The following is a 135,053-nucleotide window of genomic DNA, read 5'->3' as shown; positions in this document are numbered from 1 at the left end:
CATAGCCCAACTCTACCTAAGACACCTGCAGGGAGTGGGGTCACAGCCAGGGTCACTATTGTCCAGCACTCCTAGAGCAATTGGGGTTAAGTGCCTTGCTCAAGGGCTTTTTCACCATGTCAGCTCTGAGGTTCGAACCAGCGACCTTTCAGTTACTGGCCCAACGCTCCGACCTCGAGGCTACCTGCCGTGTGGATGTGCATGCGTGTGTGTGTGTATGTGTGGGGAGGTGCGAGAGTGTCATTGTATGTGCCTGTGGATGTGTGGGTAGAATCTATGAGTGTGTATGGCATACAGGAGGCTGCTGAGGGGAGGAAGGCTCAAATGAATGGCTGGAACAGAGCAAATGGAATGGCATTAAACACATGGAAAACATTAAGATGTCACCAACCTCCTGTGGTGTAGCGCATATAAATGAATCAGCTAGTTAGATATGCTGTTGAAACAAGCTACCTAGTCTTAACTTATTTAAAACTTGTTCTGCTGCCGACATCTGCCTCTTACTAATGAACAGTTGAACTGTCAATGCCCCCATTCCCTTTCCCTGACCGGGAGACGACACATGAACTCCCAAATTAACCTACTATTCAATTTTAGCAATGCTGGTGGTGTTGACATGCACACTAGGTGTTACATCTCGTGGGTTTCATAACCACGTCTTTATAGCAATTCAATAATGATGAGACGGGTGACAGGAATTCAGTTAAACTATTTATCTAGAACCTGATCATCTCAACACACATAATCCCCTTGATAATCTGCGGCACAACCCCAATGCATAACTCCTCCCCTCCTACACTCAGCAAAAAAATAAATGTCCTCTCACTGTCAACTGCATTTATTTTCAGCAAACTTAACATGTTTAAATATTTGTATGAACATAACAAGATTCAACAACTGAGACAAAAATTGAACAAGTTCCACAGACATGTGACTAACAGAAATGGAATAATGTGTCCCTGAACAAAGGGTGGTCAAAATCAAAAGTAACAGTCAGTATCTGGTGTGGCCACCAGCTGCAGTAAGTACTGTAGTGCACCCCCTCCTTGTGGACTGCACCAGATTTGCCAGTTCTTGCTGTGAAATGTTACCCCACTCTTCCACCAAGGCACCTGACATTTCTGGAGGGAATGTCACCCTCCGATCCAACAGCTCCCTGACGTGCTCAATGGGATTGAGATCCGGGCTCTGCGCTGGCCATTCCCCCCAGAAATGACGATAAACGCAAAACCGCAACTCGTCAGAGAAGAGCGCTTTTTGTCAGTCCCGTCTGGTCCAGCGACGGTGGGTTTGTGCCCATAGGTGACGTTGTTGCCGATGATGTCTGGTGAGGACCTGCCTTACAACAGGCCTACAAGCCCTCGGTCCAGCCTCTCTCAGTCTGAGCACTGATGGAGGGATTGTGCGTTCCTTGTGTAACTTAGGCATTTGTTGTTGCCATCCTGTACCTGTCCAGCAGGTGTGATGTTCGGATGTACCAAACCTGTGCAAGTGTTGTTACACGTGGTCTGCCACTGCGAAGACAATCAGCTGTCCGTCTTGTCTCCCTGTAGCACTGTCTTAGGCGTCTCACAGTACGGACATCTCAATTTATTGCCCTGGCCACATTTGCAGTCCCTCATGCCTCTTTGCAGCATTCCTAAGGCACATTCATGCAGATGAGCAGGGACCCTGGGCATCTTTCTTTTGGTGTTTTTCAGAGTCAGTAAAAAGGCCTCTTTAGTGTCCTAAGTTTTCTTAACTTTGACATGAATTGCCTACCGTCTGTAAGCTGTTAGTGTCTTAACGACTGTTCCACAGGTGCATGTTCATTAATTGTTCATGGTTAATTGAACAAGCATGGAAAACAGTGTTTAAACCCTTTACAATGAAAAGCTGTGAAGTTATTTGGATTTTTACGGACTATCTTTGAAAGACAGGGTCCTGAAAAAGGGACATTTATTTTTTTGCTGAGTTTACATTAAGGTGCCCACCTATTTCTCATAGGTGGTCAACGGGACTCTCAACAATGCCTTTAGACTGTGGCGTTGACACAGGTGTAGGCATGCGAGTTGCCTGTGTCACAGTCTCGCCAAACACCTGTGTTGGTGCGGCTGAGCTGGTGTCCTGAGAAGGTGACTGTGACCCTCTAGATGACGATCGCTGGGTCAGGGCATCACCCAGCAACAGCTCCAGACCACTCACAACTGGTGCTTTTACTCAACAACCTGTGCATTTACTCAACAGTAACTGATCTGTGTGCCTTTTCCAGATGACGTCCTCTGCAGTTTGGACAGTGTAGGACACAGGACCAGTCTGAGCAATGACTGTAGCAGGAACCCACATTGGTCCTTTGAGGTAGTTCCTAACTAAGACAATTTCTCCAGGATTGAAAGCTCTGTCCATTGCTCTCAGTTCACAATGTTTGACTTGACATCACACTGTCTCCTTTGCATTCAGAGGTTTGAGTAGGTCGAAGCTTGTGCATAGCTCTCGCTTCATGAGTAGCGATGCAGGCAAAGCCTTGGTTGTAGTGAGGTATGATCCTGTAGGATAGCAGGAATCTGTTCAAGCATTGGTGCAGTGTCCCTTGACCCTGAGACGCTTTTAAGGCATGTATCATGGTCTGTAGAAACCTCTCCACCAGCCTGTTGATAGAAGGAGGATATGGTGCGGACCTGATGTGTTGTACGCCATTCACCTGTAGGAAAGTGACAATTTCTTGGGACACTAGCGGCATTCCGTTGTAGCAATGAGTGGCCCCCATTATTAGCCAGATAATGATACCTTTGCGAAAAAAACTAAGTTAGACAGGCGCACTGAGCTAAAAATTAAATGTCCCTCTTCATCTTTTCCAGTAACGAGGATGTCATCCAGGTAGCAATGTACTCCTGGTAATCCATTCAAGATCTGGTCCATTGCCCTCTGGAACAGGTCTGGCACACTTGTGATTCCAAACGGTAGGCGACAGTACCTGAAGAGACATTTGTGTGTCACGATGGTCAGAATCTCCTTTGAATTTTAATCCACGTGCATCTGCAAGTAGGCTTGCAAAGGTTGTTTTTGTGTAACTTTTGACCCCCAGCTAAGCCCGCGAAAAGGTTTTTGATGTGTGGTAGCGGATACAGCTCAGCCAACAACAGAGGGTGATTTTAAAGTCTCCACATATCGTGATTCCACCATCCTTGTTAAGGACTTGTACTATCGGTGTTGCCCATTCAGGTACGCTGACCAGCTCTCTTTCCTTTTTTTTCCACTACAATGACTACACTTAGAGTTGACCGGGCAGGGCAGCTCTAACAGGGCAGAAATTTTACTAACTGACTTGTTTGAAAGGTGGCATCCTATGACGGTGACATGGTGTGTTTATCTAGGTCACAACAATAGATACACCCAGTCTGCTTAAATGAATAACACACAAACAATTATACGTTTTCCTGTCTTTATTGAACACACCGTGTAAACATTCACAGTGCAGGGTTGAAAAGTATGTGAACCCTTGGATTTAATAACTGGTTGACCCTCCTTTGGTAGTAATAACCTCAACCAAACATTTTCTGTAGTTGTGGATCAGACCTGTGGTCAGGAGGAATTTTGGACCATTCCTCTTTACACGATTGTTTCAGTTCAACAATATTCTTGGGATTTCTGGTGTGAACTACTCTCTTGAGGTCATGCCACAGCATCTCATTCAGGTTGAGGTCAGGACTCCGACTGGGCCTTCTCCTGCAAAATGTATTGATAAACTTGGGAATTCATATTTCCTTTGATGATAGCAAGCTGTCCAGGCCCTGAGGCAGCAAAGCAGGTCCTTCTGTAGCTCAGTTGGTAGAGCATGGCGCTTGTAACGCCAGGGTAGTGGGTTCGATCCCCGGGACCACCCATACGTAGAATGTATGCACACATGACTGTAAGTCGCTTTGGATAAAAGCGTCTGCTAAATGGCATATATTATTATTATTATTATAAACCATGATGCTCCCTCCACCATACTTTACAGTTGGGATGAGAATTTGATGTTGGTGTGCTGTGCCTTTTTTCTCCACACATAGTGTTGTGTGTTCCTTCCAAACAACTCAACTGTAGTTTCATCTGTCCACAGAATATTTTGCCAGTAGCACTGTGGAACATCCAGGTGCACTTTTGCAAACTTCAGATGTGCAGACATTTTTTTTTGGACAGCAGTGGCTTCTTCCGTGGTGTTCTCCCATGAACACCATTCTTGTTTAGTGTATTACGTATCATAGACTCATCAACAGAGATGTTAGCATGTTCTTTTGCTGCAAGTCTTTTGCTAACACTAAGATTCTAATTAATACATCTTCTTAGGGCTGCAATCCCGTTAACGGGATGATATGACAACAGCCAGTGAAAGTGCAGGGCGCCAAATTCAAAACAACAGAAATCTCAGAATTAACATTCCTCAAACATACATGTATATCATATCGTTTTAAAGGTAATCTTGTTGTTAATCCCACCACAGTGTCCAATTTCAAATAGGCTTTACAGCGAAAGCACCACAAACGATTATGTTAGGTGACCACCAACTCACAGAAAAACCCAACCATTTTTCCAGCCAAAGAGAGGAGTCACAAAAAGAGATAAAATGAATCACTAACATTTGATGATCTTCATCAGATGACACTCATAGGACTTCATGTTACACAATACATGTATGTTTTGTTTGATAAAGTTCATATTTATATAAAAAGATCTGAGTTTACATTGGCGTATTACGTTCACGAGTTCCAAAAACATTTGGTGATATTGCAGAGAGCCACATAATTTTACAGAAATACTAATCATAAATGAAAATACAAGTTATACACATGGAATTATAGATATACCTCTCCTTAATGCAACCTCTGTGTCAGATTACAAAAAACCTTAACGGAAAAAACAAACCATGCAATAATCTGAGACGGCGCTCAGAAAATAAATACAATTATCTGCCATGTTGGAGTCAACAGAAATCACAGTATAAATATTCCCTTACCTTTGACGATCTTCATCAGAATGCACTCCCAGGAATTCTATTTCCACAATAAATGCTTGATTTGTTCGATAATGTCCATTATTTATGTCCAAGTAGCTACTTTTGTTAGCATGTTTAGTACACAAATCCAAACGCTCGTGCAGGTCTATCCGAACGTCGGACGAAAACTTCAAAAAGTTATATTACAGGTCGAAGAAACTTTTCAAACTAAGTATAGAACCAATCTTTAGGGTGTTGTTATCATAAATCTTCAATAAAGTTCCAACCTGAGAATTCCTTTGTGAGGAGAGAAGCCATGGAACGCAGGTTGCTATCATGTGAATTGCGCGTGACCAGGACCTGGCTCTCTGCCAGACACCTGGCTCATTCAGCTCCCATTCAGCCCCACAACACAGCCTCATTCAAGTTTCTAAAGACAGGTGACATGTAATGGAAGCCCTAGGAAGTGCAACTTCATCCATATCCCACTGTGAATTCAATAGGGGCTGGGTTGAAAATCAACCAACCTCAGATTTCTCACTTCCTGTTTGGATTTCTTCTCAGGTTTTTGCCTGCCATATGAGTTCTGTTATACTCAAAGACATAATTCAAACAGTTTTAGAAACTTCAGAGTGTTTTCTACCCAATACTAATAATAATATGTATATATTAGCAACTGGGACTGAGGAGCAGGCCGTTTACTCTGGGCACCATTCATGCAAGCTACTCAATACTGCCCCTGCAGCCATAAGAAGTTTTAACCTCAAAGCATTCTGCACTGTGCTCTTGCAGTCATCTTTGTAGGATGGCCACTCCTAGGGAGAATAGCAACAGTACTGAACTTTCTCCATCTATAGACAATTTGTCTTACCGTGGATTGATGAACGGCAAGGCTTTAAGAGATACTTTTGTAACCCTTTCCAGCTTTATACAAGTCAACAATTCTTAATCTAAGTTCTTCTGAGATCTCTTTTGTTCGAGGCATGGTTCACATTAGGCAATGCTGTGAATAGCAAACTGTGAATGCAAACTGTGAATGCGGTGAATAGGAAACTCAAATTTTGTGAGTGTTTTTTATAGGGCAAGGCAGCTCTAACCAACATCTCCAATCTCGTCTCATTGATTGGACTCCAGGTTAGCTGACTCCTGACTGCAATTAGCTTTTAGAGAAGTCATTAGCCTAGGGGTTCACATACTTTTTCCAACCTACACTGTGAAGGTTTAAATGATCTATTCAATATAGACAAGAAAAACACAATAATGTGTGTGTTATTAGTTTAAGCACACTATGTTTGTCTATTGTTGTGACTTAGATGAAGATCAGATCAAATTTGATGACCAATTTATGCAGAAATCCAGGTAATTCCAAAGGGTTCACAACCTTTTTCTTGCCACTGTATTTTTGTATATATATTGTATTTCCAACATATCCCCATACATCTTATTACCTGGCCTGTCTGGGTGTAGCAGGCTGTGTAGTAAATTAAACGTCTTTGGCGCCATTACACTGAAACATGTAGGCACAATTTTGTCCTTATCAATGTCATTTGCAAGAAAAAAATATTCAAAGTGTTCTGTACATGAGTTCAACAGCTCAATACCTTCATCAAACTGTCCAATGTTTCCGACAATTCCAGCCATTTTTCATTCATCAAAAGGCTCCTTCCTGATTGTCACTTAAATATTGTCCTCAACATGGTTACGTTCTGTTCTGCCACAGCAATATTTTCCTCAGTCACATGATCTTCATTCACTTCTCTCACTAACGTTTAATCCTCAAATGCGCTAATTAAGCCGTTTTTAATTACAAAGTTAGTCTTCACAGTTCAATAAATGTCCTTTCCTTTACGAACTGCATATTTCTCCCTTTTTAATCACGTTGTTTTCACAGACTAAACCACAGAAAGTAACAGTTTTAAACTTGTAAAAACGGACTTCTTCCAGACAGAATAGTTCATGTAGGTTCAGACATACTTGTAGCCAAACTTTTGTTATGTCTAGTGGATTTCATAACCACGTCTTTAGAACAATTCAATAATGATGAGACGGGAGACAGGAATTCAGTTCAAACATTTATCTAGAATATGATAATCTCAACACACATAACCCCCATGATGCTCTGTGGCATAATCCCAATACATAACACAAGCGTCGCTAACAATCAGTCTGTGCAAAGCCAGGTGTTAGAGAAAATTACATTTCAACTTACACAGTTGGTTGTCTGGGTGGTTAGTCTTTATACCGTTGGGAATTTGAGATAAAATATATTAAATAATGTATTAATAAACAAACTTTCCAAACATGGGTCTGCTGCCTGACAAATCTCTTGCTCACTGCTTCACCTCATGGCAAAGAAGAAGTCCTGCACATGCACCATATGTGCCCAAGTAAGCGATAGCTTGCGGAGAACTTTTATTTCGACATGAGATAAGTGAGGAGGAAGTGGGTCTGCAGCAGACCCACATTTGGAAAGTTACAGCGACTGTCAACCCAACACCTTAGCCATTAGGCCTCCTGATGAGGTCGCTAGGTGATGGGTTAAGATTGTAACAATATAACTAACACCTCACAAGCTTACGGTATTCAACTGTCTTACACTATCAGAACCCATAATATAAGCTTGTTTTTACTCTGCTGTTTGTGAACAATGTCATTGTAAACAAACACTGTATAGCTTCAAAACAGCTTGTTGTTTTTACATTCCCGGATTGCCCCTTTAAGTGGCCTTACTTGAAACAATAACAATTGAATTGCAGTATTTACCATTATATGTACAGACATTATGTCATTCTTATATAAAGGCATTTTGTAGGGATGATGACTCAACCTCAAGTAATGTGTTTCAAAGGGCTTTTACATTTTTCGAGGATGTGGGAAACTATCTAATTTCGTGTAGGTCAATTGGCCTTGAGATATAAGATTATAGAAATCTTTGTGTAGTCATATCAATACATTTTAGTCAAATTAAATAATACAAATGTAGTCACTAACAGCCTTAGAAAACAATAGGACTTTATTATTTTATCCATTTGTTGGTGGATCTAACATATCAACTAACGCCAAATGTTGGTGGATCTAACATATCAACTAACACCAAATGTTGGTGGACCTAACATATCAACTAACGCCAAATGTTGGTGGACCTAACATATCAACTAACACCAAATGTTGGTGGATCTAACATATCAACTAACACCAAATGTTGGTGGATCTAACAAATCAACTAACACCAAATGTTGGTGGATCTAACATATCAACTAACACCAAATGTTGGTGGATCTAACATATCAACTAACACCAAATGTTGGTGGACCTAACATATCAACTAACACCAAATGTTGGTGGATCCAACATATAAACTATTTTTTTTATTTATTTCACCTTTATTTAACCAGGTAGGCTAGTTGAGAACAAGTTCTCATTTGCAACTGCGACCTGGCCAAGATAAAGCATAGCAGTGTGAACAGACACACAGAGTTACACATGGAATAAACAATTAACAAGTCAATAACACAGTAGAAAAAATGGGCAGTCTATATACAATGTGTGCAAAAGGCATGAGGAGGTAGGCGAATAATACAATTTTGCAGATTAACACTGGAGTGATAAATGATCAGATGGTCATGTACAGGTAGAGATATTGGTGTGCAAAAGAGCAGAAAAGTAAATAAATAAAAACAGTATAAAAACAGTATGGGAATGAGGTAGGTGAAAATGGGTGGGCTATTTTCCTATAGACTATGTACAGCTGCAGCGATCGGTTAGCTGCTCGGATAGCTGATGTTTGAAGTTGGTGAGGGAGATAAAAGTCTCCAACTTCAGCGATTTTTGCAATTCGTTCCAGTCACAGGCAGCAGAGTACTGGAACGAAAGGCGGCCAAATGAGGTGTTGGCTTTAGGGATGATCAGTGAGATACACCTGCTGGAGCGCGTGCTACGGATGGGTGTTGCCATCGTGACCAGTGAACTGAGATAAGGCGGAGCTTTACCTAGCATGGACTTGTAGATGACCTGGAGCCAGTGGGTCTGGCGACGAATATGTAGTGAGGGCCAGCCGACTAGAGCAAAACTTCCCACTCAACAACCTGGTCGCATTCCGCTTCGCTCCACAGGTAGTATCACATTTTCATTTCATTTCATTACAGCACAACGGTTTGATTTGCTTGATCGTAGCTAGCTACATAGCTAGCTACATAGCCGTCTTTGTATCAAAGATAATTGTGTAGTCTAGAGCGATTTTCTAGGTTAGCTAGCCAGCTATTGTCGTTCTTTTAACGCAACGTAACATAATCAACACTGCTAGCTAGCCAGCTAGCCCCCGAATAGCTGCACTGTAGAAACTACTACACTCAACGGAACGACTTGATTAGTGTAGTGTCAACAATGCAGCCACTGCCAGCTAGCCTACTTCAGCAGTACTGTATCAGTTTAATCATTTTAGTCAATAAGATTCTTGCTACGTAAGCTTAACTTTCTGAACATTCGAGACGTGTAGTCCACTTGTCATTCCAATCTCCTTGCATTAGCGTAGCCTCTTCTGTAGCCTGTCAACTATGTGTCTGTCTATCCCTGTTCTCTCCTCTCTGCACAGACCTTACAAACGCTCCACACCGCGTGGCCGCGGCCACCCTAATCTGGTGGTCCCAGCGCGCACGACCCACGTGGAGTTCCAGGTCTCCGGTAGCCTCTGGAACTGCCGATCTGCGGCCAACAAGGCAGAGTTCATCTCAGCCTATGCCTCCCTCCAGTCCCTCGACTTCTTGGCACTGACGGAAACATGGATCACCACAGATAACACTGCTACTCCTACTGCTCTCTCCTCGTCCGCCCACGTGTTCTCGCACACCCCGAGAGCTTCTGGTCAGCGGGGTGGTGGCACCGGGATCCTCATCTCTCCCAAGTGGTCATTTCTCTTTCTCCCCTTACCCATCTGTCTATCGCCTCCTTTGAATTCCATGCTGTCACAGTTACCAGCCCTTTCAAGCTTAACATCCTTATCATTTATCGCCCTCCAGGTTCCTCGGAGAGTTCATCAATGAGCTTGATGCCTTGATAAGCTCCTTTCCTGAGGACGGCTCACCTCTCACAGTTCTGGGCGACTTTAACCTCCCCACGTCTACCTTTGACTCATTCCTCTCTGCCTCCTTCTTTCCACTCCTCTCCTCTTTTGACCTCACCCTCTCACCTTCCCCCTACTCACAAGGCAGGCAATACGCTCGACCTCATCTTTACTAGATGCTGTTCTTCCACTAACCTCATTGCAACTCCCCTCCAAGTCTCCGACCACTACCTTGTATCCTTTTCCCTCTCGCTCTCATCCAACACTTCCCACACTGCCCCTACTCGGATGGTATCGCGCCGTCCCAACCTTCGCTCTCTCTCCCCCGCTACTCTCTCCTCTTCCATCCTATCATCTCTTCCCTCTGCTCAAACCTTCTCCAACCTATCTCCTGATTCTGCCTCCTCAACCCTCCTCTCCTCCCTTTCTGCATCCTTTGACTCTCTATGTCCCCTATCCTCCAGGCCGGCTCGGTCCTCCCCTCCCGCTCCGTGGCTCGACGACTCATTGCGAGCTCACAGAACAGGGCTCCGGGCAGCCGAGCGGAAATGGAGGAAAACTCGCCTCCCTGCGGACCTGGCATCCTTTCACTCCCTCCTCTCTACATTTTCCTCCTCTGTCTCTGCTGCTAAAGCCACTTTCTACCACTCTAAATTCCAAGCATCTGCCTCTAACCCTAGGAAGCTCTTTGCCACCTTCTCCTCCCTCCTGAATCCCCCCCCCCCCTCTCTGCAGATGACGTCGTCAACCGTTTTGAAAAGAAGGTCGACGACATCCGATCCTCGTTTGCTAAGTCAAACGACACCGCTGGTTCTGCTCACACTGCCCTACCCTGTGCTCTGACCTCTTTCTCCCCTCTCTCTCCAGATGAAATCTCGCGTCTTGTGACGGCCGGCCACCCAACAACCTGCCCGCTTGACCCTATCCCCTCCTCTCTTCTCCAGACCATTTCAGGAGACCTTCTCCCTTACCTCACCTCGCTCATCAACTCATCCCTGACCGCTGGCTACGTCCCTTCCGTCTTCAAGAGAGCGAGAGTTGCACCCCTACTGAAAAAACCTACACTCGATCCCTCCGATGTCAACAACTACAGACCAGTATCCCTTCTTTCTTTTCTCTCCAAAACTCTTGAACGTGCCGTCCTTGGCAAGCTCTCCCGCTATCTCTCTCAGAATGACCTTCTTGATCCAAATCAGTCAGGTTTCAAGACTAGTCATTCAACTGAGACTGCTCTTTTCTGTATCACGGAGGCGCTCCGCACTGCTAAAGCTAACTCTCTCTCCTCTGCTCTCATCCTTCTAGACCTATCGGCTGCCTTCGATACTGTGAACCATCAGATCCTCCTCTCCACCCTCTCCGAGTTGGGCATCTCCGGCGCGGCCCACGCTTGATTGCGTCCTACCTGACAGGTCGCTCCTACCAGGTGGCGTGGCGAGAATCTGTCTCCTCACCACGCGCTCTCACCACTGGTGTCCCCCAGGGCTCTGTTCTAGGCCCTCTCCTATTCTCGCTATACACCAAGTCACTTGGCTCTGTCATAACCTCACATGGTCTCTCCTATCATTGCTATGCAGACGACACACAATTAATCTTCTCCTTTCCCCTTCTGATGACCAGGTGGTGAATCGCATCTCTGCATGTCTGGCAGACATATCAGTGTGGATGACGGATCACCACCTCAAGCTGAACCTCGGCAAGACGGAGCTGCTCTTCCTCCCGGGAAGGACTGCCCGTTCCATGATCTCGCCATCACGGTTGACAACTCCATTGTGTCCTCCTCCCAGAGCGCTAAGAACCTTGGCGTGATCCTGGACAACACCCTGTCGTTCTCAACTAACATCAAGGCGGTGGCCCGTTCCTGTAGGTTCATGCTCTACAACATCCGCAGAGTACGACCCTGCCTCACACAGGAAGCGGCGCAGGTCCTAATCCAGGCACTTGTCATCTCCCGTCTGGATTACTGCAACTCGCTGTTGGCTGGGCTCCCTGCCTGTGCCATTAAACCCCTACAACTCATCCAGAACGCCGCAGCCCGTCTGGTGTTCAACCTTCCCAAGTTCTCTCACGTCACCCCGCTCCTCCGCTCTCTCCACTGGCTTCCAGTTGAAGCTCGCATCCGCTACAAGACCTTGGTGCTTGCCTACGGAGCTGTGAGGGGAACGGCACCTCAGTACCTCCAGGCTCTGATCAGGCCCTACACCCAAACAAGGGCACTGCGTTCATCCACCTCTGGCCTGCTCGCCTCCCTACCACTGAGGAAGTACAGTTCCCGCTCAGCCCAGTCAAAACTGTTCGCTGCTCTGGCCCCCCAATGGTGGAACAAACTCCCTCACGACGCCAGGACAGCGGAGTCAATCACCACCTTCCGGAGACACCTGAAACCCCACCTCTTTAAGGAATACCTAGGATAGGATAAGTAATCCTTCTCACCCCCCCTTAAAAGATTTAGATGCACTATTGTAAAGTGGCTGTTCCACTGGATGTCATAAGGTGAATGCACCAATTTGTAAGTCGCTCTGGATAAGAGCGTCTGCTAAATGACTTAAATGTAAATGTAGAGCATACAAGTCGCAGTGGTGGGTGGTATAAGGTGCTTTAGTGACAAAACGGATGGCACTGTGATAGACTGCATCCAGTTTGCTGAGTAGTGTTGGAAGCCATTTTGTAGATGACATCGCCGAAGTCGAGGATCGGTAGGATAGTCAGTTTTACTCGGGTAAGCTTGGCAGCGTGAGTGAAGGAGGCTTTGTTGCGGAATAGAAAGCCGACTCTTGATTTGATTTTCGATTGGAGATGTTTGATGTGAGTCTGGAAGGAGAGTTTGCAGTCTAGCCAGACACCTAGGTACTTATAGATGTCCACATATTCAAGGTCGGAACCATCCAGGGTGGTGATGCTAGTCGGGCATGCGGGTGCAGGCAGCGATCGGTTGAAAAGCATGCATTTGGTTTTACTCGCGTTTAAGAGCAGTTGGAGGCCACGGAAGGAGTGCTGTATGGCATTGAAGCTCGTTTGGAGGTTAGATAGCACAGTGTCCAATGACGGGCCGAAAGTATATAGAATGGTGTCGTCTGCGTAGAGGTGGATCAGGGAATCGCCCGCAGCAAGAGCAAGAGTCGGCCCGAGAATTGAACCCTGTGGCACCCCCATAGAGACTGCCAGAGGACCGGACAGCATGCCCTCCGATTTGACACACTGAACTCTGTCTGCAAAGTAATTGGTGAACCAGGCAAGGCAGTCATCCGAAAAACCGAGGCTGTTGAGTCTGCCGATAAGAATATGGTGATTGACAGAGTCGAAAGCCATGGCGAGGTCGATGAAGACGGCTGCACAGTACTGTCTTTTATCGATGGCGGTTATGATATCGTTTAGTACCTTGAGTGTGGCTGAGGTGCACCCGTGACCGGCTCGGAAACCAGATTGCACAGCGGAGAAGGTACGGTGGGATTCGAGATGGTCCTTAGATAGGACCTTAGATAGGCAGGGCAGGATGGATATAGGTCTGTAACAGTTTGGGTCCAGGGTGTCTCCCCCTTTGAAGAGGGGGATGACTGCGGCAGCTTTCCAATCCTTGGGGATCTCAGACGATATGAAAGAGAGGTTGAACAGGCTGGTAATAGGGGTTGCGACAATGGCGGCAGATAGTTTCAGAAATAGCGGGTCCAGATTGTCAAGCCCAGCTGATTTGTACGGGTCCAGGTTTTGCAGCTCTTTCAGAACATCTGCTATCTGGATTTGGGTAAAGGAGAACCTGGAGAGGCTTGGGTGAGGAGCTACGGGGGGGGCGGAGCTGTTGGCCGAGGTTGGAGTAGCCAGGCGGAAGGCATGGCCAGCCGTTGAGAAGTGCTTATTGAAGTTTTCGATAATCATGGATTTATCGGTGGAGACAGTGTTTCCTAGCCTCAGTGCAGTGGGCAGCTGGGAGGAGGTGCTCTTGTTCTCCATGGACTTCACAGTGTCCCAGAACTTTTTGGAGTTGGAGCTACAGGATGCAAACTTCTGCCTGAAGAAGCTGGCCTTAGCTTTCCTGACTGACTGTGTGTATTGGTTCCTGACTTCCCTGAACAGTTGCATATCACGGGGGCTATTCGATGCTATTGCAGTCCGCCACGGGATGTTTTTGTGCTGGTCGAGGGCAGTCAGGTCTGGAGTGAAGAACAAAGGGCTGTACCTGTTCTTGGTTCTGCATTTTTTGAACGGAGCATGCTTATCTAAAATGGTGAGGAAGTTACTTTTAAAGAATGACCATGCATCCTCAACTGACGGGATGAGGTCAATGTCCTTCCAGGATACCCGGGCCAGGTCGATTAGAAAGGCCTGCTCACAGAAGTGTTTTAGGGAGCGTTTGACAGAGATGAGGGGTGGTCGTTTGACTGCGGCTCCGTGGCGGATACAGGCGATGAGGCAGTGATCGCTGAGATCCTGGTTGAAGACAGCAGAGGTATATTTGGAGGGCCAGTTGGTCAGGATGACGTCTATGAGGGTGCCCTTGTTTACAGAGTTAGGGTTGTACCTGGTGGGTTCCTTGATGATTTGAGTGAGATTGAGGGCATCTAGCTTAGATTGTAGGACTGCCGGGGTGTTAAGCATATCCCAGTTTAGGTCACCTAACAGAACAAACTCTGAAGCTAGATGGGGGGCGATCAATTCACAAATGGTGTCCAGGGCACAGCTGGGAGCTGAGGGGGGTCGGTAGCAGGCGGCAACAGTGAGAGACTTGTTTCTGGAGGGAGTCATTTTCAAAATTAGTAGTTCAAACTGTTTGGATATGGACCTGGAAAGTATGACATTACTTTGCAGGCTATCTCTGCAGTAGACTGCGACTCCGCCCCCTTTGGCAGTTCTATCTTGACGGAAGATGTTATAGTTGGGTATGGAAATCTCTGAATTTTTGGTGGCCTTCCTGAGCCAGGATTCAGACACGGCAAGGACATCAGGGTTAGCAGAGTGTGCTAAAGCAGTGAGTAAAACAAACTTAGGGAGGAGGCTTTGATGTTGACATGCATAAAACCAAGACTTTTTCGATCACAGAAGTCAACAAATGAGGGTACCTGGGGACATGCAGGGCCTTGGTTTACCTCCACATCACCCGCGGAACAGAGAAGGAGTAGAATGAGGGTGTGGCTAAAGGCTATCAAAACTGGTCGCCTAGAGCGTTGGGGGCAGAGGATAAGAGGAGCAGGTTTCTGGGCATGGTAGAATATATTCAGGGCATAATGCGCAGACAGGGGTATGGTGGGGTGCGGGTACAGCGGAGGTAAGCCCAGGCACTGGGTGATGATGAGAGAGGTTGTATCTCTGGACATGCTGGTTGTAATGGGTGATGTCACCGCATGTGTGGGGGGTGGGACAAGGGAGGTAACAGGGGTATGCAGAGTGGATCTAGGGGCTCCATTGTGAACTAAAACAATGATAACTAACCTGAACAACAGTATACAAGGCATATTGACATTTGAGAGAGACATACAGCGAGGCATACAGTAATCACAGGTGTTGAATTGGGAAAGCTAGCTAAAAACAGTGGGCGAGGCTAATCAGCTAGCACAACAAACAGCAGGTAAAATGGCGTTGACTAGGCAACTGGGCCGACAGATAAACAAACAAGCAGAATGGAGTACCGTGATTAATGGGCAGTCCAGCGTGCGTCAGCTATGTAGCCAAGAGATCAGTGTCCAGGGGGCAGCGGTGGATGGGCAGGGAAGCTGGGCTGGCGAGTGTTATCCAGGTTTAAAAAAAACTAACAATGACTAAATAGCTTGTAGCTAGTTAGCTGGTTAGCGTCTGGAGGTTCTTGAGTGTGTCATAAAAATTAAATAAAAATTAAAAGTAATAGCGATTCCATATCACAGTGGGTGAGGCAGGTTTCCGGAAGGTATAAACAAAATAAAAATCAAAAAGAGATAGAAAGTAAATGGGTTCAGAGTGTTTGGGATGCGGTGATTCAGATGGTTAGCAGGCCTGTGCTAACAAGCTAACAGTTCGTAGGCCCGGGCTAGACAAGCTAGCCGTTAGCAGGCCGAATTAGCAAGCAGGAAGATAGCGAGGGCTAGAGAGTTAACCTTTGGGGGACGTCGCGATGGGGTGAGTCTGTTTATTCCTCTTCATGCGATGACATCGACAGACGGGTCGTGGGCCCGGGTAATTGTAGCCCAGGAGTATGCTACAGGTGCTCTAGTACGCTAGGTGAGCTGGAGACACAGCGTTTCAGAAAGCTCGCGGGCCTTGGCCAGCAGATGGATCTTTGGCGATGTCGCAACGAAAAAGCCTGTCGAAACCACCTCGGACGATTATGTCGGCGGACCAGTCGTGATGGATCGGCGGGGCTCCGTGTCGGCAGTAAAGGGTCCAGGCCAATTGGCAAAAGAGGTATTGTTGGGCCTCTTCGGCTAGTCGGGAGATGGGCTTAGCTCGAGGCTAGCTCAAGGCTAACTGGTGCTTGTTTTGGGACAGAGACGTTAGCCAGGAGTAGCCACTCGGATTGCAGCTAGCTAGTTGCGATGATCCGGTGTAAAGGTTCAGAGCTTGCGGTAGGGATCCGGAGATGTGGTAGAGAAAAAGCAGTCTGATATGCTCTGGGTTGATGTCGCGCTGGTGTCCTAGTTAGCTTTGAAGACCGCTAGCAATGGCTAACTGAGTACTAGCTAGTAGCTAGTTAGCTGGCTAGCTTCTGATGGGGGTTCCGGTTCTAAAGTAAAGTATAGAAAAAGCAGATCCGTACCACATTGGGTGATGCGGGTTGCAGGAGAGTATATTCAGCTCTAGTTGGAAAGTGAGATTAAAATATGTACGAAATATATACAGAAAAAAAACGAAGAAAACTATATTTACACTAGACAAGACGGGACAAGACAAAACACACGTCCGACTGCTACGCCATGTTGGAATGTAACTAGCACCAAATGTTGGTGGATCTAACATATCAACTATCAACTAACACCAAATGTTGGTGGATCTAACATATCAACTAGCACCAAATGTTGGTGGATCTAACATATCAACTAGCACCAAATGTTGGTGGATCTAACATATCAACTAACACCAAATGTTGGTGGATCTAACATATCAACTAACACCAAATGTTGGTGGATCTAACACATCAACTAACACCAAATGTTGGTGGACCTAACATATCAACTAGCACCAAATGTTGGTTGATTTAACATATCAACTAACACCAACTGTTGGTTGATTTAACATATCAACTAACACCAAATGTACAATGACCTCACCTTTACAGTAACACAATATTCCAAGTAGTTTAGGTAGATAGTAACAAGGTGTTTGTGCGAAATCATATCCTTTGAACTCATTTGAAAATACTCAGGAAAAAAAATATATTTTTAAAATGAGGGCAGTGCTCCTGTGGGTGGGAGCCCTTCAGTAGCATTAATTTGCTATTTTTGCATGCAGTCTGAAACGTTTGGATAGGCTCTCCAGGGACTACGGGAATGGGTTGTGTCGTCAGCTTCACCGCTGCAGCGCTTACCCACTTCAATCTGTAGTGCTTTTTCTGCCATCAGTGAGCTGGTGTGTATGTGTGTGTGTCAGTTGGGTAGGGGGCACCAGTTCAAAACCATCTTCAAACATTCGCTTACAACCTATTGTGCTGGATGTGTTGCTTCAAGTGAGACAGGATCAGTGCAGTTTTTTTTTCCTGTCACTCAAAATAAGTGATAATGCACTCACCAGGACATTGTGTGAGTGTGAGGCACATGTGATTTCAGCAATCTGGAGCCAGTAAGCTACTACTGTAGCTCAAATGAAGGTCATGATGCACAAGCAGACAGATTACTATCTCGTACAGTATACCAATGTGCTGTAGGGTAGCAATACGCTATGTGGAATACAATGTAAGATTTCAGACAAAGCACATCTCTTTTGCCTGAAATTCCATTAAACTAAATTATAAAGTGAGAAGTCATGATTTTCAGTTATGATTCCAGTGGGAATTGCATACTGCTGTACTCTCATAATTTGCTAATAGCGTACCTGAAACCACACAACTTAATAAGTTCAAATAAAAAACATTTTCTGCAATAATAGACACTGAAATAGGTTTTACCGGACCACTGGCAGTGAGAAGTCATCCAATTTGGGCCTTTTGTAGCCTTGTTCAGGTATTCTAACTGAAGTAGCCTACTTTCAAGGACCTTTAAAACTGTAGGCCCTCAATATACAAGTACCACTATAACCAAAAGGCAGACATGCTGGGAGAATGTCCATCTCTAGATAGGCTACCTGAAATGCAATCCCCACATGTGCTGTGAAAGACAACCTAGATAATCACATTTTCATTTGGCATTATGAAATCTCTTAAGTGTGTGTGTGAAAATGTTCACCTATTTCCTCCAATTAATCGGTTGAGAGTCGTGTTAATATGATTACATAGCATAGGATCGGTCTTGTAGGCTATCCCATATTCACTGTCCACTCAGAAAGATGATTGTGCTGAGGCGTGCGCATCTAATTGATTAACAGCGGCGTACGCATCCAACTGAAGACCTTGTCTTCTTGCACACTCAAACATCCTTTCGTGACTAATTACCACAGCCACAAAGTCTAAAACCCCGTCTATTTATACAATTTATCTTCATAACATCTGGATTTTAAACCTGACGACAATGATAACCCTTATGCATAATCCTAACCTTAATTTAAGACAAATAAGACAATTTATTTCATACATTTTTGCTATAGACAATTTTGACTTTGTATTTGTAGTAACTAGTGGAAACCCAAACATCCGGATTCCAAAGTCATATGACTAGCCGCCAGCGCAGTGTCATTTAATAGCCTCGCAGCACACTGTAACGTAGCAGGTAACCAGTGAGTTTCTTTAATTTAACCATGGCAACATTGGTGGGAAACAGGACAATGGACATCAACGGACCTGCTGCGGCAAGAACGCACACACAGGCTGTGACCAGAAACTACATCTCACAACCAAGGCTGAGTACGTACCTAGCCAGAACAAATGTTGATTTTTCCATAGCTTGGTAACGTTAGCTAGAAAAAAACGTAGTGTCTGTGAAATATCCAATATAAAACTTGACTGACTATCACTGTAGGCGACATAAGTAAAATGCGAAAAGGAGTGAAATGACTAGCTCGCAAGTTAACTTTAGCTTATGGGCCCAATTGTTAGCATTAGCTCGTTAGCAAACCTGTACAGTACACGGAGCTGTTTTGCAAAAGTCTAAATGATATTTGCTTGTATGTTATATTTAATTCTGTAATCAGTTTAATAATAGTTACATGCATATGTTTAGAGCTACGTACTCTGTTGGACTAAATATAGCGTTGTGAACATTAGCTAGCTAGTTTAAGCAAGTTCAACTACCGTCAGCTGACTGAATAATCGTGAAACGGTAGCGAAATATATCGTGTCACGCATTCAACGGCTTTAGCTACTTTTTTTTTTTTTAATACACTGCAGCCTTCGATTTTGCTGCATTTCTTGGAAATTGTAGCTCGCTAATTGTATTGGGTTGTGGACTTGTGGTGTGGAAATGATTCATAGGAAGACATGAATAGTAACAGATGGGTTGATTATCCCACTCATGTGACGAAATCACGTGAGAGGCTGCAGGAGAGGATGTCTCATACATTCATTTTTCATCGATTAATTCCCTATCCTTGCCATAATTTGCATACATATTTTAAACATGTTTGACTGCCATTGCAAAGAGTAAAACTAATAGCCAGTCGATGTCCCCATTATAAAATATACATTTAAGGTTATTTCCTAGTGTGCAGTGCCTTTCATGTCCCCCTTATTTCATGTAAAATGTGGATTCTAAAAAGATTCAAATACAATTTCAGGTGTACTTTACCTTAACACAAAAATATGGATCTTGAAAGTGAATTTTATGCATTTTATGAACTTTTATTTGTTTTCATTGGCTGTAAGTGTTTTTTATCCACGTCCAAGGATGTTATTCATCAACGTCTACATGAAATAAAAGCCATCAAATAATACATTTAAAATCTCTCATCAAAACATTTTTTCATGAATATTGTATTTAACATGTTCTGAGTCCTGATATCACTTTCCACCCTTTTAGTTTGTATTAATTCTCCTTTTAAGAAAACAGCCCCTTTCCACAATGACATCACATTCAGGAAGTGTCATTGTTTGTTGAGAAACTGATGCTGTTTGTTTTATGTTTCATGATGCTAGTCTGTCTCTCATACATTTCCACCCTCTTAGGCTAAATTATAGAGAGAATTAATCAAATTCATTATGCCATCTTAATCTCAATCACCCACAGAGCTATGGATAATTTAGGCTCCACATTTCCACCTTGTTAGGTTCCACCATGTTAGGATTATGCAGTGACTGTATGCGACCTAACAGGGATTTAACTGCCTGAGTGAGCCAATATGTTTTTCTGAAAGTCAAACATGGCCCTTTTTCTGATAGAATACCAAAAAAGAGAAATATATAATTTTTCCCTCCCAGAAGTTGAGGTCCAAAAGGCACCTGGATTATAGGAATTAACTTGGCTCCCAATATGTAGCCTAGCCATCAGCAATTTGGAAAATTTGACTAACGTTAGCATTATCAACGTACTCAGATTAATAATAACAAATTATGACCAGTTTTACCAATTAAACTGAAGCTTGTAATGACTTTTGCTTGTCAGAACAAAATACCTGTCTGCATAGAATTTAGTGTTGCTAAATTTCTAACTAGCGTCCTTAGCTAATAGTCTCTCTTTGCAGCTCAGATTCATACATTTTAAGTAAAAACAATATATTTAAACACTGATGAAATGGGCCTTTGATGTATTCTTCAGCAGCGGCCAAAATAATGAATACAGGTTTATATGAAAGAGAACATGTAGAGAAATCATATCCCCATGTTATTATTTCAAGGAACAGTTAATAGAGTCACCATCCATCTGTGATATGCCACCATCTCGGAGGCCTTTTAACAGTGGTGTATTGGGAAGAGGGTGCCTTTCAGTCATCTTTTCTTCACCAGGGTGTGAAAATAGGCATGGCCAACATCCAGCTGTGGTTTGGAATAGTCTTTCTCTGATTCTGGCTAAAGGCAGGACTTTAGAACCATATTGTACTCTGAATTCAGCCTCTATCTGCTCTTGGTGACTTGTGGAAGGACATTAGGTGGCAGGGTAGCCTAGTGGTTAGTGTTGGACTAGTAACCGGAAGGTTGCAAGTTCAAACCCCCGAGCTGACAAATCTGTCGTTCTGCCCCTGAACAGGCAGTTAACCCACTGTTCATAGGCCATCATTGAAAATAAGAATTTGTTCTTAACTGACTTGCCTGCTTAAATAAAGGTAAAATAAATTAGATGTAGGCATATGGGCTTATATTGTATGTTTTGAGTGTGAACATAAAATGGTAGCCCACGGGCCTGCCTGTCAACATAACAAAGGAGTATACATCTATGTACATCTCTGTAAAGGACAAGACGCAGCATAATGAGCAAAACGAGTGACCTAAGTGACTGAGTGTTGTATGATTGTCGGTGATCGGCGCGCTGGATCCAGTATCTTAGAAACGGCCACCCTCCTGGGCTTTTCACACGCAGTGTCTAGAATTTACGAGAATGGTGCGAGGAACAAAAAACATCCATTCAGCGGCAGTCCTGTGAGTGAAAACAGCTCGTTGATAAGAGGTTGAAGGAGAATGGCAAGAATTTTGCCAGCTAACAGGAGGTCCAAAAACAGACAAATAATGGCGCAGAACGACATCTCGGAACGCACAACTCGTCAATCCTTGTCACGGAGGGCTATTGCATCAGATGACCACACCGGGTTCCATCAGGTGAAAACAAGAAGATGCGGCTCCAGTGGGCATGCGATCAGCAACACTGGATAATTGAGAAGTGGAAAAACATTGCCTGGAACATGACAGCGAGTTCAGTTTACTTGAGTGGCATGAGCAGTTCCCAGACCTCAATTCTATAGAGCATCTTTGGGATGAGATGGAACGGGCTGTTAGCAGCATGAATGTACCGGCGTCCAATCTGCATCAACTGCGTGATGCCATCGTGTCAGCATAGACCTACATCCCTGTGGAACTTTCTGACACTTTGTAGAATGTCACAAAGAATTCAGGCTGTTCTGAAGGCAAAGGGTCGTCTGACCCGGTACTAGATGGGTGTACCTAATAAACTGGCTAATGAGTGTACATGTAGGTTAGTTTATGATGGAAAGCGGCAATTGTTCATGATCCATTTTAAGTGGCACTTTCAGAGTGGGAAATGAACACCGTGTGCCATTCTTGTGATGTTGCTATTCATTGTAAATGTTTGTAGGCCTATGTAGCCAAATTGTATCTATTATTGTATGCTATCCATTTGTATTTTATATGTTCTAATTATATCTGTAAATTTACCAATGTTGTCAAGCCACACCCGGCCATGATTACAGACACCTGTGTGTCCTTTGACACTATATAAACTAGTGACCCGCAGTGTTTGTTATACCCTGATGAAGACCGCTTGTCTGCCAAAACGTTGGTCTTTAGGTTATTCAATCATTGCGTGTGGCTCCTTTGTCTTTTTAAGGGAAGGGAAACACCCGCCAAATGCAGGTAGATTTTGGCATTGGCAGGTAAGAATGTCCTTTTCACCAGTCACGCTGGCAGGTGGTCAAACAGAATTCGGGAACAGTTAAAACATTAAAAAAAATCCAAAGCCCAAATGTTCGGTGACCTGAAAGACCTACTAACTGTCCTTGTGCTTCTTGGCTAGTTGCATCGTTTTGTTCAAATGCTAGGTTGTTTTTCAATATTAGTTAGTTTTTCTACAACAGAGATTCCAGTCTCTGAAAGACACTGAAGTGCAACGGAAAAGGCCCTCCCCTTAAAGGGGCAGCTGAACATGTCTCTCCTGACTGACTCATATTTTTGTGAGTACATTGTGCTTGATTGACCATGGAACACTCCAAAAACCTTTTATTGATGAACTTTTAGTCATTTCTTAACATTAAAGCACAGAAATAATTTAATTATGCTCATAAATGTACCTATAAGCTTCAAGTAATAGCCCAGGCATTTATTTCCTTAAATCACTGAACAAAAGGTGCTTAGAAGACAGGCTTCCATTTGAGCCAGGTGTCTATTTCCTTAATGCACACACATTTTGCTCATTTTTATAGTTAATTGTTTAATTCCTGCATTCACTACCAGCATTTGAATGTCTTTATTTCCAGCACCGTGTGATCATTTACACACTGTCATATTTATTTTGTCTTAGTATGCCTCTATTAAAAATAAAGCTTTTTGCCAGTTAACTAGAAGTTCTCAGTGGCCAATTGTTTTTTTTACCAGTCATTACTGAAGTATTTAATATAAACCTTGTAAACATTCATGGTAACCTTGTAAGCAATTCATTTAGACCCAATGTTTATTTAATTAAAACTGCCGTTTATTTGCTGAAATGTGCCGTTGCCTTGCTATTAAAATGGACAGGCAGCTATTTGAGATTCAGAGTTTAATTTTAAGGTATTTGTGTGCTCCTAAATATCAACTTATGTACTCCTTGTAAAAAATGTCAGCATTAGAGCTGTGAACTAATAATAATAAATAAGCTGTATCACAGCATTTTGTTGCAGGGCAGGCACTTGATTCTTGATGTTCAGTTGTTTATCTGTTTTTGCTATTGTCTAAATGATATCTTAGCATATTGCTTAAGGTTTGGGTCACAAAAATGAAATTGAATTGAGCAATATACAACATTTACTTCTAACTAGTAAAATATATTTTATCTTAGAAACAAGCATGCTCATCCAGGACTTGTGATTTTTGGTGGCAAAAATATTTGGGCTCGTCAAATCTACCAGCCACTCCGATTTAGATTTTTTCCCCGTCTAACAACAGTGGCTGGTGGACTAAATCATAAAATGCCCAGGGTGGGACATTAACTTATCACAACGTTTTAGCCTTTGATGGTTTATACATTTCCTCATTGGAATCTTGCCCTCATTGACTATTGGGAAATTACTTACCATTTCTTACTACCATTTTTCATCCGTTTTCCAGTACCTGAAGCCTGCCTCACCCTTTGTTCACCCTAAACTTGTTTCTTGGAAAATTTGGTATCGCTTCCCCTAGCCTTGATTAACTGAAATACACCTCTTTGTATTTAAGACCACAAAATAAAGTAGGCAGGGAGGGAGTCTTACTTGAGGAGAGGACTATGATCACGACAACGAACTAGGCCTTAATTGATATTTCTGATCTAAATCAATTAAGAACCTTTCTTGAAGATGTATTTAAATATGTATGTTTCTTGTACCGACAGGTTTTCAGGACATATTTTAAGGTCTTACAACGTACACAATATTCCTGCTATAGAAAATAGCTGGAAATACATTTTCAATATGGGATTTTGACTAAACGTCTTCAGCCTAAAGACTAAAAAGATTCCATGTGCTGGTCCGACACTATATTTAGGTTACAATAATAAGCTCTGATTGATATTTACCGTAGCATAGGAAATACAGGTAACTCACAAAATAAAGGAAACACCACCATGCTTGTCTTAATTGCCAGAACAGCTTCAATGTGCATTGGCATAGATTTTACAAGTGGGTGGAACTCTATTGGAGGGATGTGACACCAGTCTTCCATGAGAAATTCCATCATTTGGTGTTTTGTTGATGGTGGTAGAAAATGCTCTCGCAGGCGCCAGTCCAGAATCGCCCGTAAGTGTTCAACCGGGTTGAGATCTGGTGACTGACACACACTTTTTAAACCCCATATGCTCCTTTGAGACCCCTCTTTCAAAGTCATGGAGATCTCTTCTTCCAGCGATGGTAGCCAAATAATGGGCAACTGGGCATTTTGATACATGACCCTTTAAATAATGATGGGGTGTTAATTGCTTAATTAACTCAGGAACCACACCTGTGTGGAAGAACCTGCTTTCAATATACTTTGTCCCTGATTTACTGAAGTGTTTCCTTTATTTTGGCAGTTACCTGTAGATGGTACCTCTCATTGCCTCTTTTGTCTATATCTCACTGATGTTCTTCACTGTCCCTCATATATTTACACCTCAAACATGTCCTATCCATAGAGCTAGCCAGGTGGTATTTTTCCTTGAGTATCAGAGGAAAGCAGGGACTAAAAGCCTCTTAGCAAACTGGAAGGAAATTACTTAATGGAGCGGAGGCCATCTGAAAGCTAAGGCGAAGATGCTGCTTTGCGTTATAACCCTATTTCCCTCCCATCCTACTTTTCAAATGTCTCCTCTAATGTAGGCATGCCAGATTGAACCATTTTTCATTCTCATCAAACATTATACTGAACAGCTGCCATTCAATGCGTGCTTATAGTCCGGGCAGCAATTTGAACAAATAATATTTTAGACAGCAGTTAAGCCTTCTCTCTGTTATTTTAGTAGTGCATGAGCTGGCACATGTTTTTCATAAGAAGGCGTCCTGTTTTTCTTTTTAACATTTTTGAAACTGGTATGAAAATAGTGACAAACACCATTTTCATGAATAATTTAAGATGGAATGCAATATGTTCAATGCCTACTATCATAGTAATGAGTTGGCATCCTTGCAGTATCATGTGTGCCATATATCCAACTTTATTGGGAGAGGTTGGTGGGTAGCCTATAACCTGTACTTTCAGAGACTTGGTTCAAAGAAACCATTTCCCTGGGGTAGCTATATGAATGCAACCTAGGCTATAGGATCACAATGTACCAAGTCTTTGCGGTATGTCAGTGAATCAACAGGCGTCTGAGCGAGGCAATGAAAATATTCTATGAAATGGAGGAGAAATAAACAGAGGTGTACAGCAAGTCTTTGACCTTAATTGTATAAAGGTCCTTTGTTGAAATTGACTTGAGACAAAGGTAATTAACCCAGTGGATGGCTTCCCATTGTTTTAGTTGGACACAGTCAGTGTTATAAAGACATTGCACAAGACAGACTATTTCTTTGTAATGATGTACTAGGCTAATGATAAAATCATTTTCATTTTCAAAACCCGTCCTAAACTTATTTCTTTGAACAATTCTATAGTGTTCATTACTTGTCTCTGCAATTATTTAAGCAACTAGCTTGTCAGAGAAATAAATACTTTCTGTGGATGTTTGTCTTGACATGAAAGAAAATGAACGTGCCATATTTATTTTTGCATTTGTATGAGGAGAAATCAATCCGAGTTGAGACATTTCCTCAGCTTGGTGTTTTTCACATTTCTTTACATGCCTTCCTTAGACTGTAGTGAGCCTTATGGAGAAGTGAGAGGCCAGTTTATTTTCCATGTCAAATCTCCTCTGTTGCTCCATTTGATCACTTCCTCCATGATCAGAATAGTGATTTCCCCTTTTCAGATACTGTATGTTGTAAGTGGCTACCCTTTTAAATTACCCAGTGAATTTGTTAGAATTGAAAGTACTATAATCTACTTAGCAAATATTCAGTGCATTTCATGACTGAAATGGAATTGAATTCAACCTTCCTTTGCTCCTGCTGACAATGAGGGACCCAAACTGAGCCATCTCTAGACAGGTTAGGCTACCAAGAGAATGGCGAAATGCTTCTCGCCCCTGCAAATGGCTCTAAACTGTTGCTGTTGCATCCTTGTTTCAATCTGTTATAACTGCACCACCTTTGCAGATGGGCTCTGGGGTTAACCAGCTGCCTCTCTGTATAGGTGTCCCCCGTCAGTATGCTCCCCACCAGCAAAACTACCCCACAGATTAGTGTTCCCACCCTGCTAGCCAATTCTCCCCTGGTCCGAGTCTGATTTACATGCTTCCCAATCAATGCAGTCAGGTGGGGAGTCCTTTTTCCATATTGGGGCCATCTACCTGCAAGGTTAAAAGCATGCCCATTTGATGGGGTTGTCATCACTACGAGGAGCATTGTGAGAAGAGCTGTATGTTAGAAACAGTGGTGAGTAGGAGGCACTGGCAAATTGGACAGCATCCCCATTTATTTTGTCATACTAATTGATACCTGTCTTTTAATCATGTGTATGCTTACCTTTATGATCACTGTCAACAGACATGCATTTCTTCCCCCCCTCTATACATACGACATTCTATTTGGTTTTAAATTTGGCTTCTCAGAAATGTGACACTTTAAAAAAATATATTTGTGTGTGTGTGAGTTTCTGCCATTTCAACAAATAGTTTACAAAGTCTGTAACACACCAATGCCTGTACGCAGGCTTTTATAGCCTTAACAGTGTTTTCAGGAAGCAGGCTGATTAGGCTATTCAATTCCATATTCATCAAAAAATAATTCAGCTGTCCTTGTGCCATAGAATATACACTATCATTCAGAAGTTTGTGGTCACTTAGAAATGTCCTTGTTTTTGAAAGAAAAGCAAAGAAAATTGTCCATTTAAAATAACATCAAATTGATCAGAAATACAGTGCAGACATTGTTAATGTTGTAAATGACTATTGTAGCTGGAAACGGCAGATTTTTAATGGAATATCTACATAGGCGTACAGATGCCCATTATCAGCAACCATCACTCCAGTGTTCCAATGGCACATTGTGTTACCTAAACCCTTTTGGATTTCTAATTGATCATTAGAAAACCCGTTTGCAATTATGTTAGCACAGCTGAAAACTTGTTCTGATTAAAGAAGCAATAAAACGGGTATTCTTTAGACTAGTATCTGGAGCATCAGCATTTGTGGGTTCGATTACAGGCTCAAAATGTCCAGAAACAAATAACTTTCTTCTGAAACTCGTCAGTCTATTCTTGTTCTGAGACATGAAGTCTATTCCATGCGAGAAATTGCCAAGAAACTGCAGATCTTGTACAATTCTGTGTAGGACTCCCTTCACAGAACAGCGCAAACTGTCTCTAACCAGAATAGAAAGAGGAGTGGGAGGCCCTGGTGCACAAGTGAGCAAGAGGACAAGTACATTAGTGTCTAGTTTGAGAAACCGACACCTCACAAGTCCTCAAATGGCAACTTCATTAAATACTACCCGGTCTCAACGTCAACAGTGAAGAGGCGACTCCGGGATGCTGGTCTTCTAGGCAGAGTTCCTCTGTCCAGTGTCTGTGTTATTTTGCCCATCTTAATCTTTTCTTTTTATTGGCCAGTCTGAGATGGATTTTTCTTTGCAACTCTGCCTAGAAGGCAGGAATATGGAATATCCTTAATTTCTCAGAACAAGAATAGACAGAGGAGTTTCAGAAGAAAGTTATGTTTATGGCCATTTTGAGCCAAATGCTGGTGATCCAGATACTCAACTAGTCTATAGAAGGACCGTTTTATTGCTTCTTTAATCCGGACTGCAGTTTTCAGCTGTGCTAACATAATTGCAAAAGGGTTTTCTAATGATCAATTAGAAAACTCTTTTGGATTAGATAACACAACGTGCCATTGGAGTGATGGTTGCTGATAATGGGCCTCTGTACGCTTATGTAGGTATTCCATTAAAAATCAGCCGTTTCCAGCTACAATAGTCATTTACAACATGTTAACAATGTCTACACTGTATTTCTGATCAATTTGATGTTATTTTAATGGACAAAATTAGCTTTTCTTTCAACAAGGACATTTCTAAGAGACCCAACTTTTGAACGGTAGTGTTTTTTTATAAATTGGTTTCCATTTGTGATCTCTCTTACACTGGTTTTTAGAAGCAATTGAGTTTTTTCCTGAAGGTTGTTTTAATTCAGTTTGGCATTGCCCGTCTTATTTTGTTTTGCGCTGCGGTAGAAATAGGCTTATTTTCTACCACCAGCCTGAAGGTTTGAATTGTTAAACAATTAGGCCAACATCTTGTCAAAAAGGCACCATTAAAAACAGTTAGCTTAATGAGGATAGTTAAGGTATTTTGACATCGGTATGTTAATGCCCGTCTACTAATCTTTGGAACTGTCATATTTGAACACCGCCATCATGATCCTTGTATGATCCTTGTATAACTTATTCACCCCGACGATCCAGAGAACCAGCAGTATTCTGTTCTACCTGATAACTAATTGAATCCATCTGGTGCCCCAGGTTTAAAGTAGCTGTTTCCAGATTTCTATGAAATATGATCTATAATGAATTACTATCGTTTTCCTTCTGAATGTATTTTTATCAAGTACAGTTGAAGTGATAAGTGTACATATACCTTAGCTAAACACAGTTATACAGTTATAATTATTATTATATTATTATACTCAGTTTTTCACAATTCCTGACATTTAATCCTAAAAAAATATCCCTGTTTTAGGTCAGTTAGGATCACCACTTTATTTTAAGAATTTGAAATGTCAGAATAATAGTAGAGTGATTTATTTCACCTTTTATTTCTTTCATCACTCAATTCGTATTTGGTAGCATTGCCTTTAAATGGTTTAACTTGGGTCAAAGGTTTCGGGTAAACTTCCACAAGCTTCCCACAGTAAGTTGGGTGAATTTTGTCCCATTCCTTCTGACAGAGCTGGTGTAACAGAGTCAGGTTTGTAGACCTCCTTGTTCGCACACGCTTTTTCAGTTCTGACCACACATTTTCTATGGGATTGAGGTCAGGGCTTTCCTTAAGCCATTTTGCCACAACTTTGGAAGTATGCTTGGGGTCATTGTCCTTTTGGAAGACCCATTTACGACCAAGCTTTAACTGATGTCTTGATGTTGCTTCAATATATCCACATCATTTTCCTTCCTCATGATGCCATCTATTATGTGAAGTGCACCAGTCCCTCCTGCAGCAAAGCACCCCCACAACATGATGCTGCCCTGTGCTTCACAGTTGGGATGATGTTCTTCGACTTGCAAGCCTCCCCCTTTTTCCTCCAAACATAACGATGGTCATTATGGCCAAACAGTTCTATTTTTGTTTCTTCAGACCAGAGGACATTTCTCCAAAAAGTACAATCTTTGTCCCCATGTGCAGTTGCAAACCGTAGTCTGGCAGTTTTATGGCAGTTTTGAAGCAGTGGCTTTTCCCTTGCTGAGCAGCCTTTCAGGTTATGTCTATAGGACTAGTTTTACTGTGGATATAGATACTTTTGCACCTGTTTCCTCCAGCATCGTCACAAGGTCCTTTGCTGTTGTTCTGGGATTGATTTGCACGTTTCACACGAAAGTACGTTCCTCTCTAGGCGGTATGACGGCTGCGTGGTCCCATGGTGTTTATACTTGCGTACTTTTGTTTGTACAGATGAATGTGGTACTTTCAGGCGTTTTGAAACTGCTCCCAAGGATGAACCAGACTTGTTTTCTGAGGTCTTTGCTGATTTATTTATATTCCCATAATGTTATGCAATAATACACTGAGTTTGAAGGTAGGCCTTGAAATACATCCAAAGGTACACCTCCAATTGACCCAAATGATGCCAATTAGCCTATCAGAAGCTTCTAAAGCAATGACCTCATTTTCTGGAATTTTCCAAGCTGTTTAAAGGCACAGTCAACTTAGTGCATGTAAACTTCTGACCCACTGGAATTGTGATGCAGTGAATTATAAGTGAATTATAAGTTAAATAATCTGTCTGTAAACAATTGTTGGAAAAATGAGTTGTCATGCACAAAGTAGATGTCCTAACCAACTTGCCAAAACTATAGTTTGTTAACAAGACATTTGTGGAGTGGTTGAAAACGAGTTTTAGTGACTCCAACCTAAGTGTATGTAAACTTCCGACTTCAACTGTGTTAAAAATCAGTATTCTGTATTTTTTGAATGGTGTGGGTGTACCCAACAACAAAATGGTGTGGGCATAGCTGTCAATAAAAAAATATTAATGACAAGTAAATAGCTGGTTTGCTAGCTCAGCCAATGAAACATCCTGGCCAAAAACATAACGTCATCCTCTGAGGAAATGGCAAGGATTATTGAAATGGTCTGTTTGAGAGGGTTTTAAATTTTTTGTGTGTTATTTTTGTATGTTTAAAAAAATATGCTTTGGCCACACAAGTATAGAACGAGTCAATAACATTATTTGGATACAGTGCCTTGCGAAAGTATTCGGCCCCCTTGAACTTTGCGACCTTTTGCCACATTTCAGGCTTCAAACATAAAGATATAAAACTGTATTTTTTTGTGAAGAATCAACAAGTGGGACACAATCATGAAGTGGAACGACAATAAGGCATGAACCCGGTGACTATCGGTGGATAACTCTGGGCTGTTCTTAGGCCCAAGGTAGGAGTTACCACACGATAATCCCGGGGTCGAGGGCCTTTATGGCTTTTATAATATGGTTGCCAACGTGTATAAAAAAAAGAAAGGAATACCATTTAAAAAAATTATAATAATTTAATTCCACCAGATGTAGTCTAGGCAAAAACCAATTAGTTCTGAAGTTGCAAACCAAACAAGCTGGTCTATAATTCTATTTTCAAGTTTTGACTCAGTCGGTCATTCTATTCATTCCACGTTGCTATGCTAAACAAATCATTGGCATGTAACTAGCTAGCAGAGGTTCAATGATGACTAGAGACAACTTCAATAAATCATTATTTTATAAATTATGTCTAAATGGTCAACAATGAGCTGATTGTCGACTAAATAATATAGTTCTGGAGGATAGCTAGGCTAACATTACTTCACCTTTGTCAGCCAACTAAACCTAACACACTCGCATCAAGCAGCTGACAAAGCAGCAAATTGTGCTTTTTAGTTTGTTTTACCAATTCTTTGCATTAAGGAACATCCCTACCCTAAACCTTTTACCCAGGGCTTGCATTAATGTAGAAATATGCAAAAAAGAAAAGAGAACGCATAAACGCACATCTAAAATGCTTCTTATTGTAATTTCTGCTAGCCTCAGACTAATTTTGTGCTTGAGTTGCACTTCTCCTCCACTCGGATCAGAATTCACAAAGGGTATTTCTATCAGCAGACAGCGCTCTGACTGATGTGTAGCTACTTTTCTCTGGTTATATGCATGATTAACTTAATGCAAAACATTAGGAAATGTATCTGGTTACATTCTTTCTATGAAAAACATTACAAATATGATCGCCATAGTTTTTGTAAATAAGACCTTGCTTTTTAATTGTAAGCACGAATGTATGTATGTGTGTGTGTGTGTGTGTGTGTGTGTGTGTGTGTGTGTATAATTATTTAAGGGGAACTATAGATACATGCCCATGATCACTCTATTGAAGCAAAAACAAGACTGACTTTCAATATACATTCAGGTGAAATGGTTTAAACTGCAGATTTCTGAACTGTAATGCAACCCTTGCCTTACCTACCATTACCTAACCCTTACTCAGCCCTAACACTAATCGTTTTAAATTTCAACTTCAATGGGGTGACGTCAGAGTTGGGACATCCCATGGAACCAGTTTAGACTTAATTTCTTTGGGTGGAGTGGGTTTGTTGGCTAGTTGGATGTTTTAGTATGTGGAGGTTCCCTGGTTTCAGGCTTGAGCCAATTAGCATTCCCATCTCCTGGCAGCCTGTGAGAAGCCATGCTTGTGGTCGGGTAGAATGTGTGATTGTGAGCCGCACATCACTGTTACCACTGCTTTGTACCATTTATTCAGCATTCAAATGATGATGCACCCCATCTCCATCCCAGCACCCCCCCAGATCCCCCCTCTTTCAGCAGGGAAATTGAATTGTGTTGGAATGCTCTGTGCCTCTTTTCTCTGGTACTTGAATGGGCCCTTTAGTATTTCACACCAAGGTGTTCTTCAGGGTGCGAGGTCAGGCTACCAAAACAGCTTCTAGTGGCGGATTAGGACCAATTAACATCTTTGTACACAAAGGGCTCTGGCAGCTGAACAGGCCGGAGGGTGACCCACACTGCCGTTGCATGCCAAGCCAGGGGACCGCTGCACTTGAGCTCAAGTAGCAAAAGAGAGGTGGAGAAAGTTTTTCAAACCTAATGGGAAATGTTGCTACTTCACACCATATGAATGTATAGCCCATTGATTAATCGTTATCTTGTGTAATAAGTGGCCTACTATATATTTTTTTTGTAGTGTGCAACTGTCCCAGAGGATGCCTTTGAATTGTTTTTCATAAGTTCTGGTGGGCCTTGTCTAAACCATAATTGCAACAATACGTTTTATTTGTTTTGTTAGAAGGACTTTTTGGGGGGTATTTTAGGAGGGCACCAGCCACCAGATGCTGCAAGAATAATTTTCTTTCTCACAATAAATGTGTAGATGAAGTCTCTGCAAATAGGCCCATCTTGAAATTGCCCTTACGTTCCCATTTGTTTTCATATATTTTCCATTAGAGCTTTGTGGACTTGTGAAAAGATTTGAAGAGGTTCATGTACAATTATACAGCTGCAATTTTCTTGCATCATAATTATAACCCTTCAGTAAATAGCCATATGAATCTCCTTTTTAGACATATGGACAATTTGTAGGGTAAGTGTAGTTATTAACTCCATAATGGGTCTAAACATGACCAGCCAATGTACATTCTGCAATTTGTCTGAGGGGGAAAAAGGGGTGGGAAAAAAATTGTACTGAAGGGGATATCCAAGATTTGTTTGAGGCGAAAGTATAATCCTGTCAGTCATGAGGTTAATCTTTTATTTGGTGCAGCCATGATTGGAAAGACTGAGCTTGTGGGCCAATAGAAGTGACATTTTTGCTGGCCTGCACTACACACATTGTTGGGATATTTGCAGTGCTTCTGCATATTTCTGCATTCCTATTATTGTATTTTTTAGTTTTGGGAACCATTTTGAGTGGAAACTAGAGGGCTTTAGGCTATGAAAAAGAGTCCTCAGAGAGGAAGTTGAATTTTGCCAGATTTTTAGATGCGAGGTCAAAAGGTTTAAGTATAAGGTTTTTCATTTAAGGATATGCCTAAATCATGATTATCGCCACCGCATGCTTATTTAATTCATATAGGCCTACTTGCAGATTTAGCAGTGACACGTTATGAAATAGAGAGAACCAGGATTCATAGCTAATTAGGGGATCATTTCATTAAGTGTTGAGGCAATCGTGGGCTAGCACTGAGGCTTAGCACTGTGTTAATTAATGCTAGATGACTCATTAGCCTACATCCAAGGCCGGTGCCATAGGGTAGAGGGAGGCAAAACAGGGAATCAATCAGTGACTTTGTAATTGCCTTTTTATGGGTAGGCTCTGTCTCTAGCTATCTGGTTCAGATGAGGTGCTGCAGAATTGTGTTGTGGATTTTAGAATCTAAAATGGTCTATTTTCGACTCTACAAATGTCTTTATTCGTAGTGCAGGGGGTTGATAGTCAGAGCAGAGGCAGTTTATTTGGGGAATGAAGGGCAACAAAAAAAACCCTCTGTTGTGGTGGTTCTTTTTATCACACTTGAGCGCGCCATCTGTCTCTCTCACTCTTTCTCGCCCCCCTCTCTCTTACGCTGGGTAATAGGGGTTGAAATGCAGGTGTGTGTGTGCGTGCGTGTGTGTGAGAAATGGCTATAGCGCATTGACAGGCTATTTGTTGGCCGCTGCCTAATTAGTGGCATAGTGGATGCACCCCGCCAGGCTTTAGTGCTCAGTGTTAGAACCAGTCTGCTCTAATTTCCTTGTAGCTTTGATATTGACCAAGAGATTGACGGTCCACACAAAAAAAAGAAACGAGGGCATGATGGAAGACCTGGTGGAAAGAATGCGCCCCCCTCCCATACGGCCTTCTCCTCGCCTTCACATGCTACAGATGTGCGAGGAGAAGCAGGCGGAGGCGAACGTTTTTACATACACTGACAAATTGGCTCCAATGTCAGCAGAGCTAATGTTTTCCCAAAGAAAGTAAGAGGACAAAGTTTGGACCACATTCATGCTCTTCTGTTTGTCTCTACTTGGGCATTTTAATGACAGCCTCCAGGCTCGCCTCCACCTATTCATCCACCTGTATATTTCCCATGACACTGACAGCTTGGGCTCCTCAATACAAAATGTGGTTAGTTAACCCTATCAGTCCCGAGACCCCAGCAAAAATCTGCTTTTCATTTATCTGACTTTAATTTATCTGCATGTCCAGCCCTTATATTGAGCCTCACAATGAAGTGTTTTACCATTTTTATTTTCAGGACAACCAGGGCAACGAGTAGAACACAAACCAATTTGACATAAATAGGTGCATTCATGAGTTTTATTGACAACTGTCCATAATAATAATAATGTCAGCTAAAGCGAAAGCTTTATTTAAATGTATATGAATGCTGTAGGTACAGAAAGTCTTTGCTCAGTGGGATAACCAAATAGTCAGTGACAACTGTTTGGAGTTTGACCACAACTGTTTGTTTATTACAGTAATACAGACACTATGACCTACGATTTCCTATTGTCTTCTAAGTAGAAGAACCGCTTACCTTCTAACCTGTCTTGTGTCGCTTGTAACTGTCCATATATGTGCGTGTTTGTGAGGGTGTCAACTTTTTAATAGTTTGTAGCTCAAACCATTCGGACTCTACAGACATTTTAGTAAAAAGGCCGGGATCCACCCTTGTCTCAAACATCACTCTAGCTCAGCCCCCGTTAATCACGTTGACTAATGGTTGGTATCTACGGATGCAGATGAACACGCAATGTTTAAAAGTGCTTAGAAGCTCCATAATATCGACAGAAACATGGCAAACGTTGTTTATATAATCAATCCTCAAGGTGTTTTTCAAATATCTATTCGATAATATATCCACCGGGACAATTGGTTTTTCAGTAGGACCGATTGTAATAATGGCTACCTCTGTATTTTACACAAGAATCACTCTGGGAGCCATCGGGTGACCAGTTGCGCAATGTAGCCACTTACGGGTATTCTTCAACATAAATGCGTAAAACTACGTCACAATGCTGTAGACACCTTGGGGAATACGGAGAAATAGTAATCTGGTTGATGGCTCATTCACTGCTCAATAGGGACTCATTGGAATGCAGAGCTTTCAAAATATGAGTCACTTCCAGATTGGATTTTTCTCAGGCTTTCTCCTGCAATATCAGTTCTGTTATACTCACAGACAATATTTTTACAGTTTTGGAAACTTTTGAGTTTTCTATCCTAAGCTGTCAATTATATGCATATTCTAGCATCTTGTCCTGACAAAATATCCTGTTTACTACGGGAACGTTATTTTTCCAAAAAGGAAAATACTGCCCCCTAGTCACAAAAGGATAAAACATGCTTGATCGCCTAGTTTTTGCCTTGTTTTGTGATAATTTTGATGGGGTGTGCGTTTTGGTATTTTGGAAGCAGGAAATGGGCCCATGCACCCATGCTGTAGTAGGAAGTCGGTTTGGGAGGGCTTTGAGCACTGTGGTTGTGTAGAGCTCCTGGCCCTTAGAACACTAACCGCCTCAGGGAGGGATGTGGCCCCTAATATGTGTATTTATTGGGGTTTAGGGTGCTGAATCACAAGAGTGCTGTATCCTTGATCTACCTAAAGCTGATTTAATTTATTTTTTATTTTTAAGTAATTCATAATTAGGCTAATTGCACAGACAAAAGCTGGTTGGAGCCAAAAATCCTAACAAGTTTGCAAAAGTGGAGACACTGGGGTGAATGTGAGTACAGGGAATGAATTAATGAATGGAATGTGCTACGTTGTAATTATACGAAATTCACTAATTCCCATAACAATCACCTTTGCATGTCTGTCCTATTGTTTAAGAAATTGTAGACTTTGGTCTAAGTAAATACAATTTTACCCTTGTGTTCAAAGTACCTATATTTCATGTATTTTCCTTTCCATTTGCCTGGCCTTGACATTTGGCCATGAAATGCATGAAAGCCATTTAAATCCCTTTACGAAAGGTCACTTTGTAATTACTAACATGGGTATCCTTAAAAAACACTAGCCTACTTATTACCATATGATTGTTGGCTTTCATGCAAAAAAAGCCATGCCCCTTTCTTAACCTCCGTCACTATTGCTTTTAACATTTTGGTTCAAAGGTGTCGCATCTCTTGTCCACCAGACCCAAGAGTGGGCTTAATGTTAGACATGTTCCCCCCTATACTGAAGGTCATGGTTTTGATCTACTTGCAAGCAAAACAATTTTGCCTATATAGCTAGGTTTCCATCCAATTAGAGACAGATTTTCATGTGACTATTCGAAATGTGAATTAAGAAAATATTACATTTTCCCACCAGTGCTGTGTTTCCACCAAACTGATTTGTTGTGGTTAAAAATCAGTGCGTGATAACAGCGCACACACAATGTACTTTTTCGCTGAAGTTTTCTTGTACCCAATCAAAGTTCAATGCATTTCCACTGTATTTTCAACTCTACCTGATTTAGTTTTGTCACAAACTGTTGCGTTAAATAGCAAATGTACCTACTCTGGCATGTGCTCTGGCCATCAGCTTGCAGATGCTGTGCTGGAAGGCTAGTCTACATGAGATTTTTATGCATAAGAGCGAGAATATTTGTCAAACGACAGTCAAGTATCGAACATGTCACCAGAATAAGACCTTGACATTTATTTGATCGGTGCATCAAGCTCATCACTGTCCACTTTCACGTTGTGAAGTTCATTATAATTTATTTAATCTGTAGCCTAATAAACTGCATGATTTCCCCAGTGGGTGGACCACACACCATATCATCGTGACTTCAAATTTACTTCGATGTGATGGTTATTATATCTATATTTGCGCATAAAGGAGTTTAAACTGACATTTCTCGCATAATCACATTTTAGACACAAAGATCCCACCATGTCAAATAAACAAATGATCTGTCTGCATATAAAGTTGTACCGAAACTTCCTGTTTCCATCACAGCTGTTGTGATTTTTTTTATATCTCCATACGGTACGACTTGCATAAAAACTGTGGATTAAAACGTGGTTCGCGACGCAAAACAAATGGACTGTTCTTCTCTATTTCAGCTTATTCTACTGTGTCTGGAGTGAATGGCCCCCTGGTGATTCTGGATAATGTGAAGGTGACTGAGGAAGTAATATTACTTCTCTATTAATCTCTCGTGGACAGATGCACGTAACATACCTGGTAATGTCTGTCAACAGGCTGTGGCATGTGACTGATGATGAGGAACTGTGTTCCGGTATGCAGATTAGTCCAAATGATCAGTGATGAACAATCACGATATCTCAATGCTCACATCATTTGAATTTCGGAAGGATAGAGAAAACATTTGGCCCATAGACTTGCCTGAAACTTGCAGAGAGTTTCCGTTAAAGGGGAGGGGGGAGACTTTGCAAATTGCGTTTATCTTCCCTTTAACGTCGCCACCCCCCCAGAACTTAATCGAGCATCTGATGCATTTATGCCAGATTTTTGGGGTGGGTTTCCGAGATTACTGCTCTATAATCATTTGTGTTCTGGCTTGTGTATTGGTATTCTTATTCTCTGCAGGGATAGCCTTTGACGGCTGTGTATGTTTCATGTTTTGAAAGACCGTAAGAAACATGTTTGTTAAATTATGTTTTTCCATCTTATGTGGCAGTTTCCCAGGTATGCTGAGATTGTACATCTGACTTTACCTGATGGCACCAGGAGGAGTGGCCAGGTGCTGGAGGTGATTGGCACCAAGGCTGTCGTACAGGTGAGCCCCACCCCGCACACACACAAACGCGTGTACCCACCACAAACAACTGAACGTTCCTGTTTGATTGTCATTTTCAGGTGTTTGAGGGGACATCTGGTATTGATGCCAAGAAGACTGCCTGTGAGTTCACCGGTGACATCCTGCGCACACCTGTGTCTGAGGACATGCTGGGTAAGATGAGCCCTCCAACAAGCTGAGTGGCATCCCGTGGGTGCTAGGCAGGAGAAAGCATGAAATCCACTACTGATTAAGACTTAATTAGGCTGCTCTGTCTGTTTTCATCAATCTGTATAACTGTTTCCTCCTCCCCCTTTCTCACACAAAGAAGAACATACCCTGTAATCTTTACTCTCTTAGTGTGCTTAATACAATTGTTCTGCTCCATTTTTACCTTCCCTCTGTTAATTCCTCAATTTGAGTCCTGCATTGAGTCTTCCCCACACGTGACTTAGGGGAACAAAAACATAGATTTTATTCAAAGGCTTGTATGACCTTTTGTAAATATCAAACCACATCATTGGGACTCAAGGTCGGGTGTATTTGAATAGTAGAGCGAACCATTTGTTGCTAGAGTATTCTGAGTAATGGGCCTAAAATGAATGAAAATGTTAGATACAGTACCTCTACTATTGGCTGACACCTGAAATAACTACTCATATTTATTAAGGAATTAGAGGCAGAGAGAATTATGTTGATGGCAGTTCATGTACTATGAAATGAAACCAATAGAGAATGTCTTATGCTTTTTCATTTCAGGACGTGTTTTCAATGGCTCAGGCAAGCCCATTGACCGTGGCCCCACTGTGCTGGCTGAAGACTACCTGGATATCATGGGTAGGACGGAGCTATAGTTCACTTCATTCCCCAAGTGAAAAATATTCCTTGATAACATTGTCTGTGGTGAAATTAAATTGACCCTGACATGATTAAAAAAAAAAAAAATAGAACCATGGTACCGTGGTGATAATCATAATATACTGAGCTCACAACGGATAAGCTTCCATCTCTACTCTGCTAGTGGACCTAGATGAAGCTATATTTTAGCTTGTATAGTGTGATTTAAGTCTTTAGATGTATCGCACTGCCACAAGGCCAAACTCTGTCTCTTATATTGACTGTTGATCCCATCCCGAGTCCCTTTTCACGTGTAGGGTGCCATCGTGTAGGCATGGCATCCCAATGAATAGATGACCTGAAGAGTGTCATGAGTCTGCCATCTTAAAGGCAACAATGTGTTTGACCCTGACTTACGTTCTGACCTTTTTTCTTCCGACCATGTATTGATGTGAAACCTTTTGGGGATTTCCTACATCTCCCACACGTGTACTTCTTTCATTTTATTTTCTAAACCCTATTTTGCTTGTGTGCAACTACACATAGTTTAAATAGCTGAATTGAAACTATTATGAGGCCAACTCTACCATTTTATATCTATTACAGTGCCCTCCACTAGTATTGGCACCCGTGGTTGGATCTTCCAGCAGGACAATGAGCCAAAGCAAACCTCAATCAACACAAAAATGGTTCACTGACCACAGAATCAAGGTTTTGCCATGGCCATCCCAGTCCTTTGACCTAAACCCTGTAGAAACCTGGGATGAGTTGAAGAGGAGAGCACATATTCTTGGGTCTTTCCGATAGTGATGGATGACTATGGGAACTTGGCCTGTGTGTCATCTCATATTTATACCCCAGTGAAACAGGAAGTCATGGCTTACCACTTAAGTGTTCCTAATCACTCAGGTGAACTTAAATGTAAAATAGGAATGGGAATATACTGCAGTTAGATTTTACTCATAAGAATTTCTTGGGTGTGCCAATAGTTGTGGCACAAGTTTTAGAGAAAAGTATTTATTTCAATCATTTTACTTCAATTAAATGTTTGATTTTTGTGAATATTTTGAGTGAAAGACCAGGAATATAAACGGTAAAGGCATTTTTCACAGCCCGTATTGCTCATAATTATCAAGGGTGCCAATATTAATGGAGGGCACTGTATATTACTTCTACCTGGCCAATACCTGGGATGGAAGTGGCTTACCCTCTGGTTTGTGTTTCTGAACCTCTGCTTGTGACCTGTCCCAGGCCAACCCATCAACCCTCAGTGCCGTATCTACCCTGAGGAGATGATCCAGACTGGTATTTCTGCCATCGATGGGATGAACAGCATTGCTCGAGGTCAGAAGATCCCCATCTTTTCTGCCGCTGGCCTCCCCCACAACGAGGTACGATGGAGACTCTATCTCTGACAAGGCTTGGCCACACAAAAAAATATGCTATATGTGCCTTAAGCTTGCAATTTTATAACCTCAGTTAATAGCATGGGAGAGGACTTTCAAACACTAACTGAACAATTTGATCTGTAACATGAGGCAGTTTATTCTGTTGGACACCTCAGCAATTTGCATTATCGCAGCCAGGGGATTCTAATTTAGTGTCATCCGTTTTGGTTTGTAGTAATCTATTCTTCTGTGCTTTATTTTTTTCTGTCAAACACCCCGTGTGGAGTGTGCCTGCACTTAAGTGTGCAAGTGAATGCATGCATGTATGTGTGCGCGTGTGTTTAAATTATTAGTGCTAATGGCCTGAGAAGATTTTATTGTTTTGGCCCTGTGGTGCAGAAACGGTGAAGTGGGTCAGGAGGACATCTCAAAAATCCACTTTGACATTTTACTGCCTGTGGAGGGCATTTTCTTATTTCACACAGAGCCTTGCCTCACCCTGTCTCCATCTCCACACATAGGACTCCAGAATGCCAAACACATTTAATAATTTTACTGCCTTCATATTGGACTACTTGGAGTCAATTGAGAGCATAGGTCTTGTGTCCTGTGTGGCTCAGCTGGTAGAGCATGGTGCTTGCAGTGCCAAGAGGTGTAGGTTTGATTCCTGCTGAGGCCAGTCATACATAAAAATGTATGCACTGCTTAATGGCATGCATGTCGTTTTCTCACAATCATGTGCCTGTCACATTTGATAGTCTGTGTATCAGACACACTGTTAACTAGGTGCTTGTTCTCCATTTAATTTTAGGCTTATATTATAAACAGCTTATTTAGGCAATGGTATGAACACATTAAACCTACTAAAGAGAAACCTGAAGGTGGCATAATACCATATTCTAAGGCACTACTTAAAAATATTTAGAATATGTCAGATTTAGTTTTAAGTTGATGTTATCGTGTCATGAAAGCGTGACTCAGAGCCATGCCTCTGTGTCAGTGTGTTAGTTATCGGCACATGGCAGCCATCTGGACTTCCTAATCTGTCTAAAAATACCCCCCCCAGAGTTCTTCTGGTGCCTTGAAGTATTTAATTAGGATATGAACAAATGAGAGTTGAAACGATTTGCTTATCTGATTTATTGGAATAGTTATCTTATTGTGGTGACAGTTAGCCTACTTTGGGTGAACTCAAATTAATAGGACATTTAGCAACTCCTAGAGGACAGTGGAAGTTGATAAATGCTTATTTATTGTTAAAACGAATGTATTTTAGCCTTCATCAGGGTTTTACCTTTGACTGAACCCGAAAAGAGAGGAATGAAAAAGATCTGTTGCTCATTGCCAGCTTGACTTTTTTCCCCATCTAACTCAATCTTGTGACTTATTGCATGACATAGGGGCAAGGTGCTGGGCAGTATCAAGGAAGTCCAAATCTTTCTCCATTCCAACATGTTCTTATAACAAGCCTCGTTTGGTGTTAGTTTGATCATTCTCTACTAACCTCTCCACTAAATCTCAGGGACAAGATGAGAAATATCAGTGTTAAAGGACTATTGCACATTTGATTTGGAAATGAGATGAATAGTTTTGATAGTTCATATTGTCATATCAGACAGTGGCCATGGTTTTCCATGACTGAAGGGAGGCTATTTTCTAAGGCCTCTGAGAGAGAGCTGATGCCCCCTGGTTGAACTGGGAAACGAATTAAACCAATAAGACAATGATGGCGAGAGGGGATTAGGCGATCGTGTGAAGGGCACTGATTAATATAGGATCGGTAGCCCAGCCATGAGGCCCTTAACGCTTGAGGTGGTTGTCCTCTCACCAGCCATCACAGTCTGCAAACAGCCTCATTATGACCTTCAGGCCAGACAATGGAGGCCCAACACTTGAGTTTTTTTCTGTGTTCACAGAAAGCTGTGTTGTTGGTCAGGGCGGACTGCCAAACTGAAACATGCGCGATCAGATTCTGGCGGAGGGGGAGCCTCAGTCAAATGCATAGAATCCCACTGAAGCAACAGGATGACACCGATTTTGGGTGGTGTGTGTACATTAAAAAATATATATATATTTTTAAAAAATCTGTTCCCTTGATTAGCAAATGTTTTGAATGGGAATAAAATAATGATCCTCCAATCGGGAAGTGCATGATCAAAAGAGGGCAGTTGGATAGAGGGCCCACTGTAGTGTCCCACTGTACTAAAAACAGTGAACAGGGTACGCCTTGTCTGACTAATGATGCTGGTCGACTTCTCGCGTCACTGGAATGTTTTAAAGCGCTTCTCGTTTCATTAAACAGATGTCATGGGGTCATTTTTGCCATGGTTCTCTATGGGCCAGGTGTCTCAGCTCAGGGTGCAGTGAGAGGTCATCCCGGATCAACAGGTGGCAACCATTAAATTAAGCGTGAAATTTCTCCCCTCTCGATTCCTAATCACAGAGTTGTTCTTCAACTATGCACACCCAAACACCCCACAAACATGCATACTCATGTGCACACACACAAACACACACACCGCTCCTGTAGCAAGCTGGACGGGGCACTCGCTGACGTCCAGTCATTTGTAATAGACTGGCTGTTTTATCAATGTGAATGTTTCAAGATGTCATCATTTTTAATCCTGTGTATGTTTTGATTCTCAGATTGCTGCCCAGATTTGTCGTCAGGCTGGCCTGGTGAAGAAATCCAAGGATGTGATGGACTACAGCGATGATAACTTTGCCATTGTCTTTGCTGCCATGGGGGTGAGTTGATATTTCTCTCTTTATCTGATCTGTTTTTTCCTCTAGTGTTAGGCTAATCCCTCCTCTTAACCCCACCGTGACAATCCCCCTCTCCTCTTCTCGCTCTCATTCACCAGGTGACTTAGCGTTTGAGTCCCCTGTTACTTCTGCTCCTCTGAGCAGATTCTGGCCATGCCGGTTATTATTAAGCAGTCTTGAACACATTTAGCTAGCCAGTATCAAATTCTCTCCAGTTCAGCTGCTCTGTGCTTGACTATTTAACACTGTGTGGGGAGTCTTCTGTGACCTGTGGCAGAGATGTTAGTGACCCCCACCTCTGCTCCTCTGGCCCCCCTTATCCTCTCCCTGCTGATGGCTAATTCACACAGAGGGCTTTGTAACATAAGCACTAACTCTCTGAAAGGGTAGTGGAAATGCAATGCGTACTGGCAGATGGGTATGAAAAGGGATTAAGACATTCTAAATCGTATGTACTCTTTGAGAAGAAGATTCCAATTTAGGAAAAGGACACAGTGTAAAGAACAGTGTATTAAGCCTCTTTAACAACAGATTTATTTATTTATTTAACCTTTATTTAACTAGGCAAGTCAGTTAAGAACAAATTCTTATTTACAATGAAGGCCTACCGGGCAACAGTGGGTTAACTGCCTTGTTTAGGGGCAGAACGGGGTTTTGATCCAGCAACCTTTCAGTTACTGGCCCAATGCTCTAACCACTAGGCTACCTGCTGCCCTTTAATATTTAAAGTCCCTGTCTCTCAAATTATTGCATTTTCTTCCCCCCCATACGAATTCCGGAAAAAATGGATTTTAAATTTTGATGCACAAAACCATTCACACCAAGTCCGATGCGTTTTCCTCCACAACTTTTTTGAAATATTCGCACAACGTCACATAGGTCAACATTGATGACAGTTTGGAAACTCGTAATATACGCTGAACGAAAATATAAACGCAACATGTAAAGTGTTGGTTTCATGAGCTGAAATAAAAGATAAGACTATAAGATCCATGTGCACTAAAATCTTATTTCTTTAAGATTTTGTGCACCTATAAGTTTACGTTCCTGTTAGGGAGCATTTCTACTTTGCCAAGATATGTCACAGCTGTTAGGTGGATGGATTAATGTAAGTACAAATTGTTCGCATACAGTACATTAGATGGTGTAAAAGCAGGTGAGCTGATTCTATTATTTTTGGCCATTTTTTGCTGTTTTGTGGTGAAACTAGGTTGAGCTTAACGCCTCACGCTGAAATGGAGAGGCTAAAAATGTTTTAACTGTCGCTCCCTGCACCGAACACTTTTTAATAGGAACCTACTCTAGTTGTTTTATTTATTTAACCTCTTGAGATGTGAAAATGTGTTTGATGTAAAACATGCTCTTTGTGAATGAAGGTAACATTTTTGTGAAATTAAATCAAATGATCAAGTTACATTTCTCAAAAGGCAACAAATCTATTACTGAAATGAGCATAACAAAAATGTAGTCGAGTGTCATGAGGATCAACCCCTGCGAGTAGTAACTACCGGTGACATTTTTGCGATTCCTCTCTATTTCAATGTGATGGAACTGAAGCAAACGTAGCCAACCTCCTTTCATGATTTAATCATGTTATAATATTTTCAGTAGCTTAGCCAGTATACTGTAGTGCTACAATATTATTGCGCTCTCATTACAGCGTCCTCTCTAGCCACTTTGAACAACATATTGCCACTGAGAATGACCGCAGCAGTAGTTGGCAATGAGCTGGCAGCAAAGTTTGAATGGCGAGAGTGTATGATTCTGGTGTGATCGCATTGGCTAGTGGTGCTAGATTGATGGAATTGTTGCGCTGATGCATTGCAAACGTACAAAGAAAGAGAAATGTATTAAATCATGAATTTACACAACCAAACCTGTCAGTGGCCGTGCACAGCCTGTCAGTGGCAGAACGTGTATCCCAGAGAACACTTTCTTTTGGTCAACAGTCTATTTTCGCATTTGTGAGAACTCCGCAATCAAACCTGTTCCGAGTAGGGTTGGGCCGATATGATTCACTTGAATATTTGGCATTTATGATATATCATGATATGCAAGACTTTACTCTATTTGAACTTGAAATCTAAACTATGCAGTTGTATCAGTTAATGCTCTATCAATATGTTGAAAATGAAGTCTAAATTCATTTACTAAGCTGTATTATTTTGCCATTAATGAGAATGAGACTAATAGCATAAATAAGCATATAAATGGCACAGTCTGGAATTATTCAGTAATTAATGCCGCAAAACGATTCTATCGAATTTCGCAATATTTGGAGTAGGAGCTGGTAGAGGTCTCCCCAAATATCGGTCAACCCTAGTTCCGACTAAATAATTGATGGGTTGCAGCAGGACGATATTTCGTGTGAAAGGCATCAAATGTGCTCATATTTCGGGATTCTTGAAGGTTGGGACAATCCTTGTCCGACAGGGAAACAACTTTTTTTTTTTTTATGTATTTTGTTTAATAATTTGATATTAAAATTACTTTTAGGGGAACTTTATAAGGGGAAATAGGTTTTTGTTTACTAAATATTAGTTTGTATTATTTAGTTCAATGTCGGCTCTGTGCCAGGAATTGTCCTTGTCCGGAGCAAAGGATCACCATTTCAAACTCCCAAAAAGTTAGAAAAATTCTGTATTAACTGACAAAGGATCCCATGACTTTAAGGAATATTTATCTCTGGAGTTTTGGTCAACTCTGAGTTTTGTCAAATCCTCTATGAGTAAAAAATGAGCAGGGTCAGCTATACTATGGGAACACCTTCATCTCCTGATTACGTGGAGCGCAACAAGACCACTTATGGTCTGAATAGTTCTCTACTTTTTATACTTTAAAAAACAAACATTTTGATATCACCATGGTCACAACCAAAACCTGTCAACACTATCTCCCATATAGAAAAAATATAGAGTATTAATTTTGGTTAAAATATGTTCATTTTAATTCCGATTTAGTCAAAGCAACTGAGGAAAACCAAAATTGCTACGTAGTATGTTGTAGCACTTGAATAAAGAAGACAAATATGCAGTTTGTCCATGAAATGAAATTCCAACAGTTACTGTAGTTTAATTTTGGTTAAAAAAAAAGAAGTGTTTATTCCTGAGTCATATGTTGGACAGCACAATCAGGATTAACACAATGAATTCTTAAATTACACAATTACTCATCAACAACACTAAAATAAAGTGAAATATGTGTAAAATCAATATGTAAACATGGCTCAGACATTGTACAAGCCACTGAGTCCCTGACCCCATTTGGGCTGGTCTGATTTAAACCTGGAGTCATGAGAGAAACTCTGGCGAGAAATTGTGCTTGTTTCATAGAACCGGGGTGACGTCAGTAATAAACAAAGCGTTTTCTTCCTACAAATGTGGCTCTATCTTTTGAACCGTTTTTAAGCTACAAAATATCCCTGAAAGATTAATGTCAGGAACACTGTCTCTACAATGCCCACAAGCTGCACAGGACTCATTAGAACAGAGTGGACAAGATCAGGCACATAATCAGACTGGGGGTGAAAGCACACTGTCAATTGTTATTTTCTACACAGAAGATCATACCAAAATATTACCTTTGATGCATTTGTCACCTCAACTTCTTTGAGATTGAAATGCTTTCGAAAGTACTGTCAAAATGGGGTTACGGGCCAAAAGTTAGGGAACCTCTGGTATAGACCAATGCTATGTTTTCTTACAAAGAGAAATGTATGCAAGCTTGTGTGACTCTCATAAAGAGGGCATGTCTGTAGCACGGTACTTCACTGTTAATTAGCCCTGGAGGTCCATCCATCTGTAGTATTTTAGCCTTTTATTAGGATCCCCAATTAGCTGCTGCCAACACAGCGGCTACTCTTCCTTGGGTCGTAACAGAAAACAAAACATATAATAAATAGATTACATAATATACAGAACACAACAATACAATACATCAGTGGTAGGCAACCCTGGTCCTGGAGGGCCGCAGGCACTTCATGTTTTTGATTTAACCGACCTGGAAGACCAGATGTTGAATGGAGCCAATCACTGAACTGATCAATTAGCTCAGTTGGTCAGGTGTGGTGCCTTGTTGGATCAAAATCCTACATTACCTGCAGCACACCAGGAAGGGGTAGCCTACCCCTGCAATACATAATACAATACAACATATATATATATATAAAAATGTCTCATCACAGTCCCCGTCATGCTGTACGTTTTTGCGTAATTTTATTTATTTGTATTTTTTTTGCTTACTTGAGTTACCTGGGGTGGCAGAGTACCATGTAGTCATGGCTCTATTTTAATACTGTGCATTTTCCAGCCTCTGTTCTGTACCTGGGGACTGTGAGAGACCTCTGGTTGCATGTTTTGTGTGATACCGATGAGTGTCCGAACTTGAACAGACAGTTCAGTACCTTCAACAACTTGCACAAAGGCCAATAGTGATGTAGTCAGCCTCTCCTCAACTTTGAGCCCGAAGAAATTGACATTCTCCCTCCTTGTGCAGTACGTGCTGCTCTGTTCTGGACCAACTCCAATTTTCCTGGGTCTTTTTTTCCCTGCACGTGATCACCCACCTGGTCCAGGTTGGTCAAAACTAGGGCCTGTAGGACTTGCCTGGTTGATTGAGATGTCAAGAAAGCAGAGCAACGCCTTATCACGGACAGACCTTTCCCTTTTTAGCAACCATGGAGTCTATATGTTTTGACAATGACAGCTTACTATCTAGGATTACACCCAGCAGCTTAGTTGTCTGAACTTGCTCAATCGCCATATTATTCAATAATAGATCAAGATGAGGTTTAGCGTTGAGCAAGTGATTTGTCCCAAAATTATGCTTTGATATATTTAGCACCAGCCTATTTAGCACCAGTCACCCATTCTAAAACTGACTGGAGTGCTATGTTAAAGGTGAAAGTTATTTTACTGTCGAAGCCGACATGTATACTGTTGAGTCGTCAGCTTACATCGACACAGGCTTTTATTGAAGGTCATTAGTAAAAACAGAAAACGGTAATTGGCTCAAGAACTCCGGTACACCACACTCAACCGAATTGGCATTGGAGACTTCCATTATAGAAAACCCTCTGTGTTCTGTTAGATAAGTTGCACTCAATCCATAAGGCAGAGGATGTAAATCCATAACACCTCAATTTTTTCATCAATGATGTCAAAAGCTGCACTGAAGTCTAACAAAACCGCTCCCACAATCGTATTATCAATTTCTTTCAGCCAACCATCGGTCATTTGTGTCGGTGCCGAGCATGTTGAGTTCCCTACCCTGTAAGCATGCTGAAAGTCCATTGCCAATTTTGTTTTCTGTAAAATAACATTGTATTTGGTCAACCATCATTTTTTCCCTTAAGGTTTGCTACAGTGCCTTGCGAAAGTATTCGGCCCCCTTGAACTTTGCAACCTTTTGCCACATTTCAGGCTTTTAACATAAAGATATAAAACTGTGTTTTTTTGTGAAGAATCAACAACAAGTGGGACACAATCATGAAGTGGAACGACATTTATTGGATATTAACTTTTTTAACAAATCAAAAACTGAAAAATTGGGCAAAATTATTCAGCCCCTTTACTTTCAGTGCAGCAAACTCTCTCCAGAAGTTCAGTGAGGATCTATGAATGATCCAATGTTGACCTAAATGACTAATGATGATAAATACAATCCACCTGTGTGTAATCAAGTCTCCGCATAAATGCACCTGCACTGTGATAGTCTCAGAGGTCCGTTAAAAGCGCTGCGAGCATCATGAAGAACAAGGAACACACCAGGCAGGCCCGAGATACTGTTGTGAAGAAGTTTAAAGCCGGATTTGGATACAAAAAGATTTCCCAAGCTTTAAACATCCCAAGGAGCACTGTGCAAGCGATAATATTGAAATGGAAGGAGTATCAGACCACTGCAAATCTACCAAGACCTGGCCGTCCCTCTAAACTTTCAGCTCATACAAGGAGAAGACTGATCAGAGATGCAGCCAAGAGGCCCATGATCACTCTGGATGAACTGCAGAGATCTACAGCTGAGGTGGGACACTGTCCATAGGACAACAATCAGTCGTATATTGCACAAATCTGGCCTTTATGGAAGAGTGGCAAGAAAGCCATTTCTTGAAGATATCCATAAAAAGTGTCGTTTAAAGTTTGCCACAAGCCACCTGGGAGACACACCAAACATGTGGAAGAAGGTGCTCTGGTCAGATGAAACCAAAATTGAACTTTTTGGCAACAATGCAAAACGTTATGTTTGGCATAAAAGCAACACAGCTCATCACTCTGAACACACCATCCCCACTGTCAAACATGGCGGTGGCAGCATCATGGTTTGGGCCTGCTTTTCTTCAGCAGGGACAGGGAAGATGGTTAAAATTGATGGGAAGATGGATGGAGCCAAATACAGGACCATTCTGGAAGAAAACCTGATGGAGTCTGCAAAAGACCTGAGACTGGGACGGAGATTTGTCTTCCAACAAGACAATGATCCAAAACATAAAGCAAAATCTACAATGGAATTGTTCAAAAATAAACATATCCAGGTGTTAGAATGGCCAAGTCAAAGTCCAGACCTGAATCCAATCGAGAATCTGTGGAAAGAACTGAAAACTGCTGTTCACAAATGCTCTCCATCCAACCTCACTGAGCTCGAGCTGTTTTGCAAGGAGGAATGGGAAAAAATGTCAGTCTCTCGATGTGCAAAACTGATAGACATACCCCAAGCGACTTACAGCTGTAATCGCAGCAAAAGGTGGCGCTACAAAGTATTAACTTAAGGGGGCTGAATAATTTTGCACGCCCAATTTTTCAGTTTTTGATTTGTTCAAAAAGTTTGAAATATCCAATAAATGTCGTTCCACTTCATGATTGTGTCCCACTTGTTGATTCTTCACAAAAAAATACAGTTTTATATCTTTATGTTTGAAGCCTGAAATGTGGCAAAAGGTCGCAAAGTTCAAGGGGGCCGAATACTTTCGCAAGGCACTGTAAGCACTGGTAAGACGGCGGCCGGCTGTTTGAACCATTAAAGGGTGCTCTGCTGTTCTTTGGCAGTGGAATGGCAAATCACAACACGGGATGCATTGGCCAATTAATTGACAACTTCAGCTTTAGCTTGCTTAAATAGAGCGGGTACTACTTGTTTACTGAAATGGATGCGAGAGGGTGAGGTTCATAATGTGGCTCGAGCACTTTCACGAGGTAATTCTTCTCAACCACCGAGAATGGGCGCAGCTATAAACAAACCGGTCAGAATCGGCTGCGACCGGCTGCTTGAATGTTGCTTTTCCCGTCTTGCCCTGATGGTAGGAATACTGGGGTGATGTCATCTACTCTGAAGCCAAATGTAAAATTTATTTTGGTTACAAAGCGCGAGTAGTCTCTAGTTGTTTTAATGGAATAGCCTGACATCTTTTTAATCAGATTTACTCAAGTGGTGTCTGGAGTTGCCAGAAATCCAGTTAGGTGCATTTTATGAAATAAGGTTTTAATTAGGCTGGTGTTCCTTTACATTTACATAGCTCATACTTTGGTCTATAAAATAATATATCCTCAAAGTTATTATTTTGAATTTTTTTATATCCCATCTTTCATGAAAACATGGTTAAGTGTTAAGGCACTTTCTCACCAAGTCTGATTTTTTGCCCCCCCTTCCCGAATAAAAATAGATCTGGGTACGATCAGAACATGTAAAATTAACCTGAGTAGAAAGCAACTGATCCAGTAAGCTGCAACATTATTTGCAGTACATTGCTCTTTGTATACTGTTTAGGAAGAATTTGCCTTCATTTCTTGTGATAATTGCAGACTGACACTCATTTTTCTGATATAGGTGTGTGTTTTTTTTTTTCTTGTCCGTGGGCGACTCTTATACAGTATATTCCTGCTTTGTTGAAGAATGTTCAAGGCCTTCTACTATCAACTTGGTATGTAATCACGAACCTACCTTTTTCCCCCTAACCTATCTTTTCAGGTGAACATGGAAACTGCTCGCTTCTTCAAGTCAGACTTTGAGGAGAATGGATCCATGGACAATGTTTGCCTGTTCTTGAACCTAGCCAACGACCCCACGTGAGTTTATGTGCATAAGCTCTGTGCACTAGCTCCCTCCTATAAGTAATGCTTTCATGGTACATCTAAGGAATCAGGAATTCAGGGCAGTAAGGTGTCTAAAATATTGCTGTATAAAGGCAAGCCTGTCATTTTCACCTTTTCAACAGAGTATTATTAGTCTTGTCTTTCCCTACCTTTTTTATGTTAACGTTGGAAACCTTTTAATTCCTTCCTTTGTCTTTCCTTTCTCAGTATTGAGCGCATCATCACCCCTCGCCTGGCTCTGACCTCAGCTGAGTACCTGGCCTACCAGTGTGAGAAGCATGTCCTGGTCATCCTGACTGACATGAGCTCCTATGCTGAAGCTCTGAGAGAGGTGGGCAACCAAACTAACTCAAGGAAGTCTGCTGTTTACTCTTGAAAGAAAAAAAACATATTACTTTTTAGTGTCAGACTTTCACCTTAATTCTGTATATACTTGAGAGTGATAACTTTTCTTTTGATTATGGGTCGCAAATTCAATGTGCCAGTTAGTGTAGTCAGTACGGCATACATGGATGTGGTATTGAACACCTCGACACAGTGACCTGACCTTGACACAGTAAATGAGGTGAGGAATAATCTGAGGTGGGACATGTGCTTTCCACACCAAGGAAATACATGGGGGGTGGAAATGACCTAGGTATCTGCATCAAGTTTTTCAACCTGAAAGATGTTACATGGCCTCATTTGTATGACCAAACAGTATTGTTAATAGACCTATGCAGGTTAACAGATGGGTATATTCTGTAAAGATTATGGTCCTCCATATAGTGTCTACACTACCACCATCCAAATCTTCAGTGCTACCTTCTATTATATTGGTCCTCAATAGTGGAAGAATAACCTTCCTTAAGCAATAACCCCTATTATAATTCTTACAGTCAACTAGAGTATTCTTCATAGAACTATTTTGATAGAATGTGTTCCATTGAACCACACACCCCAATTCCTGATTGTGCCTTCATGCGTGTGGAATTTTTCTAATAAAATGCATCACTTCTTGGTATGTCAGTCAAGGACATCTTAAATATAATAATTCCTAATAATTATTGATTTAACTTGTAATCTGAAAACTCATAAAAAAAAACGATTTAAATTGACATGGTAGAGATGGAGATTGAATGCCTCTATTTGGCTTTGGATGAGTTTGGATTGGGAAGGCAGCGAAGCTTTAGCGGAGGGGGCATCGATGATACAGTCAGAGAGAAACAAAGACGATCTGTCTAACAGGCCCGGAATGCTTGATTAGTGCACCACATCTGCTTCTCCGACGGCCAGTTCCTCCATAGGACCCGCTCCTCCATAGGACCCGCTCCTCCATAGGACCCGCTCCTCCATAGGACCCGCTCCTCCATAGGTACTGGTCCTCCATTGCCGAAACATAAGGCGCCCACCTTGGTGATGCAACGGCTGCTGAACAGCCTGTGAAAAGCCACAATTTTGGCAGTGGTTAATAACAGTCCCTGAGCCTCTGCGATCTCTGGACACAGCATGCAGTACTTGTTGTAATTCTTCCCAACAGATAAAACCATAAAGCCCATAAAGCATTATTTGAATATGAACAGACAGCACTGCTAGCTAGCTATATATATATATATATATGGCAACTCTGAGTCAAGACCATGAGATTTGTAAGTGATCAACCCCCAGACCAGTCAAACCCCAAAAGGTAATTTATTAGGCTATGGAGATGACCTAGCCGAACACAGACCAAAGCATGTCTGTTCTACGAATATATTCCCAAAGAAATGCCATGTTATTTTTTTAATTACATGGCATTTATTTTTTAAATATGTTTTTGAACCTTTTTTTAACTAGGCAAGTCAGTTAAGAACAAATTCTTATTTACAATGATGGCCTAGGAACAGTGGGTTAACTGCCTTGTTCAGCAGGGGCAGAACGACAGATTTTCACCTTGTCAGCTCGGGGATTTCATCTAGAAACCTTTCGGTTATTGGCCCAACACTAACCACTAGGCTACCTGAAGGAAACGCATTTTGACAAGCAGTCAATGCACAACAATTCTTAATGCATTTGTGGGAAAACACTTTTGAAAGCAGTTTTGGATACCAGTTTTACATTGCTACCATGTTTATTTCTCTACTCTTTAAAAAATAATTGCACGTGACATCGTTTTACAAATGCAGTTTTACGAGTTTGAAGCATGGTTTAGGACCCCCTAAGCAAGGGGACTGGAATTGGTCAAACTCTGTTTAATACATGTACAAAATTATCCTCGATCTGTAAAATAATGATGATCATAACCTCCCCTTTCATGTAAGAAAGTTAACTTTGCCGCAGACAATCGATCTGAGATAGACTTAAGTTTCAGTCATGCAATTTTTTTGTTTGTTTTGTTTGTTGTTGCTTTAACCCCTGCACATATGTTGATAACTAGCACAGAATCACCCAGCAATAGTAACACTATTTCAAAAGGAAGTCGTTTGGACTACCACACCTTGGCTCCTAAACATCTCAGGAGGTGTTGGCCAATTGATGATCTCTCTAATGTCCCCTTGTGTTCTCGGTGAAAGGCAGGATAATGTGGCCTTCTGGAAATGCCTCAACTTAATTCTTAGAAGCTTAGTGTGAAGCTTTCTGTGGTGAGACAGACCTTCTCATCTCTTTTATGCCTGTAATATTCCTTATGTAGCAGAACATATATTTTGATGTTTCAATATTCCGGCCTCACGAGAGTTTGAAATGTTTTATGTTCATCTGAAAACATAGCTCCCTTCCCTTGTTGTTTGCCTGTAACCTTGGGCACACGTGCTGTTTCAGTAAAGCCTCAGCTAAGACTCTTGCTTGTAGGGTATTTAACCACTTACAAAGACTGACAAGGGGCATTAACATTTAACTTATTTTCCCATTCACCCGCTCGAAGGTCGAGTTTTGAATTTAATCCACAGTTCACAAGTGTTGGCTATTTCCATCCTCTGAATGCAAGTGCCTTTCTGCTCTGAATTCAACTAACTGAACAATTTGAACAGTGCTTTGGCCTGGGTTCCGAGTCATTTATTTTATACTATGTCTGCTGAGAAAATGTCAGTGCTTGACCTCCTTTTGGTGATTTGAATAACACTTCACAACAGGTGATTTAAATGAGAATATAGTACAGTGTTACTAGTCAAATCCAATTCCTATTATGTTGTCCTCCTTTAGAGGGTGTGTGTGTGTGTGTGTGTGTGTGTGTGTGTGTGTGTAAATTCAGCAAAAAAAAATAAACTTCTGCTTTTTTTTATTTTCAGTTAACCTATTATGTGTAAATATTTGTATGAACATAACACGATTCAACAACTGCGACACAAACTGAACAAGTTCCACAGACATGTGACTAACAGAAATTGAATAATGTGTCACTGAATAAAGGAGGGATCAAAATCAAAAGTAAGTCGTTATCTGGTGTGGCCACCAACTGCATTAAGTACTGCAGTGCATCTCCTCCTCATGGACTGCACCAGATTTGCCAGTTCTTGCTGTGAGATGTTACCCTACTCTTCCACCAAGGCACCTGCAAGTTCCCAGACATTTCTGGGGGGAGTGGCCCTAGCCCTCACCCTCCGATCCAACAGGTCCCAGACGTGCTCAATGGGATTGAGATCCGGGCTCTTCGCTGGCCATAGCAGAACACTGACATTCCTGTCCTGCAAGAAATCATGCACAGAACGAGCAGTATGGCTGGTGGCATTGTCATGCTGGAGGGTAATGTCAGGATGAGCCTGCAGGAAGGGTACGAAATGAGGGAGGAGGACGTGTTCCCTGTAACACACAGCATTGAGATTGCCTGCAATGACAACAAGCTCAGTCCGATGATGCTGTGACACACCGCCCCAGACCATGACGGCCCCTCCACCTCCAAATCGATCCCGATCCAGAGTACAGGCCTCGGTGTAACGCTCATTCCTTCGACGATAAACGTGAATCTGACCATTTTATTTTTTATTTCACCTTTATTTAACCAGGTAGGCCAGTTGAGAACAAGTTCTCATTTACAACTGCGACCTGACCAAGATAAAGCAAAGCAGTGCGACAAAAACAACATGGCGTTACACATGGGATAAACACATGTACAGTCAATAACACAATAGAAAATCTGTATATAGTGTGTGCAAATGAAGTAAAGAGGTAAGGCAATAAATAGGCCATAGTGGCGACGTAATTACAATTTAGCAATTAACGCTGGAGTGATCGATGTACAGATGTGCAAGTAGAAATAATGGTGTGCAAAAGAGCAGAAAAAAAACATGTGGATAAGGTTGGTAGTTGGTTGGATGGGCTATTTACAGATGGGCTGTGTACAGCTACAGCGATCGGTAAGCTGCTCTGACAGCAGATGCTTGAAGTTAATGAGGTGATTTTTGTGATTTTTGCAATTCGTTCCAGTCATTGGCAGCAGAGAACTGGAAGGAAAGGCGGCCAAACGAGGAATAGGCTTTGGGGGTGACCAGTGAAATATACTTGCTGGAGCGCATGCTACGGATGGGTGCTGCTATGGTGACCAGTGAGCTGAGATAAGGGGGCTTTACCTAGCAAAGACTTATAGATGACCTGGAGCCAGTGGGTTTGGCGACGAATGTGTAGCGAGGACCAGCCAACGAGAGCATACAGGTCGCAATGGTGAGGAGTATATGGTGACAAAACGGATGGCACTGATAGACTGCATCAAATTTGCTGAGTCGAGTGTTGGAGGCTATTTTGTAAATGACATCGCCAAAGTCAAGGATCGGCAGGATAGTCAGTATTTACGAGGGTATGTTTGGCAGCATGAGTGAAGGAGGCTTTGTTGCGAAATAGAAAGCCGATTCTAGATTTAATTTTGGATTGGAGATGCTTTATGAGTTTGGAAGGAGAGTTTACAGTCTAGCCAGACACCTAGGTATTTGTAGTTGTCCACATATTCTAAGTCAGAACCGTCCAGAGTAGTGATGCTAGTCGGGTGGGCGGCAATCGGTTAAAGAGCATGCATTTAGTTTTACTAGTGTTTTTTAAGAGCAGTTGGAGGCCACGGAAGTAGTGTTATATGGCATTGAAGCTCGTTTTAGAGGTTTGTTAACAGTGTCCAAAGAAAGGCCAGAAGTATACAGAATGGTGTCACCCCTGGTGAGGCAAAACCGCGACTCGTCAGTGCAGAGCACTTTTTGCCAGTCCTGTCTGGTCTAGCGACGGTGGGTTTGCGCCCATAGGTGACGTTGTTGCCGGTGATGTCTAGTGAGGACCTGTCTTACAACAGGCCTACAAGCCCTCAGTCCAGTTTCTCTCGGCCTATTGCAGACAGTCTGAGCACTGATGGAGGGATTGTGTGTTCCTGGTGTAACTCGGGTAGTTGGTGCCATCCTGCAGGTGTGATGTTCAGATGTACCAATCCTGTGCTGGTGTTACACGTGGTCTGCCACTGCGAGGACGATCAGCTGTCCGTCCTGTCTCCCTGTAGCGCTGTCTTAGGCGTTTCACAGTACGGATACTGCAATTTATTGCCCTGGTCACATCTGCAGTCCTCATGCCTCCTTGCAGCATGCCTAAGGCACATTCACGCAGATGAGCAGTAACCCTGGGCATCTTTCTTTTGGTGTTCTTCAGAGTCTGTAAAAAGGCCTCTTTAGTGTCCTAAGTTTTCTTAACTGTGACCTTAATTGCCTACCGTCTGTAAGCTGTTAGTGTCTTAACGACTGTTCCACAGGTGCATGTTCATTAATTGTTTATGGTTCATTGAACAAGAATGGGAAACCGTGTTTAAACCCTTTAAATGAAATGAAATCCAATTTTATTTGTCACATATACACATGATTAGCAGATGTTAATGTAGCGAAATGCTTGTGCTTCTAGTTCCGACCATGCAGTAATATCTAACAAGTAATCTAACCTAACAATTTCACAACTACCTTATATACACACAAGTGTAAAGGAATTAATAACAATATATGTACATAAAAATATATGAATGAGTGATGGCCGAACGGCATAGGCAAGATGCAGTAGATGGTATAGAGTACAGTATATACATATGAGATGAGTAATGTAGCGTATGTAAACATTCTATAATGTAGCATTGTTTAAAGTGGCTAGTGATACATTTATTACATCAAATGTTCCATTATTAAAGTGGCTAGAGTTGAGTCAGTATGTTGGTAACAGCCACTCAATGTTAGTGATGGCTGTTTAACATTTTAATGGCCTTGAGATAGAAGCTGTTTTTCAGTCTCTGTGTCCGCTTTGATGCACCTGTACTGACCTTGCCTTCTGGGTGATAGCGGGGTGAACAGGCAGTGTCCCCGGTGATGCGTTGTGCAGACCTCACTGCCCTCTAATAGGCTCTGGAGAGCCTTACGGTTGTGGGGGAGGCAGTTGTCGTACCAGGCGGGTGATACAGCCCGACAGGATGCTCTTGATAGTGCATCTGTAAAAGTTTGAGTGTTTTTGGTGACGAGCTGAATTTCTTCAGCCTCCTGAGGTTGAAGAGGCTCTTCTGCGCCTTCACTACGCTGTCTGTGTGAGTGGACCATTTCAGTTTGTCCATGATGTGTACGCCAAGGAACTTAACTTTCAACCCTCTCCACTACTGTCCTGTCGATGTGGATAGGGGGCTGCTCCCTCTGCTGTTTCCTGAAGTCCACAATCATCTCCTTTGTTTGGTTGACATTGAGTGTGAGGTTATTTTCCTGACACCACGCTCCGAGGGCCCTCACCCCCTCCCTGTAGGCCGTCTCGTTGTTGGTAATCAAGCCTACCACTGTAGTGTCATCTGCAAACTTGATAATTGAGTTTGAGGCGTGCATGGCCACACAGTCATGGGTGAACAGGGACTACAGGAGAGGTCTGAGAATGCACCCTTGTTGGCCCCAATGTTGAGGATCAGCGGGGTGGAGATGTCGTTACCTTCCCTCACCACCTGGGGGCGACCCATCAGGAAGTCCAGGACCCAGTTGCACAAGGCGGGGTCGAGACCCAGGATCTCAAGCTTAATGACGAGTTTGGATGGTACTATGGTGTTAAATGCTGAGCTGTAGTCGATGAACAGCATTCTTACATAGGTATTCCTCTTGTCCAGATGGGTTAGGGCAGTGTGATTGCGATTGCGTCGTCTGTGGACCTATTTGGGCAGTAAGCAAATTGGAGTGGGTCTAGGGTGTCAGGTAGGGTGAAGGTGATATGGTCCTTGACTAGTCTCATAAAGCACTTCATGATGACAAAAGTGAGTGCTACGGGGTGGTAGTCATTTAGCTCAGTTACCTTAGCTTTCTTGGGAACAGGAACAATGGTGATCCTCTCGAAGCATGTGGGAACAGCAGACTGGGATAAGGATTGATTGAATATGTCTGTAAACAGCTGTAGCCAGCTGGTCTGCGCATGCTCTGAGGACGCAACTGGGGATGCCGTCTGGGCCTGCCAGCTTGCGAGGGTTAACACATTTAAATGGTTTACTCATGTTGGCTGCAGTGAAGGAGAGCCCGCAGGTTTTGGTAGCAGGCCGTGTCAGTGGCACTGTATTGTCCTCGGCGAGCAAAGAAGTTGTTTAGTTTGTCTGGAAGCAAGACATCATGGTTTGCGACAAGGCAGGTTTTTCTTTTGTCGTCCATGATTGACTGTAGACCCTGCCACATACCTCTCGTGTCTGAGCCGTTGAATTGCGACTCTGCTTTGTCTCTATACTGACACTTAGCGTCACACAGCTTTACAATGAAGATCTGTGAATTTATTTGGATTTTTATTAATTATATTTGAAAGACAGGGTCCTGAAAAAGGGATTTATTTTTTTGCTGAGTTTAGAATACCAAGAGTCTGCAAAGAGTGGCTACTGTGAAGAATCTCAAATGTAAAATATAATTTGATTTTTATAACACCTTTTTGCATACTACGTGATTCCCTATGTTATTTCATCGTTTTGATGTCTTTGCTATTATTGTATAATGTAAAAAAAAAAAATCTGAAAAAACCTTGAACGAGTAGTAGGTGTGTCCAAACTTTTGATTGGTACTGTATGTCTCTCTCCTCCGGACTCCAAGGGGTGCATGTTTTGGTTTTTGCCTTAACACTACACAGCTGATTCAAATGATCAAAGCTTTATGATTAGTTAACTGTTTTTGAATCTGCTCTGTAGTGCTAGGGCAAAAACCAAAACATGCACCCCTTGGGGTTCTGAGGACTGAGTTAGGGAAGCCTTGCTATAAATGAATGAATGAGTTCATGCTCATTAATTCAATCATACGCTGTTAGAATAAATGTTCAGAAGTGGAGTAGTTTGTGTTCTGGGTCCCATCTCTTATACCCTGGTTCCACTTATGGCTCACTTGTATGTGCCATGTCTCCCCAGGTGTCAGCTGCCAGAGAGGAAGTCCCTGGCCGTCGTGGTTTTCCCGGTTACATGTACACTGATCTGGCCACCATCTACGAGCGTGCCGGCAGAGTGGAGGGCAGGAACGGCTCCATCACTCAGATACCCATCCTCACCATGCCCAACGATGGTAAGACATATGCCAGCTTATCTCCGAGGACAAACCACCTAGATAATTAAAAATATATATTTATTTAAATATACATTTTTATTAACTTTTTACATGAGCAATTCCATTGACTCTCCTATTTTTGTCTGGGTTTGACGAGCACAAAAGTTTATTTTTTTATTTTTTTATGCTTGCTGTTACTATAGCAACTTCTGTGATGGGCCTCCAGTCTGTTTTCGAATGGGAGTCCCCCCTTTTAACATCAGAAAACATTTGTGCCAGAATATTTTAGAGCACTACATTTGGGGATGTAGATCAAAACACTTATTTTAATGTCCTTAAACTGTAAGTTGTAGTCATTTTAAAGTATATGCCTGGTTCCTGACATTTCTTTTGGGTAAAGTGATCTAGGACTGTGCATGTGTTTGAATGTGGGCGTGTATAGGTTTGACAAAGGCGACTTAATTTAGCGTGAATTGAACCCTGGATATTATCTCTTGACTTCCATGTAAACTGTGTTTTCCAGATATCACCCATCCTATTCCTGATCTCACTGGGTACATCACTGAGGGACAGGTGTATGTGGACCGACAGCTGCACAACAGACAGGTATTCCCATTTCTCGCTTATACGTCTCCGAACAACCCCTTGTGACCCCGCTATTAAGTAGTGTCTATAGCTATTGAGTACTGTCATTCTCTCTCCTGACAGTTGTCCAATGATAATTTGTTTACTATTTCTTTGTTGAATATTGACTTCTCTTATTTCATGCTTTCCCTTCAGATCTACCCACCCATCAATGTGCTGCCCTCTCTGTCTCGATTGATGAAGTCCGCCATCGGTGAAGGAATGACCCGTAAAGACCATGCTGATGTCTCTAACCAGCTGGTAGTTATTGTCACTCTGCACAGTGCCAAAATATCCTCTATAACCAAGCCTAATTTCTATTGAACCACAATACACATTAATTGTTTGTTGCATAGAACAGCTTCAAGTTTCTGACCTCCCCCACTCTTCTCTCTCTCTTTCCATCCCCATGCCTCTGTCCCTCTCAGTATGCCTGCTATGCCATTGGTAAGGACGTGCAGGCCATGAAGGCTGTGGTCGGAGAGGAGGCCCTCACCTCCGATGATCTGCTCTACCTGGAGTTCCTGCAGAAGTTTGAGAAGAACTTCATTGCTCAGGGTAAGACACTGAAAAATTGGATGAGACTCGACCTATGACAGTAACACCACATGCAGAGCGCATGGCTATTGAAACTATTTTAAAATTTGAACCTTTATTTAAGTCATTGAAAATACACTTCTTTTACAATAACAACCTGAAATGATGGTTGTATGAAATCAAAAGGTGAAAACAGGAGCACGGCAACCGCAATGTATGTGACATTCCCCTGAGGTCAGGTATTTGGTAACAGAATAAATGGGAGTGTTGGCAGTCTTTTCACACCGTTAAGTGGGAGGCATTAGGCTACACTCTGCCGGGTCATTGACACTCGCATGCTCTGAGATCTTGTCTGGTGATTTTATTTACTTGTCTAAATACTGTTACGTTAAATATGAGATATTATACCTTTGCCACCTTGGCTTCTCCTGTATCTTATGTTTATGCTACCTTCATTCCACTCATTCCTTGAAATCGTGACCCATTTTGTGTTGCCCTAGTTCTCTGACCTTATTATACCTTATTACCAGAAATCCACCCTGCATAGCGCTGTCATTCAAGTGTGATATTAAAATGGAGATTGATTTTGCCCAATAAAATACAAAAAATAGTATTATTGGATTAATAATCTTATTGAATATTATAAAATGTTGCATAGCTTGATTTTGAATGTATTTTACTGCGTTTTGACAGATCTTAGCTCTAACAAAGGACAAGATATGTCCTATTTGGCATTGCATGCTGTTATTGCTACTTTCTGAAGTACATTGAGTAAAAATCTAGTAAAGGTTATTTTCAATGCCTTCAGGCATGATTATTTTTCATCAGCAAAACCAATGGCAAACTTCATGTCAGATACATACTGTCAGTCTTTTTCAACACCTTGGTGTCAGATGCAACAAGTCATTCAGCGACGTGTGTCATCAAAGCATTATGCCGTACTTATTTTCACACTTGTCCTTGGAGTGATGAGATTGCTAAAGCAAGGATTTGTGAGCTTTTCCATCCAGCCTAGTGTATAGTGAGCCTGAATATCCTTGAGTCAAAGCCTAATGCGATCCATTAAAATTAGAATCTCATTAGAATTGATGAGTCTACTGAATTAATTTAAAATACTGTGAAATACAAGTGTCATGTCAGACTTTTGCATATCTTGTCTCTGTTGAAACCGAGACAAATGGAGCCATCTTTTCAGCAAAGAACAAAAGTTCGGTCCTCTTGTCCTTCAGATGATTTACAAGCATTTCGCTACACCTGCAATAACATCTGCTAAATATGTGTATGCGACCAATAAAATGTGATTTGATAAGATTGAAAAGTAGGGATTGCACTATTGTAGGCTATGCATCACAGGGATATACTGCATGTAAACCTGTTGTGACACCATATGATTGACTTAATATCTATTCCATCAATAATACCTTTCCCGACAGAGTAAGCTGTGAGGTGCATTTCAGACATGTTAGCACCATGACCTAACGTTGACTTGAGTCGACTACAACAAGTGTTATGAAAAAGATCTCAATCACTGTGGAATATTGTTGTATTTATACTCCTATTTAAACCACTGAATGAGTTAATTGTCAACTAGTCGTCATAAGGAATATTGTCAAATGTTGCAGCATTCGAGACCTAAAATGCTGTCACCTCATCCCTCAGGCCCCTATGACAACAGGACCGTCTATGAGACCTTGGACATTGGCTGGCAGCTGCTCCGAATCTTCCCCAAAGAGATGCTGAAGAGGATTCCCCAGAGCACCCTGGCCGAGTTCTACCCGAGGGAGTCTGCCGCTCGTCACTGAGTGCCTTCAGCTGCTCCGACCCCCTTAGACAAGTGTTGACCCCCCCCCCCGACCACTCAGAGAACAGAGCAATGATCTCAGCTCCCTCTAGATGTATTCTACTGTATCTGTGTCCAGAAACTCGTATGGATAGTGTCTGTGATTGTAACTTCATTTTGTTCAGAGATGTGAACTTGCCCTTAAATCAAAGAATGATCCTGTTTATTTATTGGGGTATTTTACTGCTAGGTTTTGTTTATTGAATGCTGTCCCCACCTAAACTAAATTCAATCTTCCAAAAATATAAAAACATCCTATACATTCGAGCTTGACAGGAATTGTTATGTTCTCTTTTACATTTCAATGGTTTGAATTTGTCCAATATGTTTGTCACCCTGAAGATAGCACTTCATTCACTTATTTCAGATAGGGGGAAATGACTTCTTAACCATATCTGAAATTGTAGGACTTCACCAAATACCTAGGAGGTCAGTGTCATGACGTACTTTAATGTATTCGACCGAACATCATTGTTACTTAAATGTTTACTTTTATAGGCATGAGGTAAGGGTTTCAATATTTGACAAACTTTTGGGCCACTTGAAATGGTCTTGTAGATATAGACCTTTGTGTGAACTGTGATTGCTTATTTCTTTTTGGCCTCTGTTGCTTGGTGTAATTACTATCGAAAGAAAATGATGTTTACATTGTTTGCTGTATGTATGTGCTGTTAAAAGAAACATAATACTAAACATTCCCCTGTTGCATTGTTAATTATTTGTTTGCAGAAATCGGATCTGTGTGTTTATTGATTCCTGTGTTTTCCTGTCCATAAATAAATGTATTTCAGAATTATGAAGGGTGACATGTTTGTAATCTCATCAGACAATGCACACACCTAATATTGAGGTTGGTAGTTTCTCACACACAGCCTACATTATTTGTAATATTAATTGCCCAAGACCGTATATATACAGTACATTCGGAAAGTATCCAGACCCCGTGACTTTTTCCACATTTTGTTACGTTACCGCCTTATTCTAAAATGTATTTTTTTAAATTCCCCTCAATCTACACACACTACCCCATAATGACAAAGCGAAAACTTTAGAAATGGTTGCGAATGTGTGTTTATATAAAAATGTAAATAGTATTCAGACCCTTTGCTATGAGACTTGAAATTGAGGCAAGGTGAATCCTGTTTCCATTGATCATCCTTGATGTTTCTAGGATAATCAACGGAAACTGGTCCATTCAATTGATTGGACATTATTTAGAAAGGCACACACCTGTCTACATAAGGTCCCACAGCTGACAGTGTATATCATAGCAAAAACCAAGCTATGAGGTCGAAGGAATTGTCCGTGGAGTTCAGAGACAAGATTGTGTTGAGGCACAGACTTGGGGAAGGGTACCAAAACATTTCTGCAGCATTGAAGGTCCCCAAGAATAGAGTGGCCTCCATTCTTAAATGGATGAAATTTGGGACCACCAAAACTCTTCCTAGAGCTGGCTGCCCAGCCAAACGGTAATCGGAGGAGAAGGGCCTTGGTCAGGGAGGTGACCAAGAACCCAATGGTCACTAGCAGAGCTCTGGAGTTCCTCTGTGGAGATGGGAGAATCTTCCAGAAGGACAACCATCTCTGCAGCACTCCACTAATCAGGCCTTTATGGCTGTGTCCAGATGGAAGCCACTCCTCAGTAAAAGGCACATGACAGCCTGCTTGGAGTTTGCCAAAAGGCACCTAAAGGACTCCCAGACCATGATTAACAAGATTCTCTGGTCTGATGAAACCAAGATTGAAGTCTTTGGCATGAATGCCAAGCGTCAAGTCTGGAGGAAATCTGGCAACATCCTTAAGGTGAAGCATGGTGGTGGCAGCGTCATGCTGTTGGGATGTTTTTAAGCGGCAGGGACTGGGAGACTAGTCAGGGTTGAGGGAAAGCTGAACGGAGCAAAGTACAAAGAGATCCTTGATAAAAACCTGCACCGGAGCGCCCAGGACCTCAGACTGGGGTGAAAGTTCACCTTCCAACAGGACAAAGCAGGAGTGGCTTCGGGACCAGCCTCAATGTCCTTGAGTGGCCCAGCCAGAGCCCGGACTTAAACATCTCTCTCTCTGTGGCCCAGCAAGATCCCGGACTCTCTCTCGCTCTCTGAGCAAGAGCCCGGACTTGAACCAGAGAGAGATCAATCAGGTCCGGGCTTTGGCTGGGCCACTCGAGAGAGAGAGAGAGAGAGAGACCTGAAAATAGCTGTGCAGCGACGCTCCCCATCCAACCCAAAAGCCTGAGAGGATCTGCACAGAAGATTGGGAGAAACTCCCTTAATACAGGCGTGCCAAGCTTGTAGCATCATACCCAAGAAGACTCCAATTTGTACACATTTCTAAAAACTAGTTTTTGCTTTGTCATTATGGGTATTGTGTGTAGATTGATGAGGGGAAAATACTATTTCATTCATGTTAGAACAAGGCTGTAGCATAACAAAATGTGGAAAAAGCCAAGGGGTCTGAATACTTCCCGAATGCACTGTAGTCCAAGTCAACACAAACCCTTGATCAAGGGAAAAAACAAGCATTCGAAGCCTAGTTCAGATTTAACAATGGCCAAAGGTGAGATTTGTGCACAGGTGTGTCGCGGTATCAATGTATTTCCTGTTGCACGTAATGTGTAACCACCTCGATGTGTACTGTAAATGTACTTTGTCACAATGGCGGCCCAAGAGGAACTATTTAAAATGAAAATCATTACAGAGCTGTCCAATCAAGGTAAGAGTTATTCTTAGTCGCATGGCTAGGTTAGAGTGAAGGCTGTAGCTTTATGTTCGAAATATTCGTTATGTATTTGCAGTTCGATGACTCCAGCTCTTTCATAGCCTTAACCGTTGACATTAAACATGGTTACGTAGCCAATTTCTTCGGTGTGGTTTGAGGCATGTAAATAACACGTCTTCAACTCGAATGTTCCCTAAGTTGAATTAAACGTATGACTTTTTCTGTCTTCATTTGTGTCTGTACAGTTTAGTACTCATTAGTTAGAGCGCTGTTGTTGCGTTCAGGGAAAGGGGAAATTGTGTAAGGAATAATGTAGCCTAGCTTTATCTGAGGGGTCTTATCTATGTTTTCAATGTTGTTTTGTTTATTTTGCACACATTTTTAATTTGCCCTTGCTGAAGAAAGACCTTGCCATATCTATTGAATAACAATAGTAGACTTCTGAGGAAGTTCTCATGCGTCATTCTGTGTCTTTAGCCATATATATATATATAGAACTTCCTCAGAAGTTCTAGGCTTATTTCTCTCACCACAAAACAGACATGAATTCACAACGGATGGTCATCACACTGGATTTAAACTATCTTTCTGTTCCTCATATTTCTTTATTCAATAAATGTTTCCAGACACATCGCAGGGGGGAATAACAAAAGGTGCATACGAGGTCAGTGTGGTCTGAATACACATTGAGTGTGCAACTGCAGCAAAAATGAATCACTACATTCAGAGAGAGGAGGCGTTGGGGGTAGGGTGCGGTAAACCAGCATGATGTGGTGTTAGAGCAGCAGTGTTGAGTATTCACGTGACCTTGAATGTTGTACCCTAAAGGAAATAGTACTTGACCAGGTTTTTCAGAATCTACTAAGAAACCAATGCTGATTATGTTACATAAACACTGAACAGAAATAGAAAACGCAACATGTAAAGTGTTTCATGAGCTGAAAAAAAGATTCCAGAAATTGTCTCTCAAATTTGGTGCACACATTTGTTTACATCCATGTTAGTGAGCATTTCTCCTTCGCCATTATATTCCATCCACCTGACAGGTGTGGCATATCAATAAGCTGATTAAACAGCATGATCATTAAACTGGTGCACCTTATGCTGGGGACAAAATCAAATCAAATGTATTTATATAGCCCTTCGTACATCAGCTGCTATCTCAAATTGCTGTACAGAAACCCAGCCTAAAACCCCAAACAGCAAGCAATGCAGGTGTTGAAGCACGTTGGCTAGGAAAAACTGCCTGGAAAGGCAAAACCTAGGAAGAAATCTAGAGAGGAACCAGGCTATGAGGGGTGGCCAGTCCACTTCTGGCTGTGCCGGGTGGAGATTATAACAGAACAGGACATGGCCAAGATGTTCAAATGTTCATAAATGACCAGCATGGTCAAATAATAGGTCTGGGACAGGTAGCACGTCCGGGGAACAGGTCAGGATTCCATAGCCGCAGGCAGAACAGTTAACTGGAGCAGCAGCACTGCCAGGTGGACTGGGGACAGCAAGGAGTCATCATGCCAGGTAGTCCTGAGGCATGGTCCTAGGGCTCAGGTCCTCCGAGAGAGCGAAAGAAAGAGAATTCGAGAGAGCATACTTAAATTCACACAGGACACCGGATAAGACAGGAGAAGTACTCCAGATATAACAAACTGACCCTAGCCCCCCGACACAAACTACTGCAGCATAAATACTGGAGACTGAGACAGGAGGGATCAGGAGACACTGTGGCCCCATCCGATGATACCCCCGGACAAGGCCAAACAGGAAGGATGTAACCCCACCCACTTTGTCAAAGCACAGCCTCCACACCACTAGAGGGATATCTTCAACCATCAACTTACCATCCTGAGACAAGGCCGAGTATAGCCCACAAAGATTTCCACCACGGCACAACCCAAGGGGGGCGCCAACCCAGACAGGAAGATCACATCAGTCACTCAACCCACTCCACCCCTCCTAGGGACGGCATGAAAGAGCACCAGTAAGCCAGTGACTCAGCCCCTGTAATAGGGCTAGAGGCAGAGAATCCCAGTGGAAAGAGGGGAACCGGCCAGGCAAAGACAGCAAGGGCTTTTCTTTGCTCCAGAGCCTTTCCGTTCACCTTCACACTCCTGGGCCAGACTACACTCAATCATATGACCCACTGAAGAGATGAGTCTTCAGTAAAGACTTAAAGGTTGAGACCTAGTTTGCGTCTCTCACATGGGTAGGCAGACCATTCCATAAAAATTGAGCTCTATAGGAGAAAGCCCTGCCTCCAGCTGTTTGCTTAGAAATTCTAGGGACAATTAGGAGGCCTGCGTCTTGTGACCATAGTATACGTGTAGATATGTACGGCAGGACCAAATCAGAGAGATACTGTAGGTAGGTGCAAGCCCATGTAATGCTTTGTAGGTTAGCAGTAAAACCTTGAAATCAGCCCTTGCCTTGACAGGAAGCCAGTGTAGGGAGGCTAGCACTGGAGTAATATGATCAAATCTTTTGGTTCTAGTCAGGATTCTAGCAGCCGTATTTAACCCCAACTGAAGTTTATTTAGTGCTTTATCTCGGTAGCCGGAAAGTAGAGCATTGCAGTAGTCTAACCTAGAAGTAACAAAAGCATGGATGAATTTTTTTGGACAGAAAGTTTCTGATTCTTGCAATGGATGATGGAAAAAAGCTGTCCTTGAAACAGTCTTGATATGTTCGTCAATAGAGAGATCAGGGTCCAGAGTAACGCCGAGGTCCTTCACAGTTTTATTTGAGACGACTGTACAACCATTAAGATTCATTGTCAGATTCAACAGAAGATCTCTTTTGTTTCTTGGGACCTAGAACAAGCATCTCTGTTTTGTCCGAGTTTAAAAGTAGAACGTTTGCAGCCATCCACTTCCTTATGTCTGAAACACAGGCTTCTAGCGAGGGCAATTTGGGGGCTTCACCATGTTTCATTGAAATGTACAGCTGTGTGTCATCCGCATAGCAGTGAAAGTTAACATTATGTTTTCGAATGACATCCCCAAGAGGTAAAATATATAGTGAAAACAATAATGATCCTAACACGGAACCTTGAGGAACACTGACATTTACAGTTGATTTGTCAGAGGACACACCATTCACAGAGACAAACTAATATCTTTCCAACAGATAAGATCTAAACCAGGCCAGAACTTGTCCGTGTAGAACAATTTTGGGTTTACAATCTCTCCAAAAGAATGTGGTGATCGATGGTATCAAAAGCAGCAATAAGGTCTAGGAACACGAGGACAGATGCAGAGCCTCGGTCTGATGCCATTAAAAGGTCATTTACCACCTTCACAAGTGCAGTCTCAGTGCTATGATGGGGTCTAAAACCAGACTGAAGAATTTCGTATACATTGTTTGTCTTCAGGAAGCGTAACAGCCTTTTCAAACATTTTGAGAGGAATGGAAGATTCAATATAGGCCGATTAGTTTTTCATATTTTCTGGGTCAAGGTTTGGCTTTTTCAAGAGAGGCTTTATTACTACCACTTTTAGTGAGTTTGGTACACATCCGGTGGATAGAGAGCCGTTTATTATGTTCAACATAGGAGGGCCAAGCACAGGAAGCAGCTCTTTCAGTAGTTTAGTTGTCATAATATATAAAGTCTGAGTCTTTGAAGGAATACGCAGATTTAAAGAGGAGTCCATCATTTGCTTTCTAACAATCATGATATTTTCCTCAAAGAAGTTCATGAATGTATTACTGCTGAAGTGAAAGCCATCCTCACTTGGGGAATGCTGCTTTTTAGTTAGCTTTGCGACAGTATCAAAAATAAATTTCGGCTTGTTCTTATTTTCCTCAATTAAGTTGGAAAAATAGGATGATCGAGCAACAGTAAGGGCTCTTCGATACAGCACGGTACTGTCTTTCCAAGCTAGTCGGAAGACTTCCAGTTTGGTGTTTCCGTTCCAATTTTCTGGAAGCTTGCTTCAAGAGCTCGGGTATTTTCTGTATACCAGGGAGCTAGTTTCTTATGAGAAATGTTTTTAGTTTATAAAAGGCAAATCTAAAATGTGCAGTTTTATCACACAATGACACAGATGTCTCAAGTTTTAAGGGAGCGTGCAATTGGCATGCTGACTAAATGTTCACCAGAGCTGTTGCCAGGGAATTGAGTGTGAATTTATCAACCATAAACCGCCTCCAACGTCATTTTAGAGAATTTGGCAGTACGACCAATCAGCCTCACAACCACAGACCACATGTAATCACGCCAGCCCAGGACCTCCACATCTTGCTTCTTCACCTGCAGGATTGTGTGATATCAGCCACCCGGATAGCTTATGAACCTTTGGGTTTGCACAACCCGAAAGATTTCTGCACAGCCTGTCAGAAACCGTCTCAGGGAAGCTCATCTGCGTGCTCGTTGTCCTCAACCGAGGTCTTGACCTGACTGCAGTTCGGCGTCGTAACCGACTTCAGTGGGAAAATGCTCACCTTCGATGGCCACTGGCATGCTGGAGAAGTGTGCTCTTCACTGACGAATCACAGTTTAAACTGTACCGGGCAGATGGCAATATGGCGTTATGTGGGTGAGCAGTTTGCTGATGTCAACGTGCCTTGTGATGTGGCTCGTGATGGTGGGGTTATGGTATGGGTAGGCGTAAGCTACGGACAACAAACACAATTGCATTTTACCGATGGCAATTTGAATGCACAGAGATACCGTGACGAGATCCTGAGGCCCATTGTCATGCCATTCAATCGCTGCCATCACCTCATGTTTCATTATGATAATGCACAGCCACTTGTCGCAAGGATCTGTACACTGGAAGCTGAAAATGTCCCAGTTCTTCCGTGGCCTGCATACTCACCAGACATGTCACCCATTGAGCATGTTTGGGATGCTATGGATCAACGTGTACGACATTGTGTTCCAATTCCCGCCAATATCCATTAACTTCGCACAGCCATTAAAGATAAGTGGGGCATCATTCCACAGGCCACAATCAACAGCCTGATCATCTCTATACGAAGGAGATGTGCCTTGCTGCATAAGGCAAATTGTGGTCACACCAGATACTGACTGGTTTTCTGATCCACGTCCCTTATTTAAAGATATCTGTGACCAACAGATGCATATCTGTATTCCCAGTCATGTGAAATCCATAGATTAGGGCCTCATTTATTTGAATTGACTGATTTTCTCATGTGAACTGTAACTCAGAAAAATCTTAGAAATTGTTGCATTTATATTTTTGTTCAGTGTAAGTCAGTTATCTTCAACTGTAGTAGTTAATGTACAGTAGTAGACTTTTATCATACCACTGTGTAGGAATCTATTATTGTTATGCCTCCTGAGAATGAAACATAATGGACCAAGGGAGAGCTTCAACATTAAATGATGATTAAAATAATGCGTGTTTGTTGATGTTTTCGATCTCCTTTCACAGTGGCTATACATTCCAACATCCAGTTCTTTGTAAAGATCCAGGCATTCATAGATGCAGCTTTATGGAGCAAACTATACATAAGCCTGACCTGACCTTGTAAAAAAGCTCGCTCATGAGGCACTGATGATCTTGGCAAACAGCTGGGTGTGGAACAACCTTTATTCCATGTCTTTCTATATTGATAAACATTGTTTTGTGTGGTTTTAATCTAAACTACCTCAAGTATATGTAGCAGAGCATTGAGATAATTGTTAAGGTTTGTGTGAGTATTAGTCATGTTTCACTTAGCATGTGAGGCAGTCATTGGGTTGGAATTAATAGATATGTTTCCACATGGTTGTTCTGTTTTAAGAAACCCAATAAGAGTTCAAGTATGTTTCCTCTTATGGGATGATGAACAGTTGAAGATGACTGACTGGAATCCTTTGATCCCTACAGCTGTCCATGAGTATGAGGGTCTTCAGAGGGAGCATGAGAGAGCCACCATGGAGGTCAGTGTTGTATAAGGCTTGTTATAACTGTTCAGTTAATGTGTATAGGTATCCATGCAACAGGTCTTGGGGAGGTGTGCGTAATTTCAACTGTGTTTGCACTTAATGATTGATAGTGATTAATGATGAAAGAAAATAAAGGTTTTCTTATTTTTTAAAATGATTGTACGTGTGAAAGAGAGACTGTGTGTGTGTGAGAGAGAGAGAGAGATCGAGAGAGAGAGATGCTTTATTGTGGTGCTATAGCAGGGCTTAGAATCATGGCAGATATGGTGCTGGAAAACCTGGAGGCAAATTCAATCAGTGCCATTTCCATACAATTCTCCAGATAGTGGTTATTTTAGCATGACAGACAAAACAAATGAACATAAACTGCCCTGTACATATTATAATACTCAGGACTCTTTAAACTAGCCAGTACTTTCACTGCAATGCTTTCAAGAGAGAAAAGAGCTCATTAATTGTATTATATCAGATTTACATGCTGTTGTGTTAAACATTCAATCTCATATCATATGTATTGTATGCATTGTGCCTCTGAGATATCAATACAGTCTGAATTTTGGAGGATTTTGCTTTCATCATTTCACTTTCAGCTATGTGGTGGTGGTTTATATAGCACTTGTTAAGGTTCACATAAGGTTCATATTGGGAAGCCTTTTTACAGAGTCCATCATCTTCATGACCTCAACTATCTAACCTCCAAACGAGCTTCAATGCCATACAACACTCCTTCCGTGGCCTCCAACTGCTCTTAAACGCTAGTAAAACCAAATGCATGCTTTTCAACCGATCGCTGCCTGCACCCGCATGCCCGACTAGCATCACCACACTGGATGGTTCCGACCTTGAATATGTGGACACCTATAAGTACCTAGGTGTCTGGCTAGACTGCAAACTCTCCTTCCAGACCCATATCAAACATCTCCAATCGAAAATCAAATCAAGAGTTGGCTTTCTATTCCGCAACAAAGCCTCCTTCACTCACGCTGCCAAGCTTACCCTAGTAAAACTGACTATCCTACCGATCCTCGACTTTGGCGATGTCATCTACAAAATTGCTTCCAACACTCTACTCAGCAAACTGGATGCAGTTTATCACAGTGCCATCCGTTTTGTCACTAAAGCACCTTATGCTACCCACCACTGCGACTTGTATGCTCTAGTCGGCTGGCCCTCGCTACATATTCGTCGCCAGACCCACTGGCTCCAGGTCATTTACAAGGCCATGCTAGGTAAAGCTCCGCCTTATCTCAGTTCACTGGTCACGATGGCAACACCCATCCGTAGCACGCGCTCCAGCAGGTGTATCTCACTGATCATCCCTAAAGCCAACACCTCATTCGGCCACCTTTCGTTCCAGTACTCTGCTGCCTGTGACTGGAACGAATTGCAAAAATCGCTGAAGTTGGAGACTTTTATCTCCCTCACCAACTTCAAACATCAGCTATCTGAGCAGCTAACCGATCGCTGCAGCTGTACATAATCTATTGGTAAATAGCCCACCCATTTTCACCTACCTCATCCCCACAGTTTTTATTTATTTACTTTTCTGCTCTTTTGCACACCAATATCTCTACCTGTACATGATCATCTGATCATTTATCACTCCAGTGTTAATCTGCAATATTGTAATTATTCGCCTACCTCCTCATGCCTTTTGCACACATTGTATATAGACTCCCCTTTTTTTCTACTGTGTTATTGACTTGTTCATTGTTTACTCCATGTGTAACTCTGTGTTGTCTGTTCACACTGCTATGCTTTATCTTGGCCGGGTCGCAGTTGCAAATGAGAACTTGTTCTCAACTAGCCTACCTGGTTAAATAAAGGTGAAATAAAATAAAAAATAAAAAAAATAAAAACTGTTCTCCCACAGAAATGTCGTTCTCAGATTGAGTTCAAGTGGAGTATGATCTTGCAAAGACTGGCTCAATGAAGGTAGGACACCAATGTAAATAAATAAAATGGATCTCTTTTGTGCTTTGGTCATATCAGTGTCAACGGATGGAGGCAGAGAGAGACGAGGCAATCAAAAGGCTTGAAGAGTTTCAAAAAGGTGAGAACATTCAAAAACAAATGTTTTAGTCAAATCCATCTTTCGTCAAAGATGATTGATCTAATATTGATCTGATATTCTTACATATAAGGTTGCTATTGTTTTCCTTGTGGTAACATATACATAATTGGAAACAAGTCAGGGATTGTACAGGAGGAACTGTAAACACCTACAGTTCTGTTATGTAATGTTTACCATAGCATTCTTTTCATGCTATCAACCACACTATCTCTGCTGCAGTGACCTTTGAACCCTGGAATCACTATGAACAATGTGTGTTTGTCATTTACCTTGGGTAAAAATCACACCCTTTAGGCGGTAACACGGCTTTGTTTACTCTTTTGCTTGCCACTTCTGTCAATGCAAATTGATTAACCTTTAATTATATCAGAGAAACGTACATGATTTTCTTTTGTAAATTCAGTATGCAAAATGACACTTAAAGCGTCTTCTCTGCTTTTTCTCCACTATTACTGTTTCCTTCCACACATAGAAATGCATTGTATTTCAAGCACATTTGTGTGTATTTTCGCAGGGAATTTTTTTCTTAAAACCAAAATGCTTCACACAAACCACTCAAGCCAGTAATTTGATCTCTGGAATTTTAGAAGGTATAAATATGTCAGAGATGGTTGAAATAGTTGTTCTTTGTAATCACGTCAGTCGAGGGATTTTCATCTGAATAAATGTGGCTTCTGCTCATACATCTAGTATTTCTCCAGCCAAAAAACACATATTTTGTTTGACTTCCAATTTAATAGAGGCTGCCTTGCTATGCCAAGCAGCTGCATATTAGGACCTATTACGTGATTTCATAGCTCTGAGAAAATTGCTCCTATTCACAAAGAAACGACGGGACGAAGAGGGAGAGAAAAAAAGCCCCCAACACACAATCACGTCTTTTCAATTGACGATGGCAAGGTTGATGACAACATGACCATTGTGTTATAATGATAAGACCACAAAGGCATCTGCCCCCTCATCAAGGCTTCAGTACGGCTGCAGATACAATTTAATTCACTGCTCTGTCTGCTCGCTGATACCATTATACCGCACGTCAGCACAGGGGTAATCACTGTCTTCCCCGACAGGAGGGAAAAAAAGGGGAGAAAAAGATGGAGCGATGATGGTGAGGCCGAAACGTACAATTAAGACTGCCAATTCTGACGTGTCAGAACCCCAGTTGCCCCGCACTTGTACACTTTCCACTTCCAGGCCTGTTTATTTACCATGCCTACCAGTAATTACAATTAACGTGTAATTTATTTCAAGGCGTCCTTTGCTGGTGTTGAGTGTGTTGGGCATTATGGAGTCTGTGAAAGAGCGGAGCCACAGAGATTCTGGGATGAAACTGTCAGCTAAGTGCTATTGAATGACTTATGTGGAGAGGGTGCAGGAGGAACTTTGATATCGCAGGCACAGACGTTCATCAGGTTTCAATTAGGTGTCATTGGGAAGGGATAGGCCTGTGTCAACGGCATTAATTCCTATTTTTCCCCTTCGACCACAATGTTTAATTAGTTAAGTGGCAGTAAGCCTGTTCTCTTTTATTGGGGTTTGTGATTACGCCTGCAAATGAAGTCAACGTTTAGAGCATTAAGTGTGTCTCTGAAAGTTATTTTTTTTTTGCAAAAGGGAGCTTTTATACTTCACAGTTTAAAAAGTCTTACATCAGGGGCTAGAACATGGTTGCAACATTTTTATATTTTATCCTACAGTCAATCTCATGCCCTTTTGAGTTTCCATCAGCAATTTCCATCAATAAACACTAACTAACCACTCTGGTGAAATGATCCATTATGGTTCTATAATCATTTGCCATGTCTGACCATGAACACACAATGACATTAATTAAATTGTAATAAAATGCACCCATTGTTGCAGGGAGATTGTTTTCTTTGACCTTCCTATAGTGGTTTTACATAGTTTCAAATGTGTTTTCATAGTTCCACTGATGTTGTGATTTTTCCGGAAAGCAGAATCAATAAGACCTCAGTGGCATTAGTAATATTAGTTAACTTATTTTTAAATTGAAAAGAGAATATATGTGGTTTATGGCAAATGTCTGACACAAAAGAAACCAAACATACATACTTACACTACCGTTCAAAAGTTTGGGGTCACTTAGAAATGTCCTTGTTTTTGAAAGAAACACAAAAAAATGTGTCCATTAAAATAATATCAAATTGATCAGAAATACAGTGTAGACACTGTTCATGTTGTAAATGACTATTGTAGCTGGAAACGGCAGATTTTTTATGGAATATCTACATAGGTGTACTGAGGCCCATTATCAGCAACCATCACTCCTGTGTTCCAATGGCACGTTGTGTTAGCTAATCCAAAAGGGTTTTGTAATTGATCATTAGAAAACCTGTTTGCAATTATGTTAGCACAGCTGAAAACTGTTGTTCTGATTAAAGAAGCAATAAAACGGGTATTCTTTAGACTAGTTGAGTATCTGGAGCATCAGCATTTGTAGGTTCAATTACAGGCTCAAAATGTCCCGAAACAAATAACTTTCTTCTGAAACTCGTCTGTCTATTCTTGATCTGAGACATGAAGTCTATTCCATGCGAGAAATTGCCAAGAAACTGCAGATGTCATACACCGCTGTGTAGTGCTCCCTTCACAGAACAATGCAAACTGTCTAACCAGAATAGAAATAGGAGTGTGAAGGCCTGGTGCACAACTGAGCAAGAGGACAAGTACATTAGAGTGTCTAGTTTGAGAAACAGACACCTCACAAGTCCTCAAATGGCAGCTTCATTAAATAGTACCCGCAAAACACTAGTCTCAACGTCAACAGTGAAGAGGCGACTCCGGGATGCTGGACTTCTAGGCAGAGTTCCTCTGTCCAGTGTCTGTGTTATTTTGCCCATCTTAATCTTTTCTTTTAATTGACCAGTCTGAGATATGTATTTTTCTTTGCAACTTCTGTCTAGAAGGCCAGCATCCCGGAGTCGCCTCTTCACTGTTGATGTTGAGACTGGTATTTTGCGGTTACTATCAGCCGTTTCCAGCAACAATAGTCATTTACAACAGTTACAACATGTTAACAATGTCTACACTGTGTTTCTGATCCATTTGATGTTATTTTAATGGACAAAAAATGCGCTTTTCTTTCAAAAACAAGGACATTTCTAAGTGAACCCAAACTTTTGAACAGTAGTGTATATTTTCAAGTGTTGTGACCTTGTTTTGACATGAGTATATTTCTTAGTAAATGTAGAAAAAGTATCAGATTCCACAGTAAGTGTGTCAACAGAAATGCTCATTTTTATCTTGCTTAGCTTGTTTTGTAAAAAGCGTATAAGAAGTGCACAATCCCCTAGTCGTCTCATCCTTGAGGTGTAAACTTATCTCTAACCTTGGGATGTAAAAGCTAATTGTAAAAGCAACTAAATATTTCCAACCAAAGACATGTAAAAAAAATCTTTATGATATTCAAGACTGAAACATAAAACAACAAAGACATGAGCTCCAATAGAGTTCCACAGTATGAGTCATAATACCCATAAAACCTAGAGGTCAATCTTGGTTCCAATCTTTTTTCCACCATTCATTTTTCCCATAGGCGTTTTTCAAACACTTAAAATAAGGGCTGTGTTTTCTGTGCCCTTACCCTGGTGTGACGTTTTGATAACCGTGTAAATTTCTCTAGGAGAAGGTGACTTTCATAAATATATTCACCTGTATTTACCTCCCAAAACTGAAATGTGAATTAGCTGCTAATGTGGCTATCATAAAGAACTACAAATACCATGATGATCTGGAAGAGACTGCCGAATCGAGGCAAAGGTAAGAATCTCTGAATTCTAATGTTAGTTAAATGTAGAAATGAATAAATTGGAAACATTTATTTAAATGGACAATTCTGTAAACTGTCATGTGTAAGTTTTAAATTGACACAATACCTGCTAGCAAAGGTGTCAGCAAGAGATGACGTGCAGAGCTTGCAGGGATTTTTAGCTTTGCATGATATCTATTTTAATGCTAATTAGCTTTTTCGAATCTGGGTGTAAATAGAACCAAATATATTGGTAATCTTGTCCCAGAGAGATTTACACGGTTATCAAAATGTCACGCCAGGGTAAGCTTGCACGAAATACAGAACTTATTTGAAGTGTTTTTAAAATCCCCTATGGGAAAAATGATTGGAACCATTTCCCTGTTTGACCGCTAGGTTTTATGGGTATTATGACACCTCCACAGTGAGGTTCTATAAGGTGAACCTTAGAATCAGACCACATGGCAAACATGTTGGGGCAGCAGGGTAGCCTAGTTGTTAGAGCGTTGGACTAGTAGCCAAAAAGTTGCAAGTTCAAATCCCCCAGCTGACAAGGTACAAATCTGTCGTTCTGCCCCTGAATAGACAGTTAACCCACTGTTCCTAGGCCGTCATTGAAAATAAGAATTTGTTCTTAACTGACTTGCCTAGTAAAACAAAATAAAAATTGCCCACAAGAAATCTAGTGTAGGCTTGAAGTTTTGGGCTCCCGAGTGGCACAGCTGTCTAAGGCACTGCATCACAGTGCTAGAGGCGTCACTACAGACCCTGGTTTGAATCCAGGCTATATCACAATCCCATAGAGTCCCATAGGGTGGTGCACAATTAGCCCGGCTGTGGTCGGGGTAGGCCGTCATTGTAAATAAGAATTGTTCTTAACTGACTTGCCTAGTTAAATAAAGATTCAATAAAATAAATAAAAATTAACTCTGCTATTGATAAAAATAGATAAATGACTTAGACCCCAATTCAATCAATCGCGGATAAAGAAAAAAAAGTACTGCACAATGTTTACGCTGGATTGGAGGTGTTCAACAGTGTTGTTTCTGTCACTCTCCTATAGTGTCCCACATGGTCATTGAAGAGGTCAACAGCATTCAGGATAACCTGGACATAGAGAGGACATGCAGACAGAGTGTGGAAGCCCTGGCCTCCAAGGTGGGTCAGCCTAACGAGCAATGAAGGACTTTGCCCATTGTATGCTCCCAATTCTTCCCTTGAAACAAATATTGCACCTACTTTCTCTGTAGACACCATCATTCTTGGTGCAAAAAACTTTACTAACATTTTCTGTACAAAAATTGGTCCTGTAATCCAGTCTACAGTTATTTTGTGAAATGCTTGCCAAATGTCTAGGTCTGATTCAGAGTGGGCAGAGTGATTTCTCAGCCCGCTGAAGCTGGACTCATCACTCTAATCATTACCCACACAATTCTTTGGACAGAAGCCCTCTGCTTCCACCTGGCAGTTCTGCCAGGGGTGGGGGAGAGCTTCTGTACAATACCTCCTCCTCCCATCAATCCAGTCCCAGCCAGTCATGGTTGGCCACATGCAGCTGTGCTTTCTACACATATGGATGTTTTTGCTATAACGTTTATCTCTTCTTTAAAAAAAATGATGTGCTGGGGAGAACTCTGATGGTGCTCTTTCAATAAGGATTATTTGATGTTATTACAGTTGCTATTGGGCATCTATATGGCCATCTATGTATTTGCATATTTTGTCATGTTTGAAATGCTATTCGATTACAGTTTTATTTTATTGCTTTGGTGCAATTTTCACAAGTACAGTATGTGGTACATTTTCACAACTCTTACTACAAACTCTACGCACATTTTCAATTGACTAAGTACAACACACAAACTCATACAGTCACTTTTTCACCAAACTTAATCAGTGTTTCATCTAGAAATAATAATGTTTCACATCGCAATGCATGTTCATATAAAGTAATTGCATTTCACAATGCAATGCCCACATTACTTTTGCTATAATGATCTTGTCTTTTGTTAAAATACATTTTACTATGACTTAATCTGACTGCTCTTAATGGATGATCACTTAAACGTTTGGTAAACCTGTAGATTTGCCATGTAAACTGGTTTGTCTACTACAGATTTTGAGAACTACATAATAAAAATGTATATCTATAAATTAGAAACATAAAAAGTATGATACACTACATTACCAAAGGTATGTGGACACCTGCTTCTGTCACTCTCCTATAGTGTCCCACATGGTCATTGAAGAGGTCAACTTCAGCGGGTAGCATTGTAATATCATGAAATTGTGGAGAAAAGGGGGGTAAAATTACACAAAAACAAATAAAATAAAGAAATACAAAAATAGTCACTGAGCTCTTCAGAAAGGTCATTCTACTGCCAATTTGTGTCTATGGAGATTACATGGCTGTGTGCTCAATTTATACACCTGTTAGCAACAAAACTTTATTTTTAAAATGTTTTATTTCACCTTTATTTAACTAGGTAGACTAGTTGAGAACAAGTTCTCATTTGCAACTGCGACCTGGCCAAGATAAAGCAAAGCAGTGCGACACAAACAACAACACAGAGTTACACATGGAATAACCAACCATACAGTCAATAACACAATAGAAAAAAAATATGTCTATATACAGTATGTGCAAATGGCGTGAGGAGGTAAGGCAATAAATAGGCCATAGTAGCAAGTAATTACAATTTTACAATAATGATGTGCAAGTAGAGTACTGGTGTGCAAAATAGCAGAAAAGTAAATAAAAACAATGTGGGGAGGAGGTAGGTAGATTGGATGGGCTATTTACAGATGGGCTATGTACAGCTGCAGCGATCGGTTAGCTGCTCAGATAGCAGATGTTTAAAGTTAGTGAGGGAAATATAAGTCTCCAGCTTCAGCGATTTTTGCAATTCCAGTCATTGGCAGCAGAGAACGGGTAGGAAAGGCGGCCAAAGGAGGATGGGAATGACCAGTGAGATATACCTGCTGGAGCGCGTGCTACAGGTGGGTGTCGTTATCGTGACCAGTGAGCTGAGATAAGGCGGAGCTTTACCTAGCAAAGACTTATAGATGACCTGGAGACAGTGGGTGGCGACGAATATGTAGCAAGGGCCAGCCAATTAGAGCATACAGGTTGCAGTGGCGGGTGGTATATGGGGCTTTGGTGACAAAACGGATGGCACTGTGATAGATTGCATCCAGTTTGCTGAGTAGAGTGTTGGAGGCTATTTTGTAAATGACATTGCCAAAGTCGAGGATCAGTAGAATAGTCAGTTTTACGAGGGTATGTTTGGCGGCGTGAGTGAAGGAGGCTATGTTGCGGAATAGAAAGCCGATTCTAGATTTAATTTTGGATTGGAGATGTTTAATCTGAGTCTGGAAGGAGAGTTTACAGTCTAGCCAGACACCTAGGTATTTGTAGTTGTCCACATATACTAAGTCAGAACCGTCCAGAGTAGTGATGCTAGTCGGGCGGGCGGGTGCGGGCAGGGAACGGTTGAAAAGCATGCATTTAGTTATACTAGCGCTTAAGAGCAGTTGAAGGCCACGGAAGGAGTGTTGTATGGCATTGAAACTCGTTTGGAGGTTTGTTAACACAGTGTCCAAAGAAGGGCCAGATGTATACAGAATGGTGTCTTCTGCGTAGAGGTGGATCAGGGAATCACCCGCAGCAAGAGCAACATCGTTGATATTTACATTTACATTTAACATTTAAGTCATTTAGCGGACGCTCTTATCCAGAGCGACTTACAAATTGGTGCATTCACCTTATGACATATATACAGAGAAAAGACTCAACCCGAGATTTGAACCCTGTGGTACCCCCATAGTGATTGCCAGAGGTCCGGACAACAGGCCTTCTGATTTGACACACTGAACTCTGTCTGAGAAGTAGTTGGTGAACCAGGCGAGACAGTCATTTGAGAAACCAAGGCTGTTGAGTCTGCCGATAAGAATACGGTGATTGACAGAGTCGAAAACCTTGGCTGCACAGTACAATCTTTTATTGATGGCGGTTATGATATAGTTTAGTACCTTGATCGTGGCTGAGGTGCACCCGTGACCAGCATGGTGACCAGATTGCACAGCGGAGACGGTACGGTGGAAATTCCAAATAGTCAGTGATCTGTTTATTAACTTGGGTTTCGAAGACTTTAGAAGGGCAGGGCAGGATGAATATAGGTCTATAACAGAGTGTCACCCCCTTTGAAGAGGGGGATGACCGCGGCAGCTTACCAATCTTTAGAGATCTCGGAGGATACGAAAGAGGGTTGAACAGAGGGGTAATTTTAGAAAGAGAGGGTCCAGATTGTCTAGCCCAGCTGATTTGTACTGGTCCATGTTTTGCAACTCTTTCAGAACATCTGCTATCTGGATTTGGGTGAAGGAGAAGCTGGGGATCCTTGGGCAAGTAGTTGCGGGGGTGTGGCGCTGTTGGCCGGGGTAGCCAGGAGGAAAGCATGGCCAGCCGTAGAGAAATGCTTATTGAAATGCTCGATTATCGTGGATTTATCGGTGGTGACAGTGTTACCTAGCCTCAGTGCAGTGGGCAGCTAGGAGGAGGTGCTCTTGTTATCCATGGACTTTACAGTGTCCCAAAACTTTATGGAGTTAGAGCTACAGGATGCAAATTTCTGTTTGAAAAAGCTTACCTTTGCTTTCCTGACTGACTGCGTGCATTGGTTCCTGACTTCCCTGAACAGTTGCATATCGCGGGGACTATTCGATGCTATTGCAGTCCTTTCACAGGATGTTTTTGCGCTGGTCGAGTGCAGTCCGGTCTGGAGGGAACCAAGGGCTATATCTGTTCTTAGTTCTACATTATTTTTTTTAAATTAGAAGCTCGAACTGTTTGGGCATAGACCTGGAAAGTATGACAGAACTTTGCAAGCTATCTCTGCAGTAGATTGCAACTCCTCCCCCTTTGGCAGTTCTATCTTGACGGAAAATGTTGTAGTTGGGGATGGAAATCTCAGAATTTTTGGTGTCCTTCCTAAGCCAGGATTCAGACATCAGGGTTGGCGGAGTGTGCTAAAGCAGTGAGTAAAACATACTTAGGGAGGATGCTTCTGATGTTAACATGCATGAAACCAAAGCTTTTCGTTTGCAGAAGTCAACAAATGAGAGTGCCTGGGGACATGCAGGGCCTGGGTTAACCTCCACATCACCCGAGGAACAGAGGAGGAGTAGGATGAGGGTACGGCTAAAGCCTATCAAAACTGGTCGTCTAGTGCGTTGGGGACAGAGAATAAACGGAGCAGATTTCTGGGCATGGTAGAATAGATGCAGGGCATAATGTACAAGGTATGGTGCTGTGTGGGTACAGTGGAGGTAAACCCAGGCATTTTGTGATGGTAAGAGAGGTTGCATCTCTTGACGTACTAGTTCTGCTGGGTGAGATCACCGCATGTCTGGGAGATGGGACAAAGGAGGTATCTGAGGCATATTGAGTGGGACAAGGGGGACTAGTACATACTGTACATACTTTTGTACGGTACATACTTTTGTACTGTACATTCGGTAAGTATTCAGACCCATTTACTTTTTCCGCATTTTGTTAAATTACAGCCTTATTCTAAAATGGATTTAATTGGCTGCAATTTCTGAGGCTGGTAACTAATGAACTTATCCTCTGCAGCAGAGGTAAGTCTGAGTTTACCTTTCCTGTGGCTGTCCTCATGAGAGCCAGTTTCATCATAGTGCTTGATGGTTTTTGAGACTGCACTTGAAGAAACTTTCAAAGTTCTTGACATTTTCCAGATTGACTGACCTTCATGTCTTAAAATAATGGTGCTCTTATTTGAGCTGTTCTTGCCATAATATGGACTTGTTTTTTTACCAAATAGGGCTATCTTCTGTATATCACCCCTACCTTGTCACACACAACACAACTGATTTTCTCAAACGCATTAAGAAGGAAAATAATTCCACACCAGTTAATTGAAGTGCATTCCAGGTGAGTACCTCATGAAGCTTGGTAGAGAGATTGCAAAGAGTGTGCAAAGCTCTCAAGGCAAAGGGTGGAATCTCAAATATAAAATATAAAACAATTTTTTGGTTACTACATGATTCCATATGTGTTATTTAAAAGTTTTGATGTAGAAAATAGTAAAAATAAAGAAAAACCTTTGAATGAGTAGGTGTGTCCAAACTTTTGACTAGTTCTGTAAATATTCACACAATACAGGTTAGAATCACCTTCGGCAGTGATTACAGCTGTGAGTCTTTCTGGGTAATTTTCCTAAGAGGCTTGCACACCTGGATTGTACAATATTTTCCCATTATTCTTTTCAAAATTCTTCAGGCTCAGTCAAATTGGTTGTTGCTCATTGCTAGACAAGTGTTTTCAAGTCTTGTCATAGATTTTCAATCTGATTTGTGTCAAAACTGTAACTCGGCTACTCAGGAACATTCACTGTCCTCTTGGTAAGCAACTCCAGTGTAGATTTGGCCTTGTGTTTTAGGTTATTGTCCTGCTGAAAGGACATCTCTCAGTGTCTGATAGAAAGCAGAATGAACCAGGTTTTCCTCAAGGATTTTGCCTGTGCTTAGCTCCATTCTATGTATTTATTTTTATCCTGAAAAACTGCCCAGTCCTTAATGATTACAAGCATACCCATAACATGATACATTCATAACTATGCTTGAAAATATGGAGAGGGGTACTAAATTTACATTTTAGTCATTTAGCAGTGCAATTATTTCAATCCAGACCCATGTCAGGCTTGGATTTGCAATGGCAGAAGGTTTTTCCCCAGGTGCATGAACAATGAGGATATTTACTGTGATTTCAATTAGAACCTATGGCCAAATGCTCAAGGCATGCTTGATGCAAAATAGTGCCTGCTAAACATTGTTAAACATGATCACACCTTTGATCACACATGGGATGGAAATTATGGTAACTTGATTTTCAGTCAATTTTAATAGGTAGTGCAAATGTATTGCCTAATGTGAAAAAAAAGTGTAATATACTGTAATTTACAGTACTCGTAATTTACATTCAAATGGCAATTTTGAAAAATGTATCTTAAATATTTTGCTATTGTTTTTTTCTGGTTGTTAAAATAACTAAATTGAGAAGATATCAATATGTTGTGTTTTGGTGATAAAACTTATATTTTGGATCAATGATTGTGTAGTGAAAGATGAATGAATTCACAATGAAATATTACAATTTAAGACTTGGTGCATTGCAAGTGTTACCAGTTTGGAGTTTTGTACTAAAAGTTTTGAAAATAGTAAAGAATGTAGAACACATGGTACAAATGAATTGTTGTTGACAACAACCACTTGGAAATATTGTACTGTTGTTCAGGGAAAAAGGTGTAAATGTCAAATGATGGGGCTTCCCTTTTTCTTTTATTTGCGCATTACTTTCGTGAAGTAACTAGAGCACATTGTAAAACTTTTCCCTCTAAATGTACAGCATTATACTGATAGTATAGTTGCCAGCTAAATACTGTAATTTTTCTTCACACAGGGATGCTGTAACATGTTTTACAGTAAGAAACACAGTGCTGTATTATACAATAGAGCATTATACTGTAAATGAATGAGCCTACTGTAATCATTACACCAACACAGCTGTATTATATAATTACAGTCATTTGCTGGCAACTCCTCTGCCAGTATAATGCAGTAAATTTACAGTACAGCATGTTACCGTAATCCGTTTTACGGTACAAATACTCTTAATGTAATATTTTTTCAGTAATTGTAATGAATGGATTAATGAATAAATTAATCTAATTGAAGAGGTTTGTATTGTACTGTAATTGAATGGGATTGGTGCAAGCATATTACAGCATATCAAATATATACACTACTGGTCAAAAGTTTTAGAACACCTACTCATTCAAGGATTTTTCTTTATTTTTACTATTTTTTACATTGTGAAATAGTAGTGAAGACATCAAAACTATGAAATACAGTGCCTTGCAAAAGTATTCATCCCCTTTGATGTTTTTCCTATTTTGTTGCATTTCAACCTGTAATTTAAATGGATTTTTATTTGGATTTCATGTAATGGACATACACAAAATAGTCCAAATTGGTGAAGTGAAATGAAAAACAATAACTTCTTTCAACAAACAAAAAAATATATATTTACGGAAAAGTGATGCATGCATATGTATTCACCCCCTTTACTTTGAAGCCCCTAAATAAGATCTGGTTCAACCAATTACCTTCAGAAGTCACGTAATTAGTTAGATTGCACACAGGTGGTCTTTATTTAAGTGTCACATGATCTGTCACATGATCTTAATATATATACACATGTTCTGAAAGGCCTCAGAGTCTGCAACACCACTAAGCAAGTGGCACAATGAAGAACACGGTGCTCTCCAAACAGGTCAGGGACAAAGTTATGGAGAAGTACAAATCAGGGTTGGGTTACAAAAACTTTGAACATCCCACAAAGCACCATTAAATCCATTATTAAAAAATGGAAAGAATATAGCACCACAACAAACCTACCAAGAGACGGCCGCCCACCAAAACTCACGGACCAGGCAAGGAGGGCATTAATCAGAGAGGCAACAAAGAGACCAAAGATAACCCTGAAGGAGCTGCAAAGCTTCACAGCGGAGATTGGAGTATCGGTCCATTGGAACACATTAAGCCATACACTCCACAGAACTGGGCTTTACGGAAGTGTGGCCAGAAAAATACATGCTTAAAGAAAAAAATGAAGCAAACACGTTTGGTGTTCTCGAAAAGGCATGTAGGAGACTCCCCAAACATATGGAAGAAGGTACTCTGGTCAGATGCGACTAAAATTGAGCTTTTTTACCATCAAGGAAAAGCTATGTCTGGCGCAAACCCAACATCTCTCATCACTCCGAGACACCATCCCCACAGTGAAGCATGGTGGTGGCAGCATCATGCTGTGGGGATGTTTGAAGGAATGATGGATGGCGCAAAATACAGAGAAATTCTTGAGGGAAACCTGTTTCAGTCTTCCAGAGATTTGAAACTGGGATGGGGGTTCACCTTCCAGCAGGACAAAAACCCTAAGCATACTGCTAAAGCAACACTCAAGTGGTTTAAGGGGAAACATTTAAATGTCTTGGAATGGCCTAGTCAAAGCCCCGACCTCAATCCAATTGAGAATCTGTGGTATGACTTAAAGATTGCTCTACACCAGCGGAACCCATTCAACATGAAGGAGCTGGAGCAGTTTTGCCTTGAAGAATGGGCAGTGGCTAGATATATCCCAGTGGCTAGATGTGCCAAGCTTATACCCCAAGAGACTTGCAGCTGTAATTGCTGCAAAAGGTGGCTATACAAAGTATTGAGTTTGTGGGGGTGAATGGTTATGCACGCTTAAGTTTTCAGTTTTTTTTTGTCTTATTTCTTCTTTGTTTCACAATAAAAAATATTTTGCATCTTCAAAATGGTAGGCGTGTTGTGTAAATCAAATGATACAAACCCCCCAAAAATCTATTTTAATTCCAGGTTGTAAGGCAAAAAAATTTGGAAAAATGCCAAGGGGGGTGAATAATTTCGCAAGCCACTGTAAAACATATGAAATCATGTAGTAACCAAAAAATTGTTAAACAAATCAAAATATATTTTGTATTTGAGATTATTCAAATAGCCACACTTTGCCTTGATGACAGCTTTGCATACTCTTGGCATTCTCTCAACCAGCTTCAAGAGTTAGTCACCCGGAATGCATTTCAATTAACAGGTGTGCCTTCTTAAAAGTTAATTTGTGGAATTTCTTTCCTTAATGCATTTGAGCCAATCAGTTGTGTTGTGACAAGGTAGGGGTGGTATTCAGAAGATAGCCCTATTTTGTAAAATACAGAGTCCATATTATGGCAAGAACAGCTCAAATAAGCAAAGAGAAATGGCAGTCCAGGCTATCTGCTGCCCCATGAGCCAATCAATTGTGTTGTGACAAGGTAGGGGCGGTATACAGAAGATAGCCCTATTTTGTAAAAAATAGGGCTAAACAAAGAGAAATGACAGTCCATCATTACTTTAAGACATGAAGGTCAGTCAATACGTAACATTTCAAGAACTTTGAATGTTTGTTCAAGTGCATTCTCAAAAACCATCAACGCTATGATAAAACTGCCTCTCATGAGGACCACCACAGGAATGGAAGACCCAGAGTTACCTCTGCTGCAGAGGATACATTCATTAGAGTTACCAGCCTCAGAAATTGCAGACCAAATAAATGCTTCACAGAGTTCAAGTTACAAACACATCTCAACATCAACTGTTCAGAGGAGAGGAATTTCTGCAAAGAAACCACTAATAAAGGACACCAATAAGAAGAAGAGACTTGCTTGGGCCAAGAAACACGAGCAATGGACATTAGACTGGTGGAAATTTTTCCTTTGTTCTGGAGTCCAAATCGGAGATTTTTGGTTCCAACCGCTGTGTCTTTGTGAGATGCGGTGTGGGTGAATGGATGATCTCCTCATGTGTATTTCCCACTGTAAGGCATGGAGGAGGAGGTGTTATGGTGTGGGGGTGCTTTGCTGGTGACACTGTCTTTGATTTCTTTAGAATTCAAGGCACACTTAATAAGCATGGCTACCACAGAATTCTGCAGCGATACGCCATCCCATCTGGTTTTGGCTTAGTGGGACTATCATTTGTTTTTCATCAGGATAATGACCCAACACACCACCTAGCTGTGTAAGGACTAGAAGGAGAGTATTGGAGTGCCACACCAGATGACCTGGCCTCCACAATTCTCTGAACTGAACCAAATTGAGATGTTTGGGATGAATCGTACAGCAGAGTGAAGGAAAAGCAGCCAACAAGTGCTCAGCATATGTGGGAACTCCTTCAAGACTGTTGGAAAAGCATTCCAAGTGAAGCTGGTTGAGAGTGCCAAGAGTGTGCAAACATCAAGGCAACGGGTGGCTATTTGAAGAATCTCAAATATAAAATCTATTTTGATTTGTTTATCCATTTTTAAAGTTTTGACCGGTAGTGTATAAATATTTGGACTTTTATATCACTTGCACTTCTCAAAGGCTTCCAAATGTGTAGTGGCTTCAGTGAAATACAGACTAAGGATATAGCAAACCATTAAAGGTTTGAGGCTTGCTGCAACTCCAATATGTCCCCTATACACATTTAATTGTCGTGGCACTATTACCACATATCAGTTAAATTGGTACAGCATTGTCACTCACGGGTGCAACAAATGTATCCTCTTTCAAGGCACTCTACAAAATATGCTAATGAACCAGAAACAACAATACCATTCACCCACTAGTGCTAAAATGTTTTTGGGCACTCCACAAATACAGTAGGTACAGTATTCTGTGGGGTGGAATTACAGTACCATTTTAAATACAGTACTTCTTTAGAGTAATGTATTTTTAAACCAAAGTTTAATTTATCATTTACCAGTTATACCTAAAATCACCAAGAATACATTGCAATTTACGGCTATTTACTGTAAATAATTAATATGGTACATTGCTGTTTTATTGTATAATTCTGCAAAAACAACAAGATATTTTTTACAGTGTACCTATTAGCTGCTAAAAATATTCCACTTCACTGCCGCTTCAAGAAGATATTTACTAAAGTAGTCTGAGCTTCATGCGTCTCACCCAACAGCATGAGGTTGGTGCCTGAAACGGAACATTTTAATCTACAGTAAGCATAAGTTATTATTGTAAAGAAATACAGTATGTTATAGTAATTTTTACAGGAGGCTTCCAACTAGAGTTTAGAACAGTATTTTTCAGCATTTTGCCCATAATGCAGTGCCATCTACATAATGTATTATGTGAAAGGCATTGAAGGTATTTTACTGTTCATTCTACAGTATTTTACGGTTTACAGAAAAGTCCTACAGTCCAGTGCTTCTCAAACCTCTCCTCAGGGACCCCCAGATGTTTCACAATGTTTTTGTAGCCCTGAACTAGCTCACCTGATTCACTAATCAAGGGCTTGATGACTAAATTAGGTGTGGTAGCTCTGGAATAGATCTCCTAAGGCACCTCCTACCTTCTATGGTTTTGTGATGTGTGTACACCACTTTAGTCTAATGACCAGATCAGAATGAAGTTGTAGACTTGACTTAGACCAGGGGCCTTTAAAAATATGTGCCCAGGGACCCCTTCCCAGGAAAACCTGTGACCCAGGGACCCCCATCATATGTTAGCGAAAAATATGTATTTTCACATGTTGTCTTATCATCAGGTGAATTAAGAAATAATCAACATTTATAAATTAATAGATTTGGTTGATTGTTTTTCATTATTTTGACCTCCCAACATGACGTGGAAAAAACATTGATTCAACTGTGATTAATATGCTTGATCCCAATCCCATTTTGCAGGCACCTGATCATGAACTTGTTTTCCTACTGACTCATCACTTAGACACTAATATGATGCATCACAGGTGTTTCCCAATAAGTAAACAATGGAATCAGGCCATTGCCTTAATATCAGTCAAGGTGGCTGTGTCATTGGAAGAGGAAGTGTACACTAACTTTAGCCTATTAACTAGAAAGGTAACTTCAAACACATTTTTGCTACTACAACATTCCATATGTGTTATTTCGTAGTTTTGATGTCTTCATTATTTTCTCTTCACTATTATTCTACAATGTAGAAAATAGGTTTAAAAAATAAAGAAAAAAACGTTGAATGAGTAGGTGTTCTAAACATTTTGGCCGGTAGTGTATTTTGGTAGGTTTCAAGTAAAAAGACAGCTTTATTGACCCTCGTGAACATTTGTTTAATTTTCTTGAGCCCAATGCTGCTTATTTTCCCTGCCAACAGCACACAAGGAAAGCCAGAGAGAGAAAAAAGTTCAAGAAAAAACACAAGCGCTCCAACATTTTGAATTAAAAAGCAATAATAGCGTGAGCCTGCTATTTGTCGCCAGTCAAATCAGATGTTTTGTGTTGATGTTTGCTCAAGGAAGATGAGGGGGCTGTGACTTTGTAATCGTGACCTCTGAAGCGCCGCTGATAGCCTTCCTGCGAGCCTGCCTGAGTATGTAATTTCATACATTCGCTCTCATCAATAGTAGATTATTATCAAAGACTATGATTCTGTGTTATGTATTGTTGATTGCATTTTTAAAATATGCACTTTAAAGGGCATCATCAGAAGATGGAATTGCTGCATTGACTAGGATGTCATTAATGCATGCCTCTTTCATAGCTCTGCTTCCTTTTTCTCCTCACACTTTCCGTCCGAAATCACATCAACAAATGTGCGTCATTTTCATCCATCGTCTTGCCTTAGGCTTCATTATTCTTTACTTAGTGTAGTATGCCTAAATTGGCACAAGGGACGTATTGATGATAGAACCAAAAAATGTGAACGTTTCATACTGCCAGTTCAATATGGATGGCTTAGGCTGAACTGATCAAATTTGGAGTTTGTAAAGAAAAGGGATACAAAGTCCAGCATGCCATAGGAATGAGGGATGTACTGTAAATAGATGTGTTTCATAAAATACTGTGATTGTGTCTAAAAGCAGACATACATTGTCATCAGGCCTTTCCCCTGGCTCTTTGTATTGAGATGGCTGATTATTGCTTGTGCATCCTTCCCCGATGCCACTTACAGGCACAGTGTGATTGACGGGGAATGAGGAAATCGGACCAACATTTTATCTGACATATCTTGCGCCACATTTCCTATTATCTGTGCATGACACTTTACTATAATACAACTATAATAGTTTGACTGTAATTGCAGCAGGTTGATGTTTATTGGGATAAGTCTTGTCCTGGAGGCAGAAGCTATATTGTAGAAATGAATGGAAACAAATAGCTTTTTTGTTCTTAAAGGGGTTATCTGCAGCTTGAACAATAACGAACTCCACCAGTAATTTGGTAAACAGATGAGGGATGTGGCTGGAGAAATGTAACTAAACTCATGGACAGAGCTATGGATACAGGGATTGACCATCCATGGTATCAAAATTATAGTTTGAACCATGTTTTGAGGCTGTACACAGTTTTTTTTACATTTACATTGTTTACCAACAAATTAGTAAAAATAGCTTATATTTGGGTTTCTAATGAGGTACATCTAAGCTCAATGTGTGTGTGTGTGTGTATGTATATATATATAAAGAAATTCTCTCTACTATTATTCTGACATTTCAAATTCTTAAAATAAAGTTGTGATCCTAACTGACCTAAGACAGGGAATTTCTACTAGGATTAAATGTCAGGAATTGTGAAAAACTGAATTTAAATGTATTTGGCTAAGGTGTATGTAAACTTCCAACTTCAACTGTATGTGTGTGTGTGTGTATATATATATATAATTTAAAATACTAAAAGTGGAAGAAGGAACTGCAGATTTCCCATTTAATTTAAGGTTAGGGTTAGGTATTAGGGTTAGCAGTGTCGTTGAGGTTAGGGTTAAGGTTAGGTTTAAAATCAGATGTCATGACTTTGCGGTTGGACCAGCTAGTAACCACTCTGCAGATCTGTCTCCAGAACAAGATTCATGATGAAAGCGCTAACCTGCATAATTGCATGCTGATGACAAAAAAGGAAAAAGGCCAATTATAGTAAATCCAATGCACCAGGTTCTCTCTATGTGAAAGCTCTGAAAGAGTTCAGTCAGCCTCTTCTGCATCTGTTTTTCATAAGGTCATAAGGTGATCCGTTTCTCTCCCTCTCTCTCTTTCTTTCTCCAGTTGAACCGGCAGAACTGCTCCTTGAAGAGGAAGAGTATGTTGTACCTGGCCCACCTGGGGCCGGAGACCATTGCTGAGATCGGCCTGGAGGATGAAGAAGAGGAGGAGGAGAGTGTGGACACCCAGGTAGAAAAAGAGTGCTTCTCAGCCCACTGCCGGAGCACCATCACAGGTACTGAATGTCACCCTGCTGTCCCCTTTCCCACATATCCACAGCAGCTGTTACAATTAGTGTCCATACCGCTTTGGCTCATACACTGATAGACTGATATTACACACAGATTACAGATCTATCACAGGTTGTCTTAGATGGCATTCCTGATGAATGGAAGAGATCTCTTTTGTTGTAACTTATTTGACCGATAGACCTGGCCCTTTTGGAATTATTTACGCTCTAGTACATACAACATGATTGATCATTGATTGCAAGATTGAGTGTACTTATTTAAAATTTTCATGGGCCAGAACTGAAGAAAACATTTGAGTTGACACTGGAGGAGAAAAAGCAAGCCACCATTGATCATGAGGCTACAAGAGAGGAGCTAAGTGACATCAGAGAAGAAGTAAGTCTGAATATAGATTTGGGAGTTGTTTAAAAATTGCTGTTAGTTTCAAAGAAAAGCTGCACACTACTCTTGCTTGTATCACGAGTGAGCCACCAATGCTTTTTTTTTCAAAATCCGAAAATCTGTGTTGATCCTCTTAGTGAAACAGATGAATCATGTTTAATGTCTTTATTATGTTATCATAGTGTAGGCCTATGCACATTCATACAGTTAGGACAAAGAATACATTGAAACCTAGAATGATTTCCATCTACAGTATTCTAACAGTAGTGTCGCAATTCAGTTATTTGAGAAATCAATTAACAGCACAATCAAATCAACTCTCTTCTGTCTTGTTCTCTTCCTCTTCTCACTGTAGTTGCTGAAGGAAAAACATGATAATATGGTTTTGATTGCTGAGACAGTCCGACAAAAGAAGCTCTTGGCGAAATATAACAGAGGTCAGAGAGTCTTCTCCACTGCAATATTTTGACTCCAAAGATACGAGTGTAAAAGTGTCCACCTTTCTGCAAGGAAATTAAGGTGTCCTACTCTCTGTGGCTTTTTGTGCAGCGTAACCTTGAGCGGGGTTACATTTGACAGAAAGAAGAGTCAAGTGAAGCCTGTAGCCCCTCACTATGCCATGAATGCTGGGTGATCCTTAGTGACTCGAGGCATATTTCTTACAGAAAATGATCAAAAAAGCAAAATCACTATTCATTTCGTCCTGGCTTGCTGGCTTGCTTTTCAGGGAGCATGTTGGTTGTGAAAGTGAATTCCCCCTCCCCCTGAGTTTCAAGGTTTTCCATAACATTTTTTACTGCCTGCTAATTACAGAATGTAAGAGTTTTAATTTATATTTTAGGTTAGCAGTTTGCAGATTAAGGTTATGGATTAAGACTAAAGTTAGGGTTGGGAGTAAGGTTAAGGTCAGTGTTAAGATTAGGGCCAACTGACCAGATAAAAGGGATATATGGAAATATGCAAGAAAGATTGAACTACTTCTTCTGATTAGATATTTAATGCTTCCAGTGTCGCTGTTTGCCGTGGAGGAGTATGAGGCCCTGCAGGAAAACCTGGATCTGGAGAAGGAGCTGAGGGCAGAGGCAGAGATATTTGCACGAGAGGTGAGCTCTCTCGAGGCACCCATAATAGGCTTAGCAGCTTTGGATGGGTATTTCTGTCAACTCGACATGTCTCCTTCCCACTGGGCACAGACGTCAATTCAACTTCTATTCCACGTGTAGTTTAATTGAAATGATGTGGAAACAATGTTGATTCAACCAGTGTGGTCCCAGTGGGTTAACAGTGATTAATATGCTTGTTCCCAATCCCATTTTGCAGGCACCTGATCATTAACTTGTTTTTCTACTGACTCATCACTTAGACACTAATATGATGCATCATGGCTGTTTCCCAACAAGTAAACAATGGAATCAGGCCATTGTCTTAATATCAGACAAGGTGGCTGTGTTAATCTGCTAAGGGGTTGTTTCCGACTTAGGAAATGTACACCTTTCCTATTCACTTCTCTGTTGTTGGTATTTAGACTTACCTTACACAGGTGCATAATGGGCTTTGCAGGCATGGTTCCCTTGTGTGCGCTGAATACATTTAATTAAACTGCTGAAAACTCTCCCAGTTGCTGCCCAACAGATTTTCTTGTGGAGTTTTCATTCAATAGGATTTTCTGTACATTTATCTTAAGACATCCATTTAAATACGGTGTATCTTTAATTAGAATTTTGTAGACAGAATACATAGAGAGAACGGGTTCAGAATATAGGGATCAATGAAAGAAAGCCATCTAAATATATGCTTATTCATCTCCAATTTAGTACCAACTGGTAGATTGTTTCATTATTTTGGAAAATTTGGGGGTTAGGAAAGTATGTATGAATCATTCTTTTTTTAAAGTTTGGAGAGCCTTTATGCACAGAATATATTGATGATTTAAAAATACAGTGGTTTGATTCATCCAGAAAGTTGTCATATTAGAGTTCATTCAGTACAAGGTTGAACAATAGTCCTATAAATCACCCCTAATCCTCACTAATCATGGAACAGTGATGACAACGGTCCAGTCGTGGTGAACCGTGCTCCAGGTTTAAACTGCTACGTATGGTCTGAGTCCCATAAGGATTCAAATAGGCTACATGTCCCAAATGATTCCACAACATTACCCTAATATGATCCACTAATGTTAGCGACCCTCAGGGACAACTATACAGATGTGACAGAGGAAAGCAGGGACAACTACACAGACGTGACAGAGGAAAGCAGGGACAACTACACAGACGTGACAAAGGAAAGCAGGGACAACTACACAGACGTGACAGAAGAAAGCAGGGACAACTACACAGACGTGACAGAAGAAAGCAGGGACAACTACACAGACGTGACAGAGGAAAGCAGGGACAACTACACAGACGTGACAGAGGAAAGCAGGGACAACTACACAGACGTGACAGAGGAAAGCAGGGACAACTACACAGACGTCACAGGAAAGCATAGACAACTATACAGACGTGTCAGAGGAAAGCATAGACAACTACACAGATGTGACAGAGGAAAGCATAGACAACTATACAGATGTGTCAGAGGAAAGCAGGGACAACTACACAGACGTGACAGAGGAAAGCAGGGACAACTACACAGACGTGACAGAGGAAAGCAGGGACAACTACACAGACGTGTCAGAGGAAAGCAGGGACAACTACACAGACGTGACAGAGGAAAGCAGGGACAACTATACAGACGTGACATAGGAAAGCAGGGACAACTACACAGACGTGACAGAGGAAAGCAGGGACAACTACACAGACGTGATGGAGGAAAGAAATGTTTACGAAATGGAATGGAATGATGCAAAATGTAAGCTACAAATTGAAGAACACTAACACTAAAGTGACAGTTATACTTATGTGGGTATAACTTACGGTGGCTCCCGATAGTGGCTAATATTTAAAATGATACAAATTGTAAAATATAACTGAGAAAGGGCCGGGCATATAATTAAAACATTCTAAAGCACATACAGTGGGGCAAAAAAGTATTTAGTCAGCCACCAATTGTGAAATTTCTCCCACTTTAAAAGATGAGAGAGGCCTGTAATTTTCATCATAGGTACACTTCAACTATGACAGACAAAATTTGGGGGAAAGATCCAGAAAATCAAATTGTAGGATTTTTAATGAATTTATTTGCAAATTATGGTGGAAAATAAGTATTTGGTCACCTACAAACCAGCAAGATTTCTGGCTCTCACAGACCTGTAACTTCTTCTTTAAGAGGCTCCTCTGTCCTCCACTCGTTACCTGTATTAATGGCACCTGTTTGAACTTGTTATCAGTATAAAAGACACCTGTCCACAACCTCAAACAGTCACACTCCAAACTCCACTATGGCCAAGACCAAAGTGCTGTCAAAGGACACCAGAAACAAAATTGTAGACCTGTACCAGGCTGGGAAGACTGAATCTGCAATAGGTAAGCAGCTTGGTTTGAAGAAATCAACTGTGGGAGCAATTATTAGGATATGGAAGACATACAAGACCACTGATAATCTCCCTCGATCTGGGGCTCCACGCAAGATCTCACGCCGTGGGGCCAAAACGATCACAAGAACGGTGAGCAAAAATCCCAGAACCACACGGGGGGACCTAGTGAATGACCTGCAGAGAACTGGGACCAAAGTAACAAAGCCTACCATCAGTAACACACTATGCCGCCAGGGACTCAAATCCTGCAGTGCCAGACGTGTTCCCCTGCTTAAGCCAGTACATGTCCAGGCCCGTCTGAAGTTTGCTAGAAAGCATTTGGATGATCCATAAGGAGATTGGGAGAATGTCATATGGTCAGATGAAATAAAAATATAACTTTTTGGTAAAAACTCAACACGTCGTGTTTGGAGGACAAAGAATGCTGAGTTGCATCCAACCCCATCCCTACTGTGAAGCATGGGGGTGTAAACATCATGCTTTGAGGCTGTTTTTCTGTAAAGGGACCAGGACGACTGATCCGTGTGAAGGAAAGAATGAATGGGGCCATGTATCGTGAGATTTTGAGTGAAACCTGGCTGGATCTTTCAGCATGACAATGATCCCAAACACACCGCCCGGGCAACGAAGGAGTGGCTTCGTAAGAAGCATTTCAAGGTCCTGGAGTGGCCTAGCCAGTCTCCAGATCTCAACCCAATTGAAAATCTTTGGAGGGATTTGAAAGTCCGTGTTGCCCAGCAACATCCCCAAAACATCACTGCTCTAGAGGAGATCTGCATGGAGAAATGGGCCAAAATACCAGCAACATTGTGTGAAAACCTTGTGAAGACTTACAGAAAACGTTTGACCTCTGTCATTGCCAACAAAGGGTATATAACAAAGTATTGAGATAAACTTTTGTTATTGACCAAATACTTATTTTCCACCATAATTTGCAAATAAATTCATTAAAAATCCTACAATGATTTTCTGGATATTATTTTCTCATTTTATCTGTCTTGGCCCCAACTTGCACAATTGGTGGCTGACTAAATACTTTTTTGCCCCACTGTACAGTACATCAACTCTGCAGGTATAGCCCTATTGTAGCCTCAAAAGTTTACCCACAAATGATGGGTGCACACAATTATTTCATCAAATTAGGAGGGCACACAATTACAATTCTAAATAGCCTACTTCACTGTTGAAAATGGGGTGCGATGCATGTCATGTGATATGATTTTCAGTTTGCTTCCATATGACTGGTTTCAGATCTTCACCAGGGATTATAAGGAAAGGTCATCTAAAACAATTGCTGTGTGTATTTACAATCCCTTCTCCAAACGGATTACTCATTTACCTAGCTCTTATTAATAGCTTATCAATGTATAAATTACAGTGCATGGAGAATGCTGTTATTTCCATCATGAAAAGAAAGTAAGAGGTTTATCGAGACCTTATTCATGGTTTCCTCGCACGTAAAGTTGATGGAATTATGATGGAATTCAGCCAAACTCAGAATAAGACGCATCTGTAGACACACCTCAGCCTCACCTTCATTTATTCCATCTCCACCCCAAACGAATAGCGGATGAATAGCACGCTATTCTCATGCTTAAATTCAAGGTCAGAATACGCATAGAGAGAAAAGTGCATAAAAAGGGAATTACGTTACATTTACGCACGCTTAACTCGTGTCAGAATCGTTCCCCATATGAATTATGAATTTGAGCTGTAACATTGGACACCAGTATCCAATGGTATACTGTTTTTAGAATATGTGATGCCGCTGTGTTTAAGAAGTGGCATGGATGTCTTAGAAGTGCCACATGATTGTATGACATGTATGTTCTATATGGTGTCCAGATTAGTACTATTCCCCCTTGCAATCTAATCAGTATTCAGGAACACTCTATTCATTATGTGTTATCACCAGAGATCATTTTTGAGAACACATGTAATGACCACCCTATGCATGCTGCATAATGAGACCTCAATATACCCCCTCTCTGCAAACACACGTTTTGAATAGCCTCACTGGTTTCTATACATGCTTAGGTGCTTTTATCGGTATACTCAAATATTTGTTTATTACACTAAAACTACAGGTATGGTTAATTTACTGCTAAAACAGGCTGGATTATACTTATTTTCCCTTGAGGTGTTACAAATTTCACATGCTGTAATGTATCAACACTGTTAACACTTAATGGCAGCTTCTGTCCCTTGTGTAAATCCTCCTCCCATGCAGATGCTGGTTGAGCAGAAGAAGCTGAACAGACAGAGTCAGATTCTCCTAAAGAGCTCATCACCCAGTGAGGCCCTGCAGGCAGCCCTCACTGATGTCACCAGGCTCACCCAGGCCCTGGAGAGCCAGAGGCTGGTGCACCAACAACAGGTCACACATCAACATTAACACCACATCACCAACAACACAATGCGTCACAACACAACACAGTGTGATGAAAATTGTGTCTAGAATCTAATGTCAGCCAAGATGTTTTTTCCCTCATAGTCAAACATTGCATTTGTTTTCATTACAAAATGAAAAAATCTACTCCAGTTTTGCAATGTGGAAAAAATATGAATGTGTATCTGAAAAAGACTAAGTCAATTAGCTCATCAATTAAACTGTGATATGGCCTTTTGAATGACAATGGTCACATGGAGCACTTTGGGCAGTGACTTTCTGTGTCCATACTGATAAGGAGTATCAGAGACACCATTCACTCTCAGCAGGATTTGGATGGGTGAAAACAATTAGGAAAGAGTGGGATCACTGATCTCTCCTGGTCTAGGGCGGAGGTGAGCCATACCCTCCATTTAAAGAACAATTAACACATTATTTGAGGAGCAGAGAATTTGGGGGGGGGGGACTGGCACCTATCCAAAGCTACTTATCAGCAATTATCACCACAGGAGCTTTTTGTGGTGCAGGCTCTGAGCAGCTTACAATTTGTACCGTTGTTTTGTGTCAGTGTGCGTGTGTGTGTTTTAAAGCAGCACCACATCACTATTTTTGCCTCAACATCTTTCTGTCTGTAGTGAAGAACCATTGTTTGTCTTGTAAAATCATACTCTTTATTTCCTAACGTTCACTTCAAATTTAGTAAGAATGTCCCCGGTACAGAGCATATCTTGTAGGATTGTGAGTGAATGGGTCATGTTTGGCGGTAACAGATGAAGGGGATTGAGGAGCAGCTCAGGGGTTCAGAGCTACATAAGGAGGTGCTGGCGTTACAACGTAAGCTAGAGCTCCTGGCAGAGGAGAAGAAGGAGCACGAAGAGAGATGTTCCATGGCTAAGGTGGAGGCCAAGGATCTCAAGTTTACTGGTGAGTGGCACAGCAGAATTGGAGGACTGCACACAGTCGCTGTACATGATCCCAGCAGGGAATGAGTGGGCTTTGTCAAAAGGTTAATGTTATTCTCATGGTTTGACAATGGGATTTCTACATGTATTCAACTGAAGCCAACCTTGGGTTTTAACTGTAGAGAAATGCACAGAACCCCCTTCATTTGTTAGCAAAAGCAATGGACTGCAAAGAAACATTTTCATTAGAGCACTTTATAATGCATTTGTAGGTTAATCATCTCAACCTGCAGTTCTCTAACCATTTTCTGAGCCATTTCCATTCATTTCAAGTGTTTGTAATGTTGAGCCTTTCCTAAATGGATGATGATGTACATCAGAACATTCTTCAGTTGTTAACAAAAGCAATGGACTAAAAACAGTGTTTCATGGAGCAGTTCAGAATACATTTTTGGGTTAATATTCTCCATTCCAATTCAGTTCGTAATATAATATATTTAACACCTCCCTTAATGAATGGATGCTGATGCTACTTGTCCATTTGTCCTAATGAGCAGTAGAGGAGCTGCAGAAGAAGCTCCAGGCCCTTTCTAACCCTCCGCCTGCTCAAGCCCCTCCACCTCCGCCCCCGCCACCCCCTCCTCCACCACCAGCCCCACTCACCAACCCTCTCGGGTAAGATATGAACAAATGGGAATCATTTACAATGTACATTTTACATGAACTACATCTGCTTGAAGTAGTCATACTGGGGACCAGGCTTACTTCCTGGTCAGGACACATGGTTAGGAAAAACTCCCTATCGGGCATTATATATGGTCCAAGGTCAACTCACTCTTTTCTGTTTCTTTACAGTTCACTGCTATTGATGATTCGCAAAAAGAAAAATATCAGTAGGGATATTCCATTAGTGGTTCAAGACTCAGCAAAGGAGCCAGGTACAGTAAACGGAAAAATTCCTAAAATCTATATTTTAAGAGCTTTAACAAAATGTTCTTATAACCTCTCTTTGGTTTGTAGCCGGTTGTAGCGTTTAACTGCAAGCACTGTATGACCTTATACCATTTATTTTATTGTGCTGACACTGAACATTTGGACAGTAGTTCAAGGGTGTCGTCGTACAGCTCCCCACTTTCATGTAAACTATAGTGCATTCGGAAAGTATTCAGACCCCTTGATTTATTCCACATTTTGTTACGTTACAGCCTTATTCTAAAATTGATTAAATCGTTTTTTCCCCTCATCAATGTACACACTATAACCCATAATGACAATGCATAAATGGTTATTTGTAATTTTTATTTAGCAAATTTGGAGGGGGAAAAAACAACCAAACTATTACATTTGCATAAGTATTCACACCCTTTACTTAGTACTTTGTTGAAGCACCTTTGGCAGCGATTACAGCCTTGAGTCTTCTTAGGTATGACGCTACAAGCTTGGCACACCTTATTTGGGGAGTTTCTCCCATTCTTCTCTGCAGATCCTCTCAAGCTCTGTCAGGTTGGATGGGGAGCGTTGCTGCACAGCTATTTTCAGGTCTCTCCAGAGATGTTTGATCGGGTTCAAGTCCTCTGGCTGGGCCATTCAAGGACATTCAGAGACTTGTCCCGAAGCCACTCCTCCGTTGTCTTGGCTGTGTGCTTAGGGTAGTTGTCCTTGTTGGAGGGTAAACCTTCGCCCCAGTCTGAGGTCCTGAGCGCTCTGGAGCAGTTTTTCATCAAGGATCTCACCGTTCATCTTTCCCTCGATCCTGACTAGTCTCCCAGTCCCTGCCACTGAAAAACATCCCCCCCACAGCATGATGTTGCCACCACCATGCTTCACCGTAAGGATGGTGCCAGGTTTCCTCCCGGCGTGATGCTTGGAATTCGGGCCAAAGAGTTCAATATTTGTTTAATCAGACCAGAGAATCTTGTTTCTCATGGTCTGAGAGTCCTTTAGGTGCCTTTTGGCAAGCTCCAAGCGGGCTGTCATGTGCCTTTTATTGAAGAGTGTCTTCCGTCTGCCCCCTCTACCATAAAGTACTGATTGGTGGAGTGCTGCAGAGATGATTGCCCTTCTGGAAGGTTCTCCCATCTCCACAGAGTATCTCTGGAGCTCTGTCAGAGTGACCATCTGGTTCTTGGTCACCTCCCTTCTCCCCCGATTGCTCAGTTTGGCCAGGCAGCCAGCTCTAGGAAGAGTCTTGATGGTTCCAAACTTCTTCCATTTGAGAATGATGGAAGCCACTGGGTTCTTGGATACCTTCAATGCTACATAATTGTTTTGATACCCTTTCCCAGATCTGTGCCTCGACACAATCGTGTCTCTGAGTTTTATGGACAATTCCTTCGACCTCATGACTTTGTTTTTACTCTGACATGCACTGTCAACAGTGTGCCTTTCCAAATCATGTCCAATCAATTGAATTTACCACAGGTGGACTCCAATCAAGTTGTAGAAACATCTCAAGGATGATCAATAGAAACAGGATGCACCTGAGCTCAATTTTGAGTCTCATAGCAAAGGGTCTTAATACTTATGTAAATAAGGTATTGCTGTTTTTTTTTTCTTTTTTTGCAAAAAAAAAATAAAAACCTGTTTTCGCTTTGTCATCATGGGGTATTGTGTGTAGATTGATGGGGGGGGGGAATTATTAAATTATTTTTTTAAGAAGGCTGTAACGTAACAAAATGTGGAAAAGGGGTAGGGGTCATGAATACTTTCCGAATGCACTATATGTAGCTAAGATATACCGCCTGGAAGACTTGAATCTGTGACCCAATTGCTTCAGAGCCTATCACTATAGCAGATGCTCTGATCTTAGGGTTGCACTTTATTTGGATAGTGCCTATTATGTTTTAAACTAACATGGCTCTTATTGATACAGTACCTAGACATCCACATTCAGACTTTGTACAACCTGTCCCATTCACAATCTCATCTGTTTCTCAGTCCATACACATAGTTTGACTGTTTATAGTTTCCACTCTCTCTTATTTTAGGTTTCACTCAGGTAGAATCACCTTTGTCGCGGTCTAATCTTGAATTCTGTTGACTACCATGTGCTCTGACCTTGGTTTTCTTGCAGTATCCATAATTGAAATTAAAATGTTTTATTGTTTTCTCATTTAAAACAGCATACAATACATTTTTCTTTCACAAATGTTCCCCTGTGTAGAAATTCCTCAGTGGAATTCAATGGCAGCTCGACTTAATTGAGGGCCATTATTTAACCCAAAATTAAGGTTGCTCTCAAATAATTTCTATTTTCCAGAATCACTATGGGTCAGTTGGGTCACTTTTGTATGCGGAATGTAGACATTAATAATTGAGTAGTCGAAGGACACCAGTCTGTGCTTTATGAGCATTTATTGGGGATGCATTGGGCATTGACGGGCCATGTTAGTTAAAGGCCCAGTACAGTCAAAAAGTAGATTTTTATGTGTATTATATATATTTCCACACTATGAGGTTGGAATAATATTGCGAATTTGTGGAAATTATGATGTCCTTTTAGTGTAAAAACTGTTTGAAAAGACCGCCTGAAATTTCAGCCTGTTTTGATGGGATGAAGTTTTTGTGCCTGCCTGGTGACATTACCAGGCAGTATAAGTTAATAGACCAATAACAAAGACAGTTTTAAACCTCTCTGCCGATAACAGCTAGTTTTCAGGTTACATATCCCTCCCATTAGGCTTGTCCTATTAGGCCCCTTACTCAGACCGCTCCCAGACAGTCCTAGCAAAATTCTTGCTTGAGAAATTGCTCTTTGAAAGAAGCTATTTTTGTTTCTTTTTGACCATTTTAATTGAAAACAGTCACGGTAAAGTACTTAATTGTTACCCAGAAATGATTTGATATTGAGATAAAAATGGCTGCATTGGACCTTTAATAAAGTTGCGTTCATCCGTTTGCATGTACAAAAAACAAACCTTGAATAGTTAGAGTGGGTGATACATTTGTATGTATTTTCTGAACATAAAAATATCCTCGTTTTGTTATCAGTCCTTCATTTTCAGTGATTTTCTGTTACTGGGCACTCACTACTGTACCTGGTTGCCCCTAGAGGTAGAAGAGAATGGCTTGAATACCGTCATCAATTATATTTTTCATTTTAATTACAATGTTTGAATAAAATAATAAATATATTTCTTTAATACTTTGAATATTTATTGGAATACTTTGGAGGACAACATTTTCATAACAATGTGAGTTATGTGCCAGCTAACAATAGCTTTATTGTATAATCTTAATTGAAGGTTACAAGGTGATTAGGTTTACCCATTGAATTGTTGGGAGCATAGAGTGTGCAATGTTCTTACATTTCTTTCTACAAGCTGTTAAACTTTTGTCAGCAGCATATAACTTGTATTTTCTTGCAGAATTTGCTAAACTTTTCTTTTTAAACTGAATAAAAACATAATGGTTGTTGGAGTACCGAAGCCATTTGTAAAGACCACTGTATGAACTGTTGTTTGTAATGTTTGCCCGCAATACTCGCCTTCATGGAATGTATAGACAGCAATAGAGGAGGATGGAGGTCATGTTTTTTATTAAATCTCCAAGTAAAGTTGTATTCTATTCTTAGTATGGATCAAAATCCAATAAATAGCCTATGTGCTCTTTTTGTGTTGACTCCTAGAGATGGACATCAGGCAACAAGCTGTGGATGAGATGATGCAGAGAATCAAAAGGGGGGTTCACCTCCGACCCGTGGGCCAGGCCCCCAACAAAACCAAGCCCGTCCAGGTACATGCAGGATATTTTTATTTATTTAAATGTTTTATTTAATTTTACCTCAATTTAACCAGGCAAGTCAGTTAAGAACATGTTCTTATTTTCAATGACGGCCTGGGAACAGTGGGTTAACTGCCTGTTCAGGGGCAGAACGACAGATTGTACCTTGTCAGCTCGGGGGTTTGAACTCGCAACCTTCCGGTTACTAGTCCAACGCTCTAACCACTAGGCTACGCTGCCGCCCCGATATACCTCACAAAGGGTCACCGACATTGTACCACTTCAACTCAGAGAAAAGCTGAGTTTCTACATAAATGCACTCTTTTTCCTTGTTACAGGTGAAATGGCTATATGACCTGTACAATCATGTTCATGGACCTGTGTCCTAAGAATAGTGTATGTGGTACTGAAGTGAGCTTGTTTTTGTACGTTGTAAGACTTCTAAGCCATGTCGACATGGAGCTCTGTACATTATGTTTACCTTAGAGAAAAGCTGTGTTTCAACGGGAACACAGTGAAAGGCTTAATGACCTGTCGAAATCATGTTCACGGGCCTGTATGTTTCTAAATAGCATAGCGTCGCTGATGGAAGAAAACCTTGTAACTCCATAATTGAAACTTCAGGAAATTGAAAAACTGCTCTATTTTACAAATAAGGTCCATACGACTATGTAAACTTCAGAAGCTATTTTGAACACATTGTCACATTCCAACAGGGATGACAGTGTGCTTGCTGTATGTGATTACCGCATGAGCTTGTTTTTGTAAGTTCTTATGAGATCTCTTAAGACATGTCAACATGTAGCACTTAGCACTCTGCCCACAGTTCTCTCAAAATTGGAGACCATTAGGACCTATACTTTACCCAAATTATTTTATAATGCGTAAATTGTCTGTTTGCGTGCAAAATTAAATAATTATACACTATGTGGACATCTTTATTTTTTGACCCTGTTTTAACCTGTATTCTGGTCTCTGTGGTACGAAGAGTGGTCTAGAAATACACTACAATGCTAACAGGTTCTGTAGGCTGAAACAGTGATTGGGATAAATGTGTCAAATATGTGCTGCTTATTTACCAAACCCATCTTTCCATCTGTCCTCATCCTCTTACCAGCGAGAAAGGGTACCCTCTAATTCTGCCATTCAGGAACTTAAAGGAATTCTGGTAATGGAACCTTTTAATAATAGCAGTAGTCCTTTTTGATTTACTTTTCTTTTCCAAAATGTTGTTATTTGTTGTTGGTGATAAAACCATGATTTGTTAGATGCTATAGTATACAAGCTACCAGAACAAACAATATTTTATAATATATAGCTACTTTAAGTTGTTAGAGGTTATTCTCAAAACCATACCAGAATCTGTATCCCTTTATGTTCCAACTGTACAGGATACGTTCAAAAGGCCCTCCCCCCACCTTAAAGTTGGATCTCCATCAACAAACACTGAGTCTGAGCTGGAGAGAGTTCTACAGAGACGACGGGGCGCATTCAAGACCTCACAGGAAAGTTGTGAGTTTTGTCTCCTTTAAAATATATACAACTGAAGAATGACAAGCCCGTACTTACTCTGGAGGGGGTTTCAGTGGCCGTAAAGATGACGAACAATATTGTATCAATTTTTGTCTATTTAGACAAAGGCAGTCTTATGTCCTGCTAATAGTTTCAGTACGAATAGCTAAAGGATGGGATCATGGAGAGAGTCTTGTGTAACAAGAAATAGGTAAGATGACATCCGTAGGAGAGTATCATAACGTAACGTTTCTCTATTTGTTTTGCTTTATTGTTATTATTAAATTAAACAAGTGATACTACATTTAGGAGACTATATATAAATATATATATGAGGCATGTTCAAATGAATTTCCAGTAATTAATGCAAGAATAAGGTTATTGCCTTTCTCCCTTCACCTGTTGTAAATGTTATATAAATATCAATCATTTGCATACACATGTTCTAATTATTTAATAATTATTTAGTGAAACAACATATTGCAAATCTCAAAATATGACATCTCTTCTTCCACACAGCCCACCCATGTTTTGTAGTAAGGACACCACTTTCTGGAGGTGGTCCTGGTAGTTGATTTAGTTAAATGTTCATTTATTTTACACTCCTTTGCAATGATTTAAACATATAAGAAGTTGTGCCGTGTTGCAAACACACCTACAGAGTAATATCAGTTCTCTGTCACTGCAGATCCTACCATCAGACAAATAGGTAAACATACTGTAGGCCTAAGGTAGCAATTTCCAACTGTTGAAAGTAGAAATACTGTGGATCTATATGTGATTGTGTTTATGTCTGTCTCTGTGAAGGTTCGCCGTCCTCACCCCGTCCCTTCCCCAGCAGTGTTCTGGATGTCACCAGAGTGAGAGGGGACCAGCCCCAGACCAAGCAGACCTCCCAGGACTCTGTCCCGCTCTAGGCCCACTCAGCTGACCTGAGTTCTGGCCACTAGCACCCCAGGGCCCTGGGTAAGTACGCCTCACAGGATGTCTCAACACCTGGAATCACTGCATTATTTACAATGGAGTTTAAGTCCCAAGACCCAACTGATTGAAAATGAGAAACCTACTTCTTTCTGTAAGATAAATCTCCTTTAGAGTAAGAACCAGTCTGGCCCTAGTTGTTTCTGATGATTACAGGAATAATTAGAGCCGCTCTTGAGATCCAGTGCACCGTGGCTTCATGTTGTATTAAGCTGTGATGTTTTCACACTGCTGCTTGTTTTGTTTTGGGGAGGGAGTGCACTACTGTATAAGGGATTACCACGGGGCGATTGATTTAGGTGAAATGAAATACTTTGTTCCCACAACCGTAGACATTGTTAAAATTTCTTTAATGGTGAAGGTGAAGCCCACATTTTTGACACAGTCTTTGTTTGCACTGAGAGGATCCGTCAGCCGGCTTTTGTAGCCTTGAACATTTGCCAAAGCAAGTATGTCTTTAAATTGGTCTGTCTAGACCAGTATTAACCTTGTAGCCTCCCAGTGAGCAATTACAGGGCACTGTGGCAGATTTTGTTTCCACTACTCCCCTCGCTCGATACTCCCCCAGTCTTTCATGGACCAAGATAATTTTTTTGTGCAGGTGTTATTTGAAGGCATTATTGTAAAGATTTTTTATAGCAGAATCTATTTCAAAACTAAAGAATTTCAAGCATGTAAATGCACATATAGCATTGTAACTGGTGGTACTGGAGCTTTAGATTTTAGTAAAATGCTTGGCAACTACAGGTTAAGCTGTTCTGCTAGGTGTTTGTTACGGAACAATTGGATTGGGATCAACTTGCTCTCAGAACGCCACAATGACCATCACGCTTAGTTGACCATGAGGATGGGCTTTTTTCGCTCACCTGCACAAATTCGTTGGACTATTTCTGAAGTGAGGGGGAAATGTGAGAGCCAGAAACAGGAGTGTGACGTCCCGTAACCATTGTGTGGGGCACTAATTGAGGATTTGGGTCTCATTTGTCACTAAGGCACAATTTCCACTTGGAGCACGGTTGAAAGAAAGAGTCAAATCCCCCAAGATTGTGGAGGAAATTCAATTTGAGTGACTTTTCTTTCTCCCATGTTGTTTACATGTATACTACTTACCCCCAAAAGCCTGTTTGAGGATAAAGTGTCTTGTGTTAGATTTATCTTCCAGGCGCCTCAAGGGGCTCAGACTTCATCTTAAGACCTATTGGCTCTGCACATTCATTCATCAGTGGACTGCCGCAAAAATACAGACAGGGCTACAACATTGTTGGAAGAGGAAGTCACTGTCATTTTATTTAACAGCAGAATTCCCCTCGACAATGGCCTTGCAGACAGAGGGATCAGTGGACAAGGGGACGTTGCTTGCACCAAGGACTCGGAAATGACTAATTGTGCAGACTGACATGTTTTTCTTATGGCCCTCCATTTTCTCATGTTGAAGGAAGAGGACGTTAACTAAGACTAAACTTAGATAACGTCCAAGGAGATGAGAGTGACATTGAGCATCAGACATTGCTTGAGTAAGCCACTCTATGTGATGGACAGACAGAAAGCGAGACAAAGAGAGGGAGAATACCATTGTAATAATGGATGTTATAGCAGGAAATGGTGCCACAGGCTGGGATTCAAACACAGATAAACAACCTTCGCGCTGCGAGCCTGATTCATAAATGTAAAATATTGCCTTGATTCCAACTGTGTTAACTGTCAAAATGCCAAATAGAACGGGTACATAATTTAATTCAAACAGAAAATTAAGCATGCTTCAAGGGAGAAAACATTTTCATTGATTTGATGGCAGTTACTGCGGTTCCACCAAGTGCAGTGCAATGTCAGTAATCTGCGTTTCTTTGAATCCTGGCCTCAGCCTCTCCTCAACCTCTTTGAAATGATTGCACTTTAAAAAAAAGTATGTCATTGTAGGTCTTCAGTATTTCGTACGGAATCTGATTCTAGAAGTCACAAACAGTATCACTGACTATGGCCAGCTGATGCTTGCTCTCCTTGGAGCTGTTGTTTTCAGTCCATGGACAGCTCAACGTCTAAACAGAGTCCATGACCTGGCCTTTCCCTGCTTCCTCTTTAGCGATCTGCCGTCTGACATTGATTGACAAGCAGTAAAGATTCTGTCGATCAGGGCGACAATGTAATTACCCGGAGGCATGCTGTGTCCCTTTTTATTTTGGTGAGAGCCATCTTTACCGCTCTCTATTTCTGTCGCCATCAGCCAATACAATGCAACGTTTTGTTGTTTTTTTCCCCCCAGAGGGATTGGCAATTAGGAAGCCTCTTTTTAGTGTGTCTAGGAAACACTTAATTTAGCCTATTTTGTTAGTCATTCCGTTTATTTTCCAAACAGAGTAATTGCCTGGTGGGGAACCATGGCTGCTCAGGGCCAATTCATAGGGCTGCTTTCTCTCTGCCCGCTACTTCTGGCTATCCACACTCATTGATTAGAGGATGTCTGTAGATCCAGCTCTCTAGCTCTCTCTTTCTCTTCTTCCTTGGCTTGTTTGGATGTTAAGTAGATGGCTATATGAACACAGAATGTTCTCTCATCTTTATCAACAATTTTGTATAATATACCAAAGTAGTTGAGGCAATGCCGAGCTAAGCACTTTAAAACCAAGTGAAATCCAGTCTGTTATGATGCTCACAATCTTTAGTAAGTTGATATTCCAATTAAAATACAAGTTTACTCATCCTAAAATGTTGTAACTACGCAGGCATTCTTGATAACAGGATTAATTGTGCTTTGTGCCATGTTCAGCTTTTACTCAGAATGATATGCCTACGTAAGTTACGATAAGTTAAATAAGTATGGAAAAACTATCCTTAAATCATCATAAATCAAGTAAATTGATAGGTTAAATACAGTAATTAATGGATAAATCAATATTGCATTTTCAGTTGAAAAGAGCACGAATGAAGAACTCCTTTGACAGGGCCATTGAGGCAGGCCGTAAGTGCTCCAACACAGCTGTGTGGTGGCTCTCCCTGTCTGTTGGTGCACAAAGCACCTCTGAACCGTCTACTTCCCACTGGAACAACTGCCCCCTCTGTTACACTGACGCAGGGCATGCCGCAACTGTTTAGACTACATAATCATTTCCTCTAGGAACTCTGTTGGAGTCGGATGAGGATATGACAAATTATGAAGGGGCCCTTTCTCAGTGTTGGCTTTACTTGGTGGTCAGCATTGAGTTGCTGTATGCTTTAGCCTTCTTTTGTGTCGGCTCTTTCAGATCCATCTGTCATCCTGTCAACATTGCTTAAAAAATAGGATGTTTCCTAAACAATAACTTGTATCAGCAGTAACATGTTACGCGAAGATATTGATTAGTGAGTTCCACTAATTGAGTAATAGTGAGTGCTACTAATATCAAATATTTTTCGGTCAGTATCAAACTATTCCAGTACTTCGGTGGATTTCTAATCAAGGTCGATTTTAAAATTGCTTTACACTCAAACGCTTGTTAAGATGGATGAGTGTATAAATCGTTGGTCTTGCTCAGTGTTTCTCATCTGTGTTCCTTTTCATCTATTTCTCTTTAGACAAGAGACCTGCACCTGTCAATGCTGCAGTCAGTTCTCTGGTGAAGGAAAGAAGACCTCAGAGTACAAAGCATGTCTGGTGTCCCCACTGCACTACACAGGGTTGGGGAGTAATGAACGACATTTGGTCCAACTAGTAATTGAATTACATTTTGCAGTAGGTTGGTGGTAGTTGAACTAAATTCAAATCTAAGTAGGGTTTTCAGTAGTTAATAATTTTTTGCCATGTAGCTAATTCCTGGAACTACACACTACTTTTTTTTTCAAAATGAAAAGATAAAATGGGTGAAGTTTTTTTCAGCATCAGACCTGCCTAATTCTCACTTGAAACAGTTGTGTTTAATAGGCTAAATTACACATTCAGATACATATGATAATTTTTCACAAAGTAGTTTGGATGTAGTGAACTACTTTTTCAAAGTAACTTAAGTTAATTAAGCTATATTTTTCTTAAGGCTAGCTTTAGTTTAGCTTAAATTCTTTCAGTGTGAAGTAATTGGTAAACTATCTTTTCAGAGTAGCTACCCCAACACTGCTTCTACACCTGCATTGCTTGCTGTTTGGGGTTTTAGGCTGGGTTTCTGTACAGCACTTTGAGATATCAGCTGATGTACGAAGGGCTATATAAATCAATTTTATTTTATTTTATTTTATTTGATTATACCAAAAATGGAAATGTCATAAACCACATAAAAATAATGGACAGGTTTATTCAAAATAATATTGACCACTGTGTCTTACATAATCTTTTTGTATGTGTGTGTATTTTTTATTCTTTGGAATTTGCAAATATGTGTAAATATAATTTGTTTATTCCAGAGTATGTGATACCAAATTGTGATACCTTTATGTGGTCATTTTGATCAATTCAGTTTTGTTTCCAAGGAAAAACACAGATCAACGCTGCATTTAGTTAGCGGGAAACCTTTTTGCACTAAGTGACGACTGAAAATTCATTCATTTTAATATGGGAAGAAATGTAATGGTGTATCATTTAAATAGATTGTATGAGCTATTCATTTTAAGACTAGTAATTACATTAGATTGATGTAAACATAAATAGAAAATGTCATTTAGGAATAAAAACACTATGGTATTCATTTAATCCTTATATTAATGATTTAATCCTTGTATTAATTATTTTATGTAAATGACTGCTCCTCCGTTTCTCCAACAAAGAGCGAGGATGTGTCTTTTCTTAAATCTGCAGACAGAAAACAAGTGAAATAAGTTGAATGGACAACAAAGGCTTTAAAAAGGCCAAAGCGAAACTAGCCCCTGCATGACAGTCTATTGAACATGTTCTGTAGAGGTCTATGCACATTGAACATGTCCCTCCTCGCTCCAGGCCCCTCTATTCTAGGTCCGATGATTTCTACTGCTGTGACAGCACTAAAAATATATATATTCCACATAGCCAGAGCCAAACGATATACAAGAGTCCTGTATATGCAATTGGTGCAGAAGTTAATTCTTTATTTTATACAAAGATGAACTCGCTTTTCAGTAATTGCCCAATATCCCTGTCCCTTTTTTGGGAGGCGTAATTAGGTGGCCAATTAACAGAACCAAGGTAGGGTTTTCGCCAGCTCCTTTTCCCCCTCTTCATGATTCCTGACACACAGTTTCCTTTCACGTCCAGGGAGAAATGTATTCTCACCATCCCAGCCATTACTGCCTCTCCTACCCATAGCTTTGTCTAGCCCCCTCTTTCTACTGGCTGAAAAGGCGAGAGGAAAAAGCCATACCCAGTATTCCCTGCTGGGCCAATTCTTCCTCTATAGAAATCAGACGGTTGTATTTAGTCAGCCGCTCTCCACGACTCAGACCTCCCAGTTTGACATACACAACTCCCAGGCCTACGACCTGAGGGAGAGAGAGAAACGCACAATGACAAGAGTTTACGGGCGGCGAGTGCCAACGTGCGATGACTGCTCATCGCCAAGGCACGGAGAAGACGCCGTCACTTGGCTTTGTTTTGGTGTGAGTACACAATGACAGGCAAACTGTTTATTATATCACTTCAAGAGGTTATTGGGCCTTGTAAATACAGACATTTGTATTATAAAACTTGTACAGAGCAGAATACATACATAAAGTGATGCAATGGATTGTCAGACTGAAATGTGCAGATTCAGTCCAACACATTACTAGATAAAGACAGACATAAAAGTAATGTATTACCAGGTCAATGAATCAACTCTTTACACCAGGGATGGGCAACTTTTGAAGGGTTTCGGATCAACCCTCCCCCTCTTATCGCTTTATGTCAGTCACTGATAGTCAGTCAATTAGCCCATGTCAGCTAACATTTTTCCGATTGTTAAGTTAGTTTTGCAGCCAGCTATCTAAACATGTCGAATTACTGGCCGGGGGGCCCCCCATTGGTTTTATTAGTCAGTTTCACTCAGATATCATATTGAGAACTGCAAACATTTCTCCCACCCTTTGGCAAAATGAGTAGAATTGCAGCAAACGTGCTTCAAAACTGCAACATTTTCTCTACAGCCCATGGGAAAGTGTAGAATTGCACAAAATTAACTCTAAAGTGTTTATTTTGTGTTTTCTTTTAGTTCTGTCAAGACGGGGGCTCGCAATGAGTTCTTTTTTTTTTAAAGAAGAGTGACCCCCACCCTATCAAAGTTGCCCATCCCTGCTTTACACCATCTGTCATTACAGGGGTTCCTCTGAAAAACAGTGAATTCCCCAAAATAAGCATGAACTAACAAACCATAGTTTCATATAGAAGAACATTAATTTGAGAGAGATCTTAAGAACAAAGGTAATCTCGGACACCCTGAACTAAAATCTTGTGTAAATTTCGTCAGATGCTCAAGTGAGTTCAGGGGGAGACGGGTTAGAAAATATACTAACGAAACTAGCGAAGTCTCCACCCCTCCAATCGTAAACTCTGACAGTTCAAGCAAGTCTATGGGCCAAATGTCCCCTCCCATTCAGAAATTAAATAGATGCGAGCACCTGCGGAATCATTTGCCCAAATGATCAGTGGCGAAAAATCTGCATACCGGAAACAAAGTTCCTCCTTACTCGTCGCATCCCACAGTCTGTAGACAGATAATACTTCCATTTATGCTACATGCATCTGTCCATGAGAGATTAGAACAAAGGTAAACCGACTGAACATAATTTTGGGTCCCATGAACTTTAACAGTAGAAGTATCGTCGGGTCGCATCATTCGATCGATACATGGCCCACGCAGACATTCATTTGGCTCCCTGTGATAAAAGTTTGAGTCGGCTGCACTCAAATGGTAAAAATCTTCATTTGGAATTCATCCAACTGAAACTATCAGAGGAACCATGTAAGTCGGCGTGTCTCACACGTCACCTATTTATTCCAAAATATTTATAACTGTCGTGTTCATACTGTTTCTATTCACAGTATTGATGTTGTGATGGCAATTATTATAGGTCAATCTGACCAATATGACGGCTTATTCCCCTAGCATCGATTTGACCTCCAATTTTTCTTGACATTCCATCAAAATGTTGCACACTGTACATTTGACCTACATTAGGACAATGAGTCATGTATTAGTAAACAGCTCTATGTAAAACTCAATCAGTGGATTCCTTTTGAAACAATTTTGTTTCTGGTGTCCTTTGACAGCTCTTTGGTCTTGGCCATAGTGGAGTTTGGAGTGTGACTGTTTGAGGTTGTGGACAGGTGTCTTTTATACTGATAACAAGTTCAAACAGGTGCCATTAATACAGGTAACGAGTGGAGGACAGAGGAGCCTCTTAAAGAAGAAGTTACAGGTCTGTGAGAGCCTGAAATCTTGCTTGTTTGTAGGTGACCAAATACTTATTTTCCACCATAATTTGCAAATAAATTCATAAAAAATCCTACAATGTGATTTTCTGGATTTCTTTTTCTCATTTTGTCTGTCATAGTTGAAGTGTACCTATGATGAAAATTACAGGCCGCTCTGATCTTTAAGTAGGAGAACTTGCACAATTGGTGGATGACTAAATACTTTTTTGCCCCACTGTATCTGGCATTGCCTTCAAGCCTATCATTCCTGATCAATGACCTACATCACATAACACTGCATGGTGTGTGTCAGTGTGTGTGTGCTCGCTCAAAGGGGAGCTCACTGACCTGTTTGTTCCTCAGAACTGTGATGTACTTGCAGTAGAGCCCCAATCTTGGTCACAGCCATGGACACTGAACCAATGGCCATGCTGCTAGGCAGGACTGGCTCTGGAGGCGGGATGGGCTTCTGTCCTGCTTCTTTTGCCTGGAATACCAGAAACAAACTTAAATCTGCCTCAATGTTGTTACAACTTGAGGAAGAACAATTTCCCAAAGTGCCTGTCTGAAAGGCCAGCCCTCCCACAGGGACTCTTACAAGATAAGTGTCACGCTCTTTGAATGAATGGACCAAGGCGCAACGTACTTAGAGTTCCACATGTTTAATAAATATGAAACTCACCAAAACCAATACAGACAAAAACGAACCGTGGCAGTCTCGGTTGCTCACAGGCAGCTACACAAAAACAAGATCCCACAAACAACAGGTGGGAAAAGGCTGCCTAAATATGATCCCCAATCAGAGACAACAATAAACAGCTGCCTCTGATTGGGAACCATACCAGGCCAACAAAGAAATAGAAAACATAGATTGCCCAACCTAGTCACACCCGGACCTAACCAAATAGAGAATTAAAGGGATCTCTAAGGTCAGGGCGTAACAACAAGGCTTTATCTGTCACTAGAGAGAGGGGAAGAGGAGGATATGGTTTACCTCAGGGGACCACTAGGGAAATAAGCCCGAGACATGAGTGCATTCGACCAGAGGCTTCAACCGAGATTCTGTGTGGAGCTGGGACCTAATACTTGCAGAGCTAGCTCTTCAAATAAGACCTAAAATAACACCTCTCAATGTGTCTCCCAGGTGTAAACTTCAGATGCACACTTAACCTGCACATGACCTCTTTACGCATACTAAAAACACATGGTCCCTCTGAGGTATTTTATTGAGAACAAGCTAATGTTTTGAAAGGAAAGCATCCAGTGGTAATGTGATGTGATGTCAGAAATCTGTCAGGCTGGCCCAGGGGAGAGGTTGTTACCTTTGTCTTCACCCTTCTTGTCAGCATGCATGAATGACAGACACTATGGGGTTGATAAGGACAATGGTTTCTCCTACCCTTGGATGAGCCATTGTATAATAGGAGAACTTGGACATCAAAATGTCAGATATCGACCAAAGAGGTACTGATGGAGAAGCACTCACATCTGTAGCTTTGAAATGCTTTGAAAGGCTGGTCATGGATCATATCAACACCATCATCCCAGACACCCTTTACCCACTCTAATTTGCATACCGCCCCAACAGATCCACAGATGATGCAATCTCCATTGCACTCCACAATGCCCTCTCCCACCTGGACAAGAGGAACACCTATGTGAGAATGCTATTGATTGACTACAGCTCAACGTTCAACACTATAGTGCCTTCCAAGCTCATTACTAAGCTCAAGACCCTGGGACTGAACAAGTCCCTCTGCAACTGGATCCTGGACTTCCTGACGGGCCACACCTAGGTGGTGAGAGTAGGCAACAACACATGCACCACGCTGACCCTCAACACTTGGGCCCATCAGGGATGTATGCTTAGTCCCCTCCTGTACTCCCTGTTCACCCACGACTGCGTGGCCGCGAACGACTCCAACAACATCATTAAGTTTGCTGACGACATGACAGAGTAGGCCTGAAAAATTATACAATGTCATACAAGCAGGATTTCTAAGGCTTTCTGAATTATGGCTTATGCTAGGCTATTTCTATTAGATTTATGGGGTGCTTAGTAAGAATAGACATTTTTTTTAATTTTTTAATTTTTTTTTAATTTAACCTTTATTTAACCAGGTAGGCTAGTTGAGAACAAGTTCTCATTTGCAACTGCGACCTGGCCAAGATAAAGCATAGCAGTGTGAACAGACAACACAGAGTTTCACATGGAGTAAACAATTAACAAGTCAATAACACAGTAGAAAAAAAGGGGAGTCTATATACAATGTGTGCAAAAGGCATGAGGAGGTAAGCGAATAATTACAATATTGCAGATTAACACTGGAGTGATAAATGATCAGATGATCATGTACAGGTAGAGAGAGATATTGGTGTGCAAAAGAGCAGAAAAGGAAATAAATAAAAACTGGGGATGAGGTAGGTGAAAATGGGTGGGCTATTTACCAATAGATTATGTACAGCTGCAGCGATCGGTTAGCTTCTCAGATAGCTGATGTTTGAAGTTGGTGAGGGAGATAAAAGTCTCCAACTTCAGCGATTTTTGCAATTCGTTCCAGTCACAGGCAGCAGAGTACTGGAACGAAAGGCGGCCGAATGAGGTGTTGGCTTTAGGGATGATCAGTGAGATACACCTGCTGGAGCGCGTGCTATGGACCATCGTGACCAGTGAACTGAGATAAGGCGGAGCTTTACCTAGCATGGCCTTGTAGATGACCTGGAACCAGTGGGTCTGGCGACGAATATGTAGCGAGGGCCAGCCGACTAGAGCATACAAGTCGCAGTGGTGGGTAGTATAAGGTGCTTTAGTGACAAAACGGATGGCACTGTGATAAACTGCATCCAGTTTGCTGAGTAGAGTGTTGGAAGCAATTTTGTAGATGACATCGCCGAAGTCGAGGATCGGTAGGATAGTCAGTTTTACTAGGGTAAGCTTGGCAGCGTGAGTGAAGGAGGCTTTGTTGCGGAATAGAAAGCCGACTCTTGATTTGATTTTCGATTGGAGATGTTTGATATGGGTCTGGAAGGAGAGTTTGCAGTCTAGCCAGACACCTAGGTACTTATAGGTGTCCACATATTCAAGGTCGGAACCATCCAGTGTGGTGATGCTAGTCGGGCATGCGGGTGCAGGCAGCGATCGGTTGAAAAGCATGCATTTGGTTTTACTAGCGTTTAAGAGCAGTTGGAGGCCACGGAAGGAGTGTTGTATGGCATTGAAGCTCGTTTGGAGGTTAGATAGCACAGTGTCCAATGACGGGCCGAAAGTATATAGAATGGTGTCGTCTGCGTAGAGGTGGATCAGGGAATCGCCCACAGCAAGAGCAACATCATTGATATATACAGAGAAAAGAGTCGGCCCGAGAATTGAACCCTGTGGCACCCCCATAGAGACTGCCAGAGGACCGGACAGCATGCCCTCCGATTTGACACACTGAACTCTGTCTGCAAAGTAATTGGTGAACCAGGCAAGGCAGTCAAGGAGGTACCGAGTAAACAAAACTTGCTTGATAAAATAACTTGACTAGGTATTTAAATACAAATCACTGGGTTTTCTTTTCAGTCGATATGTTTTAAACAAGTAGGCTAATATTTTTGTCATGTTGAACCACTAATCCACTGTCTTTATGATTTTAACAAACAGGAGGCAGGAGGCCTTAGTCCATCCAAAATTATATGCAAAGTCAACCCTGCTGTTACTTCAATGAAATAGACTAGGTTGGATGACATTTCCACTCTGAACAATACCAATAGGACCATCTCTTTTGGTTCATGTAAGGATGGTAAAAAGGGACCAATAAAAAGACCCAGTGTACTGTAATCATATAATTGGCTCTGACAAGCACAGAGTTTTTCTTCCCTGCATGCATGACCTCATTCTGTGAGCAGTGAGCTAACAGTGAGCTAAATTTTTGTTCGTGAAAAATAAATAATGTTTTACCCCTTTTTCGTGGTATCCAATTGGTATTTACAGTCTTGTTTCATCGCTGCATCTCCCGTACGTACTCGGGAGAGGCGAAGGTCGAGAGCCGTGCATCCTCCGAAACACAACCCAACCAAGACACACTGCTTCTTGACACAATGCCCACTTAACCCGGAAGCCAGCCGCACAAATGTATCGGAGCAAACACCGTACACCTGGCGACCGTGTCAGCATGCACTGCACCCGGCCCACCACAGAAGGCCACCACGAGTGAGCAATGGGAAAAGTACATCCCTGCCAGCCAAACCCTCCCCTAACAACACTGGGCCAATTGTGCGCTGCCCCATGGGTCTCCCGGTCGTGGCCGGCTGCGACAGAGTCTGGATTTGAACCCTGAATCTCTAGTGGCACAGCTAGCACTGCAATGCAGTGCATCAGACCACTGTGCCACTCGGGAAGCCCCACAGTGACCTAATTTGATCACATCTGTGCACAGATGAAGGAGACCCATTGGTGGATTTTCAGAGAATTTTTGGCAAATACCGTAGGTCTATGTAGTGACATTAATAAAAACATCTAACCATCTTGCTGAATCATTTTACCGCATGGTGATACACTAATGAGAGAAATAAAAAGGCATTCAACTGTTACTTGGACTTTGGTTGAACTGCACATTATTGATATACTGTATATATACCAAATCAAGACTGCTTCAGAAACAACCAAGATGAAAGTTTGATGACTTTCATGTTCGTGTCACTAACGCAATCCCGTCTAGGCAAGGGTATCTCATCAGATATTGCAGATCTGCCTAGATAAGAGGATGACGGCAGTTCAGCAGAGGGTAATACCACGCTTGGCTTTGGCATCCTGGCACAGTCTGCGCTGGGGGCAGGGGTAAAACTAAGCAGTGCCCCCCACCTCCCTCTAACCCAGTGCCCTTGTGACTCCAGAGGGATGCCAACACCGCCGCTTAACTCTGTGAGATCATATAATGGGACCATCACAGCTAATGCTGCCACTTGGAGAAGCGCCATAACATTCAAATAATCTAATGGGTGTGCTCTGTTATAAAGGATATACCCAATTTTTTCAATTTTCACCTAAAATAACATACCCAAATCTAACTGCCTGTAGCTCAGGCCCTGAAGCAAGGATATGCATATGGTTGGTACCATTTGAAAGGCAACACTTTGAAGTTTGTGGAAATGTGAAAGAAATGTAGGAGAATATAACATAATAGATCTGGTAAAAGATAATCCAAAGAAAAAACTAACATTATTTTGTATTTTTTGTACCATCATTTTGAAATGCAAGAAAAAGGCCATAATGTATTATTCCAGCCTAGGTGCAATTTAGATTTTGGCCACTAGATAGCAGTAGCGTATGTGCAAAGTTTTTAGACTGATCTAATGAACCATTGCATTTCTGTTAAAAATGCTGTATCAACACTGCCCAAATGTGCCTAATTTGTTTATTAATAACTTTTCATATTCAAAATTGTGCACTCTCCTCACACAATAGCATGGTATTCTTTTTATTTATTTTTACCAGGCAAGTCAGTTAAGAACAAATTCTTATTTTCAATGACAGCCTAGGAACAGTGGGTTAACTGCTGTTCAGGGGCAGAACGACAGATTTGTACCTTGTCAGCTCAGGGATTTGAACTTGCAACCTTCCAGTTACTAGTCCAACACTCTAACCACTAGGCTACCCTGCCGCCCCTATTTCACTGTAATAGCTACTGTAAATTGGACAGTGCAGTTAGATTACCAAGAATTTAAGCTTTGTGCCAATACCAGATATGTCTATGTCCTGGGAAATGTTCTTGTTACTTACAACCTCTGGCTAATGCGATTAGCCTATGTTATAGATTAGCTCAGCCGTCCCGTGGAAGGGACACCGATTTATACACGTCTTGGCACTTTGCACTATGCCATCTGACAGTTAACCAACTTGGGGAGACAAACCTGAAAAATATCCCTGTAAGATGACTGGAATTTGAAATAAAGATTTGCTGGCTGGAGTTTGAAGTTATTTTATAAATTAATAACATTTTCAGGGAACATTTATCAGGCATTGATATTGCACTAGGTTTTAGAACAAGCTACTTTTTTTGCAGTCCCTGCCACTAGATTAAAACCAGAAGACCTGTTTCATCTACATCAAAACAACAAACCTGTTTCATTTACAGTAGATCAAAACAACGGACCTGTTTCCCTACTTCATGTGGATTGTTAGTGATTTTGTTTTTGTCTTTTGGGGCATTCTATAAAATAACTAGATAATGCTATAGTTAATTAACCAGATACTCTTAAATATTTGCAGCCCTGATAAACTGTCTAATTACATTTTTACATTAGATACTTTGTGGTCACCCACAGGCTCCACTGAATCAGTGCATTTCCTTAGTTATAGTATAATTCTGTTTTGATGATTGCTGTGATTCATCCATCACTGACCTTGGCTTTAATTTCATTGACCTGGGAGTCTTCGGGCATGCTTCTTTTTATAGTTAGTATCCAACAATACCTTTAAAAAGTAATGATTTCTGCAGTCTGCAAAAAATCTAGAAATTAACTTGTACTATCTTATAGTCATTAATCACCAATATCTTGACTTTCAGCTTTGGAATTCAGTTTTGCGAACATTTCTATCCACAGGACTTTAGAGAGGATGCGTACCTAAGTATTTTGTCCATTCCTCTCTGGTCACAAGGATCAGAGCCCTTTAGGATTGTACTCAGTGATTCATGGACCAAGTGGAAATCGGCCATCACAGACTCTCTCCTCTTATCATTGGTGATAATGGTCACACCACTTGTATCCTGGAAATTGTCTTTGAAGACCTCACTGTGGTCTAAAATAAATCTATGGTCCCTCCTCCATTACAAACCACAGGAGGTTGGTGGCACGTTAATTGGGGAGGACGGGCTCATTGTAATGGCTGGAGCAGAATAAGTGGAATGGTATAAAATACTCCATTCCAGCCATTATTATGCATCGTCCTCCCTCAGCTGTTACCAAGGAATGCTTACCATATGTCCATATGTCTATTCACATGGTCAATAAACAATAGAGATTGTTTCAGTACAGGGGGGGAAGAATGAGAAATGTAACCAGGGTGTTGCAGTGTAATAAGGCAAACAAAACAGCAGACGTCAAAAGCATTGCACTCTGCACTGAACTAATGGCCCAATGTGTGAAACAATCACATTATTGCGGGACAGTGAGATAAAGGTTTGTTTGGATTTGCTCTTCCCTCTGCCATCTTAGAGAAGGCCCAAACTGTGATGAGCACTGAGGCAGGCATCGCTGACTCAGCCATCTCTCACTGATCTGAAGCCAGCAGCATTGTTCGGAGGTGGAGTATCTGAGTTAATATCCACTTTCCTCTCTCTCTCCCTTTAGGTTCAACCACTAGCCTCGCTGTTCCCTGTCATGGCTGATTACCATCAGCAATCTTACTGTATCTGCCAAATGGGCGTGGTAATAATCGTTGAGCATCACTCTACTAAAGGTTGATAAAGCCAGTGCGCTGTCCCTTACGCCAACTGTGAGAGAGGGACTGCTGTGTCAGATCTAAAACTGCTGGCATCAGCACAGTCTGTTACACATGCTGAGTTGATGTAAATGAATGCCCGGGTGTTGTAGAGGCGACTAGTAAAAAACTGAGAGTTGAGGATTATGTTTCTTTGGTAGCCCCTCTGCCCTCAAGTCATGGTGTCACATCTAATTTCCCCAGCCTAAAATACTGAACAACTGAAATGGCAAGGGGCAGGGGTCAGTGGCTTTCCTCTGATCACTACCCTCCTAGCCTGCTTGTTTCCCCAGCTGCCTCTTAGAGCTCCCTGTATGGCTGAAGAGCCCCTAGAATGTCATGTCAAACATTGCCATACTGTTATGTCTTGAAAATCTAATCAGACATGTTTGTCAACAATGCCCCAACTTTATAGCAACAAATACATTTGATTGAATATCCATAAATTGACAGATGAACAAACTTTTCCCTGGAATTGTGCTTGAAATTAGGTTATATTACGAATCTACTCCATCCTCTACACAAATGTATCTGTACTGAACATTTGGGAGGTGAGTAGGCGACTTCGATTTCCGACAAGGAAAAAGGAACTCGCTAGCTAGCTTGTGCATGAACTTACCTTTTTATTTTTTACCCTTTCCTTCATTCATTTCTTTCCCCAATAGTCTGCTTATCACAGGTGGTATTGAGAATTTTGAGAAGTAATTTGCTTACAAAATGAAATAAAAATAGAAATTAGCACAGTGGAAAGAAACAACCAGCCACACTTTACAGTACATAGTAGGCCTTTATTTCCCGCAATAAAAATAAAAACAACCAGTGGAATACTGAATAGGCCTGTATTTAAATAAGAGGAAATACTGTTAGTAGAGAAACAACTTTTTGAGACAACAGAATTCACAATAGAAAGTGTTTATAAACCCTTCCCCAGCACAGGATTATGGATTCAACTAGGCCTAATCATGATTTGGTCACCAGATTATGTATTTATTTTTAGGGCATGACAAGAGGAACTGATGATGCACTACCCAATTTCTAAATTGTACCTTGTGCTTTCTACTACTACAAGCTTTTTGTTTTGTAACAAAAAATGTACCCCTTTTTCGTGGTATTCAATTGGTAGTTACAGTCTTATCTCATCGCTGCAACTCCTGTACGAACTCAGGAGAGAAGAAAGTCAAGAGCCGTGCGTCCACCGAAACACAACCCAACCATGCCGCACTGCTTCTTGACACAATGCCCACTTAACCCAGAAGCCAGCCACACCAATGTCTCAGAGGAAACACCATACACCTGGCAACCGTGTCAGCGTGCACTGCGCCCGGGCTGCCACAGGAGTCACTAGTGCACAATGACATCCCTGCCGGCCAAACCCTCCCCTAACCCGATGATGCTGGGCCAATTGTGCGCTACCCTATGGGTCTCCCGGACACGGCCGGCTGCGACAGAGCCTGGCCTCGAACCCAGAATCTCTCGTGGCACTGCAGTGCCTTAGACCACTGCTCCAGTCGGGAGGCCCAAGAGTATGTTTAAAGCTGGACTGAGTTCCTTAAAGTAATGATGGACTGTCGTTTCTCTTTCCTTATTTGAGCTGTTCTTGCCATAATATGGTCTTGGTCTTTTACCAAATAGGGCTATCTTCTGTATACCACCCCTACCTTGTCACAACACAACTGATTGGCTCAAAAGCCTTAAGAAGGAAAGAAATTCCACAAATGAACTTTTAACAAGGCTAATTGAAATGCATTTCAGGTGACTACTTGGTAGAGAGAGAATGTGCAAAGCTGTCATTAAGGCAAAGGGTGTCTACTTTGAAGAATCTAACATCTATTTTGATTTGTTTAACACTTTTTTGGTTACTACATGATTCCATATATGTTATTTCATAGTTCTGATGTCTTCACTATTATTTTACAATGTAGAAAATAGTAAAAATAAAGAAAAACCCTGGAATGAGTAGGTGTATCCAAACTTTTGACTGGTACTGTATGTATTATTAGCTTGCTCAAAAGAGCTGCTAACGTAATGTTAGCTAGCTGACTTTACGTACTGTATAGCTAACTTCACTCACATCTTTAATTTAATTGTACCTTTATTTTACTAGGACCTTTCGGTTACTAGTCCAATGCTCTAACCACTAGGCTACCCTGCCGCCCCATAACAGAGGACAAAACAGAAAACATGTATCTGCAGATGTAGAGTCCCAATGAATGTCCCAAGAGAAGTGTAAAAGTCCCACCAATGTATAAAATAGGGATATTAATGGTTAAATCCATTTGACCGGTCATGCTTATCGGTCTATAGGTTAACTTGCATAATTTATGTAATTAAATTCAAATCAAATCAAATTTATTTATATAGCCCTTCGTACATCAGCTGATATCTCAAAGTGCTGTACAGAAACCCAGCCTAAAACCCCAAACAGCAAGCAATGCAGGTGTAGAAGCACGGTGGCTAGGAAAAACTCCCTAGAAAGGCCAAAACCTAGGAAGAAACCTAGAGAGGAACCAGGCTATGTGGGGTGGCCAGTCCTCTTCTGGCTGTGCCAGGTGGAGATTATAACAGAACATGGCCAAGATGTTCAAATGTTCATAAATGACCAGCATGGTCGAATAATAGTAAGGCAGAACAGTTGAAACTGGAGCAGCAGCATGGCCAGGTGGATTGGGGACAGCAAGGAGTCATCATGTCAGGTGCATGGGGCATGGTCCTAGGGCTCAGGTCAGTTGAAACTGGAGCAGCAGCATGGCCATAATTAAATTGGCGCGTGTATATTATCATTAGTCATCATGTACACTGCCGTCAGAAAGTATTCACACCCTTAACTTTTTCCACATTTGTTGTGTTACAGCCTGAATTTAAAATGGATAAAATGTTGATTGTGTCACTGATCTAAACACAATACCTCATAATGTCAAAGTCGAATTATGTTTTTAGAAATGTTTACAAATGAATAAAAAATGAAAAGCTGAAATGTCTTGAGTCAATAATTATTCAAGCCTTTTGTTATGGCAAGCCTAAATAAGTTCAGGGTAAAAATGTATCTTAGCTTAACAAGTCATATAATAGGTTGCATGGACTCAACTTACTCTGTGTAAAATAATAGTGTTTAACATGGTTTTAAATGATTGCCCCATCTCTGTACCCCAAACATACAATTATCTGTAAGGTCCCTCAATCGAGGAGTGAATTTCAAACACAGATTCAACCACAAAGACCAGGGAGGTTTTCCAATGCCTCGCAAAGAAGGGCACCTATTGGTAGATGGGCTTAAAAATAAAAAGCAGACACTGAATACCCCTTTGAGTATGGTGCAGTTATTAATTACACTTTTGATGGTGTATCAATTACACCCAGTCACTACAAAGATACAGGTGCCCTTCCTAACTCAGTTGCCGGAGAGGAAGGAAACCTCTCAGGGATTTCACCATGAGGCCAAAGGGGATTTTAAAACAGTTACAGAGTTTAATGGCTGTGATTGATTTTATTTGATTTTATTAGGATCTCTTTTAGTACTCATTTCGACTAGTCTTCCAAGAGTCCTTAAATATTAAAATACAGGAGGATGGCTCAACAACATTGTAGTTACTCCACAATACTAACAGGGTGAAAAGAAGGACGCCTGTACAGAATACAAATAATCCAAAACATGCATCCTGTTTGCAATAAGGTACTAAAGAAGTGCTGCAAAAAATGTGGTAAAGAAATTTACTTTTTGTCCTGAATACAAAGCATTATGTTTGGGGCAAATCCAATATCACACATCACTGAGTACCACTCTTCATATTTTTAAGCATGGTGGTGACTGCATCAAGATATGGGTATGCTTGTCATCGGCAAAGACGAGGACATTTTTAGGATTTTTTTTAGGATAAAAAGAAACGGAATAGAGCTAAGCACAGGCAAAATCCTGGAGGAAAACCTGGGTCCAGTCTGCTCTCCAAAAGACACTGGGAGACAAATTCACCTTTCAGCCGGACAATAACCTAAAGCACAAGGCCAAATTCACACTGTAATTGCTTATTAAGACAACATTAAATATTCCTGAGTAGCCTAGTTACATTTTTGACTTAAATCGGCTTGAAAATCTATGGCAAGACTTGAAAATGGATGTCTAGCAATGGTCAACAACCAACTTTTCAGAGCTTGAAGAATTAAAAAAAGAATAATGGCCAAATATTGTATAATTCAGGTGTGCAAAGAAAATAAAGACTCACATCTGTAATTGCTGGTATTGACTCAGGAGGTTGAATACTTATCTAATCAAGGTATATTTTTCATAAATAAAAATGATAATTTATTCTACTTTGACATTACAGAGTATTTTGTGTGGACGGTTGACAAAAAAATGACAATTAAAGCTGCATTATTTAACTTTTTGGCCGATCCGACCAAATTCACATATAAATGTGTGTTATAGATATGTCATTCTCATTGAAAGCATTCAAAGAAGCGGTAGATCTGTTCTATGTGCGCTATTTCTATGCTTCCCATTGTTAAATTTCATTTTTGCGTCTTTTACATTCGGGCTTTGTACACCGGCTTCAAACAGATGAAAATACAGTATTTTTGGTTATGGAAAATATATTTCACAGCGGTTAAGATGGTACGATGATTCTCTACACTATACTTGCTTGATTTGTCACTTAAACTAAAATTAAACAAACTTTGAATTCCATTTTAAAGTCAAGGGTGTGAATACTTTCTGAAGGCACTCCATCTTATTTATCACATGGGCACAGCATACAGAGCCTAATTTGAGGAGCATAATGACCTATCACCTGTCAGACAGCTCGAGAGCAGTTCCTCAAAAAGCTGGTACTGAGGTGAAACTTGCCGTTATAGGGTACCACAGTATGAGTCATAATACCCATAAAACCTAGCGGTTAAACAGGGAAATGGTTTCAATAATTTTTCTACCATTAATTTTTCTCATAGGGGATTTTAGAAACCCTTAAGGTAGGGGCATTAAGGGTTTCATGTAGGCCTACCCTGACATGATGTTTTGATAATCATGTAAATCTCTCCAGGGCAAGGCGACTTTTATAAATATATTCGCCTGTATTTACCCCCTAAAAATTAAATGCTAATTAGCTGCTAATGTGGCTATCATAAAGAACCACAAATACCATGATGATCTGGACGAGACTGCTGAATCAAGGCAAAGGTAAGAATCTCTGGATTAAGTATCTAATGTTAGCTAAATGTAGAAATTAATAAATTGGCAAAATTATAAGGTGTCTTATATAGTGGAGATCCCTACAGTATTTTCTGTTGGTCACGTAATTTTACTGTTTAGGAAAAACGTAGCAGTTTGTTGACCAGTTAGAGGGTCTGTTAGTCGAAATTTGCATCCTTAGTGTAAACGTTTTACAACTGGAGCAGGCCAATCTTGCTGGGTGTGCAGGCTTCTGTTCTAGCCCAGCATTAAAAAACACCTGATTCAAATTATCATACCTAATTAGTTGATAATCAAGTGTGCTATTGCTGGGATGGAATAGAAGTCTGATAAACAAGTAGATCAGGGATCAGTAGAGCGAGGTTGTCCAGCTCTGGTATTGACTTTTTTTTGTTCACCTGAATTTATGCTTTAGTAATAATAGCCTACTTGTTACTAAGATGTCTAACCTTTACATATGAGTTAGCCTACTTGTACACTTTGAAATTATATTAAATAAAGTGTTGATTCTTTGAAGTGAAGTGTTTAAACTTGTTTACATTTTTGTTGTAAAAAATATTATCCAAGACGATGTCACGCCCTGACCTTAGAGATCCTTTATTCTCTATTTTGGTTAGGTAGTGGTGTGACTAGGGTGGGCAGTTTCTAGGTTAGGTAGTGGTGTGACTTGGGTGGGCAGTTTCTAGTTTCTTTATTTCTAGGTTGGTTCTAGGTTTTCTAGGTTCCCAATCATAGGCAGCTGTCTATTGTTGTCTCTGATTGGGGATCATATTTAGGCAGCTTTTTCCCACCTGTTTGTTGTGGGATCTTGTTTATGTATAGTTGCCTTGAGCACTGCATAGCTTCAAGTTTGTCTCTTTCTTCTTTATTGTTTTTTGCCAGTTCACGTAGTAAAGATGATGAACCCAAACCACGTTGCATTTTGGTCAGATTCTTACAACAACGATCGTAACAGAAGATCCCACCACCCACGGACCAAGCAGCGTGCCCAGGAGGAGCAGACATCCTGGACGTGGGAGGATATATTGGACGGGAAGGGATCCTGGACGTGGGAGGAAATCCTGGCCGGAAAGAATCGCCTTCCATTGGAGAAGACGGAAGCAGCGAGGAAGGGTCAGCGACGACACCGGGGTTCGCGGCCACGACGTAGGCCCAAGAAGCAGCCTCAAAATCTTTTTTTGGGGGGCACACGGGGTGGTCGGCGGGGCTGAGGGGTGAGTCAGAGGCAGAGGAGGAATATTGGGATAGATTGAGCGAGGAGTGGTTGGCGAAAGTTGAGGAGAGTGATGAGAGAGAGAGCTGTTGGTTTGGCTGGAGAGACAAGACAGTGAAATCAAATCAATCAAATCAAATGTATTTGTCACACACACATGGTTAGCAGATGTAAATGCGAGTGTAGCGAAATGCTTGTGCTTCTAGTTCCGACAATGCAGTAATAACCAACAAGTAATCTAGCTAACAATTCCAAAACTACTACCTTATAGACACAAGTGTAAGGGGATAAAGAATATGTACATAAAGATATATGAATGAGTGATGGTACAGAGCGGCATAGGCAAGATACAGTAGATGGTATTGAGTGCAGTATATACATATGAGATGAGTATGTATGTCAGGGTTTTCCTGTGGTGAAGTAGAGGAGGACCAAAACGCAGCGTGGTTATATTGACTCATGTTTAATAAAAACGGATAAACATGAACACGACAAAACCATAAACGTGGAAAACCAAAAACAGCCCTATCTGGTGCAAAACACAGAGACAGGAACAATCACCCACAAAACCCAACACAAAACAGGCTACCTAAATATGGTTCCCAATCAGAGACAATGACTAACACCTGCCTCTGATTGAGAACCATATCAGGCCAAACATAGAAATAGACAAACCAGACACACAACATAGATTGCCCACCCAGCTCACGTCCTGACCAACACTAAAACAAGGAAAACACATACGAACGATGGACAGAACGTGACAATGTAAACAAAGTGGCATAGTTAAAGTGGCTAGTGGTACATGTATTACATAAGGATGCAGTAGATGATATAGAGTACATTATATACGTATACATATGAGATTAATAATGTAGGGTATGTAAACATTATATTAGGTAGCATTGTTTAAAGTGGCTAGTGATATATTTTACATAATTTCCCATCAATTCCCATTATTAAAGTGGCTGGAGTTGAGTCAGTGTGTTGGCAGCGGCCACTCAATTTTACTGGTGGCTGTTTAACAGTCTGATGGCCCTGAGATAGAAGCTGTTTTTCAGTCTCTCGGGCCCAGCTTTGATGCACCTGTACTGACCTCGCCTTCTGGATGATAGCGGGGTGAACAGGCAGTGGCTCGGGTGGTTGTTGTCCTTGATGATCTTTATGGCCTTCCTGTGACATTGGGTGGTGTAGGTGTCCTGGAGGGCAGGTAGTTTACCCTCTGGAGAGCCTTACGGTTGTGGGCGGAGCAGTTGCCATACCAGGCGGTGATACAGCCCAACAGGATGCTCTCGATTGTGCATCTGTAGAAGTTTGTGAGTGCTTTTGGTGACAAGCCAAATTTCTTCAGCCTCCTGAGGTTGAAGAGGCACTGCTGCACCTTCTTCACGATGCTGTCTGTGTGGGTGGACCAATTCAGTTTGTCTGTGATGTGTACGCCGAGGAACTTAAAACTTACTACCCTCTCCACTACTGTTCCATCGATGTGGATAGGGGGGTGTTCCCTCTGCTGTTTCCTGAAGTCCACAATCATCTCCTTAGTTTTGTTGACGTGGAGTGTGAGGTTATTTTCCTGACACCACACTCCGAGGGCCCTCACCTCCTCCCTGTAGGCCATCTCGTCGTTGTTGGTAATCAAGCCTATCACTGTTGTGTCGTCCGCAAACTTGATGATTGAGTTGGAAGCGTGCGTGGCCACGCAGTCGTGGGTGAACAGGGAGTACAGGAGAGGGCTCAGAACGCACCCTTGTGGGGCCCCCGTGTTGAGGATCAGCGGGGTGGAGAAGTTGTTGCCTACCCTCACCACCTGGGGGCAGCCCGTCAGGAAGTCCAGTACCCAGTTGCACAGGGCGGGGTCAAGACCCAGGGTCTCGAGCTTGATGACGAGCTTGGAGGGCACTATGGTGTTAAATGCCGAGCTGTAGTCGATGAACAGCATTCTCACATAGGTATTCCTCTTGTCCTGAAGGGTTAGGGCAGTGTGCAGTGTGGTTGAGATTGCATCGTCTGTGGACCTATTTGGGCAGTAAGCAAATTGGAGTGGGTCTAGGGTGTCAGGTAGGGTGGAGGTGATATGGTCCTTGACTAGTCTCTCAAAGCACTTCATGATGATGGAAGTGAGTGCCACGGGGCGGTCGGCGTTTATCTCAGTTACCTTAGCTTTCTTGGGAACAGGAACAATGGTGGCCCTCTTGAAGCATGTGGGAACAACAGACTGGTATAGGGATTGATTGAATATGTCCGTAAACACACCAGCCAGCTGGTCTGCGCATGCTCTGAGGGCGCGGCTGGGGATGCCCTCTGGGCCTGCAGCCTTGCGAGGGTTGACACGTTTAAATGTTTTCCTCACGTCGGCTGCAGTGAAGGAGAGTCCGCATATTTTCGTTGCGGGCCGTGTCAGTGGCACTGTATTGTCCTCAATGCGGGCAAAAAAGTTATTTAGTCTGCCTGGGAGCAAGACATCCTGGTCCGTGACGGGGCTGGTTTTCTTTTTGTAATCCGTGATTGACTGTAGACCCTGCCACATACCTCTTGTGTCTGAGCCGTTGAATTGAGATTCTACTTTGTCTCTATACTGACGCTTAGCTTGTTTGATTGCCTTGCGGAGGGAATAGTTACACTGTTTGTATTCGGTCATGTTTCCAGTCACCTTGCCCTGATTAAAAGCAGTGGTTCGCGCTTTCAGTTTCACGCGAATGCTGCCATCAATCCTCTGTTTCTGGTTTGGGAATGTTTTAATTGTTGCTATGGGAACGTTCTAATGGCAACGCACGTTCTAATGAACTCGCTCACCGAATCAGCGTATTCGTCAATGTTGTTGTCTGACGCAATACGGAACATATCCCAGTCCACGTGATGGAAGCAGTCTTGGAGTGTGGAATCAGATTGGTCGGACCAGCGTTGAACAGACCTCAGCGCGGGAGCTTCTTGTTTTAGTTTCTGTCTGTAGGCAGGGATCAACAAAATGGAGTCGTGGTCAGCTTTTCCGAAAGGAGAGCAGGGCAGGGCCCTATATGCGTCGCGGAAGTTGGAATAGCAATGATCCAAGGTTTTTCCAGCCCTGGTTGTGCAATCGATATGCTGATAAAATTTAGGGAGTCTTGTTTTCAGATTAGCCTTGTTAAAATCCCCAGCTACAATGATTGCAGCCTCCGGATATATGGATTCCAGTTTGCAAAGAGTCAAATAAAGTTCGTTCAGAGCCATCGATGTGTCTGCTTGGGGGGGGAATATATACGGCTGTGATTATAATCAAAGAGAATTCCCTTGGTAGATAATGCGGTCGACAGTTGATTGTGAGGAATTCTAAATCAGGTGAACAGAAGGACTTGAGTTCCTGTATGTTGTTGTAGCAACACCACGTCACGTTAACCATGAAGCATACGCCCCCGCCCCTCTTCTTACCAGAAAGATGTTTGTTTCTGTCGGCGCGATGCATGGAGAAACCAGCTGGTTGCACCGACTCCGATAGCGTCTCTCCAGTGAGCCATGTTTCCGTGAAGCAAAGAACGTTACAGTCTCTGATGTCCCTCTGGAATGCTACCCTTGCTCGGATTTCATCAACCTTGTTGTCAAGAGACTGGACATTGGCGAGGAGAATGCTAGGGAGTGGTGCACGATGTGCCCGTCTCCGGAGTCTGACCAGAAGACCGCTTCGTTTTCCCCTTTTACGAAGTCGTTTTTTGGGGTCGCCGGCTGGGATCCATTCCGTTGTCCTGGGTGAAAGGCAGAACACAGGATCCGCTTCGCGAAAGTCATATTCTTGGTCGTACTGATGGTGAGTCGACGCTGCTCTTATGTTCAGTAGTTCTTCTCGACTGTATGTAATGAAACCTAAGATGACCTGGGGTACCTAGCCGTCCGATGCCACCTGTGCCAGCTCTCCACACTCGCGTTGAGGAGAGTGTCATTGTTCCGGTACAATGTGTCCCGGTTCTACGCACCGTGTCTCCAGGACGTCTCTACAGCCCGGTACGTCCTGTGCCAGCTCCCCGCACTTGCCGTGCGAAGGTTGTCATCTGTCCAGGACACGCTGTGCAAGCTCTACGCTTCAGACCTCCAGTGCGCCTCCACTGCCCAGTAAGTCCTGTGCTGGCTCCATGCTCCAGGCCTCCTGTGCGTCTTCCAGCCCGGGAAATCCTGTGCCGGCTCCATGCTCCAGGCCTCCTGTGCGTCTCCCCAGCCGGGTACGCCCTGTGCCAGCTCCACTCAACAGGCCTCTTGCAACAGTCTGCAGTCGAGAGCTTCCAGTGATGGTTCCCAGGCCAGAGACTCCATTGATGATCCATGGCCCGGAGCCTCCGGTGATGATCCATGGTTGGGAGCCTCCGGCGAGGGTTCCCGGTCCGGAGCCTCCTGCGAGGGTTCCCTGTCCTGAGCCTCCTGCGAAGGTTCCCGGTCCGGAGCCTCCTGCGAGGGTTCCCGGTCCGGGGCCTCCTGCGAGGGTTCCCGGTCCCGAGCCTCCTGCGAGGGTTCACGGTCCCGAGCTTCCGGCGATGATCCACGGTCCGGTTCCTCCGGCGACGATCCATGGGCTGGAGCTTCCGGCGACGATCCCCGCAACAGAGTCGCCACCGAAGCGGGTGGTCCCGCACCGGAACCGCCATCGAGGCAAGATGCCCACCCAGAACCTCCCTTATAGTGTCAGGTTTTGCGGCCAGAGATCCTTTATTCTCTATTTTGGTTAGGTCGGGGTGTGACTAGGGTGGGCATTCTATTTTTTTTTAAATTCTAGGTTGACTTGGTATGGTTCCCAATCAGAGGCTGCTGTCTCTGATTGTGGATCATATTTAGGCAGCTTTTTCCCTCCTGTTTGTGTATAGTTGCCTTGAGCACTGCATAGCTTCACGTTCGTTTCTTTCTTCTTTATTGTTTTTTGCCGGTTCACGTAATAAAGATGATGAAATCAAACCACGTTACATTTTTGTCCAACTCTTACATCAACAATCGTGACAGACTGTCAATGTCAATGTCAATGTTGATTAATCACAGATCACAATCCTGCAATAAAGAGGGGAAGGGAATCTGTCTCTAATTTGTCTGTGTTTCTGTGTTGTATTGTCAAATGAAGGTTACCTTTTCGTTCAGTTGTAAGCTCTTCAATTAGTTTTATTTGATCGTCACACTCTCTCAGGATATCAGCCATGTGAACCCATTTTGCATCTCGTAATGGCATGCATCTCCAATGCAGCCATAGGTCTACAGTATGATGGCATTAGCCTTATTGGCATTTGTAATGCACCCCTTGACATTGTGGATCTGAAGCAGAGAATAGCTTCCCTCACACATTATTTGCATATTGTTGAGCTACAGTACAAGTCAAAAGTTTGGACATGCCTAGTCATTCAAGGATTTTTCTTTATTTTTACTATTTTATACATTGTAGAATAATAGTGAAGACATCAAAATGATGAAATAACACATGTGGAATCATGTATAACCAAAAAAGTGTTAAACAAATCTAAAAAAAATAGCCAGCCTATGCATTGACAGCTTTGCACACTCTTGGCATTCTCTCAACCAGCTTCACTTGGAATGTTTTTCCAACATTCAGTTTTGAAGGAGTTCCCACATATGCTGAGCACTTGTTGGCTGCTTTTCCTTCACTCTGCAGTCACACTCATCTAAAAACTATCTCAATTGGGTTAAGGTCAGGTGATTGTGGAGGCCAGATCATCTGATGCAGCACTCCATCACTCTCCTTCTTGGTCAAATAGCCCTTACACAGCCTGGAAGTGTGTTGGATCATTGTCCTGTTGAAAAACAAATGATAGTCCCACTAAGTGCAAACCAGATGGGATGGTGTATTGCTGCAGAATGCTATCATAGCCATGCTGGTTGTGTGCCTTGAATTCTAAATAAATCACAGACAGTGTCACCAGTAAAGCACCCCCACACCATCACACCTCCTCCTCCATGCTTCACGGTGGGAACCACACATCATCATCCATTCACCTACTCTGCGTCTCACATAGACACTTCGGTTGGAAACAAAAATCTCAAATTTGGACTCATCAGTCCAAAGGACTGATTTCCACGGGTCTAATGTCCATTGCTAGTGTTTTATTGGCATAAGCAAGTCTCTTCTTGTTATTGGTGTCCTTTAGTAGTGGTCTCTTGCAAAAATTCGACCATGAAGGCCTGAATCATGCAGTCTCCTCTGAACAGTTGATGTTGAGATGTGTCTGTTACTTGAACTCTGTGTAGCATTTATTTAGGTTGCAATCTGAGGTGCAGATAACTCTAATGAACTTAGAGTAACTCTGGGTCTTCCTTTCCTCTGGCGGTCCTCATGAGAGCCAGTTTCATCATAGCGCTTGATGGTTTTTGCGACTGCACTTGAAGAAACTTTCAAAGTTCTTGAAATTTTCAGCATTGACTGATGTCTTAAAGTAATGATGGACTGTCATGTCTCTTTGTTTATTTGAGCTGTTCCTGCCATAATATGGACTTGGTCTTTTACCAAATAGGGCTATCTTCTGTATACTACCCCATGCCTTGTCACAACACAACTGATTGGTTCAAACGCATTAAGAAGGAAAGAAATTCCACAAATTAACTTTTAACAAGGCACACCTGTTAATTGAAATGCATTCCAGGTGACTAACTCATGAAACTGAGAGAATGCCAAGAGTGTGCAAATCTGTCATCAAGGCAACGGGTGGCTACTTTTAACAATCTCAAATATAAAATCTATTTTGATTTGTTTCTAACACTTTTTTGATTCCATATGTGTCATTTCATAGTTTTGATGTCTTCACTATTATTCTACAATGTAGAACATTGCAAAAATAAAGAAAAACCCTGGAATGAGTTGGTGTGTCCAAACTTTTGACTGGTACTGTATATGTTCCCAATTTAAAAACAATACCAGTAGACAGAGGCTAATCATTATATCAGATGTTGTACATAACTTGTGCTGACATGAAATTGTATAGTGCAAATCCAACCATTGTAATCTAGGTAGTGAAATGTCTGGATGCAGGAGATGGGATCCTTAGCTTAAAACATACAAACAACTACTACCAAGTAGAAAAAATAATACTTAGGCTATAAGAAGTCAATTTTATTCAATGGGGAAAATCAGAGATGACACACAAAATACTTTTCATTTCACCCATACAATAAGCCTATTAATAAAGTGCAGTATGTTAACATTATAATTAATAACACTGTTAAATAATTTACTGCCCTTTGCTATGAAGCCCCTCTGGTGCAACCAATTACCTTCAGAAGTCACATAATTAATTAGATTGCACACCGGTG

The 135,053-nt window shown here is 41.5% G+C and overlaps 2 protein-coding genes and 1 long non-coding RNA gene across 3 annotated transcripts; 2 read left to right on the top strand and 1 right to left on the bottom strand.

Annotated features, from left to right (window-relative positions):
• The first annotated feature begins 18,759 nt into the window (after positions 1-18,759).
• On the top strand, positions 18,760-63,746 carry atp6v1ba (ATPase, H+ transporting, lysosomal, V1 subunit B, member a). The gene is made up of 14 exons (XM_035754206.2): positions 18,760-18,966; positions 37,760-37,815; positions 38,338-38,436; positions 38,517-38,610; positions 39,196-39,273; positions 40,525-40,664; positions 43,308-43,409; positions 51,387-51,484; positions 51,719-51,842; positions 59,817-59,967; positions 60,473-60,555; positions 60,730-60,834; positions 61,002-61,131; positions 62,770-63,746. Exons 1-14 carry the CDS (start codon positions 18,861-18,863, stop codon positions 62,910-62,912), a joined length of 1,509 nt encoding a protein of 502 aa, XP_035610099.1. The 5' UTR covers positions 18,760-18,860; the 3' UTR covers positions 62,913-63,746.
• Positions 63,747-65,502: 1,756 nt separating this feature from the next.
• Positions 65,503-111,269, top strand: shtn1 (shootin 1). The gene is made up of 17 exons (XM_035754205.2): positions 65,503-65,662; positions 71,503-71,555; positions 73,554-73,614; positions 78,468-78,562; positions 92,060-92,231; positions 92,525-92,622; positions 92,984-93,065; positions 93,637-93,731; positions 98,334-98,480; positions 99,263-99,416; positions 99,952-100,069; positions 100,250-100,332; positions 104,022-104,128; positions 105,234-105,284; positions 105,508-105,628; positions 106,436-106,594; positions 110,159-111,269. The coding sequence occupies exons 1-16, from the start codon at positions 65,590-65,592 to the stop codon at positions 106,543-106,545; spliced, it is 1,620 nt and encodes a 539-aa protein (XP_035610098.1). The 5' UTR covers positions 65,503-65,589; the 3' UTR covers positions 106,546-106,594; positions 110,159-111,269.
• Positions 111,270-111,512: 243 nt separating this feature from the next.
• Positions 111,513-115,775, bottom strand: LOC118369652 (uncharacterized). The gene is made up of 3 exons (XR_004822657.2): positions 114,616-115,775; positions 114,282-114,420; positions 111,513-112,024 (listed from the first exon to the last, which is right to left on the bottom strand). It is a non-coding gene; the product is annotated as an uncharacterized LOC118369652 (long non-coding RNA).
• Positions 115,776-135,053: the final 19,278 nt, after the last annotated feature.

This window comes from Oncorhynchus keta, chromosome 36 (assembly GCF_023373465.1).
Source record: "Oncorhynchus keta strain PuntledgeMale-10-30-2019 chromosome 36, Oket_V2, whole genome shotgun sequence".
Lineage (NCBI taxonomy): Eukaryota > Metazoa > Chordata > Actinopteri > Salmoniformes > Salmonidae > Oncorhynchus > Oncorhynchus keta.
This window is presented reverse-complemented; position numbering and strand designations above follow the sequence as displayed.

Bases quoted from the DNA above. Each gene is read 5' to 3' on its own strand.
- atp6v1ba (XM_035754206.2), top strand. From the start codon at position 18,861: ATGGCAACATTGGTGGGAAACAGGACAATGGACATCAACGGACCTGCT. The intron at 38,437-38,516 runs GTGAGCCCCACC...TGTCATTTTCAG, and splicing joins GCACCAAGGCTGTCGTACAG to GTGTTTGAGGGGACATCTGG. The intron at 51,843-59,816 runs GTGGGCAACCAA...ATGTCTCCCCAG, and splicing joins ATGCTGAAGCTCTGAGAGAG to GTGTCAGCTGCCAGAGAGGA.
- shtn1 (XM_035754205.2), top strand. From the start codon at position 65,590: ATGTACTTTGTCACAATGGCGGCCCAAGAGGAACTATTTAAAATGAAA. The intron at 99,417-99,951 runs GTGAGTGGCACA...CCTAATGAGCAG, and splicing joins CAAGGATCTCAAGTTTACTG to TAGAGGAGCTGCAGAAGAAG. The intron at 104,129-105,233 runs GTACATGCAGGA...TCCTCTTACCAG, and splicing joins ACAAAACCAAGCCCGTCCAG to CGAGAAAGGGTACCCTCTAA.